At 36.6% G+C, this 129,655-nt stretch overlaps 1 protein-coding gene across 2 annotated transcripts; it reads left to right on the forward strand.

Moving 5' to 3' along the window:
* Nucleotides 1-57,770: 57,770 nt before the first annotated feature.
* Nucleotides 57,771-118,107, forward strand: TNKS2 (tankyrase 2). Of its 2 annotated transcripts, XM_058543527.1 has the most exons (27): nucleotides 57,771-58,234; nucleotides 70,267-70,491; nucleotides 72,647-72,742; nucleotides 74,436-74,472; nucleotides 74,630-74,705; nucleotides 75,079-75,173; nucleotides 77,107-77,173; nucleotides 79,933-80,119; nucleotides 81,186-81,307; nucleotides 83,901-83,992; nucleotides 84,080-84,158; nucleotides 86,909-87,080; nucleotides 88,931-89,010; nucleotides 91,622-91,767; nucleotides 92,276-92,441; nucleotides 93,073-93,292; nucleotides 96,066-96,175; nucleotides 97,129-97,317; nucleotides 99,191-99,443; nucleotides 102,206-102,288; nucleotides 103,373-103,493; nucleotides 106,172-106,269; nucleotides 107,144-107,218; nucleotides 109,680-109,785; nucleotides 112,052-112,238; nucleotides 114,752-114,908; nucleotides 115,763-118,107. In XM_058543527.1, exons 1-27 carry the CDS (start codon nucleotides 58,036-58,038, stop codon nucleotides 115,823-115,825), a joined length of 3,501 nt encoding a protein of 1,166 aa, XP_058399510.1. In that variant the 5' UTR covers nucleotides 57,771-58,035; the 3' UTR covers nucleotides 115,826-118,107. The 2 variants fall into 2 exon arrangements, with proteins under 2 accessions (XP_058399510.1, XP_058399509.1); XM_058543526.1 differs by lacking the exon at nucleotides 97,129-97,317 and having other exon boundaries at nucleotides 57,990-58,234.
* Nucleotides 118,108-129,655: the final 11,548 nt, after the last annotated feature.

Consider the following 129,655-nt stretch of genomic DNA (forward strand, 5'->3'; position numbering starts at 1 on the left):
CTCAGATTTTGCACTTGCTGTTCCCTCTTCCTGGAATACTCCTTCTCCAGATATCCACGTGGCCAGACATTTCCTTCAGGCACCCTGAGCATCCTACTTAAAATAGCGATTTCTCCCCATTCCGTGCTTTATTTCTCTCCGCACCACTTACCACCTTTTAACATTCTATATCATTTTCTTATTCGTTTCACTTCTGTCTGTCCCAATTACAATGTAATCTCTATAAGGACAGGGGCCTTGTTTTGTTCACTAGAAAATGCCAGCACCTGGAACACTGACGGGCACTGTTGACTGACTGTACGAACAAATTGTGTGTGTGTGTGTGTTATTAGGTGAAAAAAAAATTAATGACCAATAATTGTTTTAGAAAAACCCTCACTTCTTTTTTGCTTGTTTGTTTTTGTTTTGTTATGTTTCACATTGAGATAGTTCTTGGAGGATTAACTATGCCTGAAGTTTTCCAAGTGGGTTACTCTTTTGTACACTTGTCCTTCAGAGATTCTTTTGAGTTCAGTCTAATGAAGCATCAGCCTGGTCCAAGTGCAAGGAACTGACGTCACTGGGCGAAAGGAAAAGAAGTTACCTGGCAGAACATTCCCTTACCCGTAAGAATACAAATTCCCCAGGGTGTCACCCAAGAAAAGAACCTTTAAAATGAGGGCAAGCTCCATTAAGAAATGACATAACCAAAAGAACACAATACTTTAACAAGTGGTGGGTTTTGTTTGTTTTCTTAAAATAAAAGTTTCAATTATCTAAAGCTAAAGAGCTAAAGAATTAAAGGTTAGACAGCCTTGTTGTACAAGTCTTTTAAATAAGGGAGCCTAAAAACTGCACTTTTTGAAGACCTTAAATTCATTGCAGGCAATGTGCTCGTATCCAATTTCTTCTGAAAAGACAAGTAATTCCTCACAAAGGAATCCACAGATTTTAACAGCATCAAAAACACCCACTCTCTTCAGTTCCTAGAAGGACTTCGCCTGTGACTTTGCTAGTGAGTCCTCCCACTAACGCGACTGAATCACTGACACAGTCAAGTAGATGAGACCCAGAATGCAGAGTAAGACACCTCAGTTTGGGTTCAAGACCAAGCCCACCACTTACTACGGTGTGACCTTGGAAAGACCTCCCTGCTCTGAGGACTGGCCCCTTCAAGCCTCAATTTCTTCGTCTCTGTGCAGGAATAATGGAACCTACTTCATAGGATTATAAAGATTAGATGGAATACGGCAGGTAAAATGCTTGCCACAGTGCCTGCGGCATAGTAAGGGATTCAATAAGAAATGGGTATTTTAATAATTGTTATCTTTACTAGGTAACTATGACATTTTGTAAAGTTAGGAAATGTATCTCAAAAACAAATAAACATTAGATTCAAAATTTGATGTCCTACCTATCACCTCACCAATAAATTCCTCGCAAATTGCCAGTCCTTAGAACCTTTCGAAGAAACATATTTAAGCTTTAATTACGTCTCTTCCAGTATAGAAGATATACCCTCACCTTTGACTTAAAACAAACCATTTTGCCCAGTATTAGGAGACTTGTGCTTTGTTGGAAAAACAAGTGTTATAAGTCCCATATGTTCTGCTGCTACTTCTCCTGCTGTGTCCCCTAAAATTTTATCCCTTAGGATAATTAACAGATCTCTGTCTATTGACTACTGTTTTCTTAGTGGTTAGATTTTTAAGATGACCAACATCTATGTTTGGATTTCATCAGGCAGGCCAAACATTACTCAGGAGCTTGACTTCACCAGAAATTTCTAAGAGGAAAAGGTTACTACCTCTTCCTTTCTCTTTCTGGGGGGAAATGTGAAGAGTTCAGGTCACCAGCCAAGTCACTAACTAGACAGAGGCCCAGATGTCTTAGAATTAGAGTTGCTAGATAAAATAAGAATGCTCAGTTAAATCTGAATTTCAGATAAACAATAAATAATTTTTAGTATAATTATGTCCCAAATATTGTATCATTATCTGAAACTCAACTATAATAGGCATCCTATATTTTTATTTGCTGAATCTGGCAACCCTACCCAGCATAGAGAAATAACCACTAACTTCCCCACTCTCCATCCGCCGTGGTGTGATCTTCCCTACTAAATTTTGAGTTTCTTGAAGTGGACCCCACATCTTTTGGTCCCAGTGCCCAGCACAGCATAGTTGCTCAATGAATGTGTCATGAAGGAATGAATGAATGACGCATTTAAATCTTTAGGACTCAGCAAGGGTCAGACTATCAGATTGCAACACCAGTGCTGCTGCCCTGAGTCCAGCTGCAATTTGATCCCAGCTTCTAATCATGTAACTTGTCCCGACTCCCAGTATCCTTGTTGACAGAACAAAGAAAGGCAGGTGATCTGAGCTATACAACTCATACACTTCAAGGGTGATAACAAACAGCACTGATACTGGTCCACAGTGCTGGAAACTCAAAATAGGATATAGAAGGGTCTGGATAGAACTGGAAAGGGGGCCAATGCTAGTTAGTTCCAGCTCCTTGTTGCCAACCAGAAGTACCCATTCTCAGCATGGCCAGATAATCCAGCTTTTCAGGTTAAGCCAGAAATCTATGTATTTATGTGAAATCTCCCAGTTCTTAATTATAGACAACTAATTCAAAAATTGTTTTATTAATATTCTATGGCAAAATAAAACACATCTGCAGGCTAGATTAGGCCCCCAGCTCTCAGTTCACATCTCTGGACTTTGTAATTCAAACTTTCTATCTCTGCAGACTTACTGACCAGTTCATAAACTATTTTGATTGAAGTTATTGTTGTACTAAATGAGTAACTTGAAGGCATCACACCACTTTTGTGACTATTGAGTTCAACTGGTTTTAGAATAGTACTGAAGAGACCAAGGACAAAGGAGCAACCATCCTATTTTTAAAACAGCATATTGCACTCTTGGTATTGACCAGTCCTCCCACCTACTCATGGCATTGGTCATATAGAGACAAGAAAGGGAAAAAAAGACTATAGGTGGTGCAATGTAAATCCATCCCAACTCCTGGAAAGTCAACCCAGAGTATGATCTTTGGATATCATGAAATCATCTATGTTGTTAGCTAGATCATATAAAGTTTTTCAATATTTAAACTGCCACATTGAACCATTTTCAAATCCAAAATTTCTTTTGTTCTTACTGTCCTACCCTTTCATTATGATTTTTATTACCTCTACTATCTATTTTATCATTTTAAACATTCTTTTTATTCTATCTTTCAACTTGTTGATCTCAAATATGTGGGTTACCAATTCTCTTGTTTGTTTGGTCTGTTGACTCTCCCTCCTGGAGTCATGTCTTCCTTATGGGTTTCTTTTTTACTGTGAGCATGTTTTCAGCAGGGATTTTTGGGGGGCAGGGCAGGAGGTGCCTATGGAAATCCTATGTATTCTGTTACAGAAGTGTTGCCACAGAGAGATTTGGTATTTGCTTCTACAAATTAACTGAGTTGTTGCCTTCTTTATGCTCTCTCTTGGATTGAAGATTCTGAGAGATCTTGGGTAAATATAAATTTGAACTCCACCTACACAAGTCACAAGCCTGGATCTCTGATTTCTCAAGGGCAGAAAAATGTTTTGTATCACTTCCTTAGGTGAGCAAACTATGCTAGTCCATTTCACTAAAGCTGCAGCCCTTTAAGGGTTCTGTCTCTATGGAGGGATCTCAGATCTAGCTTCCTATCTTACAAGAGTCCAAGGCAACACCTTCTGTCCTCAAATGAGCATAAATATTAAATCCCTAGTTACTAGTCCCTTCAGTCTGTTTCCAGACTAATGTCTTCCTGAGCCGTTGTGGCATCACGTCATGAAGTTACACATCCAGCTTCACATTCCCTCGTTGTTTTTGGCTCCCAGGGAATTCTCTTTTGTTATTTTGAGTTTGGCTATTGAATTTAAATTTTTTGTTGCAATATTTTGTCTTGCATTTATATGTGCTTAGAGTGAGTAAAAAAGACAGTATGGGGTTTCAGTAAGCTACATTACCAGAACCCAGGAAAAAAATATTTTTATAAATTTTCCTATTGAATGGAAAGCATACATTATCTTAGCAATATTCTTATCAGAAAACAGTATTTCCATTTCCCAAGTCACTTTGGTTCATTTCCCCAGCTGAAATTCCTATATTAAAAGTAAGTAGTGGATCCAAAACTTGGCACATATTGTATATACAATTTTGTAAATTGCCTTTTTTGTATATAGTTTTTATCTTGAAACATCAGACAATTACCATTTCCTGTATCACTTAAATTCATCAAAAATACTAACTTTTAGGGCCTGCATATTATTTCACTGCAGTATCATAATTTATTTGACAATTACTCTATATTGAACATGGACGTATTTTTCAACTTTTTATATAAATAATACTATGATGATTATCATCACACTTAAATATTTGTCCACATTTTTTATTATTTCTTTAAGATATATTCATAGAAATATTTTTACTGGGGAGTTGCATTAACTCATTTAAGCCAGTGTTCTACATGGGAAATGATTGTTTAAATTGTATCACTGCCAAGAAACTAACTGGCTAACAAGCTGGCAGGAAGAGAATGATTAGCAACTACCCTCTAGTAAACCACAATTTCATAAGATTATTGTTTATTTTACTAAAAGTTGTCCCATGATTGCAAGTCATTAGGAGCCAACGATAATGAAAATCCTATACGGGTTTCACAAGTGTGTTTAAATTTCACAAGTTTTTCATATCCCACCAGAAAGCCAAATTCAGTTGGTGCTTTCATACAATCTCCCAACCTTGCTTTTCAAAGACTGCCCTTCATTTCCTTCTCCATACTTCCAAATGTCATCAGTCCGTGAAGACACAAAGTAAATGTTGTTTCCTTCAGGATTCTACCTTACCAGGAGAAAAAAATGCCAGATCTTGCCCTGCTCTGTTCTCCTGCAACACTTATTGTACTCTTACAGCATCGAGCACTTTCCACCCTGTCTTGCAATAGTTGTGCCCACATCTGATCCCCATACTCAACTCTATGCTGTGAGGACACAATCTTTGATTCATCTTCACATCCCCCAAAGTACCTGGAACTGTAACTCTGTCTAAGGCATAGAAAAGACTCAATAAATAGTTCTTGTACACTTTAATGCACAAAAGGGTAACAACCCTAACAACACACAATTTCATTGACAACTAACCAAAAATATATATATTTCTACTATTAAAGGATGAAAAATTAGTTTTCACTCAACTATATAGAGGAAGTTTGTCTCTCAGAAGATAAATACTGCTTGATAAAAGCTACCTAGTACTAGATTTGGAGACGTTGAAACCTAAATAAATCAGTATGATTCAAGCAGAAATAAAGTAAAATTCAAAAATTCAGTCAATCTGATTTTTGCATCTCACATTGTAACTAATTTTATCTACACGGTGGCTGAGAAAAAGGCTAATTATAATGCCAAGTAGCAAAGTTAAATAATTTTTTTCCTTTTTGAATTACTTTTTTCTTTTGGAATTTTTAGTAATAATCCTTAACTATTTGAGAAATGAATCTGACCGCCACTGACTATTTTGTATTTTTTCCTGTTAACAATAAGTTTATAACAGACTAATAGATAGATAGATATGTGATAAAGCAAATACAGCAACATGTTAACAACTGTATCATTTAAATCGGAGACTGGCAAACTTTTTCTGTAAAGCGTCAAATAGTAAGTACTTTAGGCCTTGCAGTCTCTGTTACAACTACTCAACTTTGCTGTTGTAGTGCAAAAGCAGCCAGAAACAGTACGTGAACTAATGGGCATAGCTGTATTCCAGTGAAACTGTATTTACAAAAACAGGCAAGCAACTGGATTTGGCCCATGGACTATAGTTTGCCAACTCCTGATTGAAATGGTGGGTATATGGATGTTCACTATACAATTTTTTCAACTTTTCTATATATTTTAAAGCTTTCATAATAAAATGTTAGAAAAAAAGTCTATGAATTATCCAAAGGTTTTAACTATTATGCAAATGTTTAAATATTAAAAGCTTGTAAAGTGTTCCCAAGTTTTTGTATTTATATGTGCTCTTTGATATAGTCTTCAAATGGTAAAAGTTTAATATAAAATTTTCTGAAATGTCCTTAGGTTTGGGTGTTAAAATCATTCTGAACAGGAATGATTGATCCAGAATGATTAGTCCTTGCAACAGTAAAAAGAACAATTTCCTCCCTGCTTTTCACTGCTACACAGTGACTTTCCACTTAATTGTGACCTTTCCATTCCTGTTAGGGAATGGGAGGTGGATGTTTTTGTGGCACTATTATATTATATACAGTGTATGTGCCTCTTTCCAGCCTTTTTTTAATGCTCTGTTATTTAAAGCTGACATTATCTAAAGTTGACAGCAGTGATTTTTGAAGCTACGTTATTTCCTTTTGAATATTTCCATCTACTTGGTGCTTAATATAATTTGACATATTTTCATTTTCTTCACAATATGGATTTTTTTAAACTACTTTTTCTGGCAGTTGTGACACTGGTTACTTCAAAACATTAAAAGACATCTAAATTTATAGGTGTTTATAATACCAGCTCTGCTGGACAAAGCAAGATGACAGTCAGGCCATAATATGCTCTTTAGGATCTGGGCAGCCTTCTTGAATTGAAGCAGATAAAAAATCTGTTTCATAATTACTGGCTTAATTCAAAATCCAAGCCAGACACTAGGAGAGAAGCATAGTGTCGTTGTCCCTGACAGAATTTTTCTTCAGGCCTGTGAAATCCTTCTGGCCTCGAGGCCAACTGTTCTCCATAGAAAACAAAAAATAGGAGCAGGGAGAAACAGTCTATGTTGTAGGATCATTTCAGCCACCACAATCAAAACACTTCTCCTCTGACTCCCAGTCGTCTGGGATGCTGAATGCTGCCTGCCTGCCAAAACTGAGCTTCCCGCCCAGCCTTCCTGCCACTCAGCTCTTTTATGGAGACCCTCGGTGTAAGATCCCAGAGGACCTGGCCCTCTTCCCCATGCTGCAGTCACCCACACTAAGCACCCATGGTCACCCACCTTGTTCTGGAGAGTCACCATTTGAAAGGAAGAAGCTGATGCTGAAAGAAGTTGGATTACTACACTGCCTTCCTTCCTGCTGGGGTGAATCCCCACTTTTGAATTCTGTCTCTGGGGTGAATCCCCACTTTTGAATTCTGTCATCACCACCATTTCCTGACAAGACAGCTATCTTGCAAATGCCTACTTTGTGAAAGAGTGCAAAGAGTACAAACTCTGAAGTCAAGTAGATCAGGATTCAGCTGTGATGGGCTGACAATGGCTCCTAAGGTATGTCCTCATCCTAATACCTGGAACCTGTGAATGTTGCCTTATATGGTAAAGTTTTTGCAGGTGTGATGAATTAAGGATCATCATGAAATCACCAAATGAGAAGATCATCCAAGTGGGCACTATATGCCATCACAAGTGTCCTTATAAGAGAGAAACAGAGGGAGAAAATAATGTGAAGTAATGGAAGTTTGGAGTGATGTGGCCACAAGCCGAAGAATGCAACAGCCACTAAAAGCTGAAAGAGGCAGGGATGGATGCTCCCATGGAGCCTCCGAAAGGAACCAGCCCTGCTGACATATTGATTGCAGGCTTCTGGCCTCCAGAACTGTGAAAGAATATGTCACTGTTGTTTTAAGCCACCAACTTTGTGGTAATATGTTACAGTAGCCATAAGAAACTAATACACCTGCTAAGCCTCAGTTTCCTCATCTGTTACACAGAAATAATAACATATGCCTTACTGGCCTGTTTTGATAATAAAAATTAACAAATGCAAAATACTAGCTCAATCTCTAGCACATAGTAGGCATACGGTACATAGCAGTTATTGTTACTATTATAATTATCTTCTTTATTTTTGAATATGGATAAAAGAGTATGAGCAGCTTATCCTAGACCCATCACCACTGTTTTAAAAATCAGTCAAACCAAATACCCAGTGATATCTTGTATGGGGAATTGCATATTTATTTACAGTTTGTATCAAAATACTGCCTTTCCTCAAAAAGCTGTCTTCTATACTGTTGCTATTATTACAAAGTATGGGATCCATTCATGCCAATAATTAAATAAGCCATGTTGCATTTTTCCTAGTATTTAATTGTGCGTTTTACCATAAATTACATGTTTAAAATGGAAAATAAACATTTCCAGCTGTTTTGAGGACAGCAAATCTAAATTCGAAGTGCTGAATTCTGGGAAAACTACAGATCTTTTAAGTATGCTACAATTTTTTTTAAACCAATGTCAACTCTTGCTTATTCAAAACTTGAACATTCGCTGAGGTGTAATTATGGGAGAGTGGGAGTTTTACACGATGAAAGATGGACTCTCCAAACACAGAAGTGTTGCAGGTAGTAGACGAATCATTCATTTAACCGATGACTATTAAGTCACTGTGCTAGGCACTGGAGGATGTGAAGGTGAATAAGACAGAGCCTCTACCACGGAGGGACTCCCAGGACAGTGAAGGACATTGAAATATAAGCAGATTGCTTAAAATTCAGAATAATAGTGAAGGTAACATTTACCAAGTATCTACTATGTGCCAGACACCGTATCACCCTTTACAAGCATTATCTCATCTAATCTTCACAACAATGCTTTGAAGTGGGGTTTTGGCAAGGTTAACGCCCCAAAAGTCACATAGCCAGTTTAAGAAGAGTCTAGTTCCTGAGCCCTCCCTCTTAACCACTACTGCAGAGGCATAAATGGCATAATCTGAGAACACAGAAAAGAAAGAAACTTCCTGTGCCTGAGGGAAGTGAGGAGGTTTCACTTCAGAGATACATTTAAGCTGGATCAAAGATGAATGGGAGTTAGGAATTTGTTTTTTCAGGTGGAGAAAAGGTCAAAGGCGCTCCAGAAAGAGAGAAGAGCCTGTGCAAAGGTGAGGCATGAAGAAAGGGCTGTGTACTCAGGGCAGCTGGAGTGCCAGTGAGGCTTAGTGGTCAGGAGTACTATACTGTACACGAAGAAGGACATCAAATGATTAAAGTCTTCGAGGAGAGACAGGATCAGATTTGCATTTTAGAAAGAGGCCTGAGGATGCATGTGGAGGATGGACTACACAAAAAGAAGTCAAGCCTGGAGGCAGGGACTTTTAGTTCAAGATGGGTGTCAGAGCACCACCCACTTACCAATTCCCATTAGAACAATCAAGCAAATACAAAAGGAAATATTTTTTATTACTGTTGGAAATGAGTGGAATAAAATGGAAAATAAAGGGTGGAAAAAGTGGAAAAATGGAAATAAGGGTGTCATCCACATACCAGAAAGCATTGTGGCAGAAAAGATGCCTGATCTCCCTGGCTGGTCAAACTCAGCTAAAAATGTCCAAAACAAATTTGAAGATCAGCTGGGACCCCTCCTCCACTACATTAATATCAGATGAAATAGAATTCAATGGAAAAAGAATTTTTAAAAAAGAAAAAGGGTAATGTTAGATAGATAAAAGAAAAAATTCAACCAAGAATATAATCATGGTTGATCAAGCACCAAATAACATACTGTCAAAATAGATAAAGCCAAAGCTCCTAAAAATACAGATTAAAGCCCAAAATTGCAACCATAATAGGGGGTTTTTAACATATCTCTCTCTTCTTAGTGGATCTAATTAACAACAGCAAGCATGGTTAATGTATAAAAGTATAATTGACAGCTTGAGTTAATAAATATATATCTCCCTTTGTATCCCATAAACTTTAAATTTTATCACATCCTAATCAACGGAAAATCTCCACACATTTCAAAAACTAAAACATTGTACAAGCTACATTTCCTAACCACAATGCAATTAATAAAAGGGAAAACAAACAAAAAAGGAAATCATTTAGAATTATTAAACACTACCTTAAATAGTTTGGGCCACAAAACAATTTAAAATTGCAGTTACAGACTCTTTAGGAAATAATTAGAACACTATATAGCTCAACTTGTGGAGAAAAGTACTCAGAGGAAAATGTGAAGCCTCGGGTATTTATAATTAAACAAACAAAAAATAAAAATAAGTTAAATATACTTCATTCAAGAAGCTGCAGAAAGCACCACAAAAATTTAAGGAAAATATGAGGAAAGACAGAATGCAGCAGCGCACGGCATAAATTAATCAATTTGTAAGTATTAATTATTTTAAGACATCATTCATTTTTAAAGACCAATAAAACTTACCTCTGGCAAGTTTAATCAAAGTAAGAAGAAAAAACATAAATGTACAACATAAGGATGAGAAGGGGGACACACATAAATTTTTTAAGTCTCTATTAAATAGACAATTTTCTGAAAAATATAAATATATTAACATAATAGATATGAAACAAAATCTTTGATGAAAAGATGATAAACCTAGTAGGATAATAACCAGTGGGTAATGTTTAAATGTGTCAGAAAATAGTCCCTCAAAGACCCCAGATTATAGTCCCATGTGGTTTCACAGACTGGTTCTTGCAAATCTTAAAGAGGAATATGTACTCTATTTAAAAAGAAGGAATGTTTCCCAATTCATTTTACCAGATGATATAACCTTGATATTTAAACCTAAAAAAATATGCAAATAAATACAATTATCTAACATATAGAAATTTAAAATCCTAAACAAAATATTGAAAATTGTAATTCAGCAGTATATTTTTAGAATATCTTAATTTATAATTCAATTAATGTAATTCACGTGTTAGCAAACTAAAAATATAAAGCCACGTGATTGTCTCAATAGACACAGAAAAAGCATTTGACATCCATTCCTGCTAAAATTCTCAGAAAACTAGGAGTAGAAGTGAATTTCCTCAACACAATAAAAAATAGCCACGAAAAACCTACAACTAATACCAGACTCAGTGGTGAAAGTCATAATGTTTGCCACCTAAGATCAGGAACAAGACAAGATGTCCACTCTCACCAGTTCTAGTCACCATTGTACTGAAGATTCTAGCCAGTGCAATAGGCAAGAAAAAGAAATGCAAACATCCAGATCGGAAAGGAAGTAGTAAAACTGTCTTCATTCACAGATGACATGTTTGTGTCTGCGAAAATCTGATGGAATCTACCAAAAAAGCTACTAGAACTAATAAGTGAGTCCAGCAACATTGCAGGATACAAGATCAATACTTAAAAATCAATTGTATTTCTATATACTAGCAATGAACAATTAAAATTAAAATTTTAAAAACAATACCGTTCACAATAGCAACAAAAAATACTGAATATTTTAGGGATAAATCTGACAAAATATGCAGAGGAACTGTACACTGAAAACTAAAAAACTATGATAAAAAATTAAAGGAGAACTAAATACATTAATAGATATACCATGTTCCTGGTTGGAAAACCCAATATTGCTAAAATGGCAATTTTTCCCATATTGTTCTATAGATTTAACATAATCCCAATCAACATCTCAGCAGGTTGTTTTTAGAAATTAACAAATTAATTCTAAAATTCATTTGGAAATGCAAAGGACCTAGAATAGCCAAAACAACTCTGAAAAAGAACAAAGTTGGAGGACTAACACTGACTGATTTCAAGACTTATTAAAGAGCTACAATAATCAAGACACTGTGGTATTAGCTTAAAGATAGATAAACTGATCAATGGAACAGAATAGAGAATCTAGAAAAAGAAAAAAAAAACCATGCATACATGGACAACTTATTTTTGACAAAGGTGCAAAGGAGTCAGTAAAAAAAATTCTTCGAAGAATGGTATTTTCAAAAAACGGTGCTGGAAAACTTGAATATCTCTAGGCAAAAAAGCAGTAGCAAAACAACTGAGCCAAACCTTATACAAAGATTATATACAAAGATTAACTCAAAACGGATCATAGGCCTAAACGGAAAACCTGAAATTATACAATTTTTAGAAGAAAACATAGGAGAATATCTTTGTGACCTTGGGTTGGGCAAAGATTTCTTAAATATGACAATAAAAGCACAATCCATAAAAGAAGAAAATTGAAAAATTGGACTTCATCAAAATTAAAAACTTTTATTCTGCAAAGGAATAAGAGTTAAGAAATTAACTATTAAGACATGAAAAAGACAAGCCACAGATAGGGAGAAAATATTTGCAAAGCATATACCTTATAAAAGACTTATTATACCCAGAATATATAAAGAACTCTCAAAACTCAACAGTAAGAAAACAAAGAACCCAATTTTGTATATAGGCAAAAATGTTTAAACAGATACCTCATCAAAAAATATATATGAATGGCAAATAAGCACATGAAACAAGGCTCAATATCACTGGTCATTATGGAGATGCAAATTAAAACCACAATGTGATGCCACTATATACCTATGAAAACAGCTGAATTTAAAAGACTGACCATATCAAGTGTTGGTAAATATGTGAAAGAAGTGGAACTCTCATACAATGCTGAAGGAAATGTTAAACACTTCCACCAGTTGGGAAAATGGGTTGTTTCTTTTAAAAAATTAAACATTTTTCTCAATTTTTCCACCATAGATTGTTTTGCGCGTTCTAGAACTTCATCTAAATGGAATCACACAGTATGTACCATTTTGTGTAAATCTTCCTTCACTCATCACAATGCCTTTGAAATTTATCTGTATTGTTGCATACATTAATAGGTCTTTCCTTTTTATTGCTGAGCAGTAGTCAATTGTATGAATAAACCATAGTTCATTTCTCAGATTTCTTACGGATGGACACCTGGGCTGTTTCCAGCTTGGGGCTATTATGGATAAAGCTATGAATGTTCTTGTACAAGTCCTTCTGTGAACCACGTTTTCATTTCTCTTGGGTAAATGCCCAGGAATTAAATATCTGGATCACAAGGTAAGTATATGTTTCCTTTCATAAAGTATTGCCAGAACTTTTCCCAAAGTGGTTGTACTATTTAAATTCTCACCAGCATTGTATGAAAGGTCCAGTTTGCAGTGAAGCAGAGGTGGGGACTGACTAAGCACAATCACAAGCAATTATCTGGGATGCTGGAAATGCTCTGCATCTTTATATGGGTTTGGGTCACACACATGCACGTATTTGTCAAAACTCAGCTAATATACTGTTTTGTGTACATTTCATTGTATGTAAACTTTATTTCACAAGAAAAAAAACCTAAATGAATACTGAACACTAGTTAATGATATGATTACTGAAATATTTAGGGTGAGTTATACTGATGTCTGCAATCTACTTTGTAATGAATAAAAAAATAGATTGATGGTTGGACGGAGGGATGGTTGCATTGACAGATATCTGATAAAGCAAGCACATAAAATATTAACGGTAAAATTTTATGGTGGGTATACAGGTGGTCACTGTAAAAATTTTTTCAACTTCACCACATGTTTAAAATATTTCAAAATAAAATGCTGAAAAAAAGGTAAAACCTACACCTACCATTGGAGCCAGCCATTCATAGTTATCTACACAAGAGAAATGAAAGCATATGTCCATACAAAGACTTGTAAATGAGTGTTCAAAGCAACTTTATTTGTAATGACAAAAAACTGGAAACAACCCAAATGTCCACAAACAGGTGACTGGATAAATAAAAGGTGGTATATCCAAACAATGGGCTACTATTCAACAATAAAAAGGAATGGACTATCAATACGTGCCACATGGATGAATCTCAGAATAATTATGCTGTGTGAAAAGAGCCAAACTAAAAAAAAAAAAAAAGAGTTCATACAGTACGATTTCATTTATATAAAATTCTAGAAAATGGAAACTAATCTGCGGTGACAGAAAGCAGAACCCTACTTGCCTGAGGATGGGGTGTGGGGAGGAATATAGGCAGGCAGGAGGGGGAGGAAAGGAAGGATGATAAATGGGAATAAGGAAACATTTAGGCCTGATGGTGGTGATGGTTTCAGTTGCATACATATGTCAAAACCTATCAGATTTTACACTTTAAATAGGTGCAACTTAGTGTATATCAATTATATTTCAATAAAGCTGTTCTTAAAATCCTAAAGAAAATATTGAAAATTTTAATCCAGCAATATATTTTAGAATCTTTTAATCATGTAAACTTTATGCAATGAATGCAAATATTACATAATATTGAAAAATTAACACGCTAAATTATATTAACTAATTGAAATTTTAAAATTCAATTAAAATTTTTTAATTCTGATATTTTTAATTCTAAGAAAATTTCATAACTATTTCATAAAATGATAAAAGAAAATCTCTAAAGCTGATATCCAAAATGGTATTAATGATAAAATTCTAGATGGTTTCCCATTAAAGCCAAGAATACCCACTGTTACCATCCTTATTTTTTTAACTAATCTGATATTTCTAGCTAGTAGAATTAAATAAGTAAATTGAATAAGAGATATGAATATTGAAAAGCAGGTGATAGAAATGTCATGATTTGTAGATGAACTGGTTTTCTACCAGAATATGCAAAAATAAATCAAATGAAAGACTAGTGGAAGAAATTCCAGTAAGTAAGTAGTTTATTACAAAACATATAAAAATAATGGTTTTCATAATGCTAATATTTTGTAAGAATACTAAATATTTAAGGATACATTTAAAATAAATATGCAAATCTAATACGAAGAAAACTGCAAGTCTTTACTGAGAGGCATAAATGAGATATGGAAACTGGAAAGATGTTTCATGTTACTGAAACAGGAAGTCTCAGTGGTGAAATGTCAATTCTATTGAAATTAATTCAAAATAACGCAATGACAATACAAATGCCAACAGGATTTCTCTTCAATTTGACATGATTCAAAATTTCATCTGCAAGAATAAACATACAGGAAAAAAATCAGAACAATATGGAGAAGGAATATCAATGCAGGGAAACCTGTCCAACAAGCTAATAAAATGTACTAAGAAGCCACAGTAACGTAAACATTAGGCCGGAATTAGGAAGATCATAGACAGATCGGTGGAACAGAATTTAAAATCCAGAAAAAGACCAGGGTATGATGACAATAACATCCCAAATCAACTGTTGTTCTAAGCACAAACCAAAAGAAGTCAAAATATGAAATATAAAAACGGACAATAAAAACTTTCAACTTCTTTCTTACAGAAAAATACCACAAACCAAAAAAAAAGGCAAATTGTGGGGAGAAAAATACAACATATATGACAGAAAAAAGCTTTGTTACTCAAAAATAAAAAGATATCTAACAAAATAATGTGCCTTGTTAGAAAAACATGCAAAATCATAAACAGTGCATTTTTAAGAAATACAAATGATGAATAGACAAAGAATAAACATAAGTATTACTATTAATCTGAGAAATGCGTATTAAAATAATGAGATAAAGATATTTTCACCTGTCAAATAGGCAAAAACATACAAGCATAATAGTACTAAAAGTGATTTACAAAATTTGCAAAAGCAACTTTTTGTTGTATTTGGCCAATGAGAAGCACCAGCAAGAGACAGGAAGCAGGAGAGAGAGATTGGAATTTTCATTTTCCACATCCAGGCTGTGGTTTGCCATGCTGTGTTCCTCTACCTAAGGCCACAGTACCTGTTAAATGGCCCTGTTCTCACAGCTACAGCTTCCACCAGGTTCCAATAACAGCTCCCTCCCCATACCCTTTCAGACCCAGGGGCCTAGGGTGAAAAGTTTTCCTTTGATATCTAGTCCCTAGATGCTTCCATACTTACTGGTTCCCCTAACCCTGTCCCCATTCCTCTGTAAATGCTCCCTCTATTAAACTCCCTTTAATAAGCCCCTTGAGTGTGGTTTCTGGCAGGACGCTGACTGATACACAACCCTACAGTATAAATTTATTGTTTAAATGTGTGTGTGTGTCTGTGTGTGTGTGTGTGTACATGTGCATGCATGCAGATACAAATATGACTTAGACACAAGTAGAAACACTCAGAAAAATATCAGGATGTATATATACCAAAATGTGTCAGGATAGGTAACTTAGAAACACATACATATATACGTATACATACATATATACATATATAAATTCAATAAATATTAAAGAATGTAGGGAAGAATTAGTCAAAAATAATGCCGTTGTTTAGCTTTTTGTACAAAAAGTCTATTTCGACCTTCACTATACATGAACTATTTAAAAATCGCCTGTGAAAAAATTAAAACCTTAAGAAGAAAATATAAATTAAAATTTACCCCATCTCTGACAGAAAGTAATTTATAAGCTCCACAGGGAGGATGGGAGAGGAAGATTTGAACAGATGAATCAATTTAACGTTAAAAAAATTTAATTTCTGGAGGAATGACATCAGCAACACGGCAGAGTGAGCTGTTCCCTTTGTCTCTTCCCCCCTAAAGTACAACTAAACAGACATTCGTTGACCAATGGAGGATACCCACACAGCACAACAGGACGCCTGATCAGCCCACACAGCTGTACATCTGAAAGTGGATAGACTGGGTCCCTGGGAAGCGGTGCAGATAGGTGAGTGCTCCCCTACCACTCCTCAGCAGCAGTGAGCCAGGTCACAGCCCCTATCACTGTGGCCAGCATCACTCTAAGAGGAGGCGGGGTCAACCCAGACTGCAGGTGAACACTATCTCGGCCCACAGGAGTGCACACCCTGCTACTGCAGCCCTGCCATTGGGAACATGCCTCAGTGTGACTTTAAGAAGAGGTAGTGGCAGCCCTGCACACATGCACAAACGCATTCCCAGCCCGTGAGATTACCCACCATGCCACCGTGGCCCCACCAGAGGAAACACACCTAGGCATGACTGTAAGAAGACACGTCAGAGCAACTGCAAGAAGAGGCAGCAACAGTCCTATGCACACGTGCAAATGCTTTCCTGGCCTGTGGGAGCACCCACCGTACCCACACAACTTCCATCAGATGGGGTGAGATCAGAAACACAGCTCCTGCTTTGGCGGCCCGGGTTCAGTTCCTGGTTGTGGAACCACACCACTTGCCTGTCAGTAGCCATGCTGTGGCAGCGGCTCACATAGGAGAACTAGAAGGACTTACAACTAGAATATACAACTATGTACTGGGGCTTTGGGGAGGGAAAAAAAAAAAGGAAGATTGGCAACAGATGTTAGCTCAGGGCAAATCTTTCCTAGCAAAAAAAAAAAAAAAGATAAAGGGGAAGAAAGCATCAAAAATAACTATAAACACTTCAATTTAGTCCCAAACTCACGACACAAAACAGAATAATTTGTGACAACAATAACTCAGAAGGGGAAGAGGAGAGAGATGGAACCTGCTTAAGCTAATGGAGATAAGAGGCTATCAGAAAATGGACTATCTCATCTACGAAATCTTTTATACAAACCTCACAGTAACCACTAAACAAAAAATCAGAGCAGAACCACAATTCATAAATAAAGAGAAAACTGAGAAAACCACCACAGAAAATCATCAAACTGAAGTGGCAGTCAGAAGTACAAGAGAAGAGAAACAATGGAAATATAGAACAATTAGAAAGCAAGAAATAAAATAGCAGTTTTAAGCCCTCCTATATCAATAATCACTCTAAATGTAAATGGATTGAATTCCCCAATCACAAGACATAGAGTGGCTGGATGGATTAAAAACCAAGACCCAACAATATGCTGCCTCCAGGAAACACATCTCAGCTCTACAGACATAGGCTCAGACTGAAGGGATGGAAGACGATACTCCAAGCAAATGGCAAACAAAACAAAGCAGGTGTTTCCATACTTACATCAGACAAAGCAGACTTCAAGATAAAAAAGACTTTCCACCAAGAAGACATAACGCTTATGAATATATAGGCACCTAACACAGGAGCAGCAAAGTATATAAAACAACTATTAACAGACCTAAAGGGAGAAATTAATAGCAACACAATAACAGTAGGGGACCTCAACACCCCACTTACATCAATGGATAGATCATCCAGACAGAAAGACAACAAGGAAATAGTGGATTTAAATGAAACACTTGATCAGATGGACTTAATAGATATATATAGATCATTCCCTCCAAAAACAGCAGAATACACATTCTTCTCAAGTGCACACGGAACACTCTCAAAGATAGACCATATGTTGTGATACAAGATAAGCCTCAATAAATTTAAGAAGATTGAAATCATATCAAGCATCTTTTCTGACCACAGTGCTATGAAACTAGAAATCTACTGCAAGGAAAAAGCTGGGAAAGTCACAAATATGTGGAGACTAAACAACATGCTACTGAACTACTATTGGATCAATGAAGAAATCAAGGATAAATTAAAAAATACCTGGAGACAAATGAAAATGAAAATACAACATACCAACTCTTATGGGATGCAGCAAAAGCAATTCTAAGAGGGAAATTCATAGCAATACAGGCCCACCTCAGCAAACAAGGAAAATCTCAAATAAGTAAACTTAAACTACTCCTAACAGGACTAGAAAAAGAAGAACAAAGTCCAAAGTCAGCAGAAGGAGGTAAATAATAAAAATTAGAGCAGAAATAAATGAAATAGAGACTTAAAAAAAAAAAGCAGTAGAAAGGATCAATGAAACTAAAAGCTGGTTCTTTGAGCAGATGAACAAAATTGACAAACCCTTAGCCAGACTAACTAAGAAAAAAAGACAGAAGGCTCAAATAAATAAAATTAGAAATAAAAAAGGAGAAATTACAACAGATAGCACAGAAATACAAAGGATTATAAGAGAATACTATGAAAACCTATATGACAACACATTGGATAACCTAGAAGAAATGGATAAATTCTTAGACTCATACAACCTCCAAAAACTGAATCAAGAAGAAATAGTAAATCTGAATAGACCAATCACAAGTAAAGATATTGAAAGAGTAATCAAAAACCTCCCAAAAAACAAAAGTCCTGGACCAAATGACTTCTCTGGAGAATTCTACCAAACATTCAAAGGAGATCTCAAACTATTCCAAAAAATTGAAGAAGATGGAACACTTCCTTACTCATTCTACGAGGTCAACATTACCCTGATACTAAAACCAGGCAAGGACAACATAAAGAAGGAAAATTACAGGCCAATATCACTGATGAACATAGATGCAAAAACCCTCAACAAAATATTGGCAAACCGAATACAGCAATACCTTAAAAGGATCATACGCCATGATGAAGTGGGATTTATACCTGGGACGCAGGGATGGCTCAACATCTGCAAATCAATCAACGTGATACACAACATTAACAAAATCAGGAATAAAAATTACACGATCATCTCAATAGATGCAGAGAAAGCATTCGACAAGACCCAGCATCCATTTATGATAAAAATTCTTAATAAAATGGGCATAGAAGGAAAGTACCTCAACATAATAAAGGCTCAACAAACCCACAGCCAACATCTTACTTAACAGTAAAAAACTAAAAGCTATCCCTCTGAGAACAGGCACAAGACAAGGGTGCCCACTCTCGTCACTCCTGTTCATCATAGTACTGGAGATTTTGACCAGAGCTATTAGGCAAGAAAAAGAAAGGAAAAGTATCCAAATTGGAAATGAAGATGTGAAACTCTTGCTGTTTGAAGATGACATGATTCTATATACAGAAAACCCTAAATAATCCACCAGAAATCTATTAGAAATAATCAACAACTACAGCAAAGTTGCAGGGTACAAAATCAACTTACAAAAATCAGTTGCACTTCTACACACTAATAATGAACTAGCAGAAAGACAAGTCAAAAATACAATCCCATTTACAATTGCAACAAAAAGAATAAAATATCTAAGAATAAATTTAACCAAAGAGGTGAAAGACACATACACTGAAAACTGTAAGATATTATTGAAAGAAATTGAAGAAGACATAAAGAAATGGAAAGATATTCCATGCTCATGGATTGGAAGAATAAACATAGTTAAAATGTCCGTACTACCTAAAGCAATCTACAGATTCAATGCAATCCCAATCAGAATCCCAAAGACATTCTGCACGGAAATAGAACAAAGAATCCTAAAATGTGTATGGAACAACAAAAGACCCCGAATAGCCAAAGCAATCCAGAGAAAAAAGAACGAAGCTGGAGGCATCACAATCCCTGTCTTAAAAATATACTACAGGGGCCGGCCCGGTGGTGCAAGTGGTTAAGTGCGCACAGTCTGCTGCGGGGGCCCGGGATTTGCCAGTTCGGGTCCTGGGCGCGCACCGATGCACTGCTTGGCAAGCTTTGCTGTGGCGGCGTCCCACATAAAGTAGAGGCAGATGGGCATGGATGTTAGCCCAGGGCCAGTCTTCCTCAGGAAAAAAAAGAGGAGGATTGGCAGATGTTAGCTCAGGGCTGATCTTCCTCACAAAAAAATATATATATACTACAAAGCTATAGTAATCAAAACAGAATGGTACTGGCACGAAAACAGACACACAGATCAATAGAACAGAATTGAAAGCCCAGGAATAAAACCTCACATCCAAGAACAGGTAATCTTTGACAAAGGAGCCAAGAACATACAATGAAGAGAGGAAAGTCAATTCAATAAATGATGTTGGGGAAACTGGATAGCCACAGGCAAAAAGAATGAAAGTAGACCATTATCTTCCACCATACCCAAAAATTAACTCAAAATGGATTAAAGACTTGAATGTAAGACCTGAAACCATAAAACTCCTGGAGGAACATGCAGGCGGTGCACTCTTCAACATCAGTCTTAGCAGCATCTTTTTGAATACCATGTGTACTCAGGCAAGGGAAACAAAAGAAAAAATAAACAAATAGGACTACATCAGACTAAAAAGCTTCTGCAAGGCAAAGGAAACCACGAAAAAAACGAAGACCACTCACCAACTTTGAGAAAATATTTGCAAATCATATATCCGACAAGGGGTTAATTTCCAAAATATTTAAAGAACTCATACAACTCAACAACGAAAAAACCATCAAAAAATGGGCAGAGGATATGAACAGACATTTTTCCAAAGAATATATACAGATGGCCAACAGGCACATGAAAAGATGTTCAACATCACTAATTATCAGGGAAATGCAAATCAAACTACAATGAGACATCACCTTATACCTGTCAGAATGGCTATAAGTAACAAGACAAAAACTAACAAATGTTGGAGAGGATGTGGAGAAAAGGGAGCCCTCATACATTGCTGGTGGGAACGCAAATTGGTGCAGCCACTGTGGAAAACAGTATGGAGATTAATCAAAAAATTAAAAATAGAAATACCAGTAGAAATACCAAAAAAATATAATCCAGCTATCCCACTACCAGGTATTTATCCAAAGAACTTGAAATCAATGATTCAAAGAGACTGACGCACCCTTATGTTCCTTGCAGCATTATTCACAACAGCCAAGTCATGGAAGCAACACAAGTGCCCTTGAACTGATGGATAAAGAAAATGTGGTATACACATACAATGGAATACTACTCAGCCATTGAAAAAGACAAAATCATCCCATTTGCAACAACATGGATGGACCTTGAGGGTATGATGTTAAGTGAAATAAGCCAGGCAGAGGAAGTCAAACACTGCATGATTTCACTCATATGTGGAAGATAAACAAACACATGGATAAGGAGAACAGATCAGTGGTTACCAGAAAGGAAGGGAGTTGGGGGGTAGGCGAAAAGGGTAAAGGGGTATATATGTATGGTGATGGATAAAAATTATACTATTGGTGGTGAGCACAAAGCAGTCTATATGGAAACTGATAAATAATAATGTGCACCTGAAATTACACAATGTTGTTATAAACCACTATGACCTCAATAATATAATTGAAAACAATAAAAAAATTTAAAAAATATTTTAAAAATTTAATTTCTACTGGCCACAAACAAAACTGAACAAAAATGTATACAAAAAAACAAACAAAATAATTATAAGACCAACAAAAAGTCCAGACCATTAATATATAAAGGACAATGGCCAATGTGAAAAGGACATGAATAGAAAGTCCACAAAAGCGAAGCTGACAATTTTTATACCTCCTTTCAAAACTTTCAAGCTTCATCTCTCACAACCCCTCCTCAACCCTATGCCTGTTACTTTAGCTTAGAATTTTCATCCCTTCCCGACCAAACATTACCCCAAAGCTTCACATCCCCACCAAGTCTCACCCTATCTACCAACTTCACAGGCGAACATCTCACCTGGCAAAACCCCAGCCAGAACCCGACCACCACTGTGCCGGCACCCAAGCAACTTATGCTTATCTCATGCTTATCTCTCACGCAATTTTCAACCTGCCTTCATCCGCCCCCTTCTCTGACCCAATCTAATAAAACTTTTCTAACTCAGGTTGCCAAATCTCATAGACACTTTTCAATCCTCATCTTCTTAAATCTCCCAATTGACCACACCATCCACATTGAAACACCCTTCTCCTCTGATTCCATGAAACTTCACTAGCCTTAGTTTCTTCCCTACCTTCCTGGTTGCTCCATCTTAGTTTCTTTTTCCAGCTCTCCCTCTCTTCCCAATCTCTAAAAAGTGGAGTTATTCCAGGCCTCTACTCTGAGGTCTTTTCTTCTCATTCTATATCGATGATCTTATCCATTTTTATTTATTCTAACATCAATTCTATGCTACCAACTCCAATTTTTATCTCCAAACCAGGTTTCTCTCCTGACCTCAAGATTCATATCACCACTTGGATATCTTGTAAGCTTCTCACATCTAGCAAGTCTAAAACAGAACTCTTATTCTTTCCATACCCTCCCCACCCAAGCCTGTTGCTCCACATCTCAGTAAACGGCACCTCCATTAAACCAGTTGCTCAAACCAGAAACTTGGAGGTCCTCACTGATATTTCCCTCTTCCTCACTTTCCATATCTAATCCATCACCAATTCTTGATGCTTCTACCTCCAAAATATATCTCAAACCCATCCTCTTCTACCGAGGATTTGTCCCCATCCAAGCCACCATCCTTTCCTTCTATACTACTTTCATAGCCTTTAGACTGATGTTCTCACTTCCACTCTTTCCTTTCCCCAAACTATTCATCACTCAATGGCCAGAAAAATACTCTTGAAATGTAAATCTGATCAAAATTCTTCAGCGGCTTCCTATTAAAACTGGGATAAAAATCCAGAATCCTCACCCTGATTCTACATGATCTGGCTCCTTGTACCTTTTTGACTTCATCTCATATCTTTTCCGACTCCAGCCATACTGCTCTTCTGTCAAGTCCTCAAACATATCAAACTCTGCTCACTTCAGGGAGTTCACATGTGTTTTTTCCTCTACTAAACCACTTTCCACGACTCTTTGCCTACCTCTTATTTATCATTCTGGTCTCAGCTTAAATGTCATTCCTCAAAGAGGCTTTCCCTGAACACCACCACCCCCAATCTAAATTAGATTTCTCTATTACACCATCTTATACTTGGCCTTCATAGAACTTACCCTGGTTTATTACAGACATATTTTTGTGACTATTTCTAGTGTGTTTTTCCACTAGAGTTAGATCATACACTGCTTGAGAACAGGTCCAGAGAATATTTGTTTGGCTCGTCACTTTTATGCCCAGCACTCTGCCAGCACCTGGTACATGGTCTTGGGATTTTTGCAACAATTGGATTAATGAATACATGAAGATTCAGCTAGATCCTCGTTTCTTCTATAATTCCTTTCTCAACCACTCTCCTTGCTCCCCCAAACTGGTAAATTTCAGGACTTGCTTCCTTTTTCCCCACTGAGTGCTGTACCTATCACTCATACTTGACAAACAGTCTCACTGAACTTCTTTTGGGTTCTTAGATGAACCAATACTCTGTGTCGTTTCTGGGCCTTCACGCATGCTATTCCCTCTACCTGGAACACTGCTTTCCTCGTTTAGCCAAGTGATCCAACTCACATGGCTAGAGTCAGTTAACGTTAAAGAATGAATTAAGAACCTTCTTGAACAGTTCCCTCCCTAGGAAGGTGAAAGTAGACCTGCTTCTACCTTCTTAAACCAACACTTTCCAATGTGGAAAGTACATTTGGAATAGGAAATTCTAAAATGACCCACTACTGGCCCCTGAATCACACTTTGCTATTGAAAATATTACAGATTTAACTCTATCTCCCACAATGAACTGGAAATAAATAAACCAGGTTCTCTAAACTGGCTTCAAGGACAATGTAAGTGCTATCTGTGTTAACAAAATTTCAGGGAAAAAAGCAATGGTTACATAAGATAAGAGTGCCTAATTTTCTACAGATTGGCTTTTTCAGAAGAACAGCCTTGAAAGTATCCAGAAATCAATTGATTTGGTAATGCACACTCAGCAGCCCCAAAGTTGACATAGGGCTTAAATCACCAAGTGAAAACCAGGAAGGCCTTGATAGGCACTGGCCAAGTAAAGCTGTACCCTGAGAACAGAGAGTACACTGGGAAGGAATGACTGACATGCGCTGATACAAACTCAATCATCAGGGATACGGCATGCGCTATTTTTTAGAATAACTATGTTGCAGGCACCACAGGTTGGCTCACTTGACATCCACCCCTACCTTTTCTTCCTTGGCTTCCTCTACTATAGAAGCTAGGAAAGCTGAATAATCACTTTCCCAGCCTCCCTCACAACCGAGGATGGTTAAGTGAACAGTTTTGGCTGAATAAGACATCTCCATTCTCCCACACACTTACGTCAAAAACTTGGAGTCGTCCTTGACTCCGGTCTTTCTCCCACACCCCACATCTGACCCATTAGCAAATTCTGTTTGCTCCACTTTCATAACATATTCCAAATCCAAATATCTCTCACCACCTCCACCACTACTCTCTCGATCTAAGTCAGCATTATCTATTGCCTGGGCCACCGCAATCGTCTCCTGTTTGGTCTCTCTGCTTTCATCCTTGCCATCTACAACCTATTTTCCAAAGAAGAGCTTAAGTTATCTTTTTAAAAATGCAAACCTCATCATATTACTCAATTGCTCAAAAGCGTCAACATCTTTAAACAGAATAAAATACAAACTCCTTACCATAATCTACAAGGCCTTGCATGATCTGACTTCCAGCTACCTCCTCCATATCCACGTCCACCACCCTCCTGCTTGCTCTCTCTGTGCAGCATTGCTGGCCTCCCTCTGTTACTCAAACATGCCAAGCATGTTCCTCATCAAGGCCTTTTGGTTTGCTGTTCCCTCCGCCTGGAACATTTCCTCTGCATTTCCCCCTTATTTAGGCCTCTACTCAATCATCACCCTTTAGAGACACCTTCCCTGAACACTGTATCTAAAATAGCATGCTGCCCAGCATTCTTCTACCTTTTACCTTCCCTTACTGCATTGCACACATTACCACTTGACTTTATATATAATATGTATTGGTTTATTTCTTTATTGTCTCTCCAACACATACACACACACACATATGCACACATACAATTTTATTTACCACTATATCCCCAGCATCTAAAAAATTGCCTGACATATAGTAGGAGCTCAATAATTGTATTCGTTGAATTAGTAAACTTCCCGTAGACCTCTGTCCAGACTTGAGTTATACCATATTATACCATTCTTTATCATTTCTTCTACTTTTTCTAAGTTAATAGTTATGGCAGACATTGTTCCTTGTCCACCTATCACATAAGCCTCATACTCCACTTCTGCAATAAAACTTTGATTCATTTGGGTAACCACACAGCCATTGATCTATCCCAGTCCCAAGTGATAAATCGTGATTCGCCTAAACCAGTCATGGTAATTCTATTTCACTTTGCCACACATTGTTATACAGTAGACACGTGATCTGATTTCGTCAAAGGGAAAGTTAGCCAAAAGGTTTCCCTTCTCAAATAAAAAGACAGAATCTTGGAAGTAATTTATCTTTTATACCTGTCTCTTCCTTCCTTCTTGTAATATGAATGTGAAGATATAATGTTCAGGGCTGTGGCAGCTATCTTGCAGCCATGAGATGACATATGTGAAGACTAAAAGTCAGATCAATGAGGACAGTAAAATGGAAAGATAGAAAGACAGTAGGTCCTTGATGACAGCATTGAGCCAGTGAATAAACCTGAAACTGCCCACTTCCAATGTTCTTATTAAGTAAACAATAAATGTTCTTATGTTTTAAGCTATTGTTAGTTAGATTTTCTTTTATTAACAGCCAAATGAAATCCTAACTGATTCAATTATTTTATGTATGAATGTGTTTTTGAGGACAAATATGTTTTTCCTTTATGTAGAACATTCTGGATAAGAAAAGGAAAGGAGAGAGGGAGAGAGGGAAGGAAGAAACAAATTCAACTAACTTGTGGATGAAATAATCTTGGAAATGGAGTGAATTACAGGAAGGATAAGGAAGCAATATATATATATATGTATATATTCCATATCTTCTTCACTTATCACCTAGTCTCAACCTCCTACACTTTGTCTTTATCTGATCCTTCCACTAATTTGGAGGATCATAAACTAAGCCAGTGCCTTCATAAATCTACCCCCACACTATAAAACCTTAAATGGCTTCTCATAATCAGATGATATTCACCTAATTAGCATTCAAAGATTCTAAAATTTAATCTCACCAATCCATTGAATTTACCTCCCTGAATTTATTTCCTGTCTAAACCTTCCCGCTCAAATAAACAAATAAGAACAAATTCTACTTATTTCCCTCTTATTCCTTATTACATCCAAGCCATTGATCTCACCGTTCCCAGTTGCTGGATGACCAACAGACAAAGTAAGTAGGTATTTAAAACACTAGCAAAGCAGAGGAGAGAGAGAGAGAGATTCAACTATAATGGACTTATCCAGAATTTTGCAACCAGAAAATCTGGAATAAACTGTTTTAATTTCATCATATGTGCCTGTTTTGTGCTTTACAGTTTTAGAATTGTTTTATTTTGAATTACATAAGGTATAAGGACATCATAAACTTTTTTCTAAAGGTTAAATCTAGCCCTGACCACTCAGAACCCATCTTCTCTCCTCACGTCTAAATCCTGCTCCATTCCTTGAGCCCATGTCAAAATCCAATCTTCTCCAAGTAACCTTTCCAGACCACAGCAGGGTTTTCTTTTATTGAACTTTTACAGGATTTAGATTCAAGTTTTCATTTAAGTATATATATTTATTCATTTTGCAAAGTGTTCTATGTGAGTTACAGCCTATCTCTCTTATAGACTCAAAATTTCCTACTCACAAGTAAATCCTCTAGAATGCATTGTGCTTTTTTTTTAATCTCCCATGTTACAACTAGAACAGTAAGAATGTAATGAATACTTGTTGAATGGAAAGAGTACAGAACCCCTGACCTGCCAGTTTACACAACCAGTGTGCAAACAAATGTTTGGATATAAATGTTTTATGTTCCAAGAGTTATCAGCAAACCATTAGGCTAAAGATAAATCCTGTATTAAGTGGTAAAGATATTATAATCAGCAACAATAAATGAAGAACCAAATCCTCCTTTAGGAAGTTCTACAAGGGTCCACCAATTTTACCCAATTGCCCCTTGCAAAGTCTTTCCTAACAGGCAAGGGGAGAGCCATAGAAGAACTCAATTTGGTCAGACATTAACCATCCCCACCCAGTCCCACTCCTCCACCTTCACCCAGCACCACTATTACACACATCACCAAATCAAAAATACATGTTTTAAATCAGAATATAGATTGGCAACCATTAGCATTTATGTGTACGGACTTGATTGCCAAGACATGCCCACCTCTCTGCTGCTTATGACAGACTGCTACCTGCCTCGGTGACAAAAATTGGCAGTCAGCATGCTTATTCTTCCACTTCATGGCCAAAGATGCTCCCATGAGCTGCCTCCAACATGCCAAAGGGAAAGAAGAGGAACTTTGGCACCCTAATTTTAAAAGGGTGCCAGTCCATGTTGTAAAAGGAAGACAATATTCTTCTCCAAATGTGGACACTGCCCATTTCCTTTATTGCAGTCATTAGCTGATGTTTGGCAGAGAACATATCCAGTAAGCTTTCCCAGGATGGGCTTGTAGCCTTGGAAATGTATCATCCACAACAAAAAGCCAAACTTCGGATTGTTTCTCAGTTTGTACCCACGCATTCACCAAGACACATTATTTTAAAAAATATTTCTTTTAAAAAGCAAGAGCCGAATTCATACTCTCTCTGTCCCCTTACCAATGGCAAGTTATTCCGATTTTTGCTTTTCTTTTCGGCCTATTTTCTTCCCCTTCTCAATTAAAAGAAATATTTTTGTCACCAGTAACTACTGCATTTCCCATTTTCCCTTTTCTGTTCCCTGGCCTCATTTTTCTTGTCCTCTACCTGAACAACAGAAATTTTAAAAACTAAACTGAATTGTGGGTAATCTATCATTGAGATTTTAAGGTCAGTATATAAAAACTGGATATGAATAGGATTTGACTCAACAGATCATTTATTTCTTTACAAATTTGAATACAGATGTATTTAGTATTATTATAAAGTGCTTTTATGGAGAAATGTAAAATTTTTTCTCAGTAAACTTTTATTTTGGAAGGTTGCATACTCATATTATGCCAATATCATGTTATGATAAGATAATAAAACTGAACTACTATAAACTCTTTTCTACTGGATTTGATGACATGAGTTTAATAGGCAGCCCAGAGCTCCAACTTCAACTTTAATCATTTCCAATGTCAAATCTCTGATTATCATATGCTCCACTTAATGAGTAACTAGCTGCAGAGTAAGATCTCAGTTTGATTGCAGCATGATATGTACAAACCAGACCACTGGATTTTTCTATTTTTACACAGTTAAAGAGTAACAAATATGACTTAAAAGGCCATGGAAAAATACCACATAGCTGGGAGAATTGAAAACATAAATGCATTTAATTGCAGGTTAAGTTACTGTTATATTCTGGGCTTGATTTTTTCCTTAGGGTCTCTGGAAGATATAATATGATATATCGAACTACAGAAACAATAAATAACTTCTACCAAGTTATCTAGTGTGAGGACTAGGTTAAACAGATTCAAGCATACTCATAGTTTTTATTAACATTTTCTTAAGAATTAATCAAAATTTCAGCCGCAATTCTACCACTCAAGAGCTATGTGACATTAAGGACATGATTAGCTTTTCCAGGTCTCAGTTTTCTTATTTGTAAAATAAAGATAATAACCCACCTCACAGGGCTGTTGTGAGGATTAAATGAGAGAATATATGTGAAATACTATCTAGTTCAGTGCCTTGAATCTAGTGAATTTCCTCTAAACCCCTTCCCATCTCTAAACTTCCATTCTTACTATTATGAGCCAATAGGGATATATGTAAACATCCCTTCCATTCCTCTATAGCAATTAGTTAAATGAATATCTTTTTGTTTATATGTGTTCTTGCAAAATATGTTGTTTTGTGTACATGTAATTTTAATTTATATAAATAGTATTATATAATATATTTCATTTAATTTCTTATTTTATTTACTTTTTGGTTTGGGGCTTGGAGGAGTTCTTTGTTTCTTATTATGGTAGTTTGGGAAAAATATAAAATCTGTAATAAATTAGTCCTTTGTAGCTCCTTTTCAAAAGCAAATTCAAAAGTGAGATTTTTATAAATCAAGTATGCCCAAACTTGCTCGGAACGACTTTATCTGAAATACAAATACGTGATGAAAGGGTGCAGGAGTCTTTTTATCTCAGGTTTTTTTTTTTTTGGCAGAGGTGGGAGAGTAGGGTGGATGTCCCAGGTGCACAGGGTTGAGTTAATCATATTCTTCACGGCACATTATCATCATTGGTCTGTGCACGGCCTCGCCCTTATTTTATTTATTCATTTCCTTTAATCCCCGTTCCTCATGCCTTTCTCCTTCATCCCTCCATAGGCACCATGCCAATGAGTTGAATGGGTATCTTTTTGTTTGTAAGTGTACTTGCAAAATATATTGTTTGGTGTAAAGATAATTTTATTTACTTAAATAGCATTATGCTATATCTTTCCATTTTTTTTTTCCGTCTACACTGTGCTTTTAAGTTCATCCATATTGGTTGTGTAAATCCACTTAGCTATTTCTAGTTCTTGCCTTGTTCCCATGGTGTGCAACCACCACATTTTACCTAACTACTTTCCCAGTAATGGACACTCAAGAGAGCATCCAGCCACCTACCACCACAAATAATGCTGAAGTGAAAATTCTTATATGAGTTCCCACACGGACCTGTGTGAAACTTCTTTGGCATATACACCCTGGAGCAGAATTGCTATATGCTGGGGTATATAAACGTTTAATTTTATCAAGTACTCCCCGTTGCATCTGTCTACCAGTACCAGCAGCACCTGAGAGTTCCTATAACTTCAAACTTGACATGATATAGCTTTCTAATAAATGGAAAGTGATATCTCATTGTTTTAACTTGCATTTCTCTGATTATTGATGCAGTTGAGCATCTCTTCATTTGCTTATTGGAGTTATACTGTAAATTAGGCAATTCATGTTCATATCCTTTGCACATTTTCCTATCAAAATTGTTGTCTTTTTCTTGTTGATTTCTAGGATACATTATCCTAGAATATAGGATATATATATTCTAGAATATAGAAATCTAGAATTTCTTTGGATATATTAATTCCTTGTCAGTTTTAAACATTGAAAATATATTCTCATTATGTCATCTGTTAGTTTTGTCCATAGTATCCTTTGTAGAAACCCTTCATTTTGATATAATATATATATCTAAAGATTTGTAATTTTAAGTCTTTCCTTGCCCCCAGGTCACAAAAAAATATTCTCCTAGTTTTCTTCTATTAGCTTTATAGTTCACCTTTCTCATTGCAGTCTTTCAAGCATCTGGAATCCAACTTCATATGTGAGGTTAGGTAGGGATCCAATTTTATTTTCCTTCACGTACTGAGCTGATTTTCCCAACACCACTAATAAAATCCATCCTTTCTCCATTGATTTATAGTGTCACCTTCATTGCATATTAAATTCTCAATACACATGTGTCTGTCTCTGAACTCTCTGTTTTGTTCTTAGGTCTATCTATTCTTGTGCCAATACTACTACTTTATTATTACGGTTTGTAATGTGTCTTAATATCTCAAAGAACAAGTCCTTTTATTTTTGTTCTCCTTTTTATTATTGTCCTAGCTACTTATGAGTCTTTATTCTACCATATAAACTTTAGACATTTATCAAATTCCTCACAATATCCAACTGGAATTTTTATTGGGATTACATTGAATTTATATATTAACTTTTGGATTATTGACATCATTTTAATACTAAACCATCCAATCAAGGAGACATACTCAGGACAACTTTACCTAAGGAAGATTGTAGATGTCCATGAAAAGCAAAGAGTCAAAGAAAGGGAACAGAGGGAAGTTTTTTTTTTATCCTGGTTTTCTTTATAGGTTGAGAAACCATTTCCTGATTTGGAAAAGAAAAAAAAAAACACTGTAGAAATGTTTTATGCGACTAGGAGGTCTTTTTTAGTTTCTGCCTCAAGAAGGAAGCTAAGAGCCGCTCTTTGAGAGTAAGACCAATCTACAAAATCCCTTTATAATTGCAAAAGAGAAGAGTTATGATGTATATTACAGCCGAAAAGCAATGACAAAAGCTAAATATACACAGTACCTTGATATGAGACTGCTGACTCAGCCATGAGCAAACCTAGACATTCCAGAGTGGCTAAGTAATCAAACCAGCCAGGGAACTGAGCTTAGTGATCACCATCTTTTCATTTGTTTGTCTTAAGAACAGAAACACAAAGATTTTAAAAGTTACTTTTTAAAAAAATTTGGCTGCATCATAGTAAAATGATGTTTAGACAGAGTTCCACCTACCTGTTTTAACAAAGCTATGGTGGGTTTTTTTTTAAGCAAAAATTACTACAACAAAAGTCATCTCTAGTGCAAAATTAACAAACCAAAATGTTGTGGTTTAGAATGAAAGCTTTTAAGAATTAATTTTTGGAAAGTAAAAGTTACCCTCCAAAAAACACCATTGTTTTATATTTTTGCTGTATATAGTTTGCCTATAGTGAAAAGGAAATTCATTTTTTAAATATAGAGTAAACTTTATATTTAAACTCATTTCTTTTTTCTTTTTCTTTCCTTTTTTTTTTTTTTTTGCTGAGGAAGATTCACCCTGAGCTAACATCCATTGCCAATCATCCTCTTTTCATTTGAGGAAGACTCACCCTGAGCTAACATCTGTGCCAGTCTTTCTCTATTTTGTATGTGGGTCGCCGCCACGGTGTGGCTGCCAACGAGTGGTGTAGGTCTGTGCCCGGGAACTGAACCCAAGCTGCTGAAGCGGAGCTTGCCAAACTTAGCCACTAGGCCAGGGCACTGGCCCATTGAACTCATTTCTAAATAAATAAAGAAGGTTCTATCAAAATTAAGGATCTAATAAAAGCAACTAAAAATAAGAGAAATCATGTGCTATTAAAAATAACTATACCTTAGATAACCTCATAGATACATGTGTTGACTCCAAGTTACATTTGTCCTTGAAAGTGAACATTTTAGTGTTAATCTATATACATATATAAATATATATTTTTGATAAAGAATATATGTATATATCCTAAAAACCATAATCAGTTACAACAACAATCAGGCTATTTCCAGGAATAAAGCAATTAATAGATCAAAAATATTGCATTTGTATAACCACAATGTCTTGTAATTCAAAAACAAATGCAAAAAAAAATACAAATGTAGCATTTAAAATTAAAAACAGCGTGGCCAGCCCCATGGCATAGTGGTTAAGTTCAGCATGCTCTGTTTTGGCAGCCCGGGTTCATGGGTTTGGAGCCTGCCACGCTGTGGCAGTGACTCTCATACAAAAAAAAAGGAAGATTGTCAAAGATGTTAGCTCAGGGCTAGTCATCCTCTAGCATAAAAAAAAAAAAAAAGAGGAAGATTGGCAACAGATGTTAGCTCAGGGTGAATCTTCCTCAGCAAAAATAAATAAATAAATAAATAAAATTGAAAACAGCAATACATTTTCATTTAAATATATGTCATTACATACTAGAATGGCTAAAATCAAAAAGACTGACCATATCAAGTGTTGGAAAGGAGGCAGAGCAACTGGAACTCTCATACACTGCTGGCTGGGAATGTATAATGGTACATACAACCACTTTGAAAAACTGGCAGTTTCTAATTACATTAAACATATCCACCCTATGATCCAGCAATTCTACTTTTAGGCATCTAGCCAAAAGAAATAAAAATATAGGTCTACACAAAGGCTTGTACACAAGTATTCATGTCAGTTTTGTTCATAATAGCAAAAAATTGGAAACAACCCACATGTCCATTAACAGGAGGATGGATAAATAAATAGTGGTATATACAATGGAATACCACTCAGCAATAAGAAGGAATGAACTACTGATGCTCGCAACAACATGGATGAATCTCACAGACATTATGCTGAGCAAAAGAAGCCAGACACAAAAGAGTACATACTGTAAATTTATATAAAATTCAAGAACAGGCAAAACTAATCTATTATGGTAGCTTGGGTGCAGTGGGAGGGTGGAGATTAACTGAGAAAGAGTATGAGGGAACTTTCCAGGATAATAGAAATGTTTTATGTCTTAATTTGGGTAGTGTTCACAATGGGGTAGACAAGGGTAGAATAATTAAGCTGTATTCTTAAGAATGATACATTTTAGGGGCCAGCCCGGTGGCTCAAGCAGTTAAGTGCACGCACTCGGCTTCGGCAGCCCAGGTTTCATGGGTTCGGATCCCGGGCATGCACTGACGCACCGCTTGTCACACCATGCTGTGGCGGCGTCCCATATAAAGTAGAGGAAGATGGGCATAGATGTTAGCTCAGGGCTGATCTTCCTCACAAAAAACAAAAGAATGGTACATTTTACTGTACACAAATCATACCTCAATAAAAAACTGAAAAAAATGTAAACACACATGCATGACTGCGCGCGCACACACACACACACACACACATCCATTCTTCGGAGTTCCTTTTTAAGGATCAGTATAATTTTTAAAAATTATTCTCACTTCTCCATATAAAAGTAAAAGTGGCTACTTAGGCTCCCAATACCGCCTATGTTGTTTAATCTTTCTCAGAGAAATGCAAGTGAATTGCTTCAAGGGAATATTGCTAAGAATTCAACATCTCAGTGTCAAAGATTCCCATTCACCGTGTTTACCCATTGTCTTCAAAAACCAACCTTGTTTATGTTCTCTTTCTCCAAATACAATGAAGTTAAATTGCCAGAATCTATGGCAATGATTTTCAAACTGTCACCCAACAGGCAGTTTGGCAGTATCAGAGGAAAAAAACAATGAAAGTATTTTGTTCACACACATTTAATAAATTTGACGTTTAGATTATGCTTTTCACAGAGATCTGACTCCAGTCTCAAAAGCCATTCTATTCCTAAAAGTGTCACGTATGCTTCAAAGAGTGCATTAGTCAATTCACCTTGGATAAAATCCAGTAAATAGGGTAAAGTCCATTCGAACTAACTTTTTTTACATCATTTGGCATTAATTTTCATATTTGTAAAATTTGCAACTTTTTACTATTATGTTGATGTAGTATACTATAATATACTTTTATGTATATCATATATATATAAAATCTCAAAGCTCAACAGCGGTTCATTGAGGTGTACAAACAGTGATAAAAATAAACAGTGATAAGAGAGCTATCATTAAGAATTATATCACATGTCTACAGCATAAATACAGAACTAGAACTGGTTCAGGGACATCTCTGAACACGATTTTCCATACAAAAACTGCAAAAAAAAGTGAAACTACGTATGATGATTGATATCTAAACAGGATTTTTGAGAACTGACAATCCATTTGCTCTTAGTCTCCAGAGCATTATCTGTTATGGAAACTTTTCAAATAGTTGATGCCATTGAAATATTAGATTCATTTTCAATTTAAGCATCATAATTTCTCCAGTAGGCCAAGTATGCACAAAATAATGCTTCCCAGTCAAGTTGAGGAATTTGGGTTGCTAAAGGCATAAAAGAGGCCAAAATTAAAGAGGCATCATTCAAAGTTTCATTCCTTGTAGTAAGAACAGGTATAAGTTATAGTATTAGTAATAAGTTTGTAATAAGAACCAGAATCAATAAAATGGATACTTTTCTCTTAGGAAGAAAGCATTTAGCAAAATTTATTTATCCTACTGAATTCTGAAATCTAGACCATAGCTGTGGAAGGCAACTGCTATCACATCCACGCTAGAAGACACTTCACTACATAGTTGCTCAAAACCACTGAAATTATGAATCTCCTGTTAATTTTATACACATTATATAGATGTATAAAGCTGCCCCTACCAGGTCTTTTTTCCGGCCATCCTCGCATCTTCCAGAGCTATATCAAACAATGCTCTGCCGCTACTCATAAGGGTTTCGTGGCTAGTTTTTCACCAGGTCCTTCCTCCTAGTCTGTCTTAGTCTGGAAGCTCCACTGAAACCTGTCCACTATGGATGACCCTGGCGGTATTTGAAATAACGGTGGCATCTGCAACACACAGCCACCACAGTATGACAACTGACAGGCAGGTGGTGTGGTTCCAAGACCCGGAAACAAACCCAGGCCATAATGGTGAAAGTGCTGAATCTTAACCAATAGACCACCAGGGCAGGCTAATGATGGAGTGCCAGTTAGTATTAGAGCAAGGGATGTGCTGCTATGCAAATAAAAGAGGCAGTGACTAGAAGCAGATCCACAGGCTGCTGTAGTCACAGAGAACAGCCAACAATCTACACATGCCTCTGAGTCCTCACTCAGTGTCGAATGTAATAGTGACAATGGTGACGATGATCAGGGGGCAGCTAGTAAATATTTTAAGTTTGCATTGAGAAGAAATTTTTAAAAAAGCAAAACATTTTTTCATGCTAAAGTATGCCAGCTGATCACATAAGTGTTTAAAATGAAGACTGAAAATAAAATTTTGTTCTAGAATCTGATAATGCTAGTAAAGACCATTTTTAGGATTTCAAACAGCTTCATTAAGCTGCCTATCTCAGAAATATACCTAGTATCTTGACTAGCCAGAACCTCTCATTTTAAGGTAAAAATATCATGATGTTTATAATGCTAAAGTTCAAGTATTGAGAGTTCATAAGAAAGCTGAATTGTAGTGAAAATGATTCAATAGTCAAGAATTTCACTCTGCCAACGCTTGATTCTCTTTACTCTTCAAAGAAAGAAATTTATGATACATTATTGGGCATATTTTAAACCTACAACCAGATGCTGCAACAGAATATCAAGAAATATTTCTTAGAGCCACACACAACCAAAGAGTGTGTTATTAGACATCCAAATGTTTGCAACATTTGAAACAGCATCTGACCAAGAGGAGAACCAAATGTGTTGTTCAGAGAAAAATCTCTCCAACATTTTCAGATCTGAATTCAATCCAAAAATCTGAAAGTATCTGACAAAGTCTGCAAACATTTGTTCCCACTTCTCATGACTTATAATTGTGAATTAGCATTTTCTAATTTAGAAGAAAATAAAGAGTAAGAAAAGAAAACAAATGTATAAAACCTGACCTACAGTTCACGTTATCCATCATCAAACCTGTCAGAGATTATTATTGATAATTTCAATATGCTTTACTTTTTTAATGTTAGTAAATTTTTATACCTAACAGTGGTGATTCGCACGTGCTCTAAAAATCCAGTAAGTGGTCCGTGGGCATCAGAAGTTGGAAAATTTTACTCTGTGCCTCTGGATACCACTGACTCACAACTAGCATCCAAGGTTTCAGGCAGGAACCAAAAGGAGAGAGTCATTCTCTTCCCAGGTCATGGGAGTGAGTGTTATTACTATAGTACTATACTATTTTTATAAACAAGAGAACTGTCATTTAGATAAGTAAAATGAGCAAAGCCATACAGATTGTACACACGAGAAGCAGATCTAACTTAGGTCTTCTCACCCCTATTCAGACTCTGCTTTACACCATTCCTTCTCAGAACCAGAGCCTTTTGGGTGCATTTGGTATAGTGCAATGCTTTAGTTATTTAAACCACCAACTCAAAGGGAATGCTTGTCCTGGAACTCTAATTGGATTGATGGCTACTAACTAACTGAACTTCCTACGTCACAACTAGGTGTTGGTTGTTCAGCTTTCATTTTGAAACTTCTTGCTGTGCTTTAAAATTGTCTTCTTCAGGGCCGGCCCAGTGGTGTAGCCGTTAAGTTTGTGCAATCCGCTTCTGCGGCCCCTGGGTTTGCGGGTTCGGATCCCAGGCATGGACAAAAGCACTGCTCATCAAGCCATGCTGTGGCGGTGTCCCGTATACAAAATAGAGGAAGATGGGCACAGATGTTAGCTCAGAGCCGATCTTCCTCAGCAAAAAGAGGAGGATTGGCAATAGATGTTAGCTCAGAGCCAGTCTTCCTCACAAAAAAACATAATAATAATAACAATAATAATTGTCTTCTTCTTGTCACCTTGCAAGAGCATTCAACGCAGCTCAAAGCAATGCATATTTGAACCCACAGCTCTCCCTGTTCTAATGGCAGTGTCTTCCCTGGACCATGTACAAAGCACCAGTTCCTCTCCCTACCCCACAACCTGCCCCCCTCCACTTCCAGACCTGGACATAAGATAAGGAAGTATCTGAATATTGGATGCTTTTTTTATATTTCTTTTTAAGCCATAAACCAACATTGCAGTTTGCAGTAGGGCTGAGGTTCATATTCATTCTATTTGCCAGTCTTTAAAAATCAGTAGACCTATTTCCACTAGATGGCTGTCTTTACCAAGAGCTGTAAGACCTATGCCAGCTTTTGGCAATTTGCATTTTAAAGCCTGCCTTTACAGAGATAAGTATATATGCAGCCATTTAGTAGACTTACTCATACAAAGCTATCTATTATTCCATTTGTTAGCCCCCACCTTGGAAAACTTCAATACATATTGAAAATGAAATGTGCTTTTAAAAAATGGGAATTTTATTTGATTCAGGTTGAAATTTTTCTTTTTTTCTTTTCATATTGAAATACATTTGACCTATAATATAGTGTAAATTTAAGTGTACATGTTAATTTGTTACATTTATGTATTGTAATATGACTGTTATTGTAAGAATAATTAGCACCTCTATCATGTTACATAATTATCATTTCTTTTTAGTGGTTGGAATAACTAAGTTCTAGTCTCTTAGCAAGTTTGATGATTATAATACAATATTGTTGTCTATATTCACTATACTGTGCATTAGATCTCCAGGACTTGTTTACTACCCATTGCAAGTTTGTACTCTTAAACAGCATCTGAAAATTTTCTTAAAGAAATAAGGAGTTTCACCCAGAAGAAAGACTGAAAGACATATGTAAGTATTATCTCTGGGTAATTGTTGTTCGTATTCTCAGATCAAAAATTACTTGTTGATTGGGGCCGGCCCGGTGGCGCAGCGGTTAAGTGCGTGCGCTCTGCTGTGGCGGCCCAGGGTTCATAGGTTCGGATCCCGGGCGCGCACCAACACACAGCTTGCTAAGCCATGCTGTGGCAGCGTCCCATATAAAGTGGAGGAAGATGGGCACGGATGTTAGCCCAGGGCCAGTCTTCCTCAAGAAAAAAGGGGAGGACTGGCATCGGATGTTAGCTCAGGGCTAGTCTTCCTTGCAAAAAAAAAAAAAATTACTTGTTGATTATAAAAATTAAGTGTTCATTATTTGGGAAAAGAGATTGGCTATTACTATTTATAGTTGGCATTTGTTTTGCATCTTTTCTCCAAGTGATAAAGATATTTTTAAGTTAAAATACAACCTATTGAGTAGAATTTACTGTATGCTACAATTTCTATTCTGGTCATCAATGAAGTTGTTTCTTCTCCTCACACGCTTTGTTATTTATTAGTATTTGGTGACTTGTTATTTGATTAGAAAAATTGGGCACTGGGTTTGGGGAGGATTGGTTGGCTGATAGTTTTTCAGTAAAGTTTTTATTGAAAGTATAATATAACTAAAGAAAAATGCACAATTAATTTTCACAAAGTGAAATCAATGTAAATGTTTTTGTGCAATGTAGATTTTATCTTTTTAAAATTTTGTATGTTAACTGTTTGATGCAGTATTCACAACAATAACTTTAATACAGTTGAAGAGAAATCAATGTTGATTAGTTGATTGATCTGTTTTTAATTTGGCAAATCCCCTAACATCCATTTTTTTCTCATTTATTGTGATATTTCAAATACTTTTTTGTTATACCTGCTCATCTGGAAATGAGAACGTACAGATTTACATATAAATCTAATTTAATGAATTTTTCATGCTAATAATTTGGATTTTTTACTGAGGTAACATTGGTTTATAACATTACATAAATTTCAAGTGTACCTCATTATGTCTTGACTTTTGTATAGACTACATCACATTCCCCAGCAAAAGTCTAGCAGCCATCCATCACTGTACACACGCCCCCCTTTACTCCTTTTGCCCTCCCCTCTTCCACTATCCCCTCTAGTAACCACCAATCTATTCTTTGAATCTTTGTGTTTGTTCGTTGTTGTTGTTTTTAGATTTCATCTTTTTAAATTTCATTTGCTATTTGTTTGGTTACACCAAAGTAATCAGCACCTAGACCAAGAATTAGAACGCTACCAGCCACCCAGAAGCCCATTCGTGCTCCCTCCTGGTCACCTCCCCACGATGGTGACCATTATCCTGACTTCTAATATCGTAGATGACTTTGGCCTGTTTTTGAAGGTTGTGTAAATCTTCTCGCTTCTTTTGCTTCCCATTGCGTTGGTGAGAATCATCCACGTCGTTTTTCACGGTTGTATATCACAACTTTTATTCATTCTATTATTAATGGACAAATATGGTTTCTAGTTTGGAGCTATTCTGAATAGTGCTTCTATGACATTCTTATATATACCTTGAATCAAATGTGTGCACATTTCTTGGGGTTAATATATACCTAGAAGTGGGATTGCTGGGTCATGGGATTTGCATATGTTCAGCTTGGGTAGATGCTGCCGGTTTTCTCAAATGGTTGTACCAAACTATTCCCACCAGCAGGATATAAGAGTTCCAATGTTATATTTCTCCCCACCATTTGGTATTGTCCTTTTATACTGCAGCCATCATGATGGGTTTGTAGTGATATCTTGTTGTGGTTTTAGATTGCATTTCCTTGAAGACTAATGAAATTGTTTGTATGCTTATTGGTTAAGAATTTGTCAGTCTTTTGTTCATTTTCTGTAGTCTTTTGTATCTTTTTTAAAATTAATTTGTAAGGGTTCTTTGTGTATCTGAGACTTGTCAAGTCAGTGGTCAGACATAAATATACTGTAACTATCTTCTCCCAGTCTAGGGCTTGACTTTTTACTCTCTTAAGGGTATCGTTGATGAACAAAATCCAGTTTATCAATTTTTTCCTTTATGGTTAGCACATTCTATGGGTCTTGTTTATAAAAATCTTTGCCTATTTCAAGTTAACGAATATGTTACTCTGTTTTTTTCTTGGAGCTTTACTATTTAACCATTTATATTTATATCTAATCCATCTGCAATTGCTTTTTGTGTATGGTGTGAGGCAGGAACAAAAATTCATTTATTCATATGGATAACAAATTGTCCCAGCACCATTTGTTGAAAAGATCATCATCTTACTAATGTACTACAGTTTCATCTTTGTCATAAATCAAATAACTATATACATGTGGGTTTGTTTCTTGACTTTCTATTCTCTTTCATTGATCTATTTGTCTATCCTTGGGCCCATGGCCCATGGCCTTCATTATTGTAACCATATAACAATACCTAATAGTCTAAGTCTCCCAAGCTTGTCTTCAAGATTATATTGACTGTCCTTGGTCGTTTGCATTTCTATATAAATTTTAGAATCAACTCAACAATTTCTACAGGGGAATAAAAACAACTGCTGAGATTGCTATTGGAATTGAATTGCATCAATTAGTTAATTTGGGGAAAACTGACATCTGTGGTAGCTTTATAATGTGTCTACTTAGCTAGGCCAAACTACATCTCCCAGAATTTCCTTCCTTGATGGTTTTTGGTTAGAATGGGCCACAAGAGACTTTTTTTGCAAGAGATTTAGAGGGCAGAAGTGAAACGGCAGACATAATTTTTATTTTCAGAATTCCAGAAGAGGCATTGTTATAGCTCCTGCACATTGTCACTTATCTCTCAGCTCACCTTGCTGATGTTGGAACAGCAGTCAGGCCTGTAATTGCTCCAACTTCCTCCGAATCCTCTTTCAGCTTTTCTGACTCCTTAGCAGTGGGCACGATTTTTCCTGCAGGACACCTGCATCATCAACGTTGGAGGCAGCGAGAGGTGAGCTGATCCAGGTTCCGATCTGTACTCATTTGTTCCAGCTTGTCCTTGCTCTGCCTGGTTCACATCCATCTTCCCTTCTCAACTGCCTGCCACATAGATTTCAAGCTCCAGCATGAGACACAAAGACAATAGACTTACAGAGACTGTTTAACAAGCTTTCACATTGTGTGAGGTCAAATTCCTATAATAAATCATATATATATATATTTACACATATATATATATGTACATGTTTATATATATGTATATAATACATGTGTGCCTGTGTATTTATTTATCTTATCTTAGGGATTCTGCTTCTCTTATTGATCCCTGATTGACATAAATTTTTTTAAAATTGGGTCTTCCAATTCATGAACATGGTATAGCCTTCTATTAATTTGATCATCTTTAATTTCTCTAAATAATGATTTGTAGTTTTTTGGTGTGGTGGTCTTGCCCATCTTTCATTATATTTATTGCTAGATATTTGATTTTTTTGTGTGTGTGAGGAAGATTGGCCCTGAGCTAACATGTGTCAGCAATCCTCCTCTTTTTGCTGAGGGAAGATTAGCCTTGAGCTAACATCTGTGCTCTTCTTCCTCTATTTTGTATGTGGGATGCTGCCACAGCATGGCTTGCTGAGTGGTACCTTGGTCAGCGCCCAGGATTCGAACCTGCAAACCCTGGGCTGCCAAAGCTGAGCATGTGAACTTAACCACTACATCACCGGGCTGGCCCCAATATTTGATGTTTTTGATGCAATTTTAAATTTTATTTGCTATCATTTGTGGCTGGTGTATAAAAATACAAATTGATTTTTTAAAATTTTGATCATGTATCCTGTAACCTTGCTTAAATTTAGTTATTATTTTTAATAGTTCATGAACACTTTTGGATTTTCTGCATATATAGTCATGTCATCTGAGATTAATGTGTTTCCTTCTTCTTTTTCTTGCTTTTTTTGAACTGGCTACATCCTCCCATACAGCGCTGAGTAGAAGTCATGATAGAAGGTAACCTTGTCTCATTGTCCATCTCAAGAGGGTGTTTTTAAATAACTCACTCTTAAGTATTATGTTTTCTCTAGGGTTTTTGTAGATATTCCTTATCAGATGAAAGAAATTCCTTCTATTCTTAGTTTGCTGAGAGTTTTTATCATGAATGACTGTTGCATTATCAAATGTTTATTCTGCATCTCCTGAGATGATCACAAATTTCCTCTTTTTTCTGTTAATATGGTGAGTTACACTGATTAATTTTCAGATGTCAAACCAACCTCAACAAAAGCCAATTTGATCGTGACATGTCATCCTTTTTATATATTAATGGATTCAATTTGCTAATATTTTGTTTAAGATTTTTGCATATCTGTTCTTGAAAGAGATTGGCCTGTAATTTTCATTTCTTGAATGTCCTTCTCAAGCTTTGGCACCAAAGGCTATGCTAGCTACTTAAAATAAGTTGGAAATGTTTCATCTTTTTCTGTTATCTGAAGGAGTTGTGTAAGATTAGTGTTATTTCTTCCTTAAATATTTGGAAGAATCCACCCACAAGGCCATCTAGACCTGAAGACTTCTTTATGGGAAGGTTTGTAATTATAAAATCAACTTATTTAGTAGATAGGGACTATCCAACATGTGTTGTATATATCATCTTTCTAATGTCTATAAAGTCTGTAGAAATGTCCTCTTTTTCATTAGTGATATCGTAATTTTATGCTTTTTCTTTTTACCACTTGATTTATCTTGCTAGAGGTCTGTCCAATTTATTAGTCTTTTCAAAGGTCCAACTTTTGGTTCTGTTAGTTTTCTCTACTGTGCATTTGTTTTCTATTTAATTAATTTCTGCTCTTATCTTTATTTACTTCCTTCTACTTAATTTTACTGTTGTTTTTTCTAATGCTTTGAGATGAATACTTAGGTCCTTCATTTTCAGCCTTATTTCTTTTGTAATGTATGCATTTAAAGCTATAAATTTCCCTATAAGCACAGCTTTAGTAAAAGACACAGGTTTTAATATGTTATATTTTCATTACCATTCAATTCCAAATACTTCCATTGTGATTTCTTATTTGAGCCATGACTGACTTAGAATTATATTGCTTAATTTCCTAACAGTTGAGGGTTTTCTAGTTAACTGTTTTTCATATGTAACTGGATTCCACTGTGGTCAGAGAACACATTCTGTATGATTCCAAACCTTTGAAATTCTGATAAAGCATGCTTTGTGACCCAGCATATGGTCAATTTTGATAAATGTTCCATGTGAACTTGAAGTAAATGTATATTCTGTTGTTATTGTGTGTAATGTTCTATGTATGTCAGTTAGGTTGTTTCGTTAATCATGTTGGTCAGATCTTCTTTATACTTACTAGTATTCTGTCTGCTTCTTCTATCAGCTGTTGAGAGAGCCATCTTAAAGTGTCCCACTATGTGGATTTTCCTGTTTCTCCTTTTAGTTTTGTCAAATTTTTGCTTCATATACTTCAAAGCTATGTTATTGGGTGTATATAGGTCTAAAATTCTTATATCTCCCGGAAGGATTCACCTCTTTAAAATTATTAGATGTTTCTGTGTATTTCTAGTAATGTTTCCTGCCTTAAAGTCTCCTTGTCTGATACTGATATAGGCTACATTAATTTTCTTTTGATTAGCATTTGCATGGTATACTTTTTAATTCTTTTACTTTCAAATTTTCTATATTCTTATATCAAGGTATGTTTCTTATAAGCAGCATATAGTAGAGTTTTGTTTCCTACTCAATCTGACAATCTTTTAATTGGAATATTTAGTCCTTTTACATTTAATATAATTATATGTACATATAATGTAATGATTAATATATAATATAATGAATAATATGTCTACTATCTTATTACTTGTCTTGTATCTCACCCAGATGGTTTTTATCTTTCATTTCTTACCTTCTTTTGGAGTAATTAAAAAAGGCTATATTATTCTATTTTTTCCAACTGTTAGTTATTTATACTTTTTAAGCTATTCTTTTAGTGGTTGGCCTAAATATTATAGTTTATTACAGTCTGTTTTAGTTTCCTAGGGCTGCCATAACAAAGTACTACAAATTGGATGGCTTAAAACAACAGAAATGTATTCTGTCACAGTTCTAGAGGCTAAAAGTCCAAAAATCAAGGTGTCAGCAGAACTGTTACTTCCAAAGTCTCTGAGGGAGAATCTGTTCCATGCCTCTCTCCCAGCATCTGTTGACAGCCAGCAATCCTTGGCATTGCTTGGCTTGTGGATGCATCATTCCAATCTCTGCCTCCATCTTCACATGGTGTTCTCCCTATGTTTCTGTGTCTTCACATGGCTGTCGTCTGATAAGGACACCATACTGGATTATGGTCCCACTCTACTCTAGTATGACCTCGTCTCTACTTAACTAATTACATCTGCAATGACCCTATTTCCAAATAAGGTCACATTCTGAGTATTGGGGGTGAGGATTTCAACATATCTTTATGGAGGAACACAATTTAACCCACAATATAACCTAAAACTAACTATTACTTTTATTACTTCCCCGACAATGCTAGAACTTTAGAACCTTTTAACTCCATTTACCATTTCCTGCCTTTTGTGTTATTGTTATCGTGCATTTAACTCTATATATTTTAAATTGCAAAGAACATTATTGTTGTTTTTTACAGTCGAAATCCACTCATATTTACCCATAGCTTTTTCATTGCCCTTCATTTTTTTCTGCATTTTCTTTTCCCATCTTGTAGTATTTGCTTTCTCTTTTTCTCCTAGTCTGCTGGAACCCCAATTACATGTATATTAGACCTGTTTACTGTGTCCCCTTTGTTCCTGGTGAAATTCTCTTTTTTTTAATCTGTTTTCTCCATTTTTTCATCTATTTTGTTGAATACATTCATCATAGTTATATTAAAATATTTAGCCAATATCTGTAATTCTGAATCACCTGTCTGATTTTTCTCTTTTTTTTCAGTCATTTTGTCCTATTTCTTGGTATGCCTGATATTCTTTGATTGACAGTCATATATTGTATTGAAAAATTGTGGAAGCTCTGGACGGTGAGGAAATCTCCAGAGAGGGTTCATCATTTCCTCTGCTAGGCAGACAGACTTAGGGCTGATCACTTTAATGCAACCAGGGACTGAGCTGATTCAAGGTTAGGCTGCAGGTTTACTAAGGCTCTTTCAACCTCTTCATCACTCTCACCATAGAACATAGCTTGCAGAGTTCCAACTAAAAGCCTGGGTAGTTCCCCAGGGCCCCTCCTCCATGACATGTCCTGAACTCTAATCCTTGGCTCCTCAGTAGCCTCGGACTGCCAGAAACTCCACTCTGCTGTAGAAACTTTTTGCCTGTCTTCTTATCCTCCTGTACTTCACAGCCTCAGAATTCGGCAAAATGGCTTGAAAAAAAACCTGACCAATTGAGCTCACTTTTCTGCCCCTCCAGCCTCCAATTTGTGTCTCTTTAGACCCACAGGATTGCCAAATGCTCTAATGGTTTCTTTGCCTTCCAGCAGCAGCCCTTTGCCCAAGACTTTTATTGAGTATTCAACCACATTCCTTGAGCCCAGAACTGTGAAATTCCCCATGGAAAATATGGCTGCAGAATGTTAGTTCAGCTCTCCACGGTTTTCTCCTCTCCAGAATTTTGACCTCTGAAGTTCTAAGTTGCCTTAGCAGCTACCCAATATCCATAAAGAGATTCTATTTGTTTGTTTATCCAACTTCTCTAGTTATTCTTAAAGGGTGCATTTTTCTGCCATAAGTTACTCTATCTTGCTGAAAGTAGAAGTCCTAACCACAGAGCATTAGAGCTTTCCCTTCACTGAAGCTATTGATCATGCTTTAGGAAGTTAGATTGCTGAATAAGAGAGTTTCTCTTTTATTTTTAATCGGGTATATGATGGTCCCTAAATCCCAACTGTATGTAATTAGTGTCCCCTATGGCAAAATATGAATTTATATTAATTAAGAGAACTTGTCATTGGACTATTTTGTCAAGAAACAAATGAGAAAAATAAATATACAAAGTAAAAAACAAATATGCAATTAATAAAGCACATTGAAAACAAATTTTATTCAAGATTGAAGCCAAAAAAACTTGGTAAGGTTTTCATAGAAATAGAAATGTTTTTATTACATAAATGTATGCTATATTAACATAACATAATTTGCAATTAAAAAATATTGAAGCAAAATGTTAAATTTACTTTATTTCATATTTGTATAGATAATCTAACTAGAATATTTATGAAATAAAAATAAAATTCTTTCAAAAAAGTAGTATAGCTCAGTGATTTATTAACAGAGGATTCTTTTTTTACCTCACATATACAGAATTCAATTGATAATATTAATTTAAGGGCAAGCTATCATTATCCATCCAAGTTAAACTCCATTTAAGAAAATTTTTTAATTTATTTATTGTCTTTTTCCTTTATCTCTATCCCTAGTCCCCAATTCCATTTTCTTTCTGCATCCCATCATATACTCTGTCTCATGTATTTAATATATCTTCTTCCAGTCTACCTTTCATACTTGCATTTATCCTTGAAAATATGTAGTATTATTTGTGTATTTCTTAATTTACATACATGAAACTGTGCCAATAAGTGTGTTCTTTTTAAATTCTTTTGTATAACCTTGTTTATGAGGTCTATCCATATTGCTCTATGAAAATCTAGTTCATCTCTTCTGATCACTCCATCATATTCAATCATATGCTTATACATGGAACTGCTACATTATAGCATATATACATATTTAGTTTTATTAAATATTGATAGACAGCTCTCCAGAATGGCAGCACCATACCATTCAATCATAAACAGTTGCCCAATATCTCCACCTGCATTTAATATTATCTAGTGATCTAATGAGTGTAAAGTGGTCTCTCATTGTCTTAATTCACATTGTAAATATGCCAGTCCTCCCCCAATTAATCAATAAAAGCAATTCTAATTAGAATTCCAGAACTTTTGAGGAAATCAAAATTTTTCTAACATTTATATGGAAGAATAAAGTCCACAAATAGAAAATCAATTTTATAAAAGAAGAACAAAAAGGAGGGAAACTAACTAACAAGATATGAAAGTATATTATAGAGTTATAATAACAAAAACATAAGTTTCTGTCACAGGAACAAGCAAATAAACCATTGGAACAGAATTGAAAACTCAAAAACAGACCCATGCATTCGTGTATGGGAATTTTGTAAATAATAAGAACAACAACAATAACAATGTGGAAGATGATATTATTTGTCACAATTCTTCCTTTGTGTTTTGCCCCTACCATAGTTTCACTACAGACAAGCATCCTTGCTCCATTAATTTGGTGCTTGGCCAGAGGACTTGCTTTGGTCAATGGAATATGAGTTAATGTGACATGAGCAGAGATTTCACATGTGTTTCGTGGCTTGACTTCTCTTGCATATCTGCCACCTGCCGTGAAACAACATGATACACATAATATCACAGAAAGAGCCAATACAAGTAGTAATAACCAACACCTATTATAGACTTTTTTATATACTGGGCACCGATCTAAGTGTGTTAGTTGTAATGAAACATTTAAGCTGCCCAGTCACCTTTAAGGTAAGTACTGTTATTATCATCATTTTAAAGATAAGGCAACTGAAACATAGAACTTGCCCAAGATTATAGAATGAAGTAAGAATTCTAGGTAATATCATAATACAATGGGAAAAGAATGGATTATTTAATGGGTGCTGTTGGGAAAATAGTGTATCATATTAATTTTGATCACAATTTCACACCAATAAAAAAGGTAAACTTGATATGAATCAAAGGCGTAAATGTGAAAGGCTAAGAAAATGAAGGATTATAACTCTGTGATCTTTGAGAAGAGAGGAATTTCTTAAACAAGACTCAGAAAACACAAGTCATAAGGTAAAAATTAAAGGATTTGACTTTATTAAAATAAAGGATTTTTTTTTCAACAAAGGAAATCATAGACAGAGTAACAGCCGGGGATTTCAATTGCGGAAGATATTTGCAACGTCAACAACAACCCAGTTTTAATAATCTAGAGCAGTGGCCAGCAAGCTTTTTCTGTAAAAAGCCAGATACTTAATATTTTAGACTTTGGGAACCAGACAATCTGTTGCAACTACTCAACTCTGCTATTGTAGCACAAAAGTAGCCAAGGACAAGACATAAATGAATGAGTATGGCTATGTTCCAATAAAACCTTATTTACAAAAACAAGTGACAGGCCAGATTTGGCCCATGGACCAAAATCTGCCAACCTCTGATCTAGACTAGCACTGCATAAAAACATAATGCAAGCCACACATATAACTTTAAATACATATGTTAATAAGCATAAGTAATTTCATTAAATACTGCTAGATTGCTCTCCAGAATAACTGAACAAGTCTATATTTTACAGACAGTACAAGAGGATTCTGGTTTTCCCATATCCTCCCCATATCTGACTTCCTAATTTTTGTCATTCTGATGGATATAAAGTGGTAACTTTTCGTTGTTTTAAATTTTCTAGTAACCACATTTAAAAAATAAAAAGTCAAGTAAAATTAAATCTAATAACATATGTTCTTTAACCAAATATATCCAAAATATTATCATTCCAATATGTAATTATTATTATGATATCTCTTAATGAATGTATATTTTAGACTTGTAGCACATCTCAATTTGAACTATTGATGTAGTCAAACAGCCTTAGAATAAACTCAATGGCAAGTCAGAACCTCTGTTAGCCTGGATCCCTGAATGATCTTGTGGAGAAAAACCTTCCCTCCCCACAGCCCTATCACATAGACTTTATGTGTGTGAGAAATAAATTTCTATTCCATTAAGCCACTGAAATTTTGATGGTTTTCCAGTATTACCTTAATTAAGACAGAAATTAGTACCTCGAAGTTGAGTAGTGTTTAAAAAAAGCCTAAACTGTGTGGCACCGGCTTAACAGTGGAGAGGCAGTGAGGAAAATATGATTGTCTCTGTTGCTGGCTGCTGCTAACGTGGTTGTTTGGATCCATAAATCACACCCCTCATCTCTATAGCAAACAGTTGTCCAGCCACATCCTTGGCTCTATTTCCAGAACATGCTCTCTCGATAGGCTAAGAATTTTCTAAATCATCCACTGCAAGTTCCTCTTTCCTTAACAGTTCATTCTTCAATTCATCTCTTTCTTTACTCATTTTACTATAAGTAGTAAGGCGAAACCAGTCTACACTTCTATATGTTGCTTGGAAATCTCCTCAGCTAAATATCCAAGCTCATCTCCTATAAATTCTACTTTCACCCAATAGTAGGACATAATTCAGACAAGTTTTCTGTTGCTTTATGACACAGATTACCTTTCCTCTAGTGTCCAATAATGTTTGTCATTTCCATCTGGGACCTCAGCAGAAACACTTTATTGTTCATATTTCTAGTGAAATTCTGTTAATGATGATATATGTATGCCCTATGACAATAGAGGCTTTCTCTACAGTTCTCTCTTCTTTCTGTGTCCTCACCAGAATTGCCCTTAACTTCTACATTTCCACCAACAATCTCTTCAAGGGAATCTAGGCTTTTTCTGTAATGCACTTAAAAATTCTTCCAGACTCTACCCATTACCCAATTCCAAAGCTACTTCCACGTTTTTAGATATTTGTTAGAGCAGCACCCCCTTCGCAGTATCATAATCTATTATTAGTTTCCTAGGGCTGCCATAACAAAGTACCACAAACTGGGTGTTTTGTAACAACAAAAATTTATTCTCTCACAATTCTGGAGACTAGATGTCTGAAATCAAGGTAGTGATTTCAATACCTGCTGTCTCTGAAGGCTATAGGGGAGAATCCTTCCTTCCCTATTCTAGCTCCTAGTGGTTGCCTGCAATCTTTGGAATTCCTTGGCTTGTAGATACATCACTCCAATCTCTGCCTCCCTGCTCACATGGTCACATTCTGAGGTTCTGGGTGGATATGAATTTTGGGAGACACTATTCAATCTGTATTGTCTTCTTCTGCCACCTTCTCATTTCTGTTTTAACTCACTGTCTCCAGGTCCAAGCTATTCACTCCCTCTTAATGAAGAGAAAGATAAAGGCTAGCAAGGGAAAGTATCCTGTTAAAAATTAAGAAATCTACTGTCAGATGCAGTCCATAGCTGCTTTAATTACACACATAAATACCTCTGGAGCTATTTGTTGTGTGCTTATTTGTTTGTTTTGAGTATTTCTTTTTCAAGCACCAGCTGGTTCTACATCATCTTTTCTGGATTCTAATAGCTTATATTCTATTTAGGAATTTTACATCTATGTTCATGATTGAAAGTGGCCTGTAATTTTTCTTTCTTTTCCTTGCCTGTTTTGGTATCAAGGTTATAACAGCTTCATCAAATGAGTTAGGGAGTATTTCCTCTTTTTCTAGTCTCTGGAAGATTCTAAACAAGATTGGAATTATCTATTCTATGAAAGTTTGGTAGAATAGATAATAGAACAAAGAATCCTCAAATTTATATGGAACAACAAAAGACCCCGAATAGCTAAAGGAATCCTGAGCAAAAAGAACAAAGCTGGAGGTATCACACTCCCTGATTTCAAAATATACTACAAAGCTGTAGTAACCAAAACAGCATGGTACTGGCACAAAAACAGACACACAGATCAATGGAAGAGAATTGAAAGCCCAGAAATAAACCCACACATCTATGGACAGCTAATCTTTGACAAAGGAGCCAAGAACATACAATGGGGAAAAGAAAGTCTCTTCAACAAATGGTGTTGGGAAAACTGGATAGCCATACGCAAAAAAATGAAAGTAGACCCTTACCTTACACCATACACAAAAATTAACTCCAAATGGATTAAAGACTTGAATGTAAGACCTGAAACTGTGAAAATTCTAGAAGAAAACATAGGCAGTACACTCTTCGACATCAGTCTTAGCAACATCTTCTCAAACACCACGTCTGACCGGGCAAGAGAAACAATAGAAAAAATAAACAAATGGGACTACATCAAACTAAAAATCTTCTGCATAGCAAAGGAAACCATCAACAAAACGAAAAGACAACCTAACAATTGGGAGAAGATATTTGCAAACCATACTTCTGATAAGGGCTTAATCTCCAAAATATATAAAGAACTCATGCATCTTACCAACAAAAAAACTACCAACCCAATTAAAAAATGGGCAAAGGGCCTGAACAGACATTTCTCCAAAGAAGATACACAGATGGCCAACAGACACATGAAAAGATGTTCAAAATCATTAACTATCAGGGAAATGCAAATCAAAACTACAATGAGATATCACCTGACGCCCGTCAGAATGGCTATAATTAACAAGACAGGAAACAACATGTGTTGGAGAGGATGTGGAGAGAAGGGAACTCTCATACACTGCTGGTGGGAGTGCAAACTGGTGCAGCCACTATGGAAAACAGTATGGAGATTCCTCAAAAAATCAAGGATAGAACTACCATATGATCCAGCCATCCCACTGCTGGGTATTTATCCAAAGAACTTGAAAACACCAATTTGTAAAGGTACATGCACCCATGTGTTCATTGCAGCGTTATTCACAATAGCCAAGACTTGGAAGCAACCTAAGTGCCCATCAAGGGATGAATGGATAAAGAAGCTGTGGTATATATACACAATGGAATACTACTCAGCCATAAGAAACGATGAAATCCAGCCATTTGTGACATCATGGACGGACATTGAGGGTATAATGCAAAGTGAAATAAGTCAGAGGGAGAAGGTCAAATACCGCATGATTTCCTTCATTAAGTAGTAGATAATAACAACAATAAACAAACACATAGGGACAGAGATTGGATTGGCGGTTACCAGAGGGGAAGGGGGGAGAGAGGAGGGTGAAAGGGATAATTCGGTACATGTGTGTGGTGATGGGTTGTAATTAGTATTTTGGTGGTGAACATGATGTAATCTATGCAGAAATAGAAGTACAATGATGTACACCTGAAATTTATACAATGTTATAAACCAATGTTACTGCAATAAACAAAAAATTAAAAAAAAAAAAAGAATTTGCCTGAACAACTCTCTAGACTTGATGTTTACTGTGTGTGAAAATTTTAAATTATTGATTGATTTGACATTAGAAAATCCATAAATATAATTCACTATGCAAACAAATTAAAGAAGAAAAAATGCATCTCAATGCATTCCTAGATGTAGGAAAAAAGCATTTGATAAAATTCAACATCCAATTATGATAAAAACTTAACAAATAAGAAAGCATTTCATAAAATTCAACATCTATTCATGATAACAATTCTTAGTAAAGCACAAATAGAAGGAAACCTCTTTTATCCTAAAAAAGTGTAACTACCAAAACACTACCGAAAACAGTATTTTTTTAAAACATTATTCTTAGCAGTAAAAAGTTAGATGTCCTTTTAAAAACCGGAATAAGACAAGCATGCCCAATATCAACACTTTTATTCAACATTCCATTAGAGGCCTTAGCCAATTCAGTAAGGCCTAGGATTGGAAAAGGAGAAAGTTTTTTCACACATTCATATTCACAGATGATAAGACTATATATGTGTGTGTGTGTGTGTGTATTTGTATACATACACACATATCCTAGCAAAAAATAATTAGAAAATATAATTTTAAAGTCTGTTATGCACAATTTCAAACATACATAAAAATAGAATAGTATAATGAACTCCCATGTATCCATTACCCAGCTTCAACAATTATCAATTGCCATTCTTCTTTTATCTCTTACCTCATTTTTTTAATGAACTATTTAATATTATTTTTATGAACTATTTTAAACAAACAAAACATCATGTCACTTTACCAGTAAATACTTAAGTATGAACTTCTAATAGATAAAGATCTTTTCTTTTTACCATAATGAATATCATTTTAACATATTAACCTAACCAAATTAACATCAATACCTTAATATCATCTAATATCCAGTCCACATTAAAATGTCTCCAAGTTCTTCAAAAATGGCTTTTTACAGTGGTTTGACAAGTCATACTTAAAAAAAAAACTCATGATAGCAATAAAACTAGGACATGCAAGATCTATATGAAGGAAACTACAAAACTTTATTGAAATTCATTAAAGAAGACCTAAATAAACAGAGAGATATGCCATGTTCAAGGATGGGAGGACTTAGTATACTTAGCATAGCAATTTTCCCCAAATTGATCTATAAATTCAATGCAAGTCTCATCAAAATCCCAATGGAATTTTCAAGGAACTTGAGACTCTGATTCCAAAATTTATATGGGAGAGCAGAATCTTGAAAAAAGCAAAGAAGAATAAACTGTGAGATTTGCCCTACCAGGTATCAAAATTTATTACAAAGCTGTACTAAGATAGTATTGGAAGATGTATTAAGATGTATTGAAGGAGGGATATATAAATCAATTAATGCAATGAAATAGAGTCCAGAATCCAACTCATGAATATATGGAAGCTTGAACTGGCACTGCAGCTCTCTTCTGAAAGGATGGAGTTCTTAATAAATGGTGCTAGGATAATTTGTTATCTATATGGAAAAAAAGAAAAGAAATTTTTTCTTTTTTGGTGAGGAAGATTAGCCCTGAGATAACATCTGTTGCCAATCTTCCTCTTTTTGCTAAGGAAAATTGGCCCTGGGCTAACATCCGTGCCCATTTTCCTCTACTTTATATACAGGATGCCTGCCACAGCATGGCTTGATAAGCAGTGCGTATGTCCACGCCCGGGATCTGAACCTGCGAACCCTGGGCCACCGAAGCAGAGCACGTGAACTTAACCAATATGCCACCAGGCAGCCACAAGAAAAGAAACTGAATATCTATCTCATACCATACTCCAAAATCAAGTCCAGAAGGATTAAGGACTTAAATGCAAAAGGCAAAAATTTAGAAGAAAATACAGAATTTCTTAAACACACACAGAGACACAACTGTAAATGAAAATATTTATAAATTCAACTATATTAAGATTTAGACATCTTTTCATTGGGGAAATAAAAAAGCAAACTACAAACTGGGAGAAGATATATTCAATGCATATAGCTGACAAACAATTAGTATCCAGAATATATAAAGAATGCCCACAAATCAATAGCAAAAGGCAAACAACCCAATAGATAAATAGACAAAAGACATAAATAGGCATTTTATTGAAGAGGAAATACAAACAGACCATAAACATCTAAAAAGATACTCAGGGCCGGCCCCGTGGCTTAGCGGCTAAGTGCGCGCGCTCTGCTACTGGCGGCCTGGGTTCAGAACCGGGCGCGCACCAACGCACCACTTCTCCGGCCATGCTGAGGCTGCGTCCCACATACAGCAACTAGAAGGATGTGCAACTATGACATACAACTATCTACTGAGGCTTTGGGGAAGAAAAGGAGGAGGATTGGCAATGGATGTTGGCTCAGAGCTGGTCTTTCTCAGCAAAAAGAGGAGGATTAGCATGGATGTTAGCTCAGGGCTGATTTTCCTCACACAAAAAAAAAAACATTAAAAAGATACTCAACTTTATTTGCACTTTTTATACCATCTAAATCATTTTTAAGTGTACAGTTCAGTAGCATTAAGTATATTCACATTGTTATGCAACAGATCTCCAGAACTTTTTCATCTTGCAAAACTGAACCGCCACACCCATTCAACAATAAATTCCACATTACCTCTTCTTCCCAGCCTCTGATAATCACCACTCTACTTTCTGTTTCTATCTAGCTGCATTAGACACTTCATGTCATGGGCTGAATTGTGGCCTCCCTTAAATTCATATGTTGAAGCCCTAACCCCTAGTATCTCTGAATGTGACTATATCTTGAGATAGGGCCTTTAAAGAGGAAATTAAGGTTAAATGAGGCCATGTGGGTGGACCCTAATCAATCCGACTGCTGTCCTTTTATAAAAAGAGGAAATTTGGACACAGATACCAGGGATGCACATGAAAAGAGGAAAGGCCACGTGAGGACACAGAGAGAAGATGACTATCAGCAAATCAAAGAGAGAGGGCTCAGGAGAAACCAAAGCTGTCAACACCTTGATCTTGGACTTCTAGCCTCAAAAACTGTAGAAAATGAATTTCTGTTGTCAAAGCCAACCATTCTGTGGTATTTTATTATGGCAGCCCTAACAAACTAATATACTTCATATAAGTGGAATCATACAGTATTTGTCTTTTTGTGATTGGCTCACTTCACTTAGCATGAGGTCCTCAAGGTTCATCCATGTTGTAGTATATAACAGGATTTCCTTCTTTTTTAAAGCTGAATAATATTCTATTGCATGTATATACTACTTTTGTTTATCCGTTCATCTGTTCCTGGACATTCGGGTTGCTTCCACCTCTTGGCTGTTGTGAACAATGCTGCTATGAACATGAGCGTGCAAATATGTCTTTAAGACCACGCTTTCAATTCTTCTGTATATATACGTAGAAGTGGGATTACTGGATCATACAGTAGCTCTATTTAAAATTTTTTGAGGAAACTTCATACTGTTTTCCATAGCGGTTGCACCATTTTACCGTCTCACCAGCAGTGCACTAAGGATTCCAACTTCTCCACATCCTCACCAACACTTATCTTGTTTTCTTGATGGTAGTTATCCTAATGGATGTGCAGTAATATCTCATTGTGGTTTTGATTTACATTTCTCTAATACTCATTAGGTATTTTTTTAAATGCAGACTAAGACCTCTTTGAGATACCATTTACACCCACTACATTGGAAAAATTAACATGACAATACCAAGGGTTGATGGAGACAGAGATTAAAAAAACTCCTACATGCTGCTGGTGGGCATGTACATTATTAACAATTTCTTTGAAAAACAATTTGGCATTACCTTGTAAAGTGAACATTCTAGTTCCCTATGACTCAGCAATTCCACTCCTATGTAGTCCTTTCCTGCAGTGTTTTTCAAACTTTGGGAAACCGCTCATTTGTGAGTTCTGTAATCCATTTACTGACAGTCACAATTAGCATCTTTTAAACACTAGAGAGGTGAATATTGTTTTATTATTTTGTGAAACTTTTGTTTTAGACATGTGAGTGTGTTTACTGGTTGAAGACACCAACTGCATTTCTTATACTATGGGTAGTGGTCAAAAGTTTGAAAGCCTCTCATATTAAATTCTTGCACAAGTGCACCAGGAGAATATATAAGAATATACATAGCATTATTGTTCACAATTTAAAAAATTGGAAACAAACCAAATGGCTAGAAGAATTGTAAATCTGTGGTATATTCACACAAGGCAACTCTATAAAGTAATGCATGAATCTGACAAACATCTCCTTAAGTGAAAAAAGATCAAAGACTGGCATTTTTTTAAAGCTCAAAAACAAGTATGTAAAACTGAACAATATGCTGTTGACAGATACACACATGGGAAGGGATTAATAAGGACAAAGTAGTAAACAGGGAATAATAAACAAAATTGGGAATACATTTGGCAAGTGGATGAAATGGGGAGAAAAATGATAAACGCAATAGTATCAGTTGTGTTCTAGTTCTTGGATGCATTCATGGATATTTATTTTATTAATATGTAACAATTTAAATTTATACTAAATATATTATGCTCTTATATAATTACGTAATTTACATATTTATAAAAAGCTCCCAAAGTGTACACCCTCTATCTTTTAGCACAGTAGTGAGTCAACATTCCCAAATAAAAACTGCATTTCCTGAAAAACAGGTTAAGAAGTTAAAACAACAAGGAGGGAAATGCTTGTCAGCATGCCAAATGTCAACATGTATCATTTTATGTAAGCATACCTTTCTTTTAACCAGTTTCTTGAGGATAGTGCATGGAAAGTAGGGAATGATCATCAACAGCTACATGGCTACCTTAAGCGTGAGAATCAATTCTGTGCTTTTCTTGGTTCAATGGTAAAAAAAAACACAAAAATTGCAACACATTAAGTTTTTTCTGCGATGCGTAAACCCAGTGTATCCACACCTCAGCCAAGTCAGTATAACGATTTACGTATGGGCCCTTTCGTTAGTCCTGAGCTAATAAACTTAACTATGGAAAGAGAATTAATCAGATGACAGCTGATTATCGTTAATTTAGAATTGGAACAAACTTTCATCGCTTGCCTAATTTCCTTTCAATGATCTTGGGGCAGCTCATCAAAACTTCCCATCAAGTGGAGACAGACTCCTTCATTTCCGAGAAACGCCTTACAAGAAACAACAAAATAAGAGTTGCGGGGGAAGAGAGAGTAAAGAAACCAGAAAAGAAATGCCCCAGGAGAAAGGGATTGTGGAAGGTGAAAAAATAGAAAATTTCCACACTAAAGAATTTCAAAACAATATGTAAGATCGAGGGAAAACTTTCAAGGGCACTTTTCAGTGTAATAACAATAAGGGAATTCAGCTCGGGAAATCCGTGCCTTAAAAAAGGACAATAAGCAGACTCGTTGGACTTCACCAAAACCCACCGCAAACATGGCGCTGGGACGAAGCCCCTACTCCGCCAGCCGCCAAAGCCTTTCGCCTCACTTTTCCCACAAACCCCTCCGCGCGGCCCGGTTCGCTGAAACCTGCCGGGCCGGCCTCCGACCACTGCGCACGCGCGGCACGACGTCACGTGCGCTCCCAGGGCTCCGCGGCGCTGGCAGGAGGGGCCTTGCCAGCTTCCGCCGCCGCGTCGCTTGGGGGCTCGAACGGCGGGTTCGCGGTGCTTACGCTGCCGCGGAGCAGCCGGGGGTCGCAGGGCCGAGCGAGGAGCGCGCGGCGGCGCGGCCATGGGACTGCGCCGAGCCCGGTGACAGGAGGGAGCCGAGCGGCCCGGGCCCTGAGCGCGTCTCCTGCGGGGGGCCTCGCCCTCCTGCTCGCGGGCCCGGGGCTCCTGCTGCCGTTGCTGGCGCTGCTGCTGGCGGCGGCGGCGGCCAGGATCATGTCGGGCCGCCGCTGCGCCGGCGGGGGCGCGGCCTGCACGGGCGCGGCGGCCGAGGCCGTGGAGCCGGCCGCCCGCGAGCTGTTCGAGGCTTGCCGCAACGGGGACGTGGAGCGAGTCAAGAGGCTGGTGACGCCCGAGAAGGTGAACAGCCGCGACACGGCGGGCAGGAAGTCCACCCCGCTCCACTTCGCCGCAGGTAACCCGGGCCAGCGCCGCCTCGCCCCAGACCCCACCTGCGCACCCGCGCTCGCAGGCCCGCAACCAGACACAGTGCTGCTCTGCCCCCGGCGCTCCCCCAGGACTGCGGTCGTGGTCCTCTCCCCCTCGTCGAGTGAGGACTGAAGACGTTGGGCTAGGGGGCCAGCGTGCCGCACTCACTGGAAGTTTTTTTTTTTTGCTTTGTTTTGTATCAACAATACCTGTACCAACTTCCGGTCTTGCTACTCTAAGAGGCCTCCACGCACAAGAAAGAGTAGGGGACGTAGTAGACCTTGCGATTCGAAAGGCCAGTTATCTCCAAAATCTATCTTCTTGCAAATTCCACTATAACTGTTATCAGTCCTTTGGGTTAAAGTCTTCAAGGCCCTTGTAAAATGCAAGGATGTAATTTAGGAGGAGTAGCTTAATTGGCCATTGACACATTAGCGTTAATGGGTTTATCAGGGTAGTTATTAGCAAGTTTCTGGGGAGACTAGAACTGGAAATAGTCGAGTTTGGGAGAATTGAGATCTGACTTAGGCTAGGAGCGGCCGGGTAGCCTCCGCCACACACACAAGTTGAGGTGGAAAGTAGTGGGATGAGAGGAAAGATGGTGTAGGTACTTGAGCTTGGATCTAGAATTTAAACTGGGACTAACCTCGCCTCGTTCTGGGATTTAGATCGTTTGAATTACTTTCTTTTAATATTTACTAGGTTCACTTTATGATATAAGCATATTACATTCACTTAAAGAATTTAAAAGAGCTAGAGATGAGAGACACTCAGCTTATTTCTATAAAGCATTTATACTTTTCACTTTGAAGAAAGATGCAACTGTCTCTATCCTCAAGTGGGCCATGCATGATTGAAAATGGGAGTAGAGTCTCATGGTTCTGATAATCCTGATTTTTTATTTTGTGCGTTACATAATTGTTTAAAATAATTTTTTGAAAAAGCAGAAGGATAGGTTTTAAAGCTCTCTGTTCTTTTCGAATAGGGATGAGCAGAGGAGCGTTAAGAAAGATTTCCTTATTCACAGACATTGCTTGTACACTTTCTACCAATTGGAGATTTGTTTGCTTTAACCTATCCCTGTTTTAAAATATAAATACTAGTAGGAGGTATGCTTTCTTGATCAATTAGAACTTTGTTGAGTTCCCGTTGAGGAGCCTTTTTAAGGGAGAAGGTTTGGAGGACCGTTGGCAGGAGAGCTAGAAACAGTCTGTGGCAGCAGAAAGGGAAAGGAGAGGAATACTAAAGTCAAATCTCATTTCTTTAGCCATTTAGCCTAAAATTTTTGTGATCAGTGCTGCCTTTGCTCAGCTAATTTGGGTTGTCCTGTTTGACCATGTGGTCACCCTTAAACAACTGATTTGGCAAACTGTCATAACCAACTGATATGCAGTCCAAAGGGTAGTGTTACTTAGATTCTGTTCACTTGATCTGTGGGGTAAAAATAACCAAGGAAGATCTTAGTTGCTACCTTTCAAGAATTCGGTGTATTAGTGAGTTCATATCTGAAAATAGTAATATTTAGGGGTTTAACCTTATGGCATTAGCTTCTTATTGACATTATTCCTCCCCCACCGTCCCATCCTCCCTTCTGTCCCAACATTTCAGAGTACTTTTTACATAGATTTCATGTGGTTTGTTCAGACTGAAATGGAAAACCTAATTTTAGGATCCAACCCACCCCTCACAATTTACCCAAATTATCAGGTACAGGTTATCAGATTAAGAATTTAAGGTATAAGAAAAGAGTAATAAAATGAAAATTCTAATGGTCTACATTAAACCAGAGCTTTAAAGCCCTGCATTTAACCCAGGCATATAAGAAACTTTTTTAAAAATTAGCTTTGTAAATCCAATCTAAATTATTAATTAGATTAATGAGAGAGAACTGAATTTTTAAATAAATGCATCCAGCTACATTTTCTCTGTATATAGGGAATACCTTTTGTGATCTCTTTTGTAGGTAGTGAGTTATCAATTGTATTAATGTGCATGTAAGCATGCCATGGGAAGCTCAACATAGGTAGTGGGACTATGTAACTGCCTGACCAAGCAGTTTTTTGTGTTTGTACATTATAGAGTAAGCCATAGGGGGAAAAAAATCTTTTTCTTAGCCAGTTAAAGTTTGGAGGTTTTATTGGGGGAGGGGAGGCACGTTTTTGTCTTTTTTTTTTTTTTTGATTTCCAGGGAACAGGAATAAGATTTGTGCAGAGGAAGGAATATGAATCAATGATAGAAGAACAGTTTAGTCTTTTCATCTAAAATATTTAGTTCAGTTAAGAGAATAATCAGTTGCCAGCCCCAGAGGAGTTAAGTTCTTTTGTTAATGAAAAAAATAATCAACATAAATAGGAACTTTTCTTCTAATAGGTGCTTTTTATTAGTGAACTGGATTACATTTCTTCTAGATAAGTGTGCTTTAAGAAATCATTTCTGGGCCGGCCCCGTGGCTTAGCAGTTAAGTAAGTGCTCTTGCTCCACTACTGGCAGTCCGGACTCGGACCCCGGGCGGGCACCAACACACCGCTTCTCTGGCCATGCTGAGGCCGTGTCCCACATACAACAACTAGAAGCATGTGCAACTATGACATACAACTATCTAGTGGGGCTTTGGGGAAAAACAAAAAGGAGGAGGATTGGTGATAGATGTTAGCTCAGAGCCAGTCTTCCTCAGCAAAAAGAGGAGGATTAGCATGTATGTTAGCTCAGGGCTGATCTTCCTCACAAAAAAAATAAATAAATAAATAAAACTGTTTTCCAAAGAGGCTGAAGCACTTTGTGGGGGGGGAAAAAAAAAAGAGAAATCATTTCTTATGAGAAAAATTGTTTCCTCTTTAATCCCTCTGCTGCTAGCCCTCCTCCCCCCCCACACACAGGATATGAATGATTTTTTTTGTGACACATCAGGAAACTTGTAGAGGCAAGTTGGTGGTAGGGAGGCTGCAGCTCTAATTTTACTAAAAGCAATAGTGTCTGAAACTCTTGACAGTGTAATCCCATAGAAAACAGATTTCAGTAAAGGAGATTGCTTCTCTGAACTTATTTCTGAAAAATAAGAGGGACAAACTTTTGGAGAAAGTCATCTTGTCCATCATAGTCAAAGAAAAATACATAGCATTCTCTGGAATTTTAGAACGCGGGATAGGGGAGTGGGGGAAACAGAATTCCATGGCTTGAAATCTTAAGCTTAAGTGAAAAGAGCTTGCATTGTCGAGTTCCAGCTAAACAAGGTAACACTTGTTTTGTATTTGTAGTGTGTTGTGTTACTGTTCTGTATTTGTAGTGTGCTACTCAGCCGTGTACATTGGACTAGTGAGACTGAACTTCGCTTATTATATTCAATTGTGTTAATTGCATATAAAGGATTTTTTTAATTCAGAAGAGGGAGGTGAAATTAGAGCATCTGGAATTTATTATACAATCACCAGATATGAAAATTAGAGTTACTTTGTCAGAAGACTAAGGTTAGACAATGTCAACTGCCTTCACATGTGAGTGAAGTAGACAGTCAAGTAGAAAAGTAAGTGGATGTGACTTGTGTGGCTTTGGCAGTCAAAACCAGGGCCAGTAGGTCAAAGGTTACAAGGAGTCAGGCTGCATTTAACAATCTACTCAACTGTAGAATAAGCTGGAAGTGTCCTACCAGTGGCTGGATTGACATTTTTCAGAGATGTTATAGAAGGGCTTTCTGCATAGGGTGGGCACTTGGACCAACAGGTCAGAATCTGACTGGTATAAGAAAGTGGAATGATTCCCCTATAACAACGCAGCTGCTAAAAATATAATCGTATTTGTTATTGTCGTTCATATCTTTTCCCAAAATGATGCTATTGAAGGCCTCCAATAACCTTTCAATAGCATTGCCTTGTTTTGGCTGTAGGCCAATGTCGTAATCATGGGAGATGCACAAAATGTACCCACATTTCTTACCTAGGACTAGAATTATAGATGATAGCTTCCAGGATTAGTTTTTACTGTGGAGGATGATTAAATCCTACATCAGTAGAAAACCTCAATATCAAATAAAGACCAGTCTGTTTAAGAGTTCAGAATCTTTCTTGACTTATCAGATCTCCCAATATAGTATCAAGACTTGAGCTACAACTTTTTCCGCAGGTTTGGCTGGACTTAGAATAGGTGATTGACTTCAATAACATCTCATTTGGAGTACTTGGTTCAGTACTTCCCCATTGAGATTGTCAGAATTTTGTCACCCCAGAGGCCATGGCATCCTTTTCCAAGTTTCTCATGCTTTAACCAGGCAGATAGTATATGTGTCCCAAGTTGAGCTAGGCAAAACCTTCTCCCTTGTATTTGTCATTCTAAAGAAAGGTATGTGGGAAATACCTTTTCTGGATCTTAGTAAACTAAAGTTAATAGTAAATGAGAAGTTTAAAATGACATCTCTCAGAAAAATCTGACAGGAGTCCTGGCTGTTTAAGTCAAAGCTGAAGGCTGCTTATTATACATTCCCATTTCCCAGACCACAGGAGCCTTCTCTGTTTCATGGCATTTGTTGCCATGTTCTGCTTCTGAACATTTCCTTCTGACAAAGTCCTGCATAATACCAGCCTGCCTTTAGATTGGCAAGACATGACTATCTGACTATCATTTCGTATGGGACCAGTTGTATCATTAATGGCCCATCCCACTTTTGGACTGTAAAAATGGGAAGGTGGTGGCTCTCAGTGAAACTTCCTAAGAGTCTAAGTTGGTTTCTCTGTAGTGACTTCCACTACTTCACAGCTTTTTGGAAGCCATTCAGATGAAAGCAAGTTTCCAGTAGTGCAGCAAAATGTGATACTGTTAACAATAGTCATGGTTGGCAAGACAGTTCCTGGAGCTGCTGAAACTGATGACGCCTAGATAGTAATGAGAGAAATTGAATAGACTGCTTTTCCTGGTGGTCACAAATCATCAACTCCATATTCTCTGTAAGAGTCATTTACTTACAATTCCAATAAAATGTTAGACATGCAGTAAGCAAGTGTTTATCAGGTCCTACTGTATGCCAGATACTGGCCTAGGCCAGTGAACAGAAATGAACGGGACACAATACCTGCCGTTAAGTGACAGTTTTTTGATTGGCAAATATACCTTCCAGATAAGCCTGCTTTGTTTCGCTGTCGGTGCTTTGTAATAGATTCAAACTCAGTGTATAGATTCCATCATGATTTTCACATGTAAAGCAGTGTTTGAAGATGAGTGCTGTTCCATAATTATAAAATAAACCACAGTATATCCTGAGCAGCCGTGACTACTAACTTTAGGTTTCTGATTCCTTTGTAAAGAGATCCTTAGGATATGGAGATTGGCATTGACTCTCTCTTATTCATGTTCTACTTGGCTGGTGAGAACATGATCAGAATATACCCTGCAAAGCAATTTTTCCTTCAAGAAATGAGTACATAACAGAAGTGCTTTGAACTATTCTTGAGACCATAGAATGGGGATTTCGTCAGGTATTAGCCCTCAGAGTTTGGGAAGCATCTTAAATCTAAAGGTTTCACCAAAATCCCAATGGTGGAATATTTTTACATTTGAAGTAGCTACCTATTGACCCCCTCTAAATAATTTCCTTTCATGCCAAGAAGTGGCTTCAAACATTCTAGGTCTCAGACTTCATCTATTCTCTCAGGATAACAGCATGACCTCCACTCACATATTGTAGTCCTTACAGTGTGACTTTGAACACCTGCTGATCTCTGCTGTAAGTCTCCAGACAGGTTTCAGACATTTTAATGGCTAGGGAATCATGTTGATACAAAAGTTATTGAAGTAGAAGTCCTCTGTGTCTGGGACTGTTGGTAACTATGTAAATAGAATCACTTGACTCTTTCCACCCATATCTCCTCTCCAGCTAAAACTTCAATTTCTGTATTGAGTCGTACATGTCAGTATTGAGTCTGTTTCTCTTTGACTCTGATTTTAAGCAGCCCTTCTCTTCCCGATGATATTTTGACAAAAGGCTACTACTTGACCTTTCTTCAGCTAGATCACCAATCCTTTGGAACAGATGTATTCCTAATTGACACTATCTCGTAACAGCTAGATGTTCTACTACAGCTATTTCTGTGCCCACTTCACTCTCCTTTTTTGGGAAGTTAGCCTGTGAGTCACCATTTTGATTACTTCAGATGTGTTGATTACCACTGAAGAAATAGTGATCCTTCTTCTAAAAGTGCTTGGGTACCTCAAGTAACTTTCCAAAGGAAGAGGTACTTTTATTAATTGCTTTTTATTCTGATTCTTTTTCTCTTACTCTCCAATTTAAGAAGTCTTTTCTAAAAGCGTTTCCTCCAGGTGGGTGCTGAATGGCTGGGCTAGTGGAACCATTGATTGGGGCAACTATGGATGGCTTCCTTGGGGAGGACAATATGATGAACAATGCCTGGGCAGTGAGGAGGAAGACTCAAGTTAGGGCGTAGTGGCAACAGATTTGTCCTTTCTTTCCTTGAAATTTTTCCTCTTGGCTTCTGCAGTGCCATTCTTTGTTAGTTTTACTTCCCAGGCTCCTTTTCTCATACCATGATGTATTAATTCAGCAAATATCAACAAATTGCTATGTGCCATACAGTGTGAAGGACCCTGGGGAAATAATGATGGACTAAGATAGACATGGCTCCTGCCCTTTATGGAACTTAAGAGTCCAGGAGATAAGTAAACAGTAGTTACAAATTTTAATAAATGCCAGAGGATACTGCTGTGAACAACAAAGATAAAAATCTTTGTTTTTCTGGAGCGTGCATTCTAGTAGAGGAGAGGGGGAGACCAAATAAACAGAATGTTAAGATAGGAAATAATGTGGGTGGGCAGAATGGACTGCTTTAGATAGGATGATCAGGGACGGCCTCCTTAAAGTGGTGATATTTAAACAGATTAGACAATGAGTAGAACTGAGGGATGCAAAGAGCAAGGGAGGAGCAGTTCAAGCAGAAGGGCAGCATGTAGTAAGTCCTTGAAGTAATGTTAGCATACTTGATGAACAGAAAGAAAGCTGAATCATAGTTCAGAAAGGGAAGAGCAGTATGAAATGAAGTTAGAAAAGTAGGTAAGGGCCAGTTTGGGCAACAGGCCATGTAGGCCACAGTAGGGTGATTGAATTTTATTCTAAGAGCATTAGTGGGAAGCCAATCAATTACTTTAAACAGCGGTATGATATGTTTGTTTTTAAAAGATCCCTGGAGACAGAAGTAGAAATCAGAGGCCCAGTTAGGAGACCGGTGCAGGAGTTCAGGTTGGAGACAGTGGTGGTTTGGTTAGGGCTGTTATCAACAGAAATGGGGAAGATGTTGAGTTTGAGATGCCTTTGAAACATTCAGGTGAAAAGTCTAGACTGGGGGTTGTGTATCTAGGTAGCATTTAAAGCCATAGGAGTAGATGAGGTCATCTAAGAAGGGTACATAGGGTGGAGAACTGAGTCTTGAGAAATCTTGGCATTTAGAAATTGGGTGGAGGAAGCCAATTGGCTATTTATAGTAGTCTCGAGGAGATAGGACATGTCCAAAATTTGAACTCCCATCTTCTGCCACAGACTTATTTCATCTGCAGCCTTCCCCATCTGAGTTGATGCCAGCTCCACCCCTCCATTTCTCAGTCCAGAAACCTTGGGGTCATCCATGACTCCTGTCTTGCCTTCACCCTTTCTCACCTTCTCACCCTTACCCTCACCCCACATTCAATCCATGAGGAAGCTATGCTGGCTCTACCTTCAGAGTATCCAGAATTTGCCACTTATTATTCTGACAAGTTTCACCAGATTATGGTCCAAATCACCATAATCTCTCATCTACTTCTGCCTTTAACCCCTACAGTCTAGTCTCAACAGCCAGAGGGTACTTTTCAGTTGTAAGTCGTATCATGTAACTTATCAACTCAAAACCCTGCAGTGACTCTCCATTTTCCTCAGAGTAAAAAAGCCAAAGTTCTTACGGTGGTCCTCAAGCCTCTCTGTCTGGCCCTCTTTGCTTCTAACCCCATCTCCTACTATGCTAACCCTTTCTTACTTGGCTCCAGTCACTCTGGCCTCCTTACTGTTGGCCAGTAAGGCTCTCTCTCTCTAAGTCTTTGATCAAATGTCACCATCTCAACAATGCCTGTGGTGACCTCCCTATTCAACTTTACAACCACTCCCCCCCAAACACACACCTTGATCACTCCTTATTCTGCTCTTTTTCTAATTACCTTCTAATATGCTTATTTTTTTTTCATTTCTTGCTCATCTCCCCCACCTCCATAGAATAGAAGTTCCTCAGAGGCAGCAATTTGGTCTCTTTTGTTCACTGGTATGTCTCAGACACCCAGAAAAGTGTCTGTCCCATAGTAGATATTCCCTGATCATTTGTTAAATGAATGGGTGAGACAGGAGGAAAACCAGGATAGTGTGATGTCATAGAAACTTTGGAGAGGGTGTTTCAGGAAGGAGGGAGTAGTCACTTGTCGCTGAGAGGTCTAGTCAAATGAGGACAGACACGTGTCCTTTGGATTTGGCAACATGGAGATTTTAAGTACCAGTTGTGGGCCGGCCCCGTGGCTTAGCGGTTAAGTGTGCGCGCTCCGCTGCTGGCGGCCCAGGTTCGGATCCTGGGCGCGCACCGACGCACCGCTTGTCCAGCCATGCTGAGGCGGCGTCCCACATGCAGCAACTAGAAGGATGTGCGGCTATGACATACGACTATCTACTGGGGCTCTGGGGGAAAAATGAATAAATAAATAAATTAATTAAAAAAAAATAAGTACCAGTTGTAAGGAAGAAGCAGAAGCCAGACTGAATCTGAGAGAAGAGTGAATGGAAGATAGAGAATTAGTGACAACCCTTTGAGATTTGGTTATGCAGGGGAGCAGAGAAACGGAAATGTGAATTCAGGGAGAATATCTTTTATAAAATGGAAGATATTAGAACATGTTTATGTACTGTTAGGAATGATCAGGTAGAGAGGAAGAGATTGGGGGTGGGGAAAGAAAAAGACCTTAAGAAGATGAGAAAGGACTACAATGCAAGGTGAGAAGGGATTGAAATTTGATAGAAAGTACACTTCCTTCAACAAAACAGGTAGAAAACTAGTGTGCTCTAGTCAACTTCATTCATTTTCGTGCATGGCTTCAAATACCATCTTTATGGTCACAACTCCATATGTCAGTCTCCAGCTTATACTGGTTTCCTGAGTTCAAGATCCACAGAACCTTCTACTTACTGGACATTTGTTCCACAAGCACCTCAAACTAAGCATTTCCAAAAACAAATCATCTTTTCCAACAAAACCTGTTTTATTTTGTATCTCAGAGATCAGATAGTCACTCCCATTCCTTCTCTGCTTTCCCCAAAAGAAAGAAGTCGTCAGTTGCCGTCAATTTTCTCTCCTAACTCTGGTTAGTTGCTCCTGGCAACATTGTGTACAGTAGCAAAAGATTAGAAACAACCCAACTGCCCATGAGAAAGGAACTGGTTAAATTATGATACTTGCAACCAATAAAATATGTACTGATAGCAATTGATTTCTAGGATAATATTAGGTTTTTTGAAAAGGAAGATGCAAAATAATTTTTAAAAAAAATATTAGTAGGTATTTGTTTGTCCTTCAACCACCACTGATGTGTTGAAGGACAGTAGCAGTATTTTTCGTACAGTTTCTAAGAGGTAACTCAGGAATACAGGGATAATTTCCTTCGGGTCTTTGTGAGAAGGAGGAGGATTCAACCTGAATAGTTTTATTTTATTGAGTTCAGTTAATTTGCAACTCTATGAGTGCCAACTATGTACCAGGCATTGGGTATTTTTTTGGTGAACATGACATATATTAGATTTTATATAAAATTGCGTTAGGAAATGCTAACTCGAAAAGATAAATGTACCCCCATGTTCATTGCAGCATTATTTACAATAGCCAAGACAGGGAAGTAACCTAAGTATCCATAGATGGATGAATGGATAAAGAAAATGTGGTATATGTACACAATGGAATTTTATTCAAATGTAAAAAAGAATGAAATCTTGCTATTTGCAACAAAATGAGTGGACTTTGAGGGCATTATGCTAAGTGAAATAAGTCAGAGAAAGACAAATACTGTATGATCTCACTGTGGAATCTTGGGGGGAAAAAAACAAAACTGAGCTTATAGATACAGAGAACAGGTTGTTGGTTGCCAGCGGAGGTGGGTGAGGGGATGGGTAAAATGGTTGAAGGTGGTACAAACTTCCAGTTATAAAATAAATAAGTCCTGGGGACATAATGTACAGCATGGTGACTATAGTTAATAAAACTGTGTTGTATGTTTGAAAGTTGCTGAGAATACTTCTTAAAAGTTCTCATCACAAGAAAGAAACATTTGTAACTATATGTGGTGATGGCTGTAAACTAGACTTATTGTGGTGATCATTTTGCAGTATATGCAAATAGCAAATCATCATGTTGTATACCTGAAACTAATATAACGTTATGTGTTGATTAAATCAGTTTTTTAAAAAAGATTTCATTAAAATCTGCCTGAAAGCAGTTGAAGAACACTAGTTTATAGGACAAAGTCCAAATGCCACCTTAGCATGACATATAAGGTTCTTCGTCATCTGACATCTGCCTACTTGGGCATTCTGTGTCCTGGCTATTACGAATGATTTGCTGTTGCATGCTTCCTTGCCTGTGTACATTTTGTTTCTTCTGCTTGGACTGCAATACTTTTCTCTTGCTCAGCTCCTTCCTTCCCACCTCTTCACTCCTCATTTCTCTAATGATTCCTTAACTTTTCTGTAAGCCTTCAGCTCAGATGTTTTTGCTGGAGTCTCCTCTGGGATAGTCCTTTCTATTCTCTGCTTTCCCCTAATTTAAGTATTCCTTTCTTTGAGCTCTAGTAGTATTTTATATATACCTCTACTGTGACAATTACATTGTATTGAAATTATTGGTTCTTATTGTTTCTACACATCTTAAATTGTAAGCTCTTTGAGAATAGAGAGAATCAAAGATAGAGACTCATCTTGGTGCCTAGAGCCTAGCGATATTAAAACAAAACAAACTAATAAAGAATCCAGTTAATCTCTTCAACCATGTAACTCTTCCATTAGCTTCAGCCAGGCCAGCCCCAGGCACACACCTTGGAAACATTGTACCGTTGCTTTCTCATTCCACTCCCACTCTGGTCTTTTTAGAAGGACTACATTCAGACTTGGTGGTTTTAAAAATATTCTGGTAAAATTTCAGATGAGTGAAAAGGTCCTTTCTCTCTCTCCCAACACACACATATATACCTCCCCATCTACTTTAACATATGCCTGAAATCGTTTTCATTTCACAATTAACTGTAAAAAGATTTTGTGCTGTTATTTGAAAATGGTAAGAGATTGAAATTCATTGGTACTAAATCTGTAAACCAGTATAAATGAGTTGTCAGCCTTTTTTTGTTTTGTTTGATATGAGGGCAATTGCAGGAGAACTGTGGGACATGGATTTCTAAAGGAGGTCTCCTACCTAGAAGGAATTTGCTTGTGTTGTGCAAATGGCAAAGTAGGGGCTCCTTTAAAGACACCTAATTTCGCACTTTTGCCTAGGATTGCCTCTGTCTTCACTACATAGACAAATGTAAACTATAAGCAGATCTTTTTTTGTTGCTATCTCATAGTCTCCCAGTTTAGTAGAAACATTTTAGGAGACAGATGTGGGAAAGGGATTCTAACAAGAATCATATACTTTCAACATCTGAAAATGTACACACATTAAATACTCTGTATTTGCAATTAGAAATGCTGTTGTAGAGTGGGAAACGTTTGAACTTTGGGCTTGCAGTCACCTGCATAACGTCTCTCTGAAGTTAGTACTACCTAAGGCATTGGAGAGACCCTTGGCTTTCTCATTAAGATTAGTTAGTGATGTATTTCAAACCACCTTTTCATCAATAAATTCTTGAATTGTTGACTTGGTTATTATCTTCTATCCAAAACATTTTAGCATGGCTTGTACTTATGTATTCTAATTTGATGTATTTTCTTTGGAGAATGTAAATGTGGATAATTTGTGTTTTTCTAGGTTTTGGGCGAAAAGATGTAGTTGAATATTTGCTTCAGAATGGTGCAAATGTCCAGGCACGTGATGATGGGGGGCTTATTCCTCTTCATAACGCATGCTCTTTTGGTCATGCTGAAGTAGTCAATCTCCTTTTGCGACATGGTGCAGACCCAAATGCTCGTGATAATTGGAATTATACTCCTCTCCATGAAGCTGCAATTAAAGGAAAGATTGATGTTTGTATTGGTAAGACTGTATTTACTTTCTAGAATTTTCGTGAAATAGGTTGTAACTATTCTGAATCTAAATTGAAATTCTGCGAGGCTGAATTTAACTTTTTAAGAACACTTTATGATTTAATCTAACCCACTAATCACTGAGTGTTTTTTTGTGTATGGCACTGAGCGTAAATTGTTTAGAGAATAGAGTACAAAATTCCTGTTCTCTAAAAGTTTGGAGTCTCTTGGGAGATAAGGCAAACAAAGAACCAGATAAAGGCATGGTGGAAGTGAGCAAGGAGTGTTAGAGGATAAAGAGTGTAGTGACTTGGCTACTGGAAGGAAATCATTCCTTCCCAGAGTCTTTCCAGAAAGTAGTGGGAGAAAGATGGAAAAGGTAGTTAGGGACTTCTTTATAAAGAGCTGTGAATTCCAGATTTAGGGACTTGATATTGTTATGTAAGTAGTGTGGAATCATTGAAGACTTTTAAGGAGGAGAACACTGGTATGATAGTATGTTTTAGAAAGAGTGATCTGGTAGGGGGCTGGGTAGAGTGGATGGCATCAGGGAGACTAGCTAGGAAGCGGTGGAATAACCAGGATGAGAAATAATGAGGGCATGAACCAGGGTTGTAGGAGAATAAAAATGGCAGGGTAAGTAAAGAAGCATTTAAAGGAAAAATGATCAGTCATTTAGAATACTTCAAACAAATGAGATAGGATTTGCCTGACTGGTTGATCACTAACAGAAAATTATATGTGAGAAGGCTGCTTATTTGAGAGTTTTCATTAACCTGGTATTGACTTTTCTGAGCCTAACAGCGTAAGGAATTTTGGACTCTGCTACCTTAACTGTATTTCCTGATGCAAAACAGGGACAGTTGGAATCCCTGAGACAGACAGAAAACCAGTTCTGTGCACTAGGAAAAGTCCAGGGGCTCTGTGCTGGACTTGCTCTCCTCTTACCCCAAAACCCAAATCATTATTTATACCAAAGACACCAGCTTAGTTTAAATTAGGTAATTTATAAAGATATGAAATGGATTACCTAGTAACCTCTGCCTGATTCTCCTTTCCTGTATTTTATCTTAAATTGCTATTGCCCTCTGCTCATAATCCTTTTCTGGTACCTGAGTCTCAGACATATAAATAATTAGCTTTAAAAATGTAGAGTTTTCCAAATATAGTCATAGATCTGCACTGTCCAATATGATAGCTGAGGACTTGTAATGCGGTTAGTCTGAATTGAGATGTGCTGTAAGGGGAAAATACATGACATTTCAAAGACTTGGTGCGTAAAAAAGGAATGCAAAATCTCAGTTTTATACTGATTATAATATAAATGTGAATATTGAAATAAGAATATTTTGGTTATATTGGGTTAAATAAAATGTGTTAAAATTAGTTTAACCTGTTTCTTCTTATTTTTTTAATGTGCCTACTAGAAAATTTTGAATTACTTATGTGGCTCACATTTTATTTCTGTTGGACAGCACTTTATAGATAGGAGTAGAGTGGAATGAATATTAACCCTATCGCAGAACAGAGACTGGGCTTCCCTTTCTGCTTGTATTTGCCTGTCTTTCCCCAGCTCCTTATTTATAGAGTATGCTGGAATATCTTCATACAACAAATAATACAGAGTATAGCATAAGTCTTCTCTTTTTATGTGCTTTGGGTTGTAATGTAGCAGTTTTGATTTGGGGTTGTTACCCTACAGAGAGTATTTTTCTTTTGTTTTTTTAAAGAATTTGTCTGTGTGGTTTTTTTTTTATTTTTTAATCCCGCAGATTCCTAGGCTATCTATGGCTGTAGAAATTTCATTTCTGTTATAATAGAACAATCTTTCTAACATATGCAGTGTTCATTTGGAATGAGAAAATGAGCTTTCAAGCAAACTTGCCTTTTATTTTATTATACACTCGTATCTATCCCTAGTCACTTGTCAGCAAAGGAAAATCTGACATTGAGCTTAGGGGACATTTATTTAATGTGTCTAATACATTAAATAATGGAATATTTTATATATTTTTATCTTTAAGATATAAAATTTACCATACTCTCAGGATATGAAAGGTCTTTAAATAACTTTGAGACTTCTGGACCAGAATTTTTGAGAAAATGATTTACTAAAATCAAATTGTCATGATTATCATTTTGAAAGGTAGTGTTGCTATTTGCAGTGCTTTTACAGCATGGAGCTGAGCCAACCATCCGAAATACAGATGGAAGGACAGCACTGGATTTAGCAGACCCGTCTGCCAAGGCTGTGCTGACTGGTAAGTCTGTGTACTCTTTGGGTATTCCAGGAAGAGTATAAAGAATGAACTTGCCTGGTAGATAGTTGCCTTCCTGTGGTTAATGACCTTAACTAGATTTTTAAAGTAGTGTCAGTTCAGTTGCTTATTCTTTTCTACCTCTGGACAGTTAGTATTTGATTCTTGTCTAAGAAAGGTAAAACTTTTTTGTTCTCTTTAAATTGGTGTTTAAATTTGTGATTCCTGCCTTACTGGGAGCAGGGGTGATAGATAATTGTGTGTTACTATCATGTTTTCAGGATATTTTAAAAATATTCCTGAATTTTCCAGATAACTTACATTTATATACTATTGTATACTATTCTTTTTTTAAAAATGTATTTTAATCTTTTTTCTTCTTTTTTGTTTTTAATGAAACCCTTTCAGAAAGCTTTAACCAATCTCTTGCTTTTCTAAATAGGGGATTCTGGGCACCCCAATTTCAGTACCCTGAGGAGTGGCAGTTATTGTGCTCTACTGTCACATGGTCATGTCCTTGGAATCTATTAAGGTGTATAAAGCTGTAGTCTGTAGGTTCATTTTAGACTGTTAAGCTTTTTTGAGTGGTAGTAGCTACTTCACATGTTTTCACTCTCATCAAAGTGTTTCCTTTTAAGCAACCCTCTGCCATGTTATTTTCTGGATTCTTATCTACTGTGTGATCACCATTAGAATTATGTCTAATCTAATAGCCAAGAGTCTGAGGGGTTCTGCGTGAGCTTTTGTGCTTGAACTTTGTGATATTTCTTCTGGTATTACTGAGAAAATTTAACAGGGTTCTAGAAGAGTGGTTTATTATTGTAACTATCAGTGTTTATTTCCTCCTTCACTATTCCATGCTATTCCCTGCTTTTATCTTTTTTAGAAATCTTGAGGCTCAAAAGAAGCCTTGGACTAGCGTTTAGTACACAATTCATGTTGTGGGCAGCAGTTTGGATTTTGTTTCAGCAAGTCAATAAACACTATCAGTTATGTTAAATTATGTTAATTTAAATTGTATTGATTTTAAAGTTTTGTTTGTGTTCATTTGTAAATATAAAAGCTATAGGCATAAAGAGTGTGTTTAATCCTGTTTTTATTTGTATATATTTGAAGTATCATAAAAACAATTTTAGTGTTGAAAAATCTTCTAGATTCATAAAAATGTTAATGATTATGTTCAGTTGGTAATGGTATAGATTATCTTTTGTCATTTCTGTAATGTTGGTGTGTTGGATTTTGCTTGTTTTGTTTTGCTTTTGAATTGAAGTTATGGATGCATTTTGTCTGTTACACAAATAACATACTGGTTTTAGGAAATTTGAGGAGTGAAAAAGGAAAAGCTCATCTATAACCTACCACCTAAGATAGACTTTGTTAAAATTTTGGTATATTTCCTTCTTGGCTTTTCTTTTTGTATGCATATTGTTTTCATATATTTGTAGTTTCACTGCATTATATAACACTGTATTATTTTTTTTTTGCTTTCATAACAAAGGTATCCCATGTTCATCATATAAATATTTTTAAACTGCACAATATTCTGTTGATTAACCATTTTCCACTTACTGGAAATAAATTTCCAGATTTTTCTACTTTAAATATAATTCAGTGAGTATCTTTATGCATAAAACTGTCATTACTTTTGTAATTAAATTTTTTAAATTTCTGCCCTTTTTTTTTTTCTAACTTATAGGTGAATATAAGAAAGATGAACTCTTGGAAAGTGCCAGGTGTGTACTAGTGTTATAAATATGTACCATGAATACTTCACCTTTTTTTTAACGATAAGCGAACTTTAAAGGAGAATTTTTTTTAATGCTCACATGCATGTCTCCATATAGGATCTGATAAAGAATATAAATTGCTAATACATTTTTTGTGTGCTAGGAGTGGCAATGAGGAAAAAATGATGGCTCTACTTACACCATTAAATGTCAACTGCCATGCAAGTGATGGCAGAAAGGTACTTTTCTTTTGCAACTAAGTTTGTGTTATCTGGTAGCATGAAAATGTGTTTATCTTACTATAAATTAAAACATTTGATGGGAGTGCTGATATTTTCTTTTAAGCAGTAATTTGTATTAAACTTAGTAAAAAAAACTTTATTGATAACATTTAGTTGTTTGCTTCCCATTTGCAATAATGAACTTACAAACTTTTATACTATGTCTTCGGTGTATATGTTGGATTTTGTGAAACCAAATTGATACCTATGTAGACAATGAAGTTATAAAGTTTCTTTCTGGATTTCTGGTTTTATATTTGGATTTTTACCTTTTCACCCTTTTTTTAAGCCATTATTTGAATTTCATTGATTTGTCTGATTAATATTTCAGTCAACTCCATTGCATTTAGCAGCAGGATACAACAGAGTAAAGATTGTACAATTGTTATTGCAACATGGAGCTGATGTCCATGCTAAAGATAAAGGGTAAGTAAGTATTTGAACAAAAATGAGGGTTTCTTACATATCACTGTCCTTATAATAACCTCTAACCTTATAAAAATCACATTTTTTACTAAACAGTGTAAACATTCATCAGCTTTTACAATATGCAGATTGCTCTGAGGACACGGAATTATAAAACCTTAAGGCCACCACTCAGAGGGCTTACACTACACATTAGGTGGCATGGAAAGATACCTGGCAATACAAGTTCCCAACTAAGTATGAGGTGATAAATAGAGAGGGATAATACTACAGGAGTTCCCAGGAGGGAGCTCAGTGATGGCAGTAGTGGTGGGGATATCCTTCAGGAGGAGGTGGTACTTGATCTGGACTCAGTTCAAGAAAGCAGAGAGTTTAGGAAACATCACTCTGTGCAAGAGAATTGGTGTGAGAGGAGGTGCTAAAGCAGATATTACAGCATATTTAAGAAACAATGACTAGGCCAGCTTGGCTGAAGCAGATGATTCACATAGGGGAGAAATGAAGGTTAGGATTGGAGAAATAGGTAAGAACCAGCTTTTAGAGGACTATTCTAGCCTAAGGAATTTAAACTTGGTTCTGTGAGCCACAACAGCCATTTAAGGATCTTAAGCAAGAGGCATGATCCTTCTACAAGAGGAGTTTTAGAAGGCACATTCTGGCAGCAATGTGTAAGGTAGATTGGAGAGGGAGACTAGAGGAAAAAACAACAGTTGGGAAAGTGAGCATTGTAGGGGTTCAGGCATATTGAGGCTCTATAATAGTGGTGGCAGAGGAAATAGAAAAGAAGACACAGATGCAAGAGATATTACAGTGTGAGAATGAGTAAGATTTGTTGACTATCTGCATGTGATGAGAAAGAGAGGGATAAGATTACTACATTTCAAATTTTGAAGCTAAATGAATGAGAGCTAATGATACACTTACTGAAATCCAGGAGGGAAAATTATTTTGAGGGAAAACTTTGAGTTCAGTTTTAGAACTCTTGGTTTTATGAGATAATGATGGAAACTCATGTGGAGGTAGCTAATAGATAGGTGGGAATGAAATTGGTGTTAGTTAAGTAGGAAATCATATAATCAAAAATGGTGAGGAAAGCCATGAGCCTTTAAAGAGAGGACACAGAACTAAAGACTAAGCCATGGGCGGCCATCACTCACCAGAGGCCATCATGATGGTGTCTTTGGTAATTAATTAGTGAATGATCCCATGGAGGAGCAGCCTAAAGATATGAGTCAAGGTTTTGAGGTTCCACTGTACCTTCCTATATAGAAAATTGCTCCTCCAATGCCATCATGAAGGAATTGGGTTTTAGTTTATTAAGGAATATAGCAGTTTACCTTACGGAATCTCAAAAAAAAAAGTTTAAAAGAAGAGCTAGTGTTTGAGGTCTGAGTTTGGAAGACGTGTTAGAAGTAAGCCAGGAGGAAGGGAAATCTGTCCTACACCCAGGGGACAGTATGTGTATTCTGGGAACTGCAAGTCATTTAGCATATTATTGGAGGACAAGGCTAGAGAGGGTCAGATCATTGTATGCCAGGCTAAGCAGTTGGATCCGTCTTTTAAAAGCAAGGAAGAACCAATGAAGGACATTAAAACAAGGAGTAACCACATCAGATTTAACTTTTAGAAGAATCTGGCTACAGCTTGGAAGATAAATTGAAGTGGGGGCTATTTTAATAGTACAGGGAGAAATAATAAAGGCCCAAACTGAGGCAATGGCAATGGCAGTTGGAAAAAAAAGATGGATTTGAAAGAGACTTGGGAATTAGAATTGTTAGGACTTAGTGTTCAAATGGATGTTATTAAGTTTTATACATTTTTATTAGGTCACAGAAACCATTTGGTATTTAAATCTAAGTGTAAATTTAAATTAAGTAAACTAAGCATAGGGAATCTAATAACACAGGCTTTCCCCCCCACTTTCGTATTTTAGTGATCTGGTACCCTTACACAATGCCTGTTCTTATGGTCATTATGAAGTAACTGAACTTCTGGTCAAGGTTAGTTCTCTTGTACTTTTCTTATAATTATATAAAATTACTTGAAATACATAGTATATCTGTTTTCTATGTGTTTTTAGTGCTTGGTGGATATAGAAGGAGTATTTATAATCATTATAAAATGTAGATGATTTATAGGTCAGCATCTGACTTCTCTGCGATTTCTGAGATACCTAAGATTTTAAATATAAAGTAGCACTACCATCTTGCCAATAGAAGATTAAGTGATTCTGTAATTTATGGCTAAAGGTGAAGTTTCAAAACTGTTGAAAATATCAGCAGGTAATTTTTAGTGAACTGTATATCATGAAAACCACCAGTTACATTTGCAAGACTTGCTTAGTTGTACTATGGGTCAAAACAGGCTCACTTGGTAAGCTTCCCTTCCAGTATGCTGTGTGGCTGTTGTTTAAGACGCAGGTTCCCAGGGCTGTCAAGAAACTTAATTTGCTCCCTATTGGATGAGAACAGAAGATATATATTCTCCTTGAGAGTGGATCCAGGGATGTTACCCACACCCATTTCCTTTTGTCCCCAGTCTGTACATATGTATTTGACCACATTCTTTAGACTTCTCTTACTCAGTACCCATTCTGCTCCTTTAATGCTTTTTCTCGTTCTGTGAGCAGCTGTTAGGTAAGGGAAAGAGGACATTTGTTTCTGTTAATCTCTGTGCTTCCTTTTGGGCATGTGCTACCACAGAATACATTTTCCCACAGAAACAACTTTATAATAATGATTAGATACTCTTGAGTAGCCCGTAAGCCTTTTTAACTTTATAATGTGGCTGCAGTGTTATACATTTATAGCAGTAGTGCTTTTGCTTATTGTAAAACTGAATCTTCAATTCAACAGAACATGTGGAATGCTATTGTGGATGAGAGTGAAACATCACACGGATTGCATTGGGACTTACAGACAACCAAATGGTGTTTTCCTAAGACCTAGTGTTCACTAAATAAGAATGGGAGGCTGACTAGAGGTCATACATATAGAGGAGCTTAGCTGAGATGAGAGTGCAGGCATTAGCAGAGTAGACAAGTTCAGGAGAGTCAGGAGACAGCATGTAGAAAGGGACAGGGAATACAGGCTGAGGTCCTGGGCAACACTGAGTTAGTTGGCAACCCTTGCCAAAGAGTCTGGCTAGCAGAAGCTGGCATTTAACAGCAAACATTCAGTGACTGCTTTTCCTGACCAGGACACTGTACAAATTGGAATGTGACTGCTTGAAAAGCTAACATAATTTTATGCCAGTAGCAGAAGTATAGTGTCAAGAGCAAATGTAATAATGGATGCACTGTACTTTCACAGTCGAACCACATTGATAATCTGCTGTTATTCTAAGTTCTCAATATTTTTTAAATGAATTTTTTAAACTGAAGTATGTTTAGTTGAGGACCACTAGGGTGATAGAAAGTCTAGAAACCGTCTGCTAAGAAGGATGAGTGAAGGAGCTGAAGGTGTTTAGACTGGAAAAGGAAAACGTAAGAGCTGCCTTCAAATATTGCAAAGAAGAATATTGATTTCTTTTGCTGCTAAGAAGACTAATAGGTCAAAGTTTAAAGCACGTATTTAACTTAATATAGAAGAGAACTTCCTAACCACAGGAATTATCTAGTAGTTATAAAAAGCCTTGTTAGTTGAGAATTAGTTTCCCATTATTGAAAGTACCAAAAGAGTAAGTAGCTGGGTTGCCTTCTGCAAGAATGCTATGAAAGAGATTTTGTTTGGTGAGAGATTGAACTAGAGTGACTTCTGTGGTCCATCCAACTCCAGTACTTGGAAATGGCTAAAATTGAGAAGACTGACAATACTAAGTATTAGCAAGTGTGTGGAGCATTGGGACTCAAACATTGCTGATGGCTATGCAAAAATAATACAGCCACTTTAGAAAACTGTTTGGCAGTTTCTGATAAAAACTGAGCACATATCAAAATAAGCACATATCAACCATATGACCCTGCAGTTCTACTCCTAGTGATACATCCAAGAGAAATGAGAGCATGTGTTCATAAAGAGACTTGTATATGAAATGTTCATAACAGCTTATTCTTAATAGTCAAAAACTAGAAACAGTCCAAATGCCCATCAATAGGATGATGGATAAGTAAATTATGGTATATCTGCATAATGGAATGCTACTCAGCAATAAAAACGAACTATTGATACAACATGAATGAATCTCAGAAACATGGTGTGTGAAAGAAGCTAGACACAAAAGTACATCCTGTGTTATTTCATTTTTATGAAATTCAAGAACAGGTAAATGTAATACATGGTGCTTACAGTCAGAATGGGGGCAGGAGTTGTCTACAAAAGGAGCATGAAAGAACATTCTGGGATAATGAAAGTGCCCTGTATCTGGAATTAGGTGATGGTATTACAGATATATGCATTTGTCAAAACTCATCAAACTATACACTTAAGAGCTGTACATTTTACCATATGTAAATTATGCCTCAAAAAAGGAAAAAATTAGTTCTTGGAAAAGATGCAAGTTAAATATAAATCTTCATTCTTTACTGTTTTTAACAATAATAGAGTTAAATAGGCCCTTGTGGGTAGATGTAGCAGCTAGCTACTGTTTTTCCATGGGGAAAAAATGTATTCTCTTTCTAAAATAGTAATTAGTTTATAAAGTGAACTTTGGGAACATAACTTGTTTAAGCTTTTATAATGTTAAATTTCAAAGTACTAATAATTCTAAATTCTGTTAAAAATTGAACACTAAACATATATTTTATCCCCCCTCCCCCCAGCATGGTGCCTGCGTAAATGCAATGGACTTGTGGCAATTCACTCCTCTTCATGAGGCAGCTTCTAAGAACAGGGTTGAAGTGTGTTCTCTTCTCCTAAGTTATGGTGCAGATCCAACACTGCTGAATTGTCACAATAAAAGTGCCATAGACTTGGCTCCCACGCCACAGTTAAAAGAAAGATTAGCATGTGAGTATAAAATGATGAATGTTCAGCTAGGATATTATGATATCAATAAACTAAAAATTTTTTCTTTCTTGTTAGTTTTTGAGGAATTTTTAAATAATGGAATATGTTCCTTAGCCACGGGTATCTGTTGTTGTTCAGACTAGCGTATTTAATCATTTAGAAGTTTCCACTCCTTCTGCTTTTAAGATGCTATGAAAAGAAAATAATATTTGTATTTGTTTTTTCAAGTCAAATTAAATGCTTTTTATGTGTTAGTCTTATAGATGGTATGCTTTTGAAAAGAAAGAATTTGAGTTTTGTTCCTATCTTTGATATGACTTTCTACTTAATCTGCTGTGAGGTCAAAGTATTATTTGTAGGATTGCTATCTTGTAAACATAGTCCCCAGATCTTTCCATCTAATATTTTTTGATATCTGGGCAGTTCCATGGTTTTCTTTCTATAACTGAAGTAGATACAATGAGAAATAGCCACCTGGTTCAGATACAGTATTACTATGCATAAATAGGAAACTTATATCAAACTTGTATTATTCTGGAATAATAAAGGATAATGGGTGGTTTCACAAGTCTGATGAATAAAAGAGGGATCTTGAGAAAATACCCTCTTTCATTTTTTCATCAGTAGGTTACTCTAGGAAATATCCAAGCTGTCTAGTCCCCAGTTCTCTGATGTGTGAGCAAAACCATCTGCTACTGCCATAATGTTAGTGTAGGGATTGTGATCGCCCTTTGTTTTATTTCTTTACAGAGAAAAGTTCTGTGCCTTGGAAAATTCTTAGAACTCTCTGGTCTGGGAATATATTACAGCACTCCAGATACCTCCAGACCAAAATAGACCTTGAGTTGGCCATGGGCTCAATCTGTGTATACACTTGGGGATGAATTGGGTCATAACTGAGGGGAACTGGAGTACCACTGTCTCCCTTTTCAGAGGTTATATTTGGAGAATATCTTTAGAGCTTCTGTTTGGCTATTTTGGTAGATGGTATTAAGTGTCTTTTACTAGGTAAGTCCCATCAATTTGATAATTCTCATGAAGATTTAAATGCTTTTTCTTCATTTAGATGAATTTAAAGGCCACTCATTGCTGCAAGCTGCACGGGAAGCTGATGTTACACGAATCAAAAAACATCTCTCTCTGGAAATGGTGAATTTTAAGCATCCTCAAACACATGAAACAGCATTGGTAATGTTTCAGATTTAAGTTTTTAAAATTTAATAACTGCTAAACTAATACAAAATACAAAAATACAAAAACATGCTAAACTAATAAATGTCCTACTTTTGATGATACAGGATACAGTAATAGCATTGTTTTAAAAATTTGTGTTTTTTAGAAATTAAGGCCTGCACATACATAAAAAAATTTCAAGCAATATAGAAAAATAAATAATCTCACCTCCCAAAAGGCAATATTATTATTCATTTGAGTATCCTTCCAGGAAAAAATTTTATTTACTGGTATATTTTATATGTAACTTTTATTATCAGAAATGGTACATATCATTTGCTTTTTTTTTTTTTTGAGGTGTGCCCCATTTAACATTAACTTTTTTTTTTATTTATTTTATTTATTTATTTTTTCCCCCAAAGCCCCAGTAGATAGTTGTATGTCATAGCTGCACATCCTTCTAGTTGCTGTATGTGGGACGTGGCCTCAGCATGGCCGGAGAAGCAGTGCGTCGGTGCGCGCCCGGGATCCGAACCCGGGCCGCCAGCAGCAGAGCGCACGCGCTTAACTGCTAAGCCACGGGGCCGGCCCCATTTGCTTTTTTTTATTAAGAAAATTATAAATGTTTATGATTGAAAATTTGGAACCTACTGAAAGTAATGAAAAAAAAAATCTGCCTTCAAGATAAAAACCACTTGGTTTTCCTTCCAGTATTGTAATTTTTTCCAAAATTAGATCTAAAGTCTACGTGTATACCCTCTATACTGTGTGAATAAAGTATCTGTGTGAGTAGAGGCTATCTCCGTGATAAAGGTAATGAGGACTCTGTGGAGCTATAACAAAGTAGATGAAAATCAGACAGTTTATGGAAAAGCAGTCAGAAAAGAATGGGAGCCAATAGGGATAAGTGATGGAAGATAGGGAAGGGAATGGTATAATCAGAGGTACCTGAGAAGTAGAAATTTAAAAGGAACAGAGTAAGTCCTGTTGTATGAATTGCAGAATGTGCTTTGGGTGAGGGAAGATGACCCGAAGTAAATTAATGTGTTTAGGAGAAGATTTAACTCTTATAGTAGCCTTGCTTACCCAATGTCTTGTATGGTTAATTTTCTTCCTTATGCCATGATGTCAATTCTGTGAAGTTTATATAGAAACCTATCTATAAAGCATTTTAGACCTTTCTGCTACTTAACTTGTAAAAAGGTAGCAAAGCTGCAGACTAATAAGAAATCCTAGTTCAAAATTAAAATCATAACAGCAGAGAAACAGAGAAACTTGGAAAATCTGACATGGAAAATTTTCTGGTCTGAAAAGCTAATACTACATGTTGTTTTCCCCTAAATATTCTGCTATTAAATGACTTATTTTTGTTATTAACCTTAAAACATACTAGGAGTTAAGTATTGGTGGATAGTTGTGTTGCAGGAGCAGTGTCTTCCAAGTTCCAGAGATTACAGGCCCTGCACCAGGATGGGGCAGAAGAATAGGGGTACAGTTTGAAATGGATGTGAAATAACTTCTTGATCAAGAATTCTTGAATATAAACTACTTCCATTCTCGGTGCTGTTCTGATAGATGTCCTGGGATGATTACTCATAACATACCCAAGGAGCTATATTCACCAATTAGAACTGGGTTTATCGAGGGCAAAGGAATGATTTTGGTGACAGCCACGGCATCAAAGAACGAATCTGAAGCAAAGTCATGAAGATCATATAAGCTTTATAAACAGGTTAAAATCAAAGAACAAATTTCATGTGTACTGTGTGTTTAGATGTGTAGAGCAACTTAGCTTAACAATTATCCAGAACTTTTATTCCATGAATTCTCAGATTTCAAATTTAACTTTTAAGATATATATACATTGATTTAGTCATTCACTCATTCTGACGTTTAGTGAACACCTGTCGTATATGAGTATCATTCTGAATGTTGAGATGCAAAGATTAGGGACATAACAATGAATACTTATTAGGTTTATAACAGGCAAATCTCTACCTCCTGTCTCTCTTCCTCTTTGATAGTCATAGATATAGTTGTTGCAGCCTCCAACTCAGTGATTATTTTCTACCACTGATTTTGCCCAACAGGTAATCCAAGCTCCTTATTGTGCTGCAGCAACTCGTTGAGAGAGAAATAAATACTACTCGGCTTGTCAGCTATCCCATCAATCATATTACCAAGCAGGATCCAGAGCTGATGCATGCTCTGTTATTTCTTCATGTAAAGAAACCCCAACCTTTCGGATATTTTATTAGAATAACATAAACACTGTGTTATACGGAAACAGTTTTGAAAGGAGTGTTGGTCACATTAATTTGAGTTCTTCATCACATCAGTAGTGGCTTTTTCAAAGATGTAGGGCAACTATAAAGATCAGAATATTTAATAACAGATACCCTGGTAGATAGAATTTTCAGGCCCTGTCAGAATTTGGTAATCATTGTGCATTCTATCCAATAGAAAGTCTTTGAAGAGCAAAGTTAAGTCAAAAATAAAATGAAGAAGTGAAATAACTTCTTGGTTGTTCTTGATGGGAAACAAATGTTCTTAAATAAAAATCAGTTATGTATAGTCCTTGATTAATGCTGCAATTTAAATTATCTAGCATTGTGCTGCCGCATCTCCGTATCCCAAAAGAAAGCAAATATGTGAGCTGTTGCTAAGAAAAGGAGCAAACATCAATGAAAAGACTAAAGAGTAAGTATACTTTTAATAATTAAAAATTATTGACGTTTTATTTTTTGGAAAATACACTCATTGTCTGGCTGACTTTTTCTCTTTAAGATTCTTGACTCCTCTACATGTGGCATCTGAGAAAGCTCATAATGATGTTGTTGAAGTAGTGGTGAAACATGAAGCAAAGGTATACTTCCTTTTTGGTAATCCAATGAGTTGTTTTCTATTCAGCAGATGAAATGCCTGACTTCCTAAACTACTGTCTCATAAGTATTACTTTTTTCCTCATAATCTATAATTAAAAACAGTCCTGCAGACATTTTTTCTGTACTAATTTTTTTGCTAGAAAAGCCTATGGTTTACTCAAAAATACATTATTCCTATATATCCTTCCTTCTCCATTCCTTTTAACCACGCCCTACTGGTCGAGTTATCCTTAAGATCTTTTTCTAACAGTACACTCTTGAGAATATCCCCAGCCAGAGACATACTATTCTGACCTATCATCTTTTCCAGTCTTCTCCTCACTTGTGTCTTCTTTTCCTTGGTTTCCATGATAACTACTGTTATTTACCCCAGCCACGGTCTTTCTTACGTACCTCTATTATTTCTGTGCCTAAGCCAAAGAACTTGAAACAGAAGGAAATAAATTATTTAAATAACTTGACTAAAAACATAGCTCACCATATTGGGAAGTTACTGTTCTTTAGTTGGTATTTGTACACAAAGCATTTTATTCATGGAATAATTATGTTTTCATCAAGACTAAAAATCATCATTTCCTACCCAGGAACTTTAAAAAATACTACTCAGTAAAAGAAACACATAGCATCCCAGATTGAAGAGATGACAGTCACCTAATTCAGCAGTTTTCATAGTTTTTAGCCACAGATCCTTGCCTTCTTCAAACAAAATCTTCGGTAGGAATACATTATTTAACAGAAAGAATGGAGCTGCTCTGCATGAAAGGAGAAGAAAGGAATAGAGACCCTTTTACCACTTGTGTTGGCCCTAAGGCTCTTCCCTAAATGTACTTTGCAGAATAGTTTTCTGATCTGTCATTCCTTGGGTTTCCAGTCAAGAAACCACTTAGAATTCTATAATTTGTTTTGGTGTTGCCTCTCAGTGTCCTAATTTCTCTTTGATTTGGGGGGATTCTTGATAATGTATAATCTCAGTCTTTCCTGTTGTAAATTATTGAAAAAATAAAGTTTATTTCTGCTTACTGCTTGGCATATCTCATTTGTCTATCTGTTCTATAACTTTTCGTTGATTGTTTTGTTCATACTGGCACCATGTAATGGTGGTGCATTATTCATAGAGTATCTGGATGCATATTAAATTTGAGTTGTGAAACTCAGTGAAACAGTCTTGACTAGGGTGACCAACCATCCGTTCAGATTTGTCCAGGACTGAGGGATTTCTGCGAACACAGGGCTTTCAGTGCTAAAAGCAGGAAAGTCCCAGGCAAACCAGGACAAGTTGGTCACTCTAATGTTAACACAGAGTGGTACCGAAATAAAGTTTTCAAGTGGATATATTTCACATTTCAGTGAGGTTTGATATGTGAATAAATAGATTAATTGCCCTGCACATTTAAAATGGATTTTTCAGATTCTGTAAACTTGAAGACTAGCTGTTTATAATCTAGTTTTAGGTTCACTGAGAAAGTCTTACTATACTCCTCTTCAAATATTCTCCCATTCCATGAATATGAATTGTACAGTGCCTCAAAACACACTAGTCGCCATAGGATTAATTACTGAAGAATTTAATTTCTCAGTTACGTTTTGTACAGTTATTTTCCTGGTGGGGAGGGTGGGAGTAGGGTTAAGATAGGGGAAGTCTTACAGGTGATTTTTTTTTTTGCTATGAAAGATTTGAAAAATACCACCCAGTGGAAAGAATTCTACAGAGAATAACTATATACCCACCACCTAGATTCTATCACTAACCTTTTACTATATTTTTTATTACATATCCATCAGTTTCTCCCTCTATCCATCAATATATCTTATTTTTTGACTATTTCCAAGTAATTAGCAAATTACCATACACATCTCCCTAAATACTTCCACATAGGCATCAACTAGAGGTCAGTATTTGTTTACAGTTTTTCTTTGGATGTGAAATTTACATGCAATGAAATGCACAAATCTTAAATGTACTTTTACTGAACTTTGACTGATGCATACAACTGTGTAACCAGAACTCATCAAGATATAGAACACCATCTCATGGCAGAGGCAGTGCCATATCCAAGGTAGTCTCCACCCCTAGATATAACAACCGTTTTGATTTTTTCTGACATAGATTAGATTTGCCTATTCTAGGCCTTCATGTCCATGGAATCATACAGTATATACTCTTTTGTGTAAGACTTTTTCTACTCAGTATAATGTTTTGGAGATTCATCCACATAGTAATAGTTCGTTCCTTTTTATTTCTGAGAAGTATTTCCTTGTGTGCATATGCCATAGTGTCTTTATCCATGCAGATTATATTTTACATGATAAATAAGGTAGAAGATTAAGCCAAGAGAAATAAGTGTTTTAATGCTAATTTAGTCTCTGGCTTTGTTACTGACTATTATCTATCTTGAAGTTAGTCCCCATGTTTCTGATCATAAAAATACATGGTTTAGACTTTCTTAGGCAATGTCTAGCTCTAAATGTGAATCTGTGAATACTTGAATGCTGAACACAACTGTTCTTCAACATTTCACACTTTTAATCCAAAGTTGGATTCCTTCCTTCCTATGTCAACCTTCATTAATTGGTGAATTTATGCTCTAGATTTGAACAAAAATATTTGCTTTGGCACTGATAATAAGAAAATAATTGAGTTTTTTAAATACGTAGCAAGTGTTAAATACATGATTGGATGCTTTAAATTTTGCACTGCAGGCTAATTTCAGTTTTTTTCTCCATTGTTAAGGTTAATGCTTTGGATAACCTTGGTCAGACTTCTCTGCACAGAGCTGCACATTGTGGTCATCTGCAAACCTGCCGCCTGCTCCTGAGCTATGGGTGCGATCCTAACATTATATCCCTTCAGGGCTTTACTGCCTTACAGATGGGAAATGAAAATGTGCAGCAGCTTCTTCAAGGTATTAAATGCTTCCGTGAAGTTAATTTTTTAATTAACCTTTAAATTTTTTCACGTCATGTAGGAGTTGGTAGTAAAAAGAAAATTTTTTAGAATTTTTGGCTGTTATTTCTGCTTAGCTCATACTCAATGCCCAAATATTATTAAGTCTTAGTCATGATTTTGTTCCAGTAGCATTTGCTGCCCAATTTCTCTGAGTAAATAGTTAGCTTTTAAGTTTTTATCTGGAAAGATTGTAAAAGTAAGATACAATAGTTATTTCTTTTTAAAGAAGGGAAAACTGGGAAAGGTAGATGTTTCTTAGAAGAGCAGCAACCATAGTGATAAATAATACTCTAAAGACTGGCCCTGCCTCTTCACTCTGTTTTTTAGATCCTTTCTACATAAGGTATGTAGAATTTGAACAAGGTGACCAACTATTTGACTTATTAAAACATATTTATTGAATACAGTGATATTCATTATATTTTAAAATCAAATCAATTTAGGTCAAATATCTACACATTTGGCATAGGTTAAACATTTCAGCCTAGAAATCTGGTCCCATAAATTTTACAGTGTCTGCCTACATCTCTGTATTTTACTAGAATTTAGTGTAGTATCTTTGACATCGCAAAGCTCAAATGAGAAGAAATGTAACAGATCAAGCCTTTTGTATCTTTAACAGTCACCTTGATGATCCTTATGCCTATAGTCTGGAAACCACATTTTCAGAAAAACACTGCTTGAATAGATGAAGGCAGGTTGATAAAACCTCCTGGAAACTCCCAAAACTGGACTAACTACAAGACTGCTTTCAGGATTTCCTTTACTTCCTCATATGCCACGCATTTGTTTCAGTGTCAGTTTGGGGGTAATAACACTAGTCCTGTTCAGTTGCCTGGTGATGGACATGCTAGTTTTATGCTAAGTGCTGTTACTTACCTTTCCAGCCAGTTTCTTAGCATAAAGGAATTTCCAGGTCAAAGGATAACATAATTGTTAAATCATCCTCTACTAACAGTATATGACAGGACCTATTTTCTTTGTCAGCACTAGATGTTCTGATTCTTAATCTTTTCCATGGGGCGAATGTGTGTGTGTGAATTACAAAAGTAATACATGCTTTTTTAAATGCAAATTAGAGAAATATTGTCAGTGCAGCTCCCTGTTTGCTCTTTGCCCACTAATGGATGAAAAATAAAACCCACTATCTCATTTTAATTTACATTCCTAAGATGTAGCAGTATTTTTTCTGTTTTGTTCTTTGACTATAACTTTGTTTAATGCTATGTTATTTCCTGACAGATATTTTTCCAAATCAATTTTGGTTCTGCCTTTGATATACTACTCTAAGATACTTTCCTACTCCAGGATAAAAAATATCACCTACATTTTCTTCTAGTATTTTTAAGGTTTAATTTTTTTATACTTTAGTCTTGAATCCATCTAGCGTTTATTTTGTTCTAAGATACAAGGTACGTGTTTTCTTCCTTTCGTATGAGATTTTAAATGAGCTATAAAACATGGACTTTCAGACCTGAAAATGACTTTAGATATCTTCTAGTCCAACTTCTCTGTTTAGAACCGAAAAAATCTGAGGTCCAGAAAGTTTGAGTGAGTTGCTCAGTTCATGTTCCTTTATATTGCTTAAATCACATTTTCAATTATTCCCATTTACATACATTTCATATATATATTATGCTTCAAAAAAGAGTTTTAAGAAAATCTGTTTTTCCCCTACTACCATGGAGATTTCCTACATAATCTACCAAACTGTAAAAGAATTTTACTTTTAGATAGGATGCCTCCCTTAAAACTTGTTCCCACCTTCTAAATAAGAGTTAATCACTCTTTCCTCTTTCTTTTTAGAGGGTATCCCATTAGGTAATTCAGAGGCAGACAGACAATTGCTGGAAGCTGCGAAGGCTGGAGATGTAGAAACTGTAAAAGTAAGATATGATCTTATATTTTTGTTAACTTTGGAGTTTTATTTTGACAATGTTTAATGAATCTGTAATAATGAAAAGCCTAGTTATTTATATGTGCCTTGTTTTAAAAGGTAAGTGATGCTAATCTATTTCTTTGCAAATAAGGATCATTGAGTAATGAAAGAAACTTTTTAGTTTCACATGGATCTCAGTAAATACATCACAGTTACAAATTTAAATAAACTGCATGTTTGTGGAAATGGATTTTGTTTAAAGAACCTATTTGTTCCTTTAAAAGAATAAGGTATATCAGATTATTGTCCATTATTGTTTACATATGACACATAAAACAACAAGGGAAGAAGATTAAACAGTGTGTCACTCTGTCTACACATTTCTTCTGGTTTTTTCATTTCTTTGTCCCCTCTACCTCTGTGAGGACCCAGTGTTTAAATATGGTGATAATACAGCGTTGCCACTCTTCAGAGGCACTGTCTCCTAATAATCTTCAGTTCATCTAAGCTGAAATTTTGTTTCCTTTCTCAGAAGAGCCAACTTCAGCTCCTTACATGGCCCATCTCCTATAGCAGTCTTCTCTAGAATAACCCTTCCTCAACTTTTGCTTTGCTTTTTACTGTAGAATCATGTAATGTCTTAATGCCTATACTACCAGATGTTTCTGTTACCTACAGAAACTGTATATCTGGGTAAATAACTCAGAAGCCTAACATTTTGAAAGAGCAAGACTACTTTTCAGTTCAACTAATATAAATTAAAATTAACTCAGCATGTTTCATAAATTAAATAATTCTTTAGTAATGCGATAAAGTTATTTTAATTTCCAAAGCTAGTAGGAGGAAAAAAGCTTTGTTGTGTTCCCCCTTCCCCCTGCCTCTAGACTTTCAAAACAGTTGTTTAAGGGGGCAGTGACAGAAAGTAAGTTTTATAAGAAATGAAATTTATTGATTTGATTCATGGCAGAAGTAGCTATTTGAAGAAATTTCACTATCTTTCTATATGGTGTTCTCAATCCTGAACAGACCTACCCCACAAAGTCAATTTTAGATTTTCTGAGGAGGAAATACAAATGTTGGTCTCATTTGAACTTGCTTGAGCTCTGAGGAAATTTATTCACTGTCCTCTTAAAAAGAGAGATTTCTGGAAATTGATTTAAAAGTCCATGTGATCCATTGCTACTGCTTTATCTGAGTAGATAGTACAATCATCTCCAAAAACCTTCAGATTTTGTTTTTTAATTTCATTTCTCAAAGAAAAAATGATATTATAATGCAGTTTTATTGTTTGACTTCTTTTATATTTACATTCTGTTGTCCTGAATTAGGAGGTTAGTAAGATTTTGAAAGGAGGATTTTGTTTCTCTTACTGACTATACTGACTTGTGAAAAACAAGTCACGAGTTAAAGGCAACTAGCTGAAGTGGGTGGCCAGGTCCTTCTTAGTCTCTCTAGTCTGGAAGCTCTGCTGAAACCTGTCCGCCGTGGATGACCCAGTGCTGGTATTTGAAATACCGGTGGCATAGCTTTCAGCATCACAGCAACATACAGCCACCATGGTATGACAACCAACAGACAGACAGGTGGTGTGGTTCCCTGACCTGGAAACTGAGGGCCAAGGTGGTGAGAGCTCCGAATCTTAACCACTAGACTACCAGGGCTGGTTGATTTATTAATTAAGCTTAGGTTATCCCTACTTTTAGGGTAGGATGTTTAAAAAAGGGAAAAGGTATTTACTTATATTGATATTCTTTTGAGCACCATTTATTTATTTATTTATTATCTATGCTGCCTTCTCCAAATGTTCATACATTTCACGCAAATACTCTTGAGTATTTTGAGTGTTACTCTTTCAGCCTTTCTCAGTTATGCTTCCTCATCTGAACCAAAGAAACACAAAAAGTTATTTGAGTGACTTTTCTTAACTCTCCTTAAGGATAGTACATAACCAGTAGCATTCTATTAGTTGATTCATTCCATATAGTGCCATATAATTCTGTAAGTGTAGTTCCTCAACTACCAGCATCAGCATCCTCTGGGAGCTTGTTAGAAATGCAGATTCTCAGACCCCACCCCAGATACACTGAATTAGGAAATCTGGAGGTGGGACCCAGTGGACATGAAGATTTCAGAACCACTGGTCTAGAGCACTATTTCTCAAACTTTAATGTGCTTACGGATTACCTAGAGATCTTGTCAAAATGCAGATTCTGATTCAGTAGGTGAGAGTCTGAGATTCTGAGTTTTTAACAAGCCCCCGGGTGATGCCAGTGCTCCCATGATCCAGTGTACCTCAACATATGTTTGCCACAAAATGGAAGTTTTGATTGCTGGTAATTGGTACTTAGATTACCTTTATGTAAATAATAGTAGTGTTAATGATAAAATTTGCCTACTAGCTTTAGCAAAAGATGATGATTCAGGCATAGATGAGAGGACCAGAGGGATTCCCAGTAAATGACAAGATGAAATAAGAAGAATAAATAGCAAGGAGTTTCTGAGAATACTGATTTGATGAGACAAGAAAATAAGGCAGATATTTGAAATTTCTACTCAATGAATGAAAACAATAAGTCAGAATATGTAGCATCATGTGTATACTGTTTTCCTTCTCATAGAAATTGTGTACTGTTCAGAGTGTCAACTGCAGAGACATTGAAGGGCGTCAGTCTACCCCACTCCATTTTGCAGCTGGCTATAATAGGGTGTCTGTGGTGGAATACCTGCTGCAGCACGGAGCGGATGTGCACGCTAAAGATAAAGGGCAAGTACCAGCTGTTGCCATGGCTGCTCTTTGACCTTTTTAGGAAAGATTGGCGTAAATATACCTTTTTAATTTCAGTTAAGATTTTGTGATGGTTAGTATTTATATAAAGACTTATTTGCATAATGTCTTGTAATTTTATAATGGCCACGGAGATTATAACATTCATGTGATATTGATTTTTAATGTAGTAAAATTTTTAGTTTGCATTGAGGATATTTGAATTCCTCCAGTTTATCTTAAAATTGTTTTTCTTTGAAAATATACAATTCTCAATTCTAGATATTGAATATATAAATGTTTGTTATATTCTCTGCAATCTTAAATATTTTAAAAATTTCCTCCCTGACCCCCCCAAAAAATAATTCCATTTCTTCTTTCAATAAATATAGGTTCTATAAAATATAATCAGTATGACCTCTTATGCAGTTCAGGAAATTTATCAGCTATTTGTAATTATTTAAATTAAAACATATCTTTGTGTTGCATTGCTTATTTAACTTTTCAGAGGCCTTGTACCTTTGCACAACGCATGTTCTTATGGACATTATGAAGTTGCAGAACTTCTTGTTAAGCATGGAGCAGTAGTTAATGTAGCTGACTTATGGAAATTTACACCTTTGCATGAAGCTGCAGCAAAAGGAAAATACGAAATTTGCAAACTTCTGCTCCAGGTATATTAAAGTACTTACTGTGGACAAGGTGTATTATATAGAATATGGTTATCATATTTCTAATAACTCTAATATAAATTTAATAAGGAGGTAGGAAGCAAAGTTATCTGATTCTCTACCTAGATTTCAGAATGTTGTAAACACTTATATTTTAATCTGCAAGTATGTTTACTACGCCTAGATTTGTTATTGTGTAAAGTCAACTATCATTTAATAGTCTTCTGATTATCTTTATTTTTCCTATTTAGTGTTTTAACCTCAAAATGTTTGATGGATTATGTAATTTATAAGCCAGATTTATTTACCACTAATGAAATTGATAGTACTGTTTTAATACAGGTACCAATGTAAATATTTTACAGTAAAAACAAGAGTATAGTTAAATTTATACTTTATTTCAATGTTTATGAAAACTAAAAATAGTATACACGAAAGGTTATTTTTAACAGCCTCTGTGTTTTAATTATAATTTTCTGTGTATTAAATTAAACATTAATAACAAACATGTTAACCTTTAAGGTAGAGTCTCAGTATAAAATAGTTTTCCTTGGTATAGTTACATTGACTGATTTTTCATTGACCAAGGGCAAACTTAAGCCAATTCCTCCCTTTCTGTTTTTCACTTGTCCAGCATGGTGCAGACCCTACAAAGAAAAACAGGGATGGAAATACCCCTTTGGATCTTGTTAAAGATGGAGATACAGATATCCAAGATCTGCTTAGGGGAGACGCAGCTTTGTTAGATGCTGCCAAGAAGGGTTGTTTAGCCAGAGTGAAGAAGTTGTCTTCACCTGATAATGTAAATTGCCGTGATACCCAAGGCCGACATTCAACACCTTTACACTTAGCAGGTAAGTGAATGAAGTTTCATAGATTTAGGTTGGCGACATCTAAGATTCATTCTACCTGACTAAAATCTTTGCTGTAAGCAAACTTGAAAGATTCAGATCAAATATCTTCTAATACCGCCATTATACTCTAGTGTATTTGTTCAGGGCAGCCTTACTTCATGTTCACTTTAGTACTGGTATGTTACATTCAGTAAGAACAGTCGAAAGGGCCTCTGCCAGTCACCATGTGCTGTGGAAGGACCATATTGTTTGAGTCATCTTTGGTGAGTGAGTTTTGGCTACAGAAACTTGAAAAATATGCCGCTTGAGCCAGCCTTCCTCATGGGAAGCTAAAGCTTTCCATTCTTCCAATGATAGCTGTTAAGCGCAAGCAGGGGAAAAAAGTCTTAAAAGCCTTTCAGAAGTTATATAAATCTCTTGCGAAAGTTATGGTATTAGTTTACTAGGCCTGCCTTAACAAAACCACAGGCTGTGTGGCTTAAGCAACAGAAATTTATTTTCTCACAGTTCCGGAGATTAGGGTGTTGGCAGAATCAATTCTCCTGATGCCCCTCTCCTTGGCTTGCATATGGCCACCTTTTGGCTGTGTCCTCACATGCCTTTTCTCTGTACATAACATTCCTGGTGTGTGTCTATGTCTTAATCTCCTCTTTATAAGGACACCAGTCAGGTTGGATTAGGACCTACCCTAAGAGCCTTATTTTGACTTAATTACTTCTGTGTGGTTTTTTTGGGGGGTTTTTTTTTTTTTTTGGTGAGGAAGATTGGCCCTAAGCTAACATCTGTTGCCAGTCATCCCCTTTTTGCTGAGGAAGATTGGCCCTGAGCTAACATCTGTGCCCATCTTCCTCTGTTTTGTACATGGGACGCCACCACAGCGTGGCTCCATGAGTGGTGCGTAGATCCGCACCGGGGTTCCAAACCTGTGAACCCCAGGCCGCCGAAGCAGAGCGTGCAAACTTAACCACTGCGCCACTGGGCTGGCCCTGCCTCAATTACCTCTTTAAAGGCTCTGTCTCCAGATAGTCACATTCTCAGGTCCTGGTGTTTAGGGCTTCAACATCTGAATTTTGGGGGACACAATTGAGTACATAACATTCATTCTAAGTTTTCACTCCTAAAATTGGCCCAGTGTACCTTTGTTTTTAGTGCAGGTATACAACTGTGGTTTCAGTACAGCTTTTTCAGTTGCATTAAAGATGCTAGGGAATGGGCCATTGAAGTCGCTGAGCTACAGCTAATACTTCAGTGGAGATGCATCATAGGCACTTTTGACTCATATAAGTTTATCTAAATACATATGGTTTTAAAAGAGAAAAAAGTAATGCAGGTGTTTCTGCCCGTTTGTATAATATGGGAGATGGAAGTCTCTTTTTTCAGTTCATTTCAGTCTCATAGTGTAACTCAGTGTGTTCCTAGTTTTTAAGAGATAATTCTAGTTATATGTGGTTTTTACCTTTAAATTCTCACCCCATGTAAGTTGGAACCCTACTGTCCAAGGAAAAGAATTACTCCGTCTATGTGTCTTTTAGAGCATTTTGGAAGTGATAGGCCACAAATGCTAACATGGTGAGAAAAAGCCTTTCTACTTTCATTGGCAATCAGGAATTTCTAGTCCATGCAAGACAAGATGTGACCTGGCCTCTGATTTGAATTGTGCTGTGCATATTTATTTATAATAGCTTTTTGTATCTTTATGGTAGCTTATCCAGACATTTAACATTACTATTTAAATCTATGTTGTCTTTGTAAGTGGCAATATGTTCTATACACAAAATATTTCTGCCCACTTGTGCAATATTATACCTTGAGACCTGGAACGACTTTTGAATTCAGTGTAATAGTTAACTTATGGTAGTTTCGTACTTGTGTTTTTCTTTACTTGATCTTATTAAATTTTTTTGCTTTTAGTTCCTTCAGCAAAAGGCTAAAAAAACTACAATAAAAATAAATGAGTAGAGTATTTTGAACTGTTTTAAAGTTTCAAGTGATATATAGTTTTATGTTGGCCAAGTTAAGTTTCAGATTTGCATTCAATCTATGGTTATGTGTCCAATAAAATATACTTTACCTTAGAAGTATGTACTAAGGTAGCTGACAATTCCCAAGATGACAGCTGGGGAGTTATATACGTATATAAAATACTAAGTTTTACTTCATGGCTTTAGAAACACATAGGTTCTGCTGCCAGACTTGTAGAGATGTGTACCACTAAGTTCTCTCTAGCAGAAAGCATGTCCTTGTGGCTTTCTGGGGAGGTGGGACGCTGAGACCCACACTGGTGTGCTGTCTCCTGCTCTGCCAGCCACTTGTGTTCCTAACTTGGCTTTTATCTGATTGGATGCCTTTTACTTGCAGCCCTTGAGATCATGTACCGGAGTTTAGGAAGTGGTATATACAACAACCGTGAAGGCAGGGACTTTGGTAAGGTTTAAAAAAAAAAGATAGAAGCAAATCAATTAATATAACTTTGAGAGTCTCTAAAATAAGTAGATGTCATCACTGAAAGCTTCTAACTTGAGGCCAGTGGGCAGTTTTTTCCATAGATAAATTCTTAATAGACTCCAATGGAGAATTTCAGATTTGTATAAAATCTCTTTTTATCTTGTAAATAATGTCTATAATATGTATATATAGATATAATGTGTATATTTACATATATACATGTATGTATACATACAATAATGTGTATATATAGATAAATACATATACATATATTTAGCTATTTTTTATACTAACAAGTGAAAGTAATTTTGCTTTTTTTCTAAATTAGCTGGTTATAATAATTTAGAAGTTGCAGAGTATTTGTTACAACATGGAGCTGATGTGAATGCCCAAGACAAAGGAGGACTTATTCCTTTACATAATGCAGCATCTTATGGGGTGAGTTCTTTCATGTTACCTTTAAAAATCTCTGAAATTTCCAAAGTGAAAATCAGTGTTGCAGTCCAAAGGGAATTTAGTTTGACTTTTCTCATTTTACAGAAAAGTAAATATGAGAGCTAAAGCGGTTAAATAACTTCCAAGTTTCAATTTTGAATTTATTGTAAGCTTGCCGTGTGACATGCAACACACTTTATCTTTTGTTTTATTAACTTCCGTAGCACCCATCTCTTATTTTCAGTGGGATGTTGGTGCTTTTGTTTATTTTTTGGTGCCCAGAAAACCCATTGATATTCATAGGAATCTGTAGAGATCAGATGCTTTGTTCCTGGCTTATAATAGCCTTGAATGTTACAATCAGTACTGACTATCTTGAAAAGTATAGTTTGAATAATTGAGGAAGGCTGCTAAGGTTTATAAATTGATGTTCAGCAGTTGTAACACTTGAATAAATGAGAAATTGTTCAAGTCCTATTAGTTTAGTTCTCTCTTGTGTAGAATTCTTAATCGTTTTCTAGATGGTTTCTCAAGTTATTGAAATGTCTACTATAATTTTTAATCAACTACCCATAAATTATGATGTTGGAGAGAAACATGGTTTTTCTTTTCATTTCTAGAGTAAGTTTGAAAATATGGAAAAATAGATATGTACCTAGTTTCTTGTTAAGAACTAAAGGGTGAGGGCCGGCCCCGTGGCTTAGCGGTTAAGTGCGCGCGCTCCGCTGCTGGCGGCCCAGGTTCGGATCCCGGGCGCACACCGACACACCGCTTCTCCGGCCATGCTGAGGCCGCGTCCCATATACAGCAACTAGGAGGATGTGCAGCTATGACATACAACTATCTACTGGGGCTTTGGGGGGAAGTAAAATAAATAAATAAAATCTTTAAAAATAAATAAATAAAGGGTGATAAAATAATATTTCAGACTGTAACAGGAGTGTTTTCTTTTACAGCATGTAGATGTAGCAGCTTTACTCATAAAGTATAATGCATGTGTCAATGCCACGGACAAATGGGCTTTCACACCTTTGCATGAAGCAGCCCAAAAGGGACGAACACAGCTTTGTGCTTTATTATTGGCCCATGGAGCTGATCCTACTCTTAAAAATCAGGAAGGACAAACACCTTTAGATTTAGTTTCAGTAAGTGATGGGCTCTTTGAAAAATCACAATACTTTCGTGACTTTTTAAAATTCACTTGGTATGTATAAAATGTCTTCATGGTGAATGTGGCAAAATCTGGTTTTTAGCCCAACTTAAATTTAGGACCTCTTTGGTATTAAAATATAGTAAGTAAATAATAGAATTGTCAATCAGTTATTGTATGCTGCGTACCTTTGGAAATGGGAGAAAGAAATACAAGCTGTAGCTGCTTACATTAGTCAGCAAACAAAACAGGCACAGGCCCTCAGTGAAGGCTGTTATAGTGCATGCTGTGCAAGATAGTACAAGCCATGAGTCTATGAACTTCCGCAGCTGGGAGCATTGCCCTCAGTGTGGAGCCAAAAAGCCTGCTTCTAGTAGAGATTCCCTCCCCTCCCACACTGCCTCATCCCAAAGTTCTTATTGCTTACCCCACCAGAACTGTTCATGAAACAAGCGTGTTCCTCCAGTTTTCTGTGGAAGTCCTTTTTTCCTTCCTCTCCTGAGGAAACTCTGTAGGAGTATCCATTGTAGCCTCTACCTCTGCTTTGGCCACTGTGACGCAGGTACCTCTCTTGCCTCTCCCACTGAGGACATGACCAGAGCAGTGAAGGGAAAAGGAGAAGAAATTCTTGAGGCGGGAAGGAAGGAGAGTCTCTTCTACAGACTTTCTACTGAGAGAGATTCCACTGTTCCAAGTTACATTGAGAAGCTGATTTAGTTCAGCCACAGTGAGGATTCAATAGATTTTTCTTAGCAGGCTGACAGGCCAACCATATTTGCAACATTATTTCTTCAGGGAAATGTCTTTCCAGTTCCAAACTGCCTTAGAAGTGAACTTTTCTAATTCAGTCCGCCCATATGTTAGTCTACCAGACATAATTAAGTGACAGTGAGACAGAGTGCTCTAGAGAACATGCGTAGGCTTTAGAGTCAAACAGACCTGCCTTAGAATTCCAGTTCTACCACTTACAGTTGTACAGTCTTGCAAGCTGCCTAACCTCTCAGCCTCAGTTACCTCATTTATAAATGGGGATAAAATATATCTGGTTAGTATGAGAATTAAATGAGGTAATGTACTTAAAGTTCTTGGCATGGTATCGGGCACGTAAAAAGCACCTAATAAATGGTGCTAATATTATAAAAAAAAAAGTTATATACAAACTGAGTGCCATGGGAGTCCTCAGACTCAAGGGAAGAAAAAGGTGAGGATTGCAGTAGTATGAATGACTAACCCTGAAAACAAGTCCTGATTTACTTCTTGCTGAATGTTAATTACTTAGTGTCTTAATTGAGCATTGTGAAAGAATGGTGTATGTCACTAATAAATTAATGTACCAATAAATTTGGAGATTTTTTTTCCATTCTAGCAGATTTGATTACAATAATTATCTTTGTTCCCCCCACCCATGTTCAATTTTGAGGAACAAATATATTGCTGAATATTTTCCAAGAAATACAATCATTCTGTTCACTAGTTCTGTGTAGGTTGAATTAACTTCTTTCAGAGTAGTTGCAATAGTGTCAAAAGCTCTTATGTTTTTTTAATATTTCTATAATTCATTTCAGTGGTTTTCCATCATGGTTCTAAAGTTAGGATTTTTTTCATGCTTTGCCACATTTAACAGTTTTATTGTGATTCCATGTGTCTTGGGAGAGATGTTCTTAATGGTATTTTATATTTAATAACAGTTTAATTGAATATCACTTATTTGCTTCACTTTTTAAAATAATCATTTTTATATAATAAGCAATTCTGGTATAAATCTGCTGGGTTTTTGTCATATTTTTAAATGCGTTGTATTGGGTAGAATAGTAGAATTTTAAAACTTGCTTGTCTCAGATTTCATCTCTCTCTGACATGTACCCTAGGCAGATGATGTCAGTGCTCTCCTGACAGCAGCCATGCCCCCTTCTGCTCTGCCTTCATGTTATAAACCTCAAGTGCTCAATGGTGTGAGAAGCCCAGGAGCCACTGCAGATGCTCTGTCTTCAGGTCCATCCAGCCCATCAAGCCTTTCTGCAGCCAGCAGTCTTGACAACTTATCTGGGAGTTTTTCTGAACTGTCTTCAGTAGTTAGTTCAAGTGGAACAGAAGGTGCTTCCAGTTTGGAGAAAAAGGAGGGTGAGACATTCTGCAAATAACTTTCTAACTGGTATTGTAGCCACATATTTGTCATTTAGAATGGTAAAAAGTCATTTTTAACCTTAAATACATCTATTAGTAATCAGATTGATTAACATAGCCTAAAAGCTTTAGCCTTTTATTGTTTCTTTTACATTATTTATTAGAATTCCTAATGAAACTTTCTCCTTCCAAGTTGAACTTGATGAGTCTTATGCTGCTAACCTACTCTTTAGATGTAAATAAACTTTCTGAAAGATTTAGAAGTCCTTTTGGATGAGTAGTTATGCCTTTATTTACCTCTTCCAGTGTATTATTACAGAGTTATGAATACTTTTTACACCATGTCAAAATACCCAGTTCTGGTTTTTGTTTTGTTTTGTTGAACATCTTCATGAAGATGCAAACCGCATCATAAAATTTACCCATTTAGTATACAATTCAGTGGTTTTCTAGTATATTTGCAAAGTTGTGCAACTGTCACTACAATCTTCAGGTTAGAACATTTTCATCACCCCAGAAAGAAACACTGTACCCATTAACAGTCAGTCTCCATCCCTCACTCTATTCCCCAGCCCTAGGAAACTGCTAACCTACTTTCTGTCTCTATAAATTTGCCTATTCTGGACATTTTATATAAATGGAGTCATACAATATATATTTATAATTGCCTTCTTTCACTTAGCCTAATGTGCTGGAGTTTCATCCACGTTGTAGCATGTATCAATGCTTCATTCCTTTTTATGGCTGAATCATATTTCATTGTATGGGTATACATATCACATTTTGTTTATCCATTCATTAGTTGTTGGACATTTGGATTGTTTCCACTTTTTAGCTATTAGGCATAGTGCTACTATGAACATTTGTGTACCAGTTGTTGTGTAGACACATTTTCATTTCTCTTGGGTATATACCTAGGAGTGGAATTGCTGGGTCCTCTGGTAACTATGTTTAACAGTTTGAAGAACTGTTTTCCAGAGTGGCTGCACCATTTTATATTCCCACCAGCAGTGTATTAGGGTTCCAGTTTCTCCACATCCTCGCCAACACTTGTCTGTCTTTTTTCTTTTAATATACATAGTCTTTATTTGCGTTAGCTCTTTTTTTATTGAGGTAACGTTGATTTATAACATTGTATGAATTTCAGGTGTACCTATATTTCACCTTCTGTATAGACTACATCATGTTCCCCACCAAAAGTCTAGTTGCCATCCATCACTGTACACATGTGCCACTTCACCTCTTTCACCCTCCCCCAACACACGCTTCCCCCCGGTAACCACCAGTCTGTTCTCTGTATCTATGTGTTTATGTTCCGCATATGAGTGAAATCATATGGTATTTGTCTTTCTCCTTCTGATTTATTTCGTTTAACATAATACCCTCAAGTTCCATCTATGTTGTTGCAAATGGCAAGATATCACCTTTTTAGGGCTGAGTAGTATTCCGTTGTGTGTGTGTGTGTATGTATGTACATATATGTATGCATATCCCCGACATCTTTATCCATTCACCCATCAGTGGGCACTTAGGTTGTTTCCAGGTCTTGGCTATTGTGAATAATGCTGCAGTAAACACAGGAGTGCATATATCTTTTTGAATTAGTGTTTTTCTGTTCTTTGGATAAATAACCAGAAGTGGAATAGCTAGATCGTATGGTACTTCTATTTTTAATTTTTTGAGGACTCTTCCTACTGTTTTCCATAGTGGCTGCACCAATTTATATTCCCACCAGCAGTGTACAAGGGTTCCCTTTTCTCCACGTTGTCTCTAACACTTGTTATTTCTTGTCTTTTTAATAATAACCATTCTGACAGGTGTGAGGTGCTATCTCATTGTGGTTTTGATTTGCATTTTCCTACTAATGAGTGATGTTGAACATCTTTTTGTGTGCCTATTGGCCATCTGTATATCTTCTTGAGAAAAATGTCTGTTTAGATGGTCTGCCCAGTTTTTAATCGGGCTTTTTGGTTTTTTTCCTAAGTTGTATGAGTTATTTATATATTTTGAATGTTAACCTCTTATCGGATTTATGATTTGTAAATATCTTCTCCCAGTCGTTAGGTTGTCTTTTCGTTTTGTTGATGGTTTCCTTTGCCGTGGAGAAGTTTTTTAGTTTGATGTAGTACCATTTGTTTTTCTTTTGTTTCCCTTGCCTGAGGAGACATGGTATTCAAAAAGATACTGCTAAGACCAGTGTCAAGGAGTGTACCGCCTGTTTTCTTCTAGGAGTTTTATGGTTTCAGGTCTTAAACAATCCAGAAAAGACCCAATTTTGAAAATCATTTTTTAAAAAGAAGAGAGACACACGTACCTACAGTCTGTATAAAGCTGTTCGCTACCTTTTTACCTGTTAAACTTTATCTCACTCTATGCGACCTTGGGGAACTTATTTTCATCAACTTTTTTGTGAAGTAGGTTACAGCCTCACAGATAGGGGAACTTTTTTTTTTGAGATGTCATTGACGTATTATATTAGTTTCAGCTATATGGAAACTTTATTTTAAAGATACAGTTAAAAATAAAATTTTTTTAACCTGAGTGCCCCATTGCTTAAGTGTTTCTTCTAATGACGAAATTTTATAGCTTTCTCTTTATAATTTTTGATGTTGTATTCAGTATTGTATCCCAAGCTATTAATATTTTGCTACATCTTTACATATATAGTAATATCACAAAACTTTACTGGATAATGTTGATATACATTATTCATTATTCTGATATGAAATTTTGTTTTTTCTGGATTTTTTATTTTCCAGTTCCAGGAGTAGATTTTAGCATAACTCAGTTTGTAAGAAATCTTGGGCTTGAGCACCTAATGGATATATTTGAGAGAGAACAGGTGAGTACATGGATTGTTTTGCTTGGTTTAGTGTTTTATGGATCCTCAAGTAAAAATTAGGACATACTTGAAATGCCCTGAGCCATTCAGCCTGTTGGGGGGTGAGGGGGATGTTTTTTTAAAACTGGAAATAAGTCTTCTTCTAATTTGGCTTGATCTTGAATTTCCATTTAGTTTATTAGCACATAAAAATTGACACATATAGTAATAGTAAAATAGCTTGCTTGAATAGAAATTTAGCTTATTTAGCTTATTCAGTCCTTAAAGTAAGTTATCCCTGAGCTCTGTTTGTTCAGTTCTGTTGTGTCAGTCACTACCCACTCTAAACCTGAAACTTTGCTAGCTGCTATGGGAGGGAATATAGATACACCAACTATACATCTGGGCTTTTCTACGACAGTCCCAATTTAAAGTACATTTACTGATTTTTTGGATTCAGAAAATATAGTTACTATAGACTCGTGCCCCTAGGGAACTTACTTTCTAGTTATGGAGCTATAACAAAGAACATATGAAAAGTTAAATTTTTGGCATGGGTTTTAGAAATTCAAAGACAAAAAGGTTACTCTAAGCTGGATTATTCAGGGAAAGCTTCATGGAAGATGTGTAAATAAAATAGGATTTTAAAGAATGTCTTCAGTTTCACAAAGTAGGAATAATATATTTGAGGTAAAAGGGTTAGTTTGAACAATGATGCAGAAGTACCAGTTAGCATAGTCCAGAGTCGGGAGGAACCATTGAAGGCGTTGTGTAAATAGGTTGGATGTAGAGTGATGGTGGAAAAGATAAAATAGTGTACCTAATGTGGTTAATTTGAAAATGCATTTTTGTTTTGCAGTTTAGTTCTGCTCAGGTTCTTATGCTAAATGAAAATAATGATATTTTTGGTAGTTCATGACTCAGCTTTCTGTTTAGTTAGCTGCAACTTTTCATTTTCAGTTTAATAACTGGTTTGCTTTCATTTCTAAGCTGTTCAAAATAATTTGAGGTAAATGTATGAATCTAGTACATTGTGAGAACACTAGTAAATGAATGTCTCCCAAATGAGTAAGTCTTCTAAACAGTTTCATCCTCTTTTTGTAAGATCACTTTGGATGTATTAGTTGAGATGGGGCACAAGGAGCTGAAGGAGATTGGAATCAATGCTTATGGACATAGACACAAACTAATTAAAGGAGTTGAGAGACTTATCTCTGGACAACAAGGTATTTCATTTTAAATCATTGCTATCATCAGTTTATCAGTTTGCCTAAAGGCAGTCCTCAACTTAGTAAATGACAATTTAAAAATCTGTAAGAGAGAGTCCATTTAGTAGGAAAAGCACTAATTAGGATTCGGGAAACCTGGGATCAAGTCTTAACTCGGCTACTGTTAAGCTTCCTGAGCTGCTGTTAACTGTGTGTGAACCTAAATAAAATTTCTGGGCCATTCAGAAATTTGGGGATTGTTTTAGCTCTGACATTATTTCTGTTATTTCTATTCAGTTATTTCTGAAGTCATTCTAGCTCTAAAATTTTATGATTCTAGAAAATCTGGAACTTGGATATTTCTTATCTTAGTGGTAATATAATAGGTGATGACTAGATGTTCAGGCCTGGCCATAAATTAATGTTATAAATCTCTCTTGTTGTAAATAGTTAAATTCGAAACACTTGCAGTAAAAATACTGGGTAACAATGTTGCAGCTGAGGACATTTAACGAAACAAAGTTGAATAGCATTTTTATTTCTCCTGAAGGTTGATATGCAAATTGCATTTGTGCAACACGTGTTAACACTTCCTTTGTACCAGGTCCTGGCTATAAAAAGATGAATTGTTTTAAGTGTCAAAAACCACATTTTAACTTTATTGTTAAACTGAGGGAGTGATTTACCTTGGGGTCAGAAACATCCTATAATTGAAGTCCTGGCTATACAACTAGGATTGAAGATAAACCTCCACTAGCAAAAATGAGGGGATTTTCAGGGAAGAATGTGTGCTAGCCACGATAGGGTCCATCTCTTGAAGAAGAAAAAAGTACATCTCTAAAAATTAGGTGATTCAAGCTAAGGAATGCTTTAAATTGGTAGGGACTAGGGCAAAATGTTTAAAATGTGAGATAGCCTCAGATATTTCTAGTACAGATGACAAAATTTTATAAGATAAAGAAGAGGGAAAACACATGGCTCCCTGGAATGTTAGTATGCAATATAAACAGCAACAAAAAGAGGAACTAGAACTCTCAGTTGTGGACTGCTATTGCGACTACTAGAATAATACCAATCTGGTAGGGTGGCAGTTACAATGGAGCACTGGGATAACAAGGGTCATTTAGGAAAAAGGCATGTTAAAAAGGAAAGCAGACAGTATTTATACATTAAACACATCATAGTGTCGGGCATACAGTTGTTAAGACCCAGTTGAAAGGCCTGGGAAGCAGTGACGAAAACAGATACACTGTTCTCCAAGTGGCAGAGGTACGTACTTCCATGCCACCTCTGGTCCTGTAGTCATTCTGATACATCCAGCTACAGTTGGGTAGGAACATTCATTTCTACATGGAGGAGAAATGTGGTCATGACATAGAATGACTGTGTCTGATCTAGCACATCAGGGTCACTTTCCTACATAAAGTTACCACCTTCTTCATCTTCATTTAAAGCTAGGATTCTATACCTATATATCCTAATTTGCAAAGTAGAACAGGTGGCAATCTTCTGAAAGTCTCATCTTGCTGACTTGACAGCCTTAGGTATCATTCAGTGTGCCAAGTCAATAGATTACTTGTCCTGATGTTTGAGCACTGATAAATGTTTTCTTTAGGTGGTCTAAAGATGCCCTAGTCAAGCATTTGTCACAGGCTTTATATTGTTGTCTTTATTCTGTAAAATACCCTACTCTGTATAGTCTCCATACTTCCTACACTCATTGTAATTCAGCTGTACCTTTAAGTCTTTATTAGAGTTTGGCATGTTGGTGGTAGTCCTATTATTCAGACAAGAACTCAGCACTAGAATAGTGTTCTTAATCTCCAAAGGCAAACTGCTACACATTAACCCAGCAGAAAAGGATTTGATCTCTACCTCGGAAAACAGCAGAGCTTTAGAGATCTTGTTGTAGAGATTAAAGGAGAGTTGTGTTACAGGTATACCAAAGAAATTAGAAATTCTGTTTGATTCTGTTTAAAAGCTTTTGTGAGAGTAAAGATACAAAAATATATATGGTTATCTTAACCATTGACATTCTGAAAATTTGACGAATTCATTGCTGAATTAAAGAATTATGGGTTAGAATAAGCATTCAGTAGTTAGTACACTTTATGGACTTCTCATTCTAGGATTATTTAAAATTATCTGAGGCTGTGCAAGTTTCTGTCATAATTCTTCCTCATATTTACAAAAAATAATAGGACTAAATGCTGAAAGGGTTGCATAGTTAGTAATGGAAATGATTTGAAGAAAACGTGTGACAAACTCACTAAAAGTAAACAATAGAAAGAGTCTCTGAACTATTCCCACAAAACTGTTATGACTTGTCAGGTGAAAAATTAGTTGTCTAAATGCAATGTGGTTTTCTGGTTTGGATTCTGGAACAGAAAGAGGACATTAGTGGGAAAAACTGGTGAAATCCAAATCAAGTCTGTAATTAATAAGTTTTGACTGTTGTACTATGGTTATATAAAATGGGAACATTAATGTTCCTAAAGGTAACATTGGGAAGTTGAATGAAGGGTACACAGGAACTCGCTGTACTCTCTCTCAACCTTCCTGTAAATCTAAATTATTGCAAAATAAAAAGTTTTTAAAAATTGGTAGTAAGCATCAGATAAATTAGGTGGTTGTTTTTGGTTGATGTTGACAGTTTTTTTGGCAAATTTTTTTTACCTTCAAATTTCGTTTGATAGGTCTTAACCCATATTTAACTCTGAACACCTCTGGAAGCGGAACAATTCTCATAGATCTGTCCCCTGATGACAAAGAGTTTCAGTCTGTGGAGGAAGAGGTATGTTCATATACCTTAAATAAATGTTGGTTCAGTAGCTAAATTTCCCGGAGGTTTCTGGATCTGCTTGAACATGTAGTAGGAGTATTTAATTGTCCTTAACTCTTTACCACCTAGAAAACTTTTGAAATCAGCATTTAAGGTACACTCCCTCAATAAACCTTAATTCCAGTAACTTGGTTCAGCACTACAATTAATAATAGCACAGAATTCTATTGGAGAAGAGATTGCTGTCATTTGAAAGAAAATGCTCCTGTTCTCTCCCTTCATGAAAACAGTTGCAAAGCCCAGTAGCTCAGACAAGACCCAGAACATGTGGATGCTATTTATCCAGGAAATTTTTCTTCCAGCTTTCTTTCCACAAAACTCTTGGATCCGCTGAAATCTTTGAGTAGTCTTAACACTTTGAAGAGCACGTACCTTACATGTGTGAGTTGAGCACAGAGATACAAAATTAAGTGAGACTTAGTTCTAAAACTTAAGAAACTCCAACTCTCAGCGAAATACAAATTGTGCTTTATTAGGGCAAAACAAATGGGAACAAATAAATCATTGTTTTGTTTTGTTAGTATTTCAAGTGGCTAGCTTTGTATGTTTATCTCACTTATCATCTGCTTGTTTCTTTTTCTTTCTTTAGTTTGCATTATATAATTTTCACCTCTAAATATTGTTTTCACATTGTACCAGCTAACAGCTATTTCTATTTCTAGAAAATAGTACTTGTGAACTTATAGAACTCATATTCCTTAGCAAAAATATTGAAAACTTGTTTTGTATTCTCAAAAATAGAATCGTATGAGTCAAGAACCATATTCCTCAAATCAGAAAAGACATAAAAGCTAATACATATATATTTGAAATATTTTTCCATCAGATGCAAAGTACAGTCCGAGAGCACAGAGATGGAGGTCATGCAGGTGGAATCTTCAACAGATACAATATTCTTAAGGTAATAAGTTAGTGAAAATAAAGTTTGCTGAGACCATAGTTTTCAAAGCCTGAAGCCATAATTAGCTTTCATGAGAATATAATGATCTGTCCAGCCTAATAAGTCTTTGACATGGCATCAGGAGATATTTTGGGAAAGGTTATATCCTTGGGAGGTTAAGATTCTCAAAATCCCTGTACTATTTTTATAACCAGTAATTTTTAGCCCTTGTTGAACATGTTCAAATTTGGGAATTATGCTTTATCTTGGGATAAAATAAATCCTATAGGATTAGGACTTTAAACCTATAAACTACTATTAAGGTACTTTATGGTAACAAAGTGCAGATTTTTTGTGGTTCATGGAAGAACTCCATCTTTATAGTTATATTATGCTTTTTTTATTTGTCCTATGACTACTCCAGGTTTCTGTGAGCCCCTGTACATACCACTTTTTTATAATTTTAATAGTACTCCCTCTGTATCTTCGTCTTTTCCGAAAACAATCGTTAAAAGATGTTTTAAGTCATTCTGATGAGAGTCCTGTCTCCTTATTGATATCAGTTACTCTTCTCAGGACGTTTTCCAGTTTTGCTATGTTTTTCTTGAGCTATAGCAAGCAAAACTGCATACTCAGCTTGGGATGCATAATGGTTTTGTATTAACTACATCTGATTTATGGTTAGAATTAAAATGTGGCAGATGTCTTTCTAATACCTCAATTTTATTTTATTTTTTTTTTCTTTTTTTTGTTGTTTATTGCAGTAACATTGGTTTATAACATTGTATAAATTTCAGGTGTACATCATTATACTTCTATTTCTGCATAGATTACATCATGTTCACCATCCAAATACTAATTACAACCCATCACCACACACATGTGCCGAATTAGCCCTTTCGCCGTCCTCCCTCCCCCCTTCCCCTCTGGTAACCACCAATCCAATCTCTGTTTCTATGTGTTTGTTTATTGTAGTTATTATCTACTACTTAATGAAGGAAATCATACGGTATTTGACCTTCTCCCTCTGACTTATTTCACTGTGCATAATACCCTCAATGTCCATCCATGTTGTCACAAATGACTGGATTTCATCGTTTCTTATGGCTGAGTAGTATTCCATTGTGTATATATACCACATCTTCTTTATCCATTCGTCCCTTGATGGGCACTTAGGTTGCTTCCAAGTCTTTAATACCTCAATTTTAAACTTAAAAGTGAACAGTATCAAATCTTTCAGCTGTGTTGTATTACTGGTTAACAATAATATACTATTATAGTATTAGATGTCATATTTTAGAGTTAGTGAATACTAACAAACCATTGAGCTTGCTATTTTATACTAATAGAAATTAGATGATTTAAAACAAGCGCACATTATTCAGGTGAAGGGATAATACTTCTGGGAGCTCATTTTTATTAGTTTATATCATAGTATGACTTAAAAATGACATCTTGAGATTTCCATTCATGCACATGTATATAATAATTTTTAATAAGACAAATAATTTTGCCTACTACAGGCAAATTTCAGTCAAGTCCACTTTATCTGCAAGCAGTAACAAAATTGTAGAGATTTGTTAAGGGTGAGGACAGGAGAGAGAATATGTATTTGATTTCAAAGTTATTGAATTTGAGAAAGATACACTGTTTTCTTTCTCTATAAAAGTTTTTTAATGCATTGTTCATTAAAAAATTATTCAGTAATAAAACTTTTATTTATTTATTTATTACATAAATGAGATCTGTTTATGCCAATTGTGTTCCTTGATTACATCTGTGACTGTATTTTGAGTTAATTTGAGCCAAACCACCAGCTCCTAGATGTGCTCTAGGACCAGCAGGGGGCTGTAGCATCTTTAAACAGAGCTGAGAAACAGCACTAGGATAGTGAATTTTGACCCTGGAAATACTCCTAAAGAGACCATCATCTGTCTTTAACTCTTCTCTAGACAAAACTTCTAGGAATTGGAGGGATAGGGAAGGGTAGAGGGAGTAGTAGGTGTGTGTGTGTGTTTTAAGGATGTTTTCTGGTGTGGCTGTTTTAAACTTTTTTAATTAAAAACAGATAAAGATGGTACTTTGAGCCAGATAAAACAGGAAAAATGGTACTGTTCTTTCTAATGCTTAAATACAGAACTTAGCATGTCTGATTTGGAGATGTTTTAGTAATAATTCTAAATTAATGAGACTGGAAGTATTTTAATCAATTAACGGTATTCTTGACTTTATGTCACCTGTGGTCATATGTAGCTTTTTTTCCTGTTTGAAGTTTTGGTTTCCAAAATGTAGCTATATTTCCATCTTCATGGCTGGGACAGAATATTTTTAGTTGACTAAAATGACCCATAGTTAACCTTTCAGAGGGAAGTTTTGACTCTCTTCTGGCTGAGTATGTTGGCCCATGTTTGGTTAAGATGAACAAGTAGATAAGTAATTATTATAACCTAAAGATTTGATTTTTCTGGTTTCTCTTTTATAGATTCAGAAAGTTTGCAACAAGAAACTATGGGAAAGATATACTCACAGGAGAAAAGAAGTTTCCGAAGAAAACCACAACCATGCAAATGAAAGAATGCTATTCCACGGTAAGATTCCTTTCCCCGCCTGCCACCAGCCTCATCCACATTAGGATAGTTTTTTGTCAGGTATGAAATAATAGTGAATCTGCATATTTCTCATGTCATTTGAAAAAAAACAAACCTAATTATGTCTGTACATTGTAAATTTATATTTGTATTTTCAAGCTCTTTTGAATTTGTATATTATATAATGGATGATTTGTAAATAGGATTACCATAATGGAAAAAAGATAGAAATGAGAATGTTGACTATTCATATTTTCCTTTTTGCTTTATATAGTAGATTTTGCTTATTATGATCATTCTGAGAAATGGTTTTACTTTTAATTAGTTGAGTGAATTAAAATAATATCTGAAAATCACCTCAGAAGAATGTATACCTCCTATTCTGACTTTAATTCTGAGTGTCAAAACTACATTTCACTTCGCTGTTAAAAGAGCCATGTCATTGAATCTGTGGAGGTTTCTGAGAACTTTTGTTAAATTGAGAGCACCATTACTTTTTTTTTTTTTTTAATTTTATTTATTTATTTTTCCCCCCAAAGCCCCAGCAGATAGTTGTAGGTCATAGCTGCACATCCTTCTAGTTGCTGCATGTGGGACGCGGCCTCAGCATGGCCGGAGAAGCGGTGCATCGGTGCGCGCCCGGGATCCGAACCTGGCCGCCAGTAGCAGAGCGCGCGCACTTAACCGCACTTAACTGCTAGGACACGGGGCCAGCCCTACACCATTACTTTTTGTTATGTTGCAAGTTGGCAGGTGTTGATTGGTCTTTCAAGTTCATAGCAAAGATGAATATAGATATTAATGTAGTGTTTCTCAAGTCTCCAAGCACATAACCCGTATGAGCTCCGGTCTGTTCCTTAATTTGGCCTTGATTGCAGGAAATTTTTAGAGACCTGTAAAGTTCTATGAAACACAGTGTTTAAATTTCACAATCCCCTGGAAGAATGGCTAGAGCAGACTAAATTGGTGTATAACATCTAAACGGTACTTCTCATTCCCAAAGCCTAAAAATCATCAAGGGTAATCTCTTGGCACAGAGCATAATATTTATTTATGTATTGACTTGATGGTTATAATGAGTGACTTTTCCCTTTTATAATATGTATGGTTTTGGTTTTTCCAAATTAATTCAAATGAATGATTCTGTTGTTCAGTATTTCTGTAAAGTGGAATTCAATGTATTTTCCTGTCCTTTATGAACAGGGCCACTGATCTTGGTGAATCAGTTTTCTGGCTGTGTTTATTGGCTCTTCCCAACCCCCACCCTGACCCCAGTCCCTGGCCTGGTTTCCATGCTCAGTACCTGCCCTTTGGCTAAGCTCCCTTTCTTGGCACACTTGCAAAGGAGGAGGAGAAAGAAGTCAATATGCAGGAGATGAAGGAACACACCACATTTGTAGATGGAATCTGCTATAGCAGGTGACGAAAGGCAGAGAAGTGAAGGGTAGAAGAGAACAGGTGTAAGGAGAGAATGAACATGAAAAGGCCACTTTGGCCACTTTTGATATCTAGAAAAAGTACACAAACATAGTTGTCATTGTAAGCCTAATTTCATTCAACCTTGCTATATGAGGTGAATTATGAGACTCTTGGTTCCGGATTTTTATAGATTTGAGGTCTAGAATTTGATAACTCTAGCATTGATATTTCAAGTGATCTGTCTTTCTGGTTGAATCTATATGTGTCCTTACTTTGGCATCTGAACCGTCACACTATTAAAAATATTAATTGATGTTAGCAGTTCTTCTAAAATAGTTATTTATTCTAAAGTAGTGAACCGGCTGACCGTTAACTTGTTACTCTTTTTTTTGATTTTGCTTTATTGTGTTGGTGGTATATATATGTTTAAGAATTTACCTTTTTTTTTTTTTATTTTTTATTTATTTTTTTTTTTTGGTGAGGAAGATCAGCCCTGAGCTAACATCCATGCTAATCCTCTTTTTGCTGAGGAAGACCGGTTCTGAGCTAACATCTATTGCCAATCCTCCTCTTTTTTTTTTCCTCCCCAAAGCCCCAGTAGATAGTTGTACGTCACAGTTGCACATCCTTCTAGTTGCTGTATGTGGGACGTGGCCTCAGCATGGCACGAGAAGCAGCGCGTTGGTGCGCGCCCGGGATCTGAACCCGGGCCGCCAGTAGTGGAGCGTGCGCACTTAACCGCTAAGCCACGAGGCTGGCCCAAGAATTTAACTTCTAAGAGTCTCTAGTTTCTGTTCTTTTTCTTCTAAGATAATTTTAAATTGTTATCCATCTGTGTGTATTTTAGGATCACCCTTTGTGAATGCAATTATCCATAAAGGCTTCGATGAAAGGCATGCCTACATAGGTGGCATGTTTGGAGCTGGGATTTATTTTGCTGAAAACTCTTCCAAAAGTAATCAGTATGTATATGGAATTGGAGGAGGTACTGGGTGTCCAGTTCACAAAGACAGATCTTGTTACGTTTGCCACAGGTAAGAGATCACTTGTTCTTTTTTATTTTGATAAGAATCAGATAAGAACTGGTGTCATATTTGAGAAATTTGGGGGCCAAGGCACTATCTTGGACAACTTGAGGAATCCAAGCTAGGTGTGTTCCAGGTTGCTTTTGGCCCTCTCACCAGTTATAGTAATAGCTGATATTTATTAAGTGATCTGTATGGGCCAAGCACAGTTCTAAACACTTGACCTATTTAACTCATTTAACCATTAGAACACCTGGTGCTTTAAAGAATATGGAGTAGAAAATAATCATTGGGCATGAAAGATTTTACTGTAGCCTTGAATTTTATAGGACTATGGACTCCTTAAAAATATAGTATTCAAATACTAAAATGACATTGCTTGCCAAGTCTAATCATTTCATGGCAATGGGTGAGGGAGTCTCTCTTCCACTGTGATATGATCTTAATCCTCAATTTGTGATGTTACTAGTCAAAAAGTTATAATAAAACACATCAGTTCCTTTAGAAAGCACATTGTTATCAAATAACTACTTTGCACTCTTTTTTTCCACTTTTAGTTACCCTGGTCTAACTCAGTTGTTAAAATCATTCAAATAACTTGGCCCTAAGTGATAAAATCCTCATAGGTAAATATGTTATCTTTTCCCATTCAAAAAATCAAGTCATATTAATTATTGAGATTTATTCTACAGTTAGGGCACTCTTATAAAGATCTAGAGAATCACCTAGATCACCAGAATCACCTAGAAGGCTTGTTAAAATGCAGATTGCTGAGCTGCTGATTTAGTAGGTCTGGAGTGGGACCCTAGAACTTTAATTTCTACCAAGTTCCCAGATGATGCTGATGCTTCCAATCACTGATCTCAAAAAAACCCTAGAGTAGTAGTACTCAGCCTTGGTAATCCATTGGAATCACCTGGGAGCTTTAAAAATTACCAATGCCTGTGTCCCATCCTCAGCGATTCTCATTTAATTGGTCTGGGATACAGTCTGGGCATTAGGATTTTTTAAAGGTTCCGAGCTGATTTTGAAAGATTGCCAAGGTGAAGAACTGTAGTCCTGGAGAGAAACGAGGTCTGTTTTTGTTTTGTTCTTGCTGTTTACCCCCAAATTTAGACTCGTGTAGGTGTCTAAAGTCGGCCCTCCTGGGTATGATTTCCCACCCACTTCTATTTTAGATCATAAATTGGACTGCTTAGGAGGCTTGTAATTTCTTGAGAGTCTGTAAAATGAACACTACTGTTTTTACTTGTCATATTATCTGGAGGCTAAATAGTTCTGATTATTAGTAATAAGCAGTGTTCTAGTACCTCTTCTAAACTGTCTTTGGAACAGAATGCTTAGTTGTCTGGAAATAAGTTTATTAACTTAAGACTTCTGTATTCTGGATTATCATGGAACTGATTGTGACTATAATAGAAAATCTGTTAGAAATGCCAAGAACGTTTCCAAAGGGTGTATTTAGAATAAAAAGTATATAGCCTGTCGTCTTTGGAGAACAGAATCATCAACTGATCCACCAAAACCTCCTGTTCTCCTCTAAAACAATGAAAATAAGGGAGAGAAACAATGAATTAATTTTAAAAAGGCACGTTGGAACTAAGGAAGGCCAAATCATATGCCCGAGGGGAGTGGGAGAGTAATCTGCTTAAACTTCTGGTAAGAGAAGACCTATTTGAGGAAGTAACATTTCAGCTGAAACCTGAAAAATAAGTATTAGCCAGGTGAAGAGTGGTAGAATAGATAATCATTCTAGATGGTAGAAGAAACAGTATGATGGCCATGGAGTAAGCAAGTTTGGCCTGTGTGAAGAAAAAAGATTAACGTGCCTGGGGCATAATGAACACAAGGTAAGATTAGAGAAATTGGAGCATTGTAAGGAGTTTAGATTTTCTTCTGAGTACAGTGGGTACCCTCTAAAGGGTTTTAAGCAGAAAGTGATGTGATCTGATTTATGTTTTTTGTTGTTTTTTTCTAGACCACTGGTTGCTTGGATGGAAAATAGTTTGGACAGGAATTAGAATAGAAACAGGAAGACTAGTTGAGAGGCCATCGTTACAGTCTAGGTGAAAATTTTGGTGATTTGGACTTAATGGTGGCGGCAGAATTAAGAGAAGTGAATGGATTTCAAATATATTTTGAAGGTGGAATCAACTGGACTTTAGTTGGATAATTATCCACCTTTGCAAAGCACTTCCTGAAAGCCCCTTAAACCTTCTCCTCCTTCCCACTTGGCCTATGATTTGTGCTTTTGCTGGGATACAAACCGGATGGCAGAGTCTGCATCTCTATAAGGTTATTACATTTTTAGGTTTTATAGTTAAAACAGGGATTAATTAAAGTGACAGATTCTTTTATTAGTAAGAGTAGAAGATATTCTTACAAAGTTCTTTTAAGGGTGAAATGATGAAAACAATCGTAAGTGTTTAAGTATAAATGCATTAAAAGGCTTATGCAGTGTACACAAATTAAATTGTCGTATGCTGCCTTGTCTTCAAGATCTTTTTCTCTTCATGTTATAGGCAGCTGCTGTTTTGCCGGGTAACCTTGGGAAAGTCTTTCCTGCAGTTCAGTGCAATGAAAATGGCACATTCTCCTCCAGGACATCACTCAGTCACTGGTCGACCCAGTGTAAATGGCCTAGCATTAGCTGAATATGTTATTTACAGAGGAGAACAGGTAATTCCATTTTATTTGTTCGTCTTCGGAAATGCTTTAGAGCCATTACTTTAACTTCTTCTTACTAAGCTCTTAAATTGACAAGACATGTTGCCTTAAGAACTGGATTTCTTTTTGACTTTTATTTGGAAATAATTTCAGAGTTACAGAAAAGTTGCAGAAATAGTAAAGAGAATTCTCTTATACCCTTTACTCAGATTTTCCAAATGTTCACATTTTATCATTCTTTTTCTCCTTTATTATTCCCTCTTCCGTATGTGTATGTGTGCATACATGCTTTTTTTTTCCGAACTGCTTGAGAATAAGTTATAGGTGTGTTCCTTTACCCTTAAATACTTCAATGTGTATTTCCTAAAAACAAGGACGTTCTCTTAAAATTATTAAAATCAGGAAAATACCATTGATATAATTTATATCTAAGCTGTAGACTTTATTCAGATTTTGCCTATTATACTGAATCTTTTTCTAGCTTCTATAAAATGTAAATGATCAGAATCCTATATTTAATAGTTAACCTGTCTATAGCAAAGAAATGTATAATTCCCTCTTGCTCTTAGTGACACAGATCCAGTCAAAAGCATCTCTAGAGCAGTGTTCTGAACTGGGGATATGTAGCAGAATCACCTCAGTTATTAAAAACAGACAAACACATGCTTAGTACTCATCCTAGACCTGCTGATTCAGAACCTAAAGGATTGGAGTCAAGGTAAGGATGTTCTGAGAAAATGCCCTTAGATGATTCTGGTCCACAGCACTAATTTAGCACCTCTTCCCTAAAGATTAGGAATCCTTATGGTAAATCTCATTTCAAAAAAATTTGTTTACCAATGTTTGAATTAATCTGTCTCTTCCAGGCTTATCCCGAATATTTAATTACGTACCAGATTGTGAGGCCTGAAGGTATGGTTGATGGATAAATAGTTGTTTTAGAAAACTTAACTCCACTGAACCTAAAATCATCTAAGCAGCTGGTGGCCTCTTAAGTTTTACTCCTTTGCTGAGAAAAATCATCTGTCCACAAGCCTGTGGCAAAAGGATAAAAAATGTGAAAGAAGTTTAACATTCTGACTTGATAAAGCTTTAATAATGTACAGTGTTTTCTAAATATTTCCTGTTTTTCAGCACTTTAACAGATGCCATTCCAGGTTAAACTGGGTTTATCTGTACTGAATTATAAACAGATTTAACTTGAATCTTTTATACATTATGCATTGATTCTAACAGAAACTGTAATCCCCTCGACAGATTTCATTTTACTAATACAGTACTGTGTTCTTTAAAACGCAGCATTTACACTGAATACAGTTTCAATTGTAAAACTGTAAATAAGAGCTTTTGTACTAGCCCGATATTTATTTACATTGCTTTGTAATATAAATCTACTGTTTTAGAACTGCAGCCGTTTACAAATTGTTTTCGTATGTACTGCTCATCTGTACTTCATCTTTCATCATCATGATTGAGTGATCTTTACATTTGATTCCAGAGGCTATGTTGAGTTGTTAGCAGAGACTTTGTCAGTTGGGAAAGATTTATTTATCAGATTTAATTTGCTGATGGAAGTTTTATCTCTCGTTAGAAATCTTTCCCATTTAAGAACTTGTTTCATGAATACTCTGGGGATTTAATTTGTGATACCTTTGTATGTATAAGACACATTCCAAAGAGCTCTACCTCTGATGGTCCTGATTGCTAAAGAAGCTTCTTTACTGGCCTCAGACTCTGGGTTCCTCATTGGAAAATTTTCTCCTGTCATTCTGCGAAAATTAACATGAGTGCTTCTATTTTTTTAGAGAGGCTAAATCCTGCCACTGAAAAATTAGTGTTCATGGAATGTAAATAGGAAGTAAAATTTCAGAAGTGGGAAGGGTAATCCTGAATAATTTTCCAATCTGTTCTAATTACCTTAAACCTAAAGGAAAAAAAGTAGCAAATGGGAGTGGGTAGTTTTTTGTCTTAAGTACTTTTTTCCTGTTCTTTTTCCTTAGCCTGCTGTTATAGCCAGTCTAATCACCATAGGTAAACTCAACCCAGAACCATGAAATGTGGGTGTCCTGGTTCTCTCCTGGCCTCCTGAATGGGCAGGTGCAGTGAGATGGGCACTTCCTGCTCGTGGGTTCCCTCATCATGACGTTACACTCAATTGGAAATCCACTTCTTTTGTGCATCACACAATGACCAGGCTTGTGTTCAGTTTGGCAGCTGTGGAGGGGAATGTTATCCCATAAAATGCCATTCCTATATTCTAACATAAAACTATCTTTTCCATGAAATGTGCTAAAACGTCTTGGTACAGAGACATGAGTTACAGCTTGCAGTCTATTTGTTGATGCCAGCTCCCTCAGAAGTCAAGGCAGGCCTTTTACCCCCTTAAGTCTTTGTAATTAAGGACGTTCCTTTTCACTTTCTGTACCAGTTCACCTTTGTTTTACATTTTATTTAGTCTCTAAATTAACTGGCCCTTTGCAGTAATTTGTACATAAAGTTCTAGAAAACCATGTTTCTTGTTTTGAGTAAGAGTTAAAGTAAATGCCTATCTGGAGTTGTTTCTATGATGTAAATTGTGATCATTATTTAAGAGGTAAATTCCTGACCTTGAAGTGCTTTTATACAGATCTCTAATAATTGCAAATATGATCGTAAAGTCATTTCTTGGAACACAAATGGAATATGCCAAATTTTGTAAGATTTTTCAGGTTCTGGAAGCTTCCAGTTTTATAATTAGAAGATAATGAGATGAGTTAATGGAATTTATACTTACATACCTTATCTCTCAACATTTAGCCCATATTACTCACCCTGTGAGTGAATCTGGAATTTCTTATCATGTAAAATCATCGTGGTCTATGAATTTACAATATTGCAACCTGTGTTGTTTCATCTAATCCATTGCTTACTTAGCGTGTTGTTTTTCTATGAATGATTATATTGTGGTTAATATGTTAGCATGGCAATATTTTCAGATAGCTTTTTGTTTGTTGGGTGCTTGGGTGGCTTGGGGAGGGTTTTGGAGTTTTTGCATGAAATACCTTACTTTATAATGATGGAATTGCTTTTTCTTTTGTCTTGTGATTTTTTTTTTTGAAGTGAGATTTAACTTTTTGTGTGAGTAGTACTATTATATTCATCTTGAGTGTCTTACTTGTACTGTATCACATTCCATACCCTCATTTAATTCTTAATAAACTGTTCACTTGTTTTTCTGGGTAGCATGGTAATTACTGGAATAGAATAAATGTGTTGAATGGTCTTTGGGAAAATGGATAAAGATTACAATAAATCACAATTGCAGGAAAACAGTGTAGTTCTGAGTCTAATAGTGATAAAAAGAGAGCTGTTTAAAGTTTGAAATACTGAATGTTGTGACCATACCTGCTCAGATGCTTTAAGATGAAAGTATCTGTAAGATGCTTTTTAGACATTTAGTCCATCCAGCACAACCTTTTGGCAAACCTTAAAGGTCATTCCTGGAAAGTCTGTCTTCTTAACTTTATAAAGAAGAATATGTTTTTGTTTTCTATGTCATATAAAAAATTCTTTATAAGTTTTCAAATCTTAAAGTTAGTGGTATTTAGGGGCCGGCCCGGTGGCGCAAGTGGTTAAGTGCGCGCGCTCCGCTGCGGCACCCCGGGGTTCGCTGGTTCGTATGCCGGGTGCGCACCAACGCACTGCTTGGCAAGCCATGCTGTGGCAGCATTCCATATAAATTGGAGGAAGATGGGCACAGATGTTAGCCCAGGGCCAGTTTTCCTCAGCAAAAAAAGAAGAGGATTGGCAGATGTTAGCACGGGGCTGATCTCCTCACAAAAAAAAAAGTATTACTTATAAAAGAAAGTATAATAACATATGTATTTTAGATTTCAGTATGCTAAGTGTCCAGGTATGTGATCGGTTTTCGTAGTAAGAGAATAATGGTGCAAATAACCCATAAGTCATTTGGCTTTGAAATATATTTCAGCAGCGTTATCGTACTGGTTCAGTTAGGATAATATTGAAGTGTTTGCTTGCTGTTTCCTAAACATGCATGTCACTGTATGATATGATCCAGTTGTTTGCAGGGTGATGAGGAAAGAAAACATACAAATAAACTTCCCTCAGCTTTTGTCATTAGTGTTCCTACCTGGCCATTTACCTACTGTCCTGTCCTGTTAGAGGACTAGCATGACAGAGGAAGCAAGTAGTAGTAGTACCCTTCTTCCCCAGGAGAACTGTCCAATTTTTATCAAGTTAGACTGCAATGTGGTCTTTTCACTATCTCCTGAATCTCTACCCTTCTTCTTCATGCTTACTAGCTTAGGCATACTGACGTAAAATACTTAATTATACCCTCTTAGAAGATTCTTGTTCTTGACACACAAGCCACCATTATCAGAAGTGTCTTGTCCACTTCGTCATCCCCCCACGGTTGTCATCCCCATCCCACAGGTATACACAGAGCCCCCCAGATGGTCTGCCCATATACTGTAGAGCAGTGCTACACAAAAGTGGCCTGCAGGGGGTTGGTCTGCGAACTGTTACCAGCCCATGGGAAGATGAAAACAAAAATTGAGAGGAAGCTTTTATAGCAGTTTGACATTGCTGCAGTGGTTTTAATTTCTTTACCAAAATATCCATCTGCAACAGATTGGAAATTAAGAGAGGAAAAAAAACTGATCCCTCACAGATAATTTGAAAGGTATTAAAAAACATACCTGTTTTGTTTACTACTAGACCCATCACCTAGCACATCCTGGCACGTAGTAGTTCCTCAGTAACTTTTTGTTGAATAAATAAATAGTGATTAAGTGATTGGGCTCTAGGGTCAAATGGGTCTGGATTTGAATTTTATCCTATCCTTCACCAACTGTGCAACATTGAACAAACTACATAATCTTCATAAACTTTAAAGTACTTATAGGGGTGTTGAGAGAACTAAATGATTTTCTGTCTGTGCCACTAAGTGCCGTACTTGGCAATAACTGCTTACTGTAATTAATATTATTATTATTTCCCTGAATGCTCCAGGACTAGTAGTTGAATTTTCTCACTTGTGGAAACAGAGAACATAGAATTTCAAAGCAGCAAGATTTCTTAGCCACTGAGCCCTTAGTTCAAATGAAATCTTAAGAAACTCAAAATGTCAAGTGTATAAATCGCTAGGTGTGTGAGGATCTCAGTTTGAAAATTACTGATAAAGGCATACAGACATGACGGCAACGTGGTTGGGGAAGGAAGACATACCCATAACCCAAGCTGCATCATATTCCCACAGTACAGAAGAAACAAGCCCTGTTCAGATGGACTCATGGTCAAAAGTCCAAAACACTCCATTGTGAGCACAAGTCAGCAGACACAGTCTTCGAAGATTCGCACCCCTACAAACTCAAATAACACAATAACTATGGAATAAAAATGTTTAAAATGATTGGGGGGAGGGGTGAAGAAAGCATAAAAGCCATTAGAAAAGATGACGCTATGAAAAAGACAAAGTTGATTTGAAAAGCTAAGTCTTGGAGCTTAAAAAATACATAATTAAATTAAAAACTTAGTGGACAGATTAAACCACAGATTGGGCATATCTAAAGAGATGGGCGTATCTGAAGAGAATTGGTGAACTAGAAGAAAAAGCAGGAAAATACCCAGATTATAACGGAGGAAGAGGTGGGAAATAGGGAAGAGCTAAGAGACGTGGAGACTAGAACAAGAAGATCCAACATAAAGAATAGGAGAGGGAAGAGATTTGAGAGTTTTTCCAGAATTTATAAAGGATATGGATCCTCAAATTGAAGAAGCATAAAAAATATCTAGGATAGTAAATAAAAACAAGTCTGCTTCTAGGCATGTAGTAGAATCGCAAAAATGCGAGAAAAATCTAAAAGCAACAAGAGAGAAGACATTACCTACAAAGGTGTAGTTTCGCTGGCAGCAGGCTTTTCAATGGCAGCAATATAGATCAGAAGACAATAAAATAACTTTCAAGTGCTGGGGAAAAAATTCATGTTAGCTTTGAACTCTGTTAACAGGTAAATTACTATTCAAAAGAGAAGATAAACAACATATTTTCAGATTTTGCTGAAAGAACTCAGGATTGGTCTTCAGGAAAGAAAGCAATTGAATCCAGAAGGAAGGAGTGAGATGCCATAAGCTGGTGAACAAAGGAATTAGTAAACATGTTGGCAAACAGACTGAACTCATACTCATGTAAAAAGAGAATAAGTAAATGCCTTATTAACTGACAGGGACTGATATCTTCCAAAGCATAATAAATGAAAAAAGCAAGAGGTTGACCAGTATGTATGATTTGCTACTATTTGTATAATATAGATAAAGTACAATATGCATTTGCTTCTTTATGCATAAAATACCTCCAGGATACGCATAAACTATTGGCAGGACACCTCGGTGTTGGGAGACAGAAGTGATAAAGGGACTTTTCACTGTATACCCTTTTATTCCTTTTGAATTTTGTGCCAGAACTATTTTATTTATTTAAAACACTATAAGATAAGCATTGTCTATAAAAGTACTGTACATTTGAGATTTTAAAAACAAGGTGGAATTTAAAGTACTACTTGACAATAACATGGAAAATAGAAACCTTAAGATATTGATGAACTTTGGAGTTTAAGTATACATATTAAATTTTTAAGGATAATTACTCTTAGAACTGTGAAAGACAAAAAGTAAATGAACACTCCAATAGAAATGGGAATAACAGGTGACTCGTGCACTTTTTTTTCCCTCAAAAGTATAAAAGAATCTAGAGTGAATAGGAAATATCTGTAAAGGGCTTAGAATAGGCTAGACAGTCCTGAAGAAAAAAGCAGTAAGGCAGGAGGACCAGAGATCAAGAATAACATTAATGCTCTTGTAACTCAGTGTAATGTTGGTGCAGCGATAGACTCATTTGACCAACTGAACAGACTATTTATGGAATTGTTATATACACCAGAAGTAGCATTACAGATCGTGTGGAAAGGAGGAACTGTTGAATAATTTGTTATGGAACAACTGGTTAACCATATGGAAAAAAAGATTTATATATGGATGCATACACAAAAATAAATTTCACGTGGATTTTACATATGAAAGTGAAATATTTTAAATGTTTGGAAGAAGAAGAAGATTTTCTGATTTGGGGATAAGGAAGAACTTTTAGCTGAGCTTCAAAGAATGCTAACCCTAAAAGAAAAAATTAGTAAATTTGACTATATTACAATTAAGAACTTCAGTTCACCCAAATCTCCGTTAAGAAAGTAAAGAGGTGGGGCCGGCCCCGTGGCGTAGCAGTTAAGTGCGCCCGCTCTGCTGCTGGTGGCCCGGGTTCGGATCCCGGGCGCGCACTGACGCACCGCTTGTCAGGCCATGCTGTGGCGGCCTCCCACATAAAGTGGAGGAAGATGGGCACGGATGTTAGCTCAGGGCCAGTCTTCCTCAGCAAAAAGAGGTGGATTGGCATGGATGTTAGCTCAGGGCTGATGTTCCTCACACACACACAAAAAGTAAAGTGACAAGTCTCAAAGTGAGAGAAGATATTCGCGGCGCATATAAAGAGCAAAGGATTCATATGCAGGATATATTAAAAACTACAGTAAGGAAAAGACAAAAAAATGAGTAAAAGATAAATAGGCATTTCTCAAAATGGGAAACCCCAGTAACCGCTAAGCATTCCAAAAAGTGCTCAGCCTCATTAGCAATCAGGGAAATGCACATTAGGTACCATACGATACCATTTTACACCTGCTGGAACTGACAAAAGTGAAAAACTTGTCAATGCAAGTGTTAGAGGATGTGGCTCTCCTACACATTGCTGTGGGTCCAAGTGCTTTGGAAAACAATTGGGCATTACTGGTAAAACAAAAAATCCTACTTCTGGGTATGTAAGGAGGAAACCTTTGCTCAGGGGCTCTAGGAGGCATATAGCAGAATGCACAACATGGACAGCAATAATGTTTATATAATGACTGTCTTCTCTCTGCCCTCCTGATTCACTCTTCACTGTTATCCACCCTCCTTTCTGCCCCGGAATACTAAGCTTTATGGACCATGTGGACAAATCCACTTGCCCTCTGGCTTCCAGCCGGATATTGGAGGGAGGGAGGGAGAGGGGAAGGGAAGAGAGAGAGATTTGAACATCTATTTCCCCAGCTCCCATCCTGCCCCGTCATCTCAGGACAACCTTGGCACTACTAACATTTGGGCAGGATGATTCTTTGTTGTGGGGCCTGTCCTGTGCATTGTAGGATGTTTACCAGCATCTCTTACCTCTAACCACTAGATGCCAATAGCACCTCTCCCCCAGTTGTGACAACCAAAAATGTCCTAGATATTGCCAAATGTCCCTTTGGGGGCAAAATCACCCTGGGTGGAAACCACTAGGTTAGATGTCCCCTTGGCTAAAAAAGTCACTGCTCCTCCCAGAATGGCCTTCCCTCTTAACAACTCTTGTAGGTTTCAATACTACTCCCTCCACTTATTCCTTCTGGCATAGGCGTTTTAACAGCTTCACTCGACTGCGCTATCCCTTGTGATTTCTCTCCACTCTGTCTGTACCTTTGTAAATAGTTTCTTTATTAAATCTTCCTTGAATTATCATGCTTTGATTGTGGCATCTGTTTTCTGCTGCAACAATAATAAAAGATCATTACTAATGGGGCCACTCCATAGCCACTTCCTGATTATTTCTTGTATGCCAGCCATTATGTTAAGCACTAACCAGAAGAGCTAAGAAAAGTGTGGCAAAGAAAGAGTTGAGGAGGAGGGGGGTAGAAATAGACATGCCCCCTAGTCAGCTGATAAAAGAAACACTAGACCGAAAAGATTCATAAACCAGCCTCTAAACTTTTGGTTCACTAGAAATCTGTGACTGCATGTCAAAGTGAGTTTAGTAGTATCATCCTGTTACCAAATAATTCTCAAGCAAAACAATTTTTGAAGATTGCAGAAGCTGGTCCATGAAAGACCTCTTAAAACTAGCATATGGAAAGCCCCTGTCATAGGGCCTAGCACATAGTAAGTGCTGCATAAATGGTTAATGACTCAGAAGGATAGTTAGGACTTTGAATCTAGCAAGCAGTTACTTTAAGACATTTACGTGAAAGATCGAGGAGAAAAAAAAAAGATACAGAAGACCTAAATAACATAATAACGTAGATTTAATTGATACATATAGAACCTTGTTCCCCGAGTACTCATGGAACATTTACAAAAATTGTCCATGCATTAGATCATAAAGAAAACCTTAATAAATTCCAAAAACTGGAAATAATGCAGGACAATACGCTTTGTTCACAATTCGTCAAAACTAAAAATTAGCAACAAAGCTAGCAAACAAAAAATCCTAAACACCTGGATACTAAAGGTGTTTCCTTGGTTCAAACAGAAAGTTAAAGCTGAAATTGCAGAAGAGTTAGTAGATAGGATAAAGAGAACACTCAAAATATGAGACACACCAAAAGCAGTGTCCAAAATATTTGAGACCTTCAGTACTTATAATAAAAATAAACTAACTGAAGAAATTATTAATAGGACCAAAAGTAAATAAATAAACCAAGGAAGAAGGACTTAGTAAAAATAAAAGCAGAAACTAGGGGATAGGAAGACAATTGAGTAGAAGCGATAAATGCAAAAACTAGTTCTTCAAGGGAATGAAATAGATAAGGTAATCAAGAAAAAGTAAATCATAAATCCACAATGTAAAAAATTAAAATGGGGAAGTAACCACAAATACAGAGAAAACGTAAAAGAATTTTCAAAGACCACTTTGCTCAACTCCATGCAAATAAATCTGGAAACATAGATGAAACCTAAGGTGATATTCTATTAAGATGTAAATGACCAAAACTAACCCCAGAAAAGAGTGCAAATCTAAAGCCAAATGCCAAAGACGACAGAGAATACTGTCAAAGAGCTATACCCCAACAACCCCCAACCCAGTGAGTTTCATACGCAACTTCTGACAAACCATTAAGGAATCGATAATGCCAATGCTATTTGAACTGTTCTCGAGTGTACAAAAACAAAGCTTCTAATTTCTTTTGTAGCTACAGCATAGAATTAATATAATATTTCAACAAGATAACACAAAAAGAAATGAATTTTAATGCACAAATCTTTAAAATAATTGCAAATAAAATCCAGCAGACTATTAAAAGAATAAAACCCACAGGAGTAGGGATTAACTGCAAATAAGTGTGAGGGAACTCGAGATGGTGGAAACATTCCAACACTGGATTAGAACATGTGTCAGTGATAAATTTACTGAAGTTAGCTTAATTGTATACTTACAATGGGTGGATTTTATGGTATGTAAAGTATACCTCAATAAAGCTGTTGGTAAAAAATAATATATAACCAGTTAGAGTTTATATCAAAAAAGCAAGGATGGTTCACCATTAGAAAATAATATAGGGGCCAGCCCAGCGGCGCAAGTGGTTAAGCGCCCGCGTTCCGCCACGGTGGCCCAGGGTTCGCCGGTTCAGATCCCGGGCGCACACTGACGCACCGCTTGCCAGGCCATGCTGTGGCGGCGTCCCATATAAAGTGGAGGAAGATGGGCACTGATGTTAGCCCAGGGCCAGTCTTCCTCAGCAAAAAAAAAAAGGGAGGGAGGATTGGCAGATGTTAGCACAGGGCTGATCTTCCTCACAAAAATATAATAATAATAATATAATTCACCCTATCAATAGCTCACAGGGAAAAAATTAGATAATAATCCACTTGGATGATGAACAGACATTTGATAAAAGCATACATATATACAAAATAGAAATAGATACTTCCTAATATAATATTTATATATAAATCAACTTTATATATAAGCCAAAAGCCAGCATCATGTTTAGTGGAGAAACACTAGAAGGATTTAAGTCAAGAACCAGATAAGACTGTGCATTATTTAACCTTGTTCTGAAGGTACTAGCTGATGCTGTTAGTAAAGAAAGGAAAAAAAATGTTAAAGGAGAAAGTAAAATTATTTTTACTTACAATTAATATTATCTGAAACACCCAAGAAAACCAACTGAAAAACTATTTCAAACAATAAGAATATTCAGTAACATTAGTAGGTACGAAATGAATAAACAGAAATTAATAGCTTTCCTATTTACACATAAAAAGCACTTGTAAAATATAATGGAAGAAAAGATCCCATTTATAATAACAAAAAATATATATATATAATACCTAAGAATAAACTTAACAATAAAAAGAAAATATTAAATGTCAGAGACAGAAAATAGTACTGGCACAAATAGAATACCATATGCTATTCTGGGACAGAAAGGTTCAATGATATAATGATTTCATTTCTCCCTAAATTAGTATGTAAATTTACCAATACGTTATTATTGACCTAATAACATACCAACCCTTTTGAAGGAGGGAGTGGGAAACTATAAAAACTGATTCTAAAGCTACTATGGAAAAGTAAGTACAAGGATTCTTATTAAAAATATCTGGAAGATACCAGGGGCGGGGGGGGTGGGGAGTAGGCACAAGGGGTGAAGGGATGCATTTATATGGTGACTGACAAACAATAATGTACAACAAAAATTCCACAATAAAAAAAAATCTGGAAGAGTACTGAAGGGCTACTAGCCATACCATATATTAAAATATTTTGAAGCTACTCTTATTAAAACAGTAATACAGGCACATAAACTATGGAATGGAAGAGTGTCCAGAAATGGTCTGAAATCCACAGTATATGATAAAGGTAGTATATTATGAAATTGTGAGAAAGATGATGGTCTTGCAACAACTGGAGAGCCATCTGGGAAAAATAAGGTTGGACCCAAGCCTTACTCCTCACATAAAATACATTTCAGATGAGTCCAATACGTAACGATAGAAAATGAAACTACAAAACTACAGGAAGACATAGAGTGATGTTACTAATCTTGATATAGCGAAGACCTTTGTAATTATAATCCAAAACCCAGAAACTAGGAACAAAAAGATTGATAAATACAATTTCATAAAAATTTAAAACGTCTGCAAACAAAATAAAAAGATAAATGGCAAACCGCGACAAATATTTGCAACACACATAACAGGCAAGGAAGTGGCTTTTTTAACATATAAAGAGTACCTCAAAATCAAGAAGCAAAATAACAACAACCCAATAGAAAATGAACAATATAGAGAAAAGGAAATAAAAATGGCGTTTAAAGAAGAGAAATACAACAACTATATACTATGATACCATTTTCCATCACTTATATTAGTGAAGAATGATAGTCAAAATATTTAACACCCAGGCACTGGCCAGCCAGTCGCAGTAGACTCTGAAGTCTCCTCTTCTGCCTAGTGTTAACCCTTTAGTTGCTGGATCGTGGGAGGTTGTGGGGGAACCGGAGCCCCTGAGATATCAGAGAGGAGCATTCAGGGGGCTTGGAGCAGCAGCTGGTTACCAGTGAGTGTGGAAGGATGCTGCTACTCAACAACCGGTACAGCCCCACTGGTGCTATATAGCTGCCTATCAGCCCTGGTGGAGGAGAATACTTCTCTCGCATCATGGAGAAACAACCTCTAGAAGGAAAACTGAGCAATACTTGTCCAAATTTTAAGTGGATATACCCTTTGAGTAAAAGAACCCATGATAAAGAAATACATCACAGTGTTATTTGAAAAGACAAAGTTATAAATAGCATATCTGTCTATCAATAGGGGACTGGGTAAGTAAATTATAGACACCAGAAAGCCTGGAGTCATGAAAAGAATGAGCGGGTCCTATGTGTACTGATCAAGATTGATTATTGAGTGGAGAAAAAAAGCAAGCTTCAGAACAGTGTGTATGGTCAGTTACCATTGTAAAAAAATAAATACAGAGGAAATAACATATAGGCTATTTTGGGGGGAAAATCAAGTAAGTGGTAACAGTAATCCGAGGAGGAGATCTGGGTGGCAGGAGACATAGGGATGGAATGAAAGCTGAGTCTCCATTCTGTATTCGTTGTACTGAGAGTTTTCTACGCTGTGCACTCATTTAAAAATAGAATTTGTTGGGGCTGGCCCGGTGGCGCAAGTGGTTAGGTGTGCGCGCTCCACTGCTGGCGGCCTGGGGTTCGCCGGTTTGGATCCCGGTCGCGCACCAACGCATCGCTTGGCAAGTCATGCTGTGGTGGCGTCCCATATAAAATGGAGGAAGATGGGCATGGATGTTAGCCCAGGGCCAGTCTTCCTCAGCAAAAAAAAAAAAGAGGAGGATTGGCAGATGTTAGTGCAGGGCTGATCTTCCTCACTAAATAAGTAAATAAAAATAGAATTTGTTTAAAGATGAGATTTGAGTTAGGTAATATCTGAGTTCTTTTAAGCTATGAGTCTGCAAAAGCGTGACCAAAACTGAACTGAGAAGTCCCCCAAACCTGCTCTATCTTCAGTCTTCCTCCTCTAGTTCATGGCCTCTCCATTCTTCCAGTCATTCAAGACATAAACCTGGGAGTCATCATCCTCTTCCCCTCACAGCCCACATCAACCTTTAGTCTCCTTGCTTCTGCTTTCACCCTTGTCCCCCACTGCTCCCCACCCCAGAGCCCGTAGTCTATTTTCAACTCAGGAGCCAGAGTGATCCTGTTGAAGCCTAAGTCAAACTATGTCACGCCTTTTGCTCACAACTCTGCAGTGACTCCCCATTTCACTTAGAGTAAAAAGCTGAAGTCCTTAAAATGCTCAGCTTGACCCACATGACCTGCCTCTGCACACCTGTAACACCATTTCCCACTCTACCCCCGGACACTCCATCCTTCTCTGAACACACAGGCACGCTTCCCCCTGCCAGGTCTTTGCAGGTGTGTTTCTGCTGCCTAGAACACTCTTCCCCCAGCATTCACCATGACTTACTCCCCCACTTCCTTCCTGTTTGTTCAGACATCACCTTCTCAGGGACGCCTTCCAGAACCACCTTATTTTATTTATTTATTTTTTTAATTTTTTTTTTTATTTATTTTTTTCCCCCAAAGCCCCGGTAGATAGTTGTATGTCACAGCTGCACATCCTTCTAGTTGCTGTATGTGGGACCCGGCCTCAGCATGGCCGGAGAAGCGGTGCGCCAGTGCGCGCCCGGGATCCGAACCCGGGTCGCCAGCAGCGGAACGTGCGCACTTAACCGCTAAGCCACGGGGCCGGCCCAAGAACCACCTTATTTTAAATTCCATTGCATCCTGCCCCTTCTCCCCCAATTCGCTCCCAATCCTCCTTACCCTGCTCTCTTTTCTCCTATTAAGCAAGTTCTAAATTCAGCATTATTTATTTGTTATATTTATTGTCCATCTCCTCCCACTAAAAGGTAAACTTCACAAGGATGGATTCCACTGATGTAACCCAGTGCCTAGAACCTGGTGCATAGATGGTGCTCAATAAACACTTGTTAAGTGAGTGAACGGGCTTATATGATCTTCACTCAGTTCTTTTAAAGTCTACTTACCATCATATGGAGAGAGCAATAGATAATAGTGGCATTACCAGCAGAAACAATAATAACAACATAGTTATTTATCAAATCCACCACTAGCAATACAGTAATATCAATAATCATCATTGTCATGTATCCAATTCACTGCCAGCAATAACATAATATCAATCATCATAGTTATCATTTTTAAAATTCACCACCAGTAATAATAATATCAATAATGACAGTTATCAAGTTCACTACCAGTTATCTCAATAATCCACAATTACCACGTATTAAATCCCTGCACCATAAACCAGATAATCCCATGTAGATTATCTTTCAAATGAGGGAACTAGAGCTCAGGAGTTAAAGA

This window comes from Diceros bicornis, chromosome 6, assembly GCF_020826845.1.
Source record: "Diceros bicornis minor isolate mBicDic1 chromosome 6, mDicBic1.mat.cur, whole genome shotgun sequence".
NCBI classification, from domain to species: domain Eukaryota; kingdom Metazoa; phylum Chordata; class Mammalia; order Perissodactyla; family Rhinocerotidae; genus Diceros; species Diceros bicornis.

What these genes read in the sequence shown, in the direction of transcription:
- TNKS2 (XM_058543527.1), top strand. Translation starts at nt 58,036, where the DNA reads ATGTCGGGCCGCCGCTGCGCCGGCGGGGGCGCGGCCTGCACGGGCGCG. An exon ending in CCCGCTCCACTTCGCCGCAG is followed by an intron (nt 58,235 to 70,266) that starts GTAACCCGGGCC and finishes GTGTTTTTCTAG; the next exon opens with GTTTTGGGCGAAAAGATGTA. An exon ending in GAGATGTAGAAACTGTAAAA is followed by an intron (nt 89,011 to 91,621) that starts GTAAGATATGAT and finishes TCCTTCTCATAG; the next exon opens with AAATTGTGTACTGTTCAGAG.